The following is a 144179-nucleotide window of genomic DNA, read 5'->3' as shown; positions in this document are numbered from 1 at the left end:
AACAAAATCAGAAACGACAGAGGCGAAATAACAACAGACCCCACAGAAATACAAATGATTGTTAAAAAATACTATGGATAGCTCTACTCCAACAAACTAGACAACCTGGAGGAAATGGACAAATTCCTAGAAAAATACAACATTCCAAAACTCAATCAGGAAGAATCTAAAAATCTCAACAGGCCAATAACTATGGAAGAAATTGAAGCAGTCATCAAAAAGCTTCCAGCAAACAAAAGCCCAGGACCAGATGGCTTCACAGGAGAGTTTTACCAAACATTCAAGGAAGAACTAAAACCTATCCTCCTCAGACTACTACAAAAAATTCAAGAGGAAGGAACACTTCCAAGCTCATTCTATGAAGCCAGCATCACCCTAATACCAAAACCAGGTAAAGACAACACAATGAAAGAGAATTACAGGCCAATATCCCTCATGAACATAGATGCCAAAATCCTCAACAAAATCTTAGCAAATCGGATACAGCAGTACATCAGAAAGATCATACACCATGACCAAGTAGGATTTATCCCAGGGATGCAAGGATGGTACAATATCCGCAAATCAATAAACGTGATACATCACATAAACAAATTGAAAGAAAAAAACCACATGGTCATATCAACTGATGCAGAAAAAGCATTTGACAAAATTCAACACCCATTTTTGATAAAAGCTCTCAGCAAGGTGGGAGTAGAAGGATCATACCTCAACATAATAAAAGCCATATATGACAGGCCCACAGACAACATCATACTCAATGGACAAAAACTAACACCGTTTCCCCTAAGAACAGGAACAAGACAGGGATGCCCCCTCTCACCACTCCTGTTCAACATAGTACTGGAAGTGTTAGCCATTGCAATTCGGCAAGAAGAAGAAATAAAAGGCATCCAAATTGGAAAAGAGCAAGTAAAACTGTCCTTATTTGCAGACGACATGATATTATACATACAGAACCCTAGAGACTCCATCATAAAGCTACTAGACTTAATACATGAATTTGGCAATGTAGCAGGATACAAAATTAACCCCAAGAAATCTGAGGTGTTTCTATACACCAATAGTGAACTTTCAGAAAGAGAGATTATAAAAACAATCCCGTTTACCATCGCACCAAAAAAATTAAGCTACCTAGGAATAAACTAAAGAGGTAAAAGACCTCTACTCAGAAAACTACAGGACGTTGAAAAAAGATATAGAGGAAGACATAAACAGATGGAAGAACATACTGTGTTCATGGATTGGTAGAATCAACATCATTAAAATGTCCATACTACCCAAAGCAATCTATAAATTCAACGCACTTCCCGTTAAAATACCAACGGCATACTTCAGAGATCTAGAACGAACTCTCCAAAAATTCATCTGGAATAAAAAAAGACCTCGAATAGCTACAGCAATCCTGAAAAAGACCAAAGTAGGTGGGATCTCAATACCAGATATCAAGTTGTATTACAAAGCCACTGTTCTCAAAACTGCCTGGTACTGGCACAAGAATAGGCATATAGATCAATGGAATAGAATAGAGAGCCCAGAAATCGGCCCGAACCAATATGCTCAATTAATATTTGACAAAGGAGGCAAGAACATACAATGGAGCCAAGATAGTCTCTTCAATAAATGGTGTTGGGAAAATTGGACAGATATATGCAAGAAAATGAAACTAGACCACCAACTTACACCATACACAAAAATAAACTCAAAATGGATAAAGGACTTCAATCTACGACAGGAAACCATAAAAATTCTAGAAGAATCCAAAGGCAACAAAATCTCAGACATATGCCGAAGCAATTTCTTCACTGATACAGCTCCTAGGGCACTTGAAACTAAAGAGAAAATGAACAAATGGGACTACATCAAAATAAAAAGCTTCTGCACAGCAAAGGAAACCATCAACAAAACAGCGAGAAAACCCACTGTGTGGGAAAACATATTTGCCAATGTCATATCTGATAAGGGCCTAATCTCCAAAATTTATAGGGCACTCATACAACTCAACAAAAGGAAGATAAACAATCCAATGAAAAAATGGGCAAAGGACCTAAATAGACACCTTTCAAAAGAGGACATTCAGAAAGCCAAGAGACATATGAAAACATGCTCAAAGTCACTAATCATCTGAGAGATGCAAATCAAAACAACAATGAGGTACCATCTCACACCTGTCAGACTGGCTATCATCAACAAATCAACAAACGACAAGTGCTGGAGAGGATGTGGAGAAAAAGGAACACTTGTGCACTGCTGGTGGGAATGCAGACTGGTGCAGCCACTATGGAAGACAGTATGGAGCTTCCTTAAAAAACTGAAAATGGAACTCCCATTTATCCCTGTGATCCCACTCCTAGGAATATATCCCAAGAAACCAGAAACACCAATCAGAAAGGATATATGCACCCCTATGTTCATAGCAGCACAATTCACCATAGCTAAGATCTGGAAACAGCCTAAGTGCCCATCAGTAGATGAATGGATTAGAAAACTGTGGTACATCTACACGATGGAATACTATGCTGCTGTAAAAAGGAAGGAACTCTTACCATTTGCAACGTCATGGATGGAACTGGAGAGCATTATGCTAAGTGAAATAAGCCAGTCAATGAAGGAGAAATACCACATGATCTCACTCATTCATGGATAATAGAGACATATTATAAACTTTTGAACAATAATAGATACAGAGGCAGAGCTGCCTCAAACAGATTGTCAAACTGCAGCGGGAAGGCCGGGGAGGGTTGGGGGGCAGGAGGTAGGGGGGTAAGAGATCAACTAAAGGACTTGTATGCATGCATATAAGCATAACCACTGGACATAAGACATTGGGGGATAGGGGAGGCTAGGGGACTGTCTAGGGCGGGGGGATAAAATGGACACATATGTAATACCCTTTGTAATACTTTAAGCAATAAATTAAAAAAAAAAAAAACAAAAAAAAAACCACAATCAAAATCTTAGGAAATGGTAGCAACTGAATATAGTGGAATGGACCACTGAAATGACGGGGGAGTATGGGAATAGTCTTAGAGGAAACACCACCTCCCTGCCAAATGCCGGACTTTAATGGTACTAGAGGAAATGAGAGAGAGAGAGGTCAGTTTGGTTAAATTTTTAGGAGTTAAGAGGAAGGTCTCTGTTCTATAACCAGAGTGTCTGAATTTTCTGCATCCTCTGCCACCCCGGCCACACCATGGCAACCACTGATTTTGGGAAACCAGAGCTGAAGTAAGTGGCTCCTCATTAACCGAAAGAGTATATGCAGAGTCCAGGACCATTTGAGTAGTGTCTGTTGCCTCAAGATAGCGAATCTTAATAGACGAAATTGTAGACTAGTAGATACAAGGACTAAGACTCAAAACCCAAGGATGGATGAAGAAACTGCAAGTCATAAAGTGAATAATGTTTGTATTGCGTGGGGGGGAGGTAGCCGGGGGGGGGGGGGTTGGATGATGGTGCTGGTAGTAATGAGGAACAGGTTGTTGTGTTAGGGCTGGCAGTGTATAATAAAGAATTTGATTTCCTTTTTACATGGCAGACTATTGAATCTTGTTAAACTATTGAAAGGATGGTCAGCTCAAGGTGTGAAGATTTATGCCATAGGTGGTACAGTATTTCCTTTCACATCATGGTCTAGAACAGCATTGTTGGATATTGGAGATACTAGAGAAGTGAGTTTTGACTCTCTTTCACTGATGGGCAGGGATCTATGGAGGGGGCAGGCATGTGAGAAGCGAGTAATGTAGATTTCTTTAGTTGTGGCACCAGACAAGCCATTCCATAATGAGCCAGACACTTAGAATAAGGACAAGGAGAAGTCTGAATGGGGATTTTTTTTCTCTCAACACTTTCTCATACTGGCAAGGAAACAAGAAGCTGATGTTTAATTTAGGTTTGGATTGGGGGGGTGGGATGCATGGTGGTGGTCACAGTCATGAGGAACAGGGTGTTGTGTTAGTGCTGGCAGTGTATAATAATGAATTTGATTTCCTTTTTACATGGTAGACTATTAAATACTGTTAAACTATTGAAAGGATGGTCAGCTCAAGATCTGAAGTTTTATGCCACAAGTGTTCCAGTTTTTCCTTCAACAACTTGGTCTAGAACAGCATTGCTCTATATTGGAGATACTAGAGACGTGAGGTTTCACTCTAACTGTTTCACTGATGATTCACTTCATGTTACATTTGCCCCATACATAAGTAAGATATTAGTAATAAGGGTTATTGGGTATGGTGTACATGGTTATTATCTTCACAATTTTTCTTAAATCTGGAACTAATATGAAATAAAACATCCATTAAAACAACACTCAAAATCCTAGGAAATGGTAGCAACTGATCATAGTGGAAGGGACCACTGAAATGACGGGGGAGTATGGGAATTGTCTTAGAGGAAACACCACCTCCCTGCCATATGCTGGACTCTAATGGAACTAGAGAAAATGAGAGAGAGAGGTCTGTCTTGGATAAATTTTAGGAGTTAAGAGGAAGGTTTCTGTTCTATAACCTGAGTGTCTGAGATTTCTGCATCCTCTGCAACCCCCGCCCCTCCTGGGTAGTGAAGCTGAGGTTTTGTGATGTCAAGCCACACCATGGCAACCACTGATTTTGGGCAGCCAGAGCTGAAGTAAGTGGCTCCTCATTAACCTAAAGAGTAAATGTAGAGGCCACGACCCTTTGAGTAGTGTCTGTTGCCTCAAGATAGCGAAACTTAATAAGACGATATTGTAGGCTAGTAGAGATAAGGAATAAGACTCCAAACCCAAGTATGGATGAAGAAACTGCAAGTCATAAAGTGAATAATGTTTGTATTGGGCGGGGGTGGGATGGATGGTGGTGGTCACAGTAATGAGGAACAGGTTGTTGTGTTAGGGCTGGCAGTGTATAATAAAGAATTTGATTTCCTTTTTACATGGCAGACTATTGAATACTGTTAAACTATTGAAAGGATGGTCAGCTCAAGATCTGAAGTTTTATACCACAAGTGTTCCAGTTTTTCCTTTAACAACTTGGTCTAGAACAGCATTGCTGTATATTGGAGATACTAGAGAAGTGAGGTTTCACTCTGTTTCACTGATGATTCACTTCATGTTACATTTGCCCCATACATAAGTAAGATATTAGTAATAAGGGAAATTGGGTATGGTGTACATGGTTATTATCGTCACAATTTTCTGTAAACCTGGATCTATTCTAAAATAAAACATCCATTAAAACAACAATGAAAATCTTAGGAAATGGTAGCAACTGAATATAGTGGAATGGACCACTGAAATGACTGGGGAGTATGGAAATAGTCTTAGAGGAAACACCACCTCCCTGCCAAATGCTGGACTTTAATGGTACTAGAGGAAATGAGAGAGAGAGGGAGAGGTCAGTTTGGTTAAATTTTTAGGAGTGAAGAGGAAGGTCTCTGTTGTATAACCAGAGTGTCTGAAATTTCTGCATCCTCTGCCACCCCCGCCCCTCCTGGATGGTGAAGCTGAGGCTTTGTGATGTCAAGCCACACCATGGCAACCCCTGATTTTGGGCAACCAGAGCTGAAGTAAGTGGCTCCGCATTAACCAAAAGAGTATATGTAGAGTCCAGGACCCTTTGAGTAGTGTCTGTTGCCTCAAGGTAGCGAATCTTAATAGACGAAATTGTAGACTAGTAGATATAAGGAATAAGACTCCAAACCCAAGGATGGATGAAGAAACTGCAAGTGATAAAGTGAATAATGTTGGTCTTGCGGGGTGGGCGGGGGGGGGTGGCGGTGGAGGGGGTGGATGTTGGTGGTCTCAGTAATGAGGAACAGGTTGTTGTGTTAGGGCTGGCAGTGTATAATAAAGAATTTTATTTCCTTTTTACATGGCAGACTATGAATATTGTTAAACTATTGAAAGGATGGTCAGCTCAAGGTGTGAAGATTTATGCCACAACTGGTACAGTATTTCCTTTCACATAATGGTGTAGAACAGCATTGTTGGATATTGGAGATACTAGAGAAGTGAGTTTTGACTCTCTTTCGCTGAGGGGGAGGTACCTAAGGAGGGGGCAGGCATGTGAGAAGGGAGTAATGTAGATTTCTTTAGTTTGGCACCAGACAGGCCATTCCATACTGAGCCAGACACTTAGAATAAGGACAAGGAGAAGTCTGAATGGGGATTTTTTTTCTCTCAACACTTTCTAATACTGGCAAGGAAAAAAGAAGCTGATGTTTAATTTTTGTTTGGATTGGGGGTGTGGGATGGATGGTGGTGGTCACAGTCATGAGGAACAGGGTGTTGTGTTATTGCTGGCAATGTATAATAATGAATTTGGTTTCCATTTTACATGGTAGACTATTAAATACTGTTAAACTATTGAAAGGATGGTCAGCTCAAGATCTGAAGTTTTATGCCACAAGTGTTCCAGTTTTTCCTTTAACAACTTGGTCTAGAACAGCATTGCTGTATATTGGAGATACTGGAGAAGTGAGGTTTCACTCTAACTGTTTCAGTGATGATTCACTTCATGTTACATTTGCCCTATACATAAGTAAGATATTAGTAATAAGGGAAATTGGGTATGGTGTACATGGTTATTATCTTCACAATTTTCTGTAAACCCCGAACTATTCTAAAATAAAACATCCATTAAAACAACAATGAAAATCTTAGGAAATGGTAGCAACTGAATATAGTGGAATGGACCACTGAAATGACGGGGGAGTATGGGAATAGTCTTAGAGGAAACACCACCTCCCTGCCAAATGCTGGACTTTAATGGTACTAGAGGAAATGAGAGAGAGAAGGGGAGTATATGTAGAGTATATGTAGAGTCCAGGACCCTTTGAGTAGTGTCCGTTGCCTCAAGAGAGCGAATCTTAATAGACGAAATTGTAGACTAGTAGATATAAGGACTAAGACTCCAGGTCAGTTTGGTTAAATTTCTAGGAGTTAAGAGGAAGGTCTCTGTTCTATAACCAGAGTGTCTGAAATTTCTGCATCCTCTGCCACCTCCACCCCTCCTGGATGGTGAAGATGAGGCTTTGTGATGTCAAGCCACACCATGGCAACCACTGATTTTGGGCAACCAGAGCTGAAGTAAGTGGCTCCTCATTAACCAAAAGAGTATATGCAGAGTCCAGAACCCTTTGAGTAGTGTCCGTTGCCTCAAGATAGCGAATCTTAATAGACGAAATTGTAGACTAGTAGATATAAGGACTAAGACTCCAAACCCAAGGATGGATGAAGAAACTGGAAGTCATAAATTGAATAATGTTTGTATTGCGGGGGGTGGGTGCGGGGGGGGGGGCGGGTGTGGCGGGGTAGGGGGTGGATGGTGGTGGTGGCAGTAATGCGGAACAGGTTGTTGTGTTAGGGCTGGCATTGTATAATAAAGAATTTGATTTCCTTTTTACATGGCAGACTATTGAATCTTGTTAAACTATTGAAAGAATGGTCAGCTCAAGGTGTGAAGATTTATGCCACAGCTGGTACAGTATTTCCTTTCACATCATGGTCTAGAACAGCATTGTTGGATATTGGAGATACTAGAGAAGTGAGTTTTGATTCTCTTTCACTGATGGGGAGGGATCAAAGGAGGGTGCAGGCATGTGAGAAGGGAGTAATGTAGATTTCTTTAGTTGTGGTACCAGACAAGCCATTCCATAATGAGCCAGGCACTTAGAAAAAGGACAAGGAGAAGTCTGAATGGGGATTTTTTTCTCTCAACAATTTCTCAACTGGCAAGGAAAAAAGAAGCTGATGTTTAATTTTGGTTTGAATTGGGGGTGTGGGATGGATGGTGGTGGTCGCAGTCATGAGGAACAGGGTGTTGTAATAGTGCTGGCAGTGTATAATAATGAATTTGATTTCCTTTTTACATGGTAGACTATTGAATATTGTTAAACTATTGAAAGGATGGTCAGCTCAAGATCTGAAGTTTTATGCCACAAGTGTTCCAGTTTTTCCTTTAACAACTTGGTCTAGAACAGCATTGCTGTATATTGGAGATACTAGAGAAGTGAGGTTTCACTCTGTTTCTCTGATGATTCACTTCATGTTACATTTGCCCCATACATAAGTAAGATATTAGTAATAAGGGAAATTGGGTATGGTGTACATGGTTATTATCTTCACAATTTTCTGTAAATCTGGAACTAATCTAAAATAAAAAAAATCCATTAAAACAACACTCCGAAACCTAGGAAATGGTAGCAACTGATAATAGTGGAATGGACCACTGAAATGACGGGGGAGTATGGGAATTGTCTTAGAGGAAACACCACCTCCTTGCCATATGCTGGACTTTAATGGTACTAGAGGAAATGAGAGAGAGAGGGAGAGGTCAGTTTAGTTAAATTTTTAGGAGTTAAGAGGAAGGTCTCTGTTCTATAACCAGAGTGTCTGAAATTTCTGCATCCTCTGCCACCCCCGCCCCTCCTGGATGGTGAAGCTGAGGCTTTGTGATGTCAAGCCACACCATGGCAACCACTGATTTTGGGCAACCAGAGCTGAAGTAAGTGGCTCCTCATTAACCAGAAGAGTATATGTAGAGTCCAGTCTCTTTGAGTAGTGTCTGTTGCCTCAAGGTAGCGAATCTTTTTTTTTTTTTTTTAAATATATTTTATTGATTTTTTACAGAGACGAAGGGAGAGAGATAGAGAGTTAGAAACATCGATGAGAGAGAACCACCGATCAGCTGCCTCCTGCACATCTCCCACTAGGGACATGCCCGCAACCCAGGTACATGCCCCTGACCGGAATCGAACCTGGGACCTCTCAGTCCGCAGGCCGACGCTCTATCCACTGAGCCAAACCGGCCCTGGCAAGGTAGCCAATCTTAATAGACGAAATTGTAGAGTAGTAGATATAAGGAATAAGACTCCAAACCCAAGGATGGATGAAGAAACTGCAAGTCATAAAGTGAATAATGTTTGTATTGGGGGGGTCCGGGGGGGGGGGCGGGCGGGGGTGGGGATGGAGGGGGTGGATGTTGGTGGTCTCAGTAATGAGGAATAGGTTGTTGTGTTAGGCCTGGCAGTGTATAATAAAGAATTTGAGTTCCTTTTTACATGGCAGACTATTGAATCTTGTTAAACTATTGAAAGGATGGTCAGCTCAAGGTGTGAAGATTTATGCCACAACTGGTACAGTATTTCCTTTCACATCATGGTCTAGAACAGCATTGTTGGATATTGGGGATACTAGAGAAGTGAGTTTTGACTCTCTTTCACTGATGGGGAGGGATCAAAGGAGGGTGCAGGCATGTGAGAAGGGAGTAATGTAGATTTCTTTAGTTGGGGCACCAGACCAGCCATTCCATACTGAGCCAGACACTTAGAATAAGACAAGGAGAAGTCTGAATGGGGATGTTTTTCACAACACTTTCTCATACTGGCAAAAAAAAAAGAAGCTGATATTTAATTTAGGTTTGGATGCGGGGGTAAGATGGATGGTGGTGGTCGCAGTCATGAGGTACAGGGTGTTGTGTTAGTGCTGGTAGTGTATAATAATGAATTTGATTTCCTTCTTACATGGTAGACTATTGAATATTGTTAAACTTGAAAGGATGGTCAGCGCAAGATCTGAAGTTTTATGCCGCAACTGGTCCAGTTTTTCCTTTAACAACTTGGTCTAGAACAGCATTGCTTGATATTGGAGATACTAGAATTTCGAGTAAGACTCCCTCCACGTTTTGCGTGGAGTAGTGTTCGTTATCTGAAAGAGAAGCCGCACATCCAATGAGATAAACAGGCATGAGATAATTTTCCAATATTTGGGGACCTGGCCGGAAAGTCCTGAAGGATTCCTCCTCTGCTCAGGCTGATCCAATGTTTTATTGATCTGGAGTAGCCCTCATGGTAAGGAGGTTTCAATGACACACAGATCAACGGACAATTTCCAGGAATAGACAAAGTATCTAATTAAATCATCAATAGATTTCCGAGTGTAGGTACAGTATCTGATTAGCTCATCAATAGATTTCCAGGAGTATCTGATTAACAATAATTAACAAGGATCTACATATAAGTATCTAAGGAATTAAGGGAAATAAAGTGGGGATCCTTCAGCTATTCTTTCCTAAATTAACTGAGTGGTTCCTAGATTAACTGGGTAGTGCACAGCCCTGACCTTTGCTAGGACTTTCAAGCCCTTACCTTTACTAGGACTGTCAAGGGCTACTAGCTTTTGCGGCGTCTCTGTCTAAACTCAGCTAGTGAAGACAATGAATGCACTCTGGCATCTTCCCCTTATTTTTTCTTTAAAAAATAATCAAGTCCCAATTTCAATGTCCAAAAGTTCTGAGTCCATGTTTCAATGTCCAAAAGTTCATGTGTAAATGCCAGCAATGAAATGCTGGTTCTGGATGGTGGACAAATACAGGACTGGTCCTCTCTGGTTTTGTCCTGGGCACCCTACAATGCTGCACAGCTGCTCACTGCTAGCATGGCAAGGCGTCTTCCACCATCTCCATCTCTGAACTGTCCCTCCTGTCTTTGTAGCTGGAGTAGTCTGGTCAGTTTCTCTCCGGGATCCCTTGTTGCAGGAATCCACATGGTCTTGGAGTTGTTCTCTGAAAGTATACACACATATTCTCAACCAAGGGTTAAAGGAAAAAAACCTTACTTGGGGTCTTTTCTTTAAAATGATCTTCCCTGCCTTACCCTGGCATAATGTGTGTTTTTTTCTGGGTGTCTCGCTAACGAAAAAATTTTTAATTTAGTTATAAGATCTGTTTTCTTACATGGCATTTTTCCACTATATTTTTCCACTATCCCCCCCCTTTTTTTTTATTTAATTAGAAGGCTTCTTGGAAATTTTATAATGCAGTCTGGATAGCTTTAAATATTAATATTTTGCACACACAAAAAAATGAACTTGAACATGCTTTAGGTTCATAGCATGTTTACCACAAAATGAAAATTTTGGTTAATACTTTTTGAACAATTACTTATTTCAAATTAGCCAAATTTAATTAATTTGAAAACTTGACTTTAATTTGAAAACTATTTTGCTGTCACATTTAATATTTTAACAATAATCTTAATTTACACTGTAAATATTAATGAAAAGGATCACTTTACATCCTTGTGAAGGCTCTGAGCATTCCTGTTGTTAGACTAGATTTAGACATAGGGTCTGTTAGCCAAGCCTCCGTTTACCTGGATTCTGATTTCAGCTGGACCAAATCTCTTTTGTTATTTGGTTCCTGATCTGGGCTGGGCATGGGAAGCAAGAAGCAGCCATGGGGACAGGAGACCTTCCTCAGCAGGGGTGAGTGTTCAAACCCCTGCACCATTTGGGGGTGGGGTGAGGATCTGTGCCCCACCTCTGTTGATCCCCAAGTTTTCTCCTACTGGCCCCCAGCTGTGCCTGTCTTAGGTCGCCCCACCCTGTGGGGTCTTACCCATCTTTGACTACCAGCCATCTCTGGGCCAAGTAGGGTGATGTGAGGTTCAGTTCTGTCTCCTTGATAGCCTATGTCCCTCTGGCCTCCATGCCCAGCAACTGCCTTTGGATCCCCTCGCCTGCTGGCGGGGCCCCGGCATTGATCATAGGGAACCCAGGTTTCTTCTCCAGAGAGGGCCCAGCTTACGCCATTGGGTAAGAGACAGATCCATGGTACCAGCTTTTCATGATCTTAGCTTGAACGGAGAGCCTAGATAACAGCTGTAGACAACTGGAAACCTTTTGGCAAGAAAAAATTGAGAGCGGTCAATACAGAATGCTTAAGTGCCTTCCCCAGGACGCCCTCCAGACAGTGGAAAGGAATAAATCCCTTCATGTAATACATTCAAATTCATTTGTAAATTTGTTTGGGATAAATGCACAATATACTGTTGTAAAGCATCAAAAATTATTAATGAAACTTGTAGAATAATACCATGTAAGAATATTCTTTGCTCTAGGTCATGACAACTTAAATTTTAAACTCAAGTTTTGAAATGAGGAACCTAGTTTAAAAAAAGAAGAAGAAATTTACAGAAGCAGAGACAGTATGCTATCTAAATTACAGTTCTGGGTCTCCAGAGCACTGAGTTGACAAGTTATCTGGAGCCCTCTGACTTTGGGATAGCTATGCTGTCCTTCCCAGGTAAAGGAAAAATGTGCCTTCTAAGACCAGTATGAAACTATAGTTTTTACCTGAAAGGATTGTTACCATACTTCACTTTACCGTGCCCCAGGTGGTCTCTGGGCTGTTCCTTTTATTCTGACACCAATGTAGCTCCATAGGTGTCTTTCCATTAGCATCACCAGTGAAAAGATTTAGAGTAATTAAAGCTAGGTGCAGCCTACCTGTAGGTGATTTCTCCATCATCCCCCTTTTTTTGTTTTTCAAGTTGGGATTTTTAAAAGCTGATGAGACTCTGAAGCCTCTTTTAATAAAGCAACCAATTGATCAGCATGTGCCTTTCCCTTAGTTAATGGGCTAGGTAATATGCTGTGAGCCCTGATGTGGGTGATATAAAAAGGGTATTTTCTCTGCTGCACAATCGGTTGAACTTGCTTAAATAGTAAGAATAAACTTTGGTCACTAAACCATTTCAACCGGGCAGTTTCAATTCTACTTACTAGGCCCAAAGCATAAGAGGAATAAGAAATTATGTTAACAGGCTGTTGGAAATCTTGCAACGCAGTCTTAATAGCTTTTAATTCAATTCTTTGCACAGAAGTTATGACTGGTCAGTATGACTCGGTCAGAATTTATAGTATGATAGGCAGCTTTCCCATTAGATGACCCATCAGTAAAAACAGTTAAAGCTCCAGGAATTGGTTCCTGTCTAATATTTTTTGGTATAATGATGGAGGTCTTATATAAAAATTGTAGTAGTTTATATTTTAATAGGTGACAGCTAAGTTTCCCTGAATATCCACTTAGCCCAATTTGCCAATTTTAAGTCAGTTTGAAATAACATTTATTCTTTTAAATTGACTTGTCCTAAGTTATGGACAGTAAATGACAGTAATTAAATTTCTGTTATTAGTCTTTAAGTAAATTTACATAAACTTTGTTTAAGGAGGCAAAACACAAATTATTTAATTTAGCTTATGAGGCCCAATTTATTGATTTTTAATTTTAGTTAGACATCTGAAGGAAACCTCTTTTTATTTCCTTCCCAACAGCTTTCTTTCTCACACAGCAACAAATGTAAGGAACATGGTTGCCTTTTGAGATTTTAAGAAATACTGTCACAAAGCTATATATTTCAAGTGATTTTTCACTTATGGTCACTAATTATTGTCAGATTTAGTATTTCAACAACAATCTGTAAATGCTAGCAATTATATTTTTAAAGAATATACTCTTTGGCTTATTTGCATATACAGAGGGATCATGGGAAGCCTTCAGTAACTTTTTAGAAGAATTTTACTTTACTAGAATTCAATTGCTTACAAAGATTAGTAAATTTAGTAAAGTTTTATTTTGATACACGAGATGCAAACGCTGCTTCACTTCCAGCCTAATTTTAAATGCAGCTGCGAGGAGCTTTTGTTAGTTTAAATAAAGACATTGCTACTAATAAATCAATTTTTTCTTTTATTTGGCAGAAATTCCTTATGCAACCAAGTATATTATATTTTGAAATATTGCACTCGGGAAAAACTGTCAAATACATATCTAATTAAAACATTTTCAACACTTTTTAAACAGTTCTCAACATAATAGGATCGAGTCTTGACCATGGAATCAACTACTCTTAATTTGTTTATGATATATGCATAACTGTGGTTCTACTGAGAATTTAAGATATCTTTTAAAAATATATCTACAAGCCTTTTAAGAAATATGACCTCTATTGTCGGCCCTTATAAAGCCAACTGCTTAAAACATTGGTCTATCAAACCACTGAAATTATATTAAGACCATGATTGCTAATTTATTAAGCATTAAAAATATCTTCTTATGCCAAAACCGGTTTGGCTCAGTGGATAGAGCGTTGGCCTGCGGACTGAAAGTTCTCAGGTTCGATTCCGGTCAAGGGCATGTACCTGGGTTGCGGTCACATCCCCAGTAGGAGATGTGCAGGAGGCAGCTGATCGATGTATCTCTCTCATTGATGTTTCAAACTCTCTATCTCTCTCCCTTCCTCTCTGTAAAAAATCAATAAAATATATTAAAAAAAATATCTTCTTATAAGTAGTATTAAATAAATCCGAGAGGCAAGCACACTTTCTGCCCCATCCGCATTTCCGCAGTAAAACGCTGCCTTAAAACTCCACCCCTGAAATCCCATCCTGCCTTAGTGAGCAGACATTCCTTTTGTGATTGGCTAAGTCAGAGGGCGGGGCCTTTGTTGTTCCAAGATGGCGGCCCCCAGGGCGCGGTAAGCCATGTGGCCATCATGGCGGATGCCAAGTCAGGCAGCTCAACATTATGGCTGTCTACACTGTTCTCTGACAGAAAACATGATTTCCTTATTCTCACAATAAACAAGGGAAGAGGAAACCAAAATCCCTAAAAGATAGATGGCCAACATTATATTGTAGACAAACAGAAATCTCATTAGCTGTTTATACCCTTTATAATTATCTTAAAGAATATCAATTAATTTTAATCTGGCTTTTGTATTAAAAATATTCAGTTGAGATCATAAAATTAATCCTCTTTATTAATCAGATCAATAAGCAACATATTTTGAATTCTACTTCAGAGAAAACAAAAATTATTTTCTCAAAAATAAAAAAAATATTGTTTACTTTTAAGGCATTTAGCTATCATAATTATACAGTTTTTCCAAATTCAATCCGAATTTAAACTTTTAGCTGGAAACTCAAATATTCAGCATTTCTCAATCAGTAACATTAAGACTAAACTTTAAAAATGCAAGACATAATCAACCAACAGATTTAATACTGTCCTCTAGATTTTGTACGAGGCATACTCAGATCTCATTTAATTCAGTATTATGTCATTTCAAGATAGCTAGGTATAAACTCCCAGTGTCTTAAATTTCCCAGCAGCTTTGGAAAACCACATTTGAGGCTGGCAAGGCAGGCCTGGCCCAGCCTTTGATTTTAAAAGGACCATAATTTTTTTCTCTGAGGAAGGTCAAGAAACAAGGTGGTAGCTACATTGTTTCCTGCCCCTGGCTTGCTGGTGGGAAGTTTCAAAATTGGCCTGGGGGAGGAACTGTTTTCCCTGGAAGAACAGGTTTGGCCTACCCTGGACCAATCAGATGTAAATTGACCACATTCTTTAAGAATTTGCTACAGGCAGGAAGCAACTAGCCCCTTTTCTCATTAGAAATGTTTTGGCCAGCTTTTCAATTAACTATGAGATTCAAATTCAATTATTTTAAGGCAATTAATTAAGCAAATTTTTGTAACAGAGACAATTTCACTGATTTTCCTTGTAGAGTTCTTAAAGTTAGCTTTGGAATAGGCTTCATTAACATTATTATGGAAAAATACCAATCTTGTTGCTAGAATTTCTACCCTGGGTCAAATTCGCCATTTTCTTTAGGAAATAATCAGTCTTGGGTTTTATTCTGCACATTTGTAAAGAAATTCCAGCTCAAAACTCTATCTAAATGTCCAAAATCAGAACGAGCGCGCATTAGTTCCAAGCCAAGTTTTCTCTTTTCATGTGAACAGAAATCCCAGACGCATTTTAAATTTTTGTAAAACTTTTCAATTACAAGAAGGAGACTTTAAATTAGAGGAGGCATCCATATTGGATCGCCATGTGCTCCCTTTTCCTTTCCACCCCATCCTGCTTTTGGAGGAAGTTTCAGCAAATGACTCAGATGGCGTATTTTCCGCAAAGTCATGCTTAATAGAAAAAGACATTTTAAGTTTTCCCCTATTTCGCTTTCTAAAGCAATGGCTAGCACCCAAGGTTATCTTAGCCAAAGTTTGGTTGTCATAAGATGTTCTCCGGTAATTTTTAAATAAAACATTAAGTAATCTCATTGTGGGAGAGCTTATAGCTCTGCCCTTTCTTGCCACCTTTGAATCTCTCCACACCAGAGGGGGACTCAGCAGCAGGGTTTCATTTCTTATTGCAGATTTTAGATTCCAAATACAAATTAAGATTTTAATTTGGACAAGAAACCACATTAAGATGACCATGGCACTCTTTTTTCAGCCTGATCTAAAAGAGTACCTTTTTCAAGAAAAACAAAGTTTATGTTCTATAATAACATGCAAAAACTGTAGAAGATTACTTTCTAAAATTTTAACACTTTAAACATGCAAATCAAAAGCCTATAATAAAGTTTCTTAGTTTTTAAAAGCCAAATATACCTTTTTAAAGCCGAATCTACTTTCTTAAAGCCAAATCCTGCCCCGTTTGTTAGCCTGGTTAAGAAAACGTTCCCAGTGTACTTACAGACCTGGGCTTCTGTAGTTGATCCTGGGCATTGGGTGCGGTAGATTCCCCTCACATTTTTTCGGTGAGTTTTCCACACCTTTTCAGTGAAAACTTCCTTTTCTCACTCCAGCGAGGTCTGCACTTCCAGATTACCCGTTGGGCGCCAGATGTTGAGTAAGACTCCCTCCACGTTCTGCGTGGAGTAGGGTTCGGTATCTGAAAGAGGAGCCGCACAACAAATGAGAGAAAAAGGCACGAGATAATTTTGCAATATTGGGGGACCAGGCGGCCAAGTCCCGAAGGACTTCCACCCATGCTCAGCCTGCTCCAGTCTTTTATTGATCCGGAGTAGCCCTTAGGCAGGTGACCTGCCATTAACAGTCAGACTAGCCCATCAGCAAGGATTTACATAATAATAAATGGGGGAGTTCTTTCAGTTACCATTGTCTGGACAAACAGAGGTGGCGCCTAGCTCAGACCTTTGCTAGGGCTTCAAAGGCACCCAGCCTTCTGGGGGTTTCGGGGAGTTCTCTGTCTATGCTTATCAGATAGTGAAGGCAATAAACAGTTTCCCACAACAAGTTTGTGTGATCCTATTTTTAATTACCTATATGTGTGCTTGTAGGTCACCAGAAAAAACTTCAAGTCCATTACTAAACTATTATGATCACGATTTTATTTTTAAATAACAAGATATTTAAAGAATCATTGTTCATATAATCTGATTCTATAATTCTATTTCCAGTGATAGAGATCCTCATAAATCATTCAAAATGGTATACATTTTATAAAGAAAGATATCCATCACAGCATTATGTATGTATTTTAAAAACAAAAAGAGCCTAAAGACCCATTTAGGCAATACATTAGCACATGATGGTACTGAAACAGATGAAATATTATGCAGCATGTTTACGCGCAACAGACATTTCTTGTGAGATAAGAATGACAAGATGGAAACTATGTCAACATTCACAGGATAATACTAGGAACAAATATACTAATATGTTGCATGTGATTGTCTCTGGGTGGTGGAATCTGAGGTGATTTGACTTCTGTCTGTTTGTCAGTGGACTGAGATCCAGGACTTCTCCTGGGTAAGAATTAGTCTTTCCTCTCAATGTCCTAAGGGATGAGGCAAGATCTTGATGCCCAGAAGTCATGAGTACTGTCTGCCTAAGGGGAGATCATGTGGCTAAGCCTCCAGCAAGGTTTGGCTTGCCCCAAGCTGCTTGTTCAGATAGGAATCACTAAGAAAATACTAACCACCCAATGGGCTTGCTCAGTAAGTAACATTGGGTGTTGGATCTCCCTGAACAGTGTCTGAGAATATGGCTCCAGAGCAGCGGTTCTCAACCTGTAGGTCGCGACCACCTTGGGGATGGAACAACCCTTTCACAGGGGTCGCCTAAGACCATCGTAAAAAATATATATATATATATAATTACATATTGTTTTTGTGATTAATCAGTATGCTTTAATTATGTTCAATTTGTAACCATGAAATTGGGGGTCACCACAATATGAGGAACTGTATTAAATGTTTGCGGCTTTAGGAAGGTTGAGAACCAATGCTCTAGAGCACCTCAGAGAAGCAGGCCATTGGATAAAGCCAGCATCCACTCTATTCTATCCATTGAGAGTTTGTCTCTCAGGGCCAGACAGGGAAACAAAGAAACCACCTCAGCAAACTCTTTGAACACCAACTGACAAATGCATTTGCAGAGCATGCCCTGTGCTTCTCTGGGCACTTCAAGAAAAACGTGTAGGGAAATTCCAAGGTCCATGCCCCCAATTAAAGAAGGATTCAAGAGATCACTTTTGATCCGCAGGCGTTTCTTGATACCTAATGGGTGTCTATTCCTGCCCTGGGCACCTAGGCACAGAGTGACCAGACATGGTGGAAGTTTGGTCCCCAGATCTCCTGGGACCAGGTCATAAACTTGTGCAAAGGGGAAATAACAAGACATGTTAATCTGGATTATCTCTGATCCCTGAGATAAGACCTGGCACCATGGAGCTCCAGGGAAATGCGGAACTAGGCTGAGAGGGAGCATCAGGAGCCCCCCACCAGGTCAGGCATGAGACTGCCTCAGGGCTCCCATCTGTGTACTTACTAATGAGGCTCCAGGGAGGTTCTGCTTCCTCTTCCCTCCAGGTTCCTTGACTCAGATGCTGCATTAATCACTAGGAAGACCTCTGCCATCCAGTTCCACCCACTTAGTAGGTAAAAGTTGGATTATTTGGAAGGTCTCTCTGAAAACCTGTTCCCCATCGCAGATGTGGGTCTCCACAGGGCGAAGGGAAATAATGGGTAGGGAGGTGGGTGGTAGCTGTTGTTTTGATTTTTGTTTTCTTGGTTCAGGGCTCCGTAAATCACATGCTTCAATTCATCCCACCTCCTCACCACGATTCCTTGCAAGACAACTTCCAGGTTTTATTGTCTCTTATTACCGCTAATCTCCATTCCCTTCCTTTCCCTCCACATAGTAGCCACTTCAAAATTGGCATGTATGCTTAAAGAATTTATGTCTTTGTATGTCTGTGTGTTTGATAGACACAGGAAGTGTTGTGTTAAAAATCCCATTGTGTTTCTTACTTTCTATGTTGACACTAATTTTTATGGTCCACTCTCCTTGCTGTGTAAATACTCAAATCCCTGCTTGTTTTATCTTTACCAAACCATTCTCTCTACACACAAATTTTGTTAGTCTAAACTGAACCCTATCACTTTCTGCTTAAAACATTTCAAAAACTTCCATTTACAATTAGAAACAAAAAAAATTGGAAACCAGCCTATGAGGTCTCCTTGTCGGCTCCTACATACATCTCCGACCTCAACCAGTGTCCTTCTCTGTCTTCTGCTCCCCACACTTCAGCCACGCTGGCTTTCATTCAGTTTGCTGAATTCAGAAAGACCTTTCTTTCATCTCAGCACCTTTGCCTTCTCCCCCTCCCCCACCTCATCTCTAGGAAGGGCTTTCTCTTTCTCAGCCTTCAAGCCTCTCCTAACTGTGAACATTGGTGCAGCCCTTCTGGAGAGACTTAGGCAATATTAGTCATCCTGGGCCAGGTTCCCTGGCAGCAGTGACTCCTGGGAAGTGGGACAGAGTTTAGTGAAGGAATGACCTCAGAAAAAGAAGATGGAGGGAAGTGAGCAGAGATGTGGACTCAGCACATTACGTTCACCCTGGTCTTGAGAGGGGATCTGGAAGAGGAATTGTACCCATTGAGTGAGTCCCATTGGAGGTAAGGAGCCAGGGTTGTCTACCCAGTGCTAGTCATTACTGGCCTCTGGCTAAGCCTACATCCCAGGGCAGTGGAGGGGGAGCACCTCCCCGCTCTGGACAGGGAAAGGGCCATCAGGAGCCATGAGCAGCCAACATCCACAGCAGCTGGGAGGGGGGATGGCTGAACCAGCCAGTGAAGTTGCATCCACTAGTAAAACCTAAGGTGTGCAGGGCCTTCCTGCTCGAAATTCATTCTTAGCAACATACTCTAGAGAAGCTTCATTCACGTGCCCATGAAGGATACAAGGAAGCCCATTTCAGCATTGTTTATGACGGTGGAAAACTAGAAATAACCTAACTGTCCTTCAAGAGGATAATAAAGTAATCATAGTAAATGCCTAGTAAAGCCATAAGAGTAATGGACTGCTGTATGTGTGGCAACGTGGACAAATCTCAAAGCATGATTTGAGTGAAAAAGAAAGTGTCAGGGTACATTCTGAATGATGCTATTGAAATCAAATTTCAAAACTGCAAAATCAATTCTAAATTAACTTGTGTTTAAACAACTTTTGAGTAAAATTATAGAAACCTACTTAGGGACAAGCAGAAAGTGGATGATAGTAAGTAGCTCTGGGGAAGGAAGAACTGGGATGAAATCAGGAGTTCAAAGGTCTCCCAACTGTCACCCTAATGTTCTATTTAAAGACACACAGGCAATGGCAGCATTTTAAGATTTAATAGGAACACAGATGATCACAATTTATTCTACATATATTTTATTCTTTTACATTTCATCCTTAATAGTCACACTTCAAAAATTACAGAAAATATTCATGTGGCCCTATGTACACCTAGAGTGATACTTTTGTCTTTTTGTTTTCCCTATGCTATTGTTTTACTTTCAAATGATAGCAGAAGAAAGTACACAGATGATCCATTTTCTCTGTTTAGACTCCATCACAGCACTTTGCCACATTTCATCATGTCACAGGAACTTGTTAGCCATGCTGTTCATATACAATGCAATTAACATCGGATGAGGATATTTATGTCAGTGGGAAAATACTCATAAAAAGGCTAATGTACTTTAGGTGGAATTGACAGGATAAGGTTTGGGAACCCACTTATTACAGGTGTCTCCTTGCTGTCTATTCTAGCCAATATTTCCCGTGGTCCATTCCCACCCCGTGATGCTGATAAGAAGAACCAGATTCATGCTCTTAGACTCTGAGGGATTAAATTTTGACACAGAAGGCCTGCTCTTCCTTCTGTGTCCCAGCTAAGGAAATGTCATTCAAAAAATGATCAGATGAGATTGGACACATTGAGGGTGGTATGGCCATAGACAGAGAAGCATCTTTCAGATGCTCAAAACTCAGCGGGAAGGCAGGGGAGGGTGGGGTGAGGGCGAAAGATCAACCAAAGGACTTGTATGCATGCATATCAGCATAAGTGATGGATGTGAACAACATGGGGGAGGGGGAGGGCAGGATTGGGGGGATGAGGGGACATTGGTGGGGTAATGACACATTGGTAATATCTTATTCAATAAAGAAAAAAAAATGATCAGTTCAAGATTGAGAATGAGAGGCCTATGTTATAGGTTCTCCTATGGTGATTCTTTTGCTCTTCGGACTTAGCAAAATTATATATATGAATATTCAAATATACAAGAGCACATTTCATTTTGCTAAGTACTTCTAGATGGCCCTCCTGGGTGCCTGTACTAGTTTACACTCCCATCATAGCCCATGATGTTCCCATTTGTCCCATAGCCTCACCAACACTTCCCATCATCACAGTCTAATTTGTCTTGCAGATCGGTGTAAAGAGGGCCTCATTACTTCTCTGACTACAAGTACAATTCAACATCTCTGCATATCTTACTACAAGTGCAATTGAATACCTCTTCATACCTTGTTAACGTTTTGGGTTTCCCTTTATGAAATTCCCTTTTCATATACTCAACCCATTTTTATGTGACAGACATTTCTTATAAAATGTATCTATTAATCGCAACAAGGGATTTCAGAGATCGCTTGCAGGTTTTAAGATAAAGCTCCCATAAACATTTGTGCTCAGGTTTTTGAGTGGATGAAAATTTCTATTTCTCTGGCATTAAATGCCCCAGAGTGCATTTGCTGGGGTGTGTGGTAGTTGCATGTTGAATTTCATAAGAAACAACCAAAGTACTTTCCCCAGTGGCTGTAATAGTCTACATTCCCACCAGCACTGTATGAGTGAGTTTTTCCACATCCTCCCCAGCATCGAGTGTCATCACAGTCTTTTGTTTCAGTTAGTCTCCTTGTGGTCTAAATAACCTTTTCCTAATGGCTTATGATGTTGAACTTTTCCAGTGCTCATGCGACATGTTATAGCCTCTTCAGTGAAGTGTCTGTTCATTTATTCTGTTTAATTCTCCAGTGAACCACCTGGGCCTGGATTCCCTTCCTTAGATGCTTTAACTACAAATTCAACTTCTTTCATAGACTAGTCAGGGCATCACTTTCTCTTGAGGAAGGTTGTATAGTTTGTTTCCTCCCAGGTATTGGTCCGTTTTGCCTAACTGGTTAGCGATATGTGCACAGCGTTTTTCTCTGTTTCTTGGTCAGTCTGGCTAGAAATCTGTTTGTTTTACCAGTATTTTTAGAAGCAGTTTTCTGGTTTGTTGAAGGCTTTTCAAATTCTTTGTTTTACTGATTTCTGCCATTATGTTTCCCTCTTTCCTTGTTTCTTCTAAGTCACTCTGTTGCTCTCTGTAATTTTCTATTTGGATACTTCAATCTCTCTTCCCAGCTGTAATGCTTTCCTTAGAAGTCTATTTAAAACAAAAACTCTGGCTTTGATGGCTGCTTTTGATATGCAGCTTTTCTTTATTGTTTTTTAGTTGGGAGTATTCCATAATTTCACTCATAATTTCCTTTGAACTCAGGGTTTGTATAGAATATACTTCACTTCAGCTTCTGCTGTATTTTCTAAACTGTCCAGATATTTGGTGATTTTAAAGCTATTCTTTATTATTAACTTCTTACCTTAGTGCATTAGGGTTAGAGAATATATAGGCATCATGCATTATGGTTCATGAACATATCAATGGAGAAAAAACATATATATCTTCTTTGGAATTTATTGAGACTTCCTATGTGGCATAGTATGTGGTAATGATTTATTTTGTTTAAAAGACTGGGTATTATCTGTTAGTCTGATATAATATGTCTAACAAAGCAAACAATAACTTCCATTTGTCAAATTTTCTTATTTTAAAAAATCCTTTATTGCTTCCCATTTAATAGGTCCTATTTCAGATGGCAGGTTTAAAATTAATGAATTCTATTTTGCAAGACAAGGTGCTTTCCCATAACTTAAAGTACGTGCACTTAAACGTATCCATGTGATTTACTACACATATCTATATTTTCCTCAGCAAGACATGCTCTTTAATATGCCCTCCTGTGTATCATTCTTCTACCCTCATCAACTACACGGTGCTGACACTAATATTTTAGATTTTTTCCACTCTTTTTCTGTAATCTTTTAGTCAAGAATAAAATGAGCATGGGGCCACATGGCTCACTTCTGGAATTTTTGGTTCTGGCTTCACCCAGGACACCGACCCCTCACAGAATCTCCAATCTGTATCTAAGGAGAAAGGAGCTTAGCCCAAGGCCTTGTGGAGAATCAAATGAGGCTGAGGCTTTGTCACGAGGCAGAGAAAATGGCCAATGAGCTCAACCACTGCCCATGCAGCAGACCTCTCCACTGTCCAGGCACCCAGAGAGCACTTTCCAGGGAGGACCCCACTGATTTTCTACAATAAACCTGTGAGCTTGACCCTAGGTCAGTGATGGCGAACCTATGACACGTGTGTCAGGAGTGACACGCGAACTCATTGGTTGATTTTCCTTTGTGACATGGCATTTAAGTATATAAAATAAATATCAAAAATATAACTCTTGCCAAAGCCGGTTTGGCTCAGTGGATGGAGCGTTGGCCTGTGGACTGAGGCGTCCCAGGTTCGATTCTGATCGGGGGCATGTGCCTGGGTTGCGGGCACATCCCCAGTGGGAGATGTGCAGCAGGCAGCTGATTGATGATTCTCTTTCATCAATGTTTCTGACTCTATATCCTTCTCCCTTCTTCTCTGTGGAAAATCAATAAAATATATTAAAAAAAATTTAAAAAATATAACTCTTTGTTTTACTATGGTTGCAAATATCCCAAAATTTCTGTATGTGGCACGGCACCAGAGTTAAGTTAGGGTTTTTCAAAATGCTGACATGCAGAGCTCAAAAGTTTCGCCATGACTGCCCTAGGTTCACCCTGTGGTTAGAGGCACAAGCACTCAGAGACATGAAGTGCCCTGAAGACTCCCAGCAAGCAGGGGGCCGCGTGACCACTGTGCTGTGCAGGGACAGGTGCTCACCTGGTACATAGTTGGACCCACACCTGTTGGGTGGAACAAATGTTCTGTCATAACACAGAGAGATGAGGGCGAAAGCATAGGCCCTGCTCAGGAAGGCGGGCAGCTGGTACTGCACCAGTGTGTCTAGCCGGTGTGCCTGGGGGGCTGCACCACACACCTATTTTTTTAGGAAAGCACGAGTGGATGGTGTGGGGCCGCTTGGCGGGTTGGCAGCTGGGGCCCAGGGCTGGGCTCACTGGCCTCCATGTTCTGCTCAGGATGCCCGCAATGGGAGGCCAGTCCTTGGCATCTGACCACCAGCTCTGAGTCCTGTGGAGGCAGAGTCCTGGCTTCCAGGAAGGGCAGGTGGAGAAGGGAGAACCCTTCTCGCTGGGAGTGTTAGGGGTCCTGAGGCCAAAACTCACCTTCCATGATTCTCCAGCTCAGCACTGCCCGCCTGACCCCCAGAGAGTTCTGGTTAATCAGCAGAGCAGTTGGGGCTCCCAGTGGGGGCTGCACATTAGCTTCCGGGTAGTGAGCACTTTTGTACTTAAGAAGGTTTCTCTTTGTGTTTCCAGGGTCGGTTTCTGTACTAAACTGAAAGGTGAACAGAAAAGCAGGTGGGCCCTCCTGTGCTTGGCATCTTCAGGGTCGCAGGCAGGGCTGGAAGGTGGAGTCAGAATGTCTGGAGATGCAGATGGGGAAGTGCTGGATGCGGAAGGACCCTGGGCTGCCAGCTAGAAGAACTTCCTTCCACACCACACCTTTGATGAGGACCCACAGAATGTTCTCCTGCTGCTTCGCCCTGCAGACCAGGTGGCTTATGCCCCCAAGCACTGGCTTTTGGATTTTGGACTCCACGCCCTTGTTCTGGTTTTCTTGGGCAAAAACAACACCTTCTTTTTCTTCTTTTTGGTGAGTACTGTCATGCACATGGTGGGTGTTGCTTTGGCCTGGCCACTGCTGGGCAGCCTGCTGACCTGGAGAGACTGGAAGGTGCACTTGAGGGTGTTGTTGGCGGCAGGCAGGTCTTTCTTCTTCGAGTCTTTCTCCCTGTCTGTGGGCTGGGCTGCCGTCCAGTAATCCACCTGCCGCTCCATCAGCTTGGCGCCATCGCCCTGGCTGGGGGAGGACAAACCCCACTCACTGACAAGATGAATGGGATGACAAGGCATCATTGGTGAACAGAGGTAGGGACAAAGGGAAGGACAAAAGCACGCTGCAGCCCAAGGGGGTCCATCATCTGAGTCTCCCGACGTGTCTGAGGACTGTTGCACTGTCCCAACTTTCACCTGCCACCCTGAAAAGAATGAACTATAAGGAATCCTCATTGGGTGTCTTCTGCTTGTAGGAGAGCAGGGCTTCCTCGATGGGAAGCTGAGAGGAACAGTTGTTCCCGTGATGTACTGCGTGATTCTCGTCACGATGTCCAGTGTTTCTTGTATGGCGCTCTGGGCCTCCAGATTATGGAACAGGTCCCATCAGGTCAGGTCCTGGGAGAAGCTGTTGTAGCAGTAATGCATGGAGCCCAGGTACCTGGCCACAACGCTGGAACCCAGCGGGATGACCAGGAAGTGCACATCGCCCAGCCAACAGTAGGACAGCAGCTCCAGGAAGACCCGCAGCACAGCGCTCAAGTACCTTCCACCAGCATCTTCAGCGGCTTAAGGGGCTGGGAATTATCGTTACAGTATCTCTGTATCCACCAGATGATGGAACTGAAGCCCACAGGACGTCAGCCATGAAGCAGATGCACAGCACAGGCAGCATGTGCCCCTGTGGGGTGTCCGAGGGGAACTGCTCCTGCCAATCAGAGGTTTGACCAGGATGATGTTCTCTGGCAGCTGGTCATCAGAGATGAGTATGCGGTTCAGCTGGTTGTACGTGGTCTTCCTGGGGATCTGCAGCTGGCTCCCTGGGTCTGGACATGCTCATTGTCTGGGCTCTTGGCTCACTTGTTCTATGGCTGTGCCCTCTGCCGCCCCTTCAGGAACCTGCCCAGCCATGGTGGCGGGGATGCTTCCCCTTGGCCTTGGTGGAGGGCATGAGAGACTCAGTCTTGGTGATGCGCCTAGTGAGCAGCATCTTCTTGGTGAGCATGTCCAGGGCTGAGGTCTCTGCCTTCGCGCTGTCCGTGGGCGGTGCTGGGTGCTCCCCTGGGTGGGCATGCTCTGGGGCTCTAAGTGGGAGACACTGTCACTTGGCTATTGCTGACTGAGCTTGGTCTTTTTGGGCACTTCAATGGACTAGGGGGCTCCTTTGTTTTGCTTTGTTTGTTTTGTTAACCCTCACCAGAGGTTATTTTTCCACTGAATTTTTAGAGAAACTTGAAGGGACGGGGAGAGACAGAAAGGGAGAGAGGCATGGATGTGAGAGAGACACATGGATTGCTTGCCTCCTGCATGTGCCATGGCCAGGGCTGGGGATCAAGCCTGTAATCAACACAGTTGTGCCCGTGGCCAGATTTGAACCCGGGACCATTTACTCCGTGCGCCAACACACTAGCCCTCAGCGGAACCAGCTAAAACTCGGAAGCTCCGCCTGGCTCTGGGCACCATGGATGCTCCCCATGTCCATTTCTGAACTGAAATGTGACAGGCCTTCACAGTATGGCCTGAGCTTGGGTTTGGTGGTGCTGAGAAGGCTGTCATCTTCTTCCCTGTCGGGGCTACTGTCACTGGTTCTCCAGCATGTTAGACAGAAGGTGCGGGTCCTCCTCTACTTGGGGACATGATCTGCAGGGTCCTGCTCACGGTCCAGGGCCTCCTCCGACACTTAGGCCCTGCTCAGCCAAGCCACTACATTCTGCTTGTCATAGACCTTGTTGTGACTTTCAATAGTCACTGCTTCCTGATCCAGTTCCTGTCCATGGGCGGCATCTTCACCGGCTTCCTGCTCAGTGAAGCTCTCATACTCCTTTTTAGAGTAGTGATTTGTAGACTTGGTTTTGGGCCGGCCTGCAGGGCGCTGTCCACACGGTGAGTGGACTGGCTAGACATGGAGGAGGTCCAGATTCAGGCGACTTTGGGGGAGGGGGTGCTGTGGGCCGCCGAGTCTGAAACACTGTCTCTGGGCTGTTTGATGCCTGAGGGCTCACGTGTTTTCTTGCAATTTGGCCATAATTGGAGGCTCCTCTTGGCTCCGGGCCCTGTGGATGCTTCCGTCTGTGTCTGTGAGCTGGAGTGTGCCAACCCTTCAAAGAACAGTCTGAGCTTGGGCTTGTGGGTGCTGAGGGTGCTGTTCTCATCCTCCATGTCTGGGCCACTGTCCCTGGGGTTTCGCAGTGTGTTAAATAGAAGGTCCATGTCCCACTCCAACTCTGGGACATGGTCTGCTGTGTCCTGCTCTAGTCCACAGCCTCCTCCAACACTTTGAACTTTCCCAGCCACGCCACCACTTTTTCCTTGATATTTTGTGGCCTGGTAATGCACATCTTTCCTAATATCCATGGCCTCTACTTCTTGAGCATCCCCATGTCAATGCCCTTCTCAGCCAGGTTCAGTCCATAGGTGGCATAGCTGCTGGCCTGTTGCTCAGAGGAGAAGCTCTGATGTACCCCCTCAGAGTAATTAACCCTTGACTTAGCCTTGCATCTGTCCTGTATGGCACTGTCCTCCCAGTGGATGGGCTGGTTGGACAGGGAGCAATGCAGATCTCGGCCACTTTAGCAGAAGCCTCCTCGGCCACTTTGTCCACCCTTGAGGGTTCGCTGCCTGACCTTGGCCATGCCGATGGCGCCCACAGGGAGTGTCTTCTAGCTCCAGATGGTCTGGTTCTTAAAGCACTTCCTCCAGTGCAACAGGGCCTGTAGCTTGTTGCCTTCTCACAGAGGAAGTGGGGGTCCTGCAGTGAGGTCAACCCCAGGACTGTCTCCAGTTGTTCACTGGGGAACAGCATACTCCCGTAGGATGTACTTGGAGCCCTGCATCTTCACAGTGATCACCATCGATATGAGGTTGGAGTACTGCATCTTCATGGCGATCACCATGGAGATGATGTCCTTCTCCAACTTTTTGAACACCACCATCTTCATTAAGGTCAGGTTTCACAACCTGGGCACGAATCTGAGGCTGGGGCTGTCCAACTCCTGGGTAGCAAACAGGTTCTTGGGCATTGGTGTTGAACCTGGGCACAGGGATGGGGGAGCGGGAGGTGTGGAGACCAGGACTGTGGGCAGCAAGGTAGCTGCAACTGCTTACAGCATACAGGTCCTGCAGCATTCTGGGGTGATGGTTTCTCTTCCTGTGTTGGGACAGAGGAGGGACATTCCCTCAGGGGCAGTTTATGAACTGCCAGGTGGGTTGGGGCTTTAGTTCGGACCAATCCCCTAAGTCCATGATTGGAAAACTGCGGCTCGAGAGCCACATGCGGCACTTTGTCCCCTTGACTGTGGCTCTTCCTAATCCTTAGGAGTACCCTAATAAAGTTAATAACAATGTAGTTACCTATATAATTTACGTTTAAAAAATTTGGCTCTCAAAAGAAATTTCAGTCATTGCGCTGTTATATTTGGCTCTGTTGACTAATGAGTTTGTCGACCACTGCCCTAAGCACTCAGTGACTGTTGTCAGGAGGTGGGGCACAAGTGATCCAAGAACTGTGTGTGTGAAAAGGAACCACATGCTCACTGACTAGCTCAGGGATGCCCTGTGTGGTGTTCTTGCAAACTCAGAGACCTAAAGTTATCAAAAAGAATGTTCTGAAATGAAAACTTTTAAACGAAAAGCAGTTTATGGTGGGTAGTCATGTCCTAGGCTGGCATCTTCCCTGACAAAGGTCAATCTTAACCTTCACTGAGCCTGTCTATTGCCTTTTGGCATCTACAATAACATATAATTTGGAATGTCAAAGGAATTTTCCTATTTCCAGGCCCCTCATCACATAGGCAATGCTCTGCGGAGACCAAAAATCCCCTCATTCTTACTGAGTTCATTGTGACTTGTAACTGTCCTATATCCACCATGTAAAAGAAGTATGTCCGTGTCATTTTACTGTTTATCCAGTCACAGAGAATTCGCCGCTTTGATTTCTCTGAAACCCTAATGCATCACCTCTGGGTTTCCTGTTACCACCATATATCTCCTGTTCTGATTGTAATGTATAAAATAAGGTGCAAAACTGCCAGAGAGAATTTCTCAATCCGCTGAGATTTTCATCCTGCCAGTTATTGACAGTGGGACTTAAATAAACGACCAAAATTCTTGACAAGTTTGAATGTTTCATACTTTGACATTTCCTTGACGTAGTGGGTTAGGATTCCAAAAGAGCTCACCCAGGACCAACCCGTGGACATGGTGTGAGGATTCAACAAAGGACCCATTGAACTGCTGGTTCCCCACCCATTGGGTGAACCTGGGTGAGTTGTATCTTAAATCCATGACTTTTCCCATGCTGGTGGTAGAGGATTAGATTTATTTGAGCTATATTTTTAAATACTCCAGATAGAACTAAGATTAAGGGTTGGTGGAACTTAGGTTAAGACAAGACAGTAGGAAAAAAAAATTGGTGGCTGTTGTTAAATTGTGGCTTTCCAATCAGAATTGCTTTCTGAGAATCAGAGCAAAAAAAACCCAACAAAACAAAAAACCCAAACATTATCATTTAAATTAGAGTTGAACTAAATCAGCTCCAAAAATACAGTGTCATATTCTCCCTCAGGTCCGAGTATTAGGTATTCTTAGGGGACTAAGAATCTCTGTGGATATGTGATGTCATTCCTCATGATGTGCAAGAGCCCCAAAGCAAAATTTCAACACAATTGCAATTAAAGTGACTGGTTCTGGTGGGGGAGCACCCATAAGGTTTGGTCAACCGTTCCCTGACCCTCTGGTTGTTTGAGACAGCAGGGAGATCAACCGAGGCACATCAGAGGTTTGAATGTGATTTGAGGGGTGAGAGCCTCATGGAGCTCAACCGATAAGCAACACAGGTTGACCAACTACATTATATAACAATCCTAGAAAATTTGCTCCGATTCTGCAGATATCAGAAAGAAAAGAAAAACCACATACACATACACACAACTACAAAAAACAACAACAAAACACACCTAAAATTAACATGGGAAGTGGTGCCTCCAAGTCCAGGAGATGCCCGATCCCAGCCCTCACTAATATTCCTGATAGGAGGCTTTTACTTACACGTGCTTTAGAGAAATGGGAAGATTTAATTAGAAAATATCCTCCAAAAAATGGCCAAAGTGCAGTTTTATTTGTGTGCCTAAATTAATTTTTGGCATGCAGTAAAAATTAGGAAAATGGCAGGTCTAACATTAAACTGAATGAATGAATGGAAGCATATCTTGATTTGGAAATCAGGAGATTTTAAGAAGCACATATAAATTCCTTTAAAAACAATTCAGGAATTAGAAATTGTATAGACTGTCTCTGAACTCTTCTGAAGGTAATAATTGCCAATACCCCATTCTTCCACCTTCTCTAGTTCCCCCACTCTATTCTGCACCCTTTTCCATCCTTCTTCCTTTCCCTTCAGTCCCCTTCACTATCACTTCCTATTGACTTAAGAGAAAATGAGAATAGGAATTCTAACAACTCCCTTTGGAGAAAAGCTTGTCTCAGCAAGAGAGGAACCAGCAAATGTTCCTGAATTTCTCAATGACACTGATGGGTTCACAAAGGCATTTAACCCTTAGAATATGTAATCCTGGATATTCTAACTGATTCCAATTAATATAGCTAATGGTTTTTGTCAGCAAATGCAACACAAATTCTAAATAAGGCTTTCAAGAAAATTCCTGTAGAGAAATCTGTTCACTGAAATGGGATGTAGAAAACCAATAACAAACAAACCACACACACACACACACAAATATAGGGTTGATCCATGGGTGTTTCCCTTCTCACTGATAGTTTGGGAGCAGGTGAAATTATCATAGAAAGAGAAGCCACTAAGACCCCTGTAGACACTGGGGCTACTCTATTTATTCCTAACCACAGCCAACTAATTATCTTCTCCTTCAGAGTAAAGCATCTGTGCAAATGGCAGGAATATTTAACCGATGTCTGTTTTTAATCAAAACCTGTTTCCAACTAGGGAATGTTATAGCAATATTAGCAAATATCTATCTTTGCTAATAAAATATGCCCCAAATCAGCTGATAGGGAGAGGTGTTTAGTTTGCTTATTTGTTTGTTTTATGAAATCAGTGATACCCACACATGCTTTTTCCAGAAGGGTAATATGTATTTAGAAATAAATGAACAAGATACTGAGCCCAACAGAGCCTGAGATGAACCCAGCGGTGTGTCCTCAAAGTAGGGGTTCTAGCTGCACCCAGGTTTCCTCGGGGGCTCTGGAAAAAGATCTGCTGGTGACATCATGCACAGACATGGAGAGGCATAGGGGAGATGGTGAGCATTCAGCAGGTAAATGAGCCTTTGGCCAGTATTTGACTGAAAAGGAGCCCAGAGTTGGAACCACAGGCATGCACCTCTGTCCAGTGCCCACCCAGGGTGGAGGGAGCTGGGCCCCTTTGTTGTGAGGTCAGGCTTATGCAGTTCTGAACCCAACCCTCAATGGAAAATTGGGAAAGTGATGTCCATAGAGTGGCAGATATCACCCAATGTCCATGACATTCAGATCCCGGAGTTCAGGAATGTTCAGACCTTCCAGGCCAAGGCTCCAACCTCTCCAACAGAGTTGGTCTGGACATTAGAAATCCTGACATACTGGGAAGCTCCTGCATGTTCCTCCGTATCTAGGGCTCAGGGGGCGCTTTGTTCTGGGACCCAGAAAGAGTACTAGCTCTCGTTTTTTTTTTTTGGTTTTTTTTTTTACTAAGAGAAATATTTGTATTATTTTATTTTATTATGGTTTAAAGTATAACATATGTTTCCATTTTTCCCCTAGACCCCTCCCCAGCCACCCCCACCTGCAGCACATGCCCCTACCCCCTTAATGACTGTGTCCATTGATTTTGCTTATATGCATGCATTCAAGACCTTTGCTTGGTCTCTTACTCTCTCCCCCACTCTCCCCTGCCTTCCTGCTGAGGTTTGAGCGTCTGTTTGATGCTTCTCTGTCTCTGGATTGATTTTTGTTCATCAGTTTATGTTATTCATTATATTCCACAAATGAATGAGACCATGTGATATTTATTTTTATCTGACTGGCTTATTTCACTTAGCATAATTCTCTCCATGTCCATGCAAGCTGTTGTGAATGGTAAGACTTCTTTCTTTTTTACAGCAGCATAGTATTCCATTATGTAGATGTACCACAGGTTTTTTCCACTCAGCTGCTGTTGGGCACTTACGCTGATGGGAATGTAGGCTGTTTCCAAATCTTAGCTATTGTGCTGCTATGAACACAGGGATGCATATATCCTATTTTGTTTGTGTTTCTGCTTTCTTGGGATATATTCCAGAAGTGGAATTATTGGGTCAAATGGGAGTTTCATTTTTAATTTTTCAAAGAAGCTCCAGACTGTTTTCCACAATGCCTGCTCCAGTCTACGTTCCCACCAGCAGTGCACAAGGGTTCCTTTTTCTCCACATAATCACCAGCATTTGTCCTTTCTTGATTTGTGGATGATAGCCATTCTGACAAGTGTGAGACGGTATCCGATTTTGTTTTGAAAAAATATATTTTTATTGATTTCAGAGAGAGAGAGAAAAACATCAATGATGAGAGAATCATTGATTAGCTGCCTCCTTCATGCCTCTATTGGGGATCAATGCCCAAAACTGGGCATGTGCCCTTGACCGGAATCAAAGCCGGGACTTTTCATTCCTCAGGCCAACACTCTATCCACTGACTAAACCGGCCAGGGCCCTCCTTTTTGTTTTCATTTGCACCTCTCACATGATTATTGACTAAAACCATGTTTTCACAAGGCCATGAGACCTTTGAAAACAGAACTTTTTTTCTTGTGACTAATAAAAAGAATTTTATTCAACTCACTGAAGTCACATGTCCACATACAACCGTCATCACTCTGGCCAGGTCAGTGAGCTGTGCTGATAACTCCACTCTGGGGCCTTGACCCAAACTCCCCAGACCACCTGGATATGGAAATTGGCAGCTGTTAGAAAGGGGGAAATGGAAGTCATGTCCCCCACAAGCCATTGTCAAATAAAATGTCAACTTGTGGTTTCCACTCTGACATATGACCTTGTAAGTTCTTACTCTCATCCTTACAATAAGAAAAAAGATGAATAATCCAATTAACCAGGAAGTCTTTTCAGTTCCACCAGATCATTGAAGTCATATGGCTATGAAATTAATCGTTGCCTCTGCAAACTACTGTATTCAGGCTTTGTTAACACAATACAACGTAGCACTAGCATATGTGTGTGTGCGCGCACACAATCTCTCTTTCTCTCTCTGTCTCTCTGTCTCTCTGTCTCTCTCTCTCTCTCTCTCTCTCTCTCTCTCTCCCTCTCTCTCTTACACACCCACACACCCACACAAATACACACCCACACACACACACACACACAATCAAATGACTCTGGGTGGAATTAAAAGAAAATCAGACACCGAGGAGGTGACAATAGGAAGAAAAAGAGGTTGTAGGCACGTTTGCCTTGTGGCATTCCTCCTCCTACTTTATAGCTACTACCTTCATGAGCGTAAATATCACTAAGAAGCACATGCTGCAATAATCTATTGTGCAGGCAGAGAAGAGACAGGATCTAACAGGCACAATGACTTATGCAGGATCAAGAAGAGGTAAGAATGAGGGGTTGAGTCTGAGCCCTGGTCTGTCTCCTCAAACCTAGTACCCTGGCTGCAGCTAAACCTTGTGGAGAGGGTGTGTTCGTGTCACTGTGTACAATGTTGGTATTCCATGGAGAAGGTAGGTGAGCAGTCAGCAGCCCACAGGACTATCTATAGCTGTTATTAGGTGAGGGGAGTCAGGGAGGCAATTCCAGGAAGTGAGGTCACTTCCTAATAGAACTTGGAACCCCCGTAACCAGGCACCCACTTTCTAGCAACTGCCCAACTGCCATTCACTTGGCAAGAGACAGTTGACAGTTCAACATGTTCTCCTGTTGTGTTCCCAGTTGTGGGGGCTCTGGTTCCCGGAGACCCTGCAGGGAGCGTTGTTCCAGACTCTGTAGACGGTTCACCACTCGTGCCCGACATCTCTGGCCGTTTTCAAGAAGATCCCCTCAGGTAAGTGAAGGTGGCCTGGATCAGACCCATTCACGCCAGGCCAGCCTCCTCTGTGGGCCATCCCTGTGCAGCCCACATCCCCCCTCTTCATGTGGTGGATAGGGGGTCCTGCAGGGAGAACCGCGGGAGTGTTTGGAGTAGTGGATAACCTCGAGGTCCTGCTGTGATCACACCCCAGGGTAGGGCAGGCAGGTGGAGATGGGGCTCTAGAGGGGTCCCTTATCTATGCCAATGGGAGTCCTAGGCCCTCAGGCTGTCATGCCTTTTCCTTGCCAGTAGAGGTCTCAGCAGATCACATTCTGTGTGTCTGGAGTGGAGAGTCACAAGTTTTAGAGAACCAGCAAAACAGGGCTCTGAGGTTTTCCCCTGGTCACTGGAAACTGTCTTGATAGAGCTCTGCACAGGAGAGCGGACCGGAGCCGACAGATGGGGTCTTCAATTCCACGCCCTTGCAGGCGGCACAGACACCTGAGATATCCTCAAGCCTGAAGCACCGCCGCAGGGTGAGTGTAGGTGCCCAATTGACCCAAACTCCAGGACCCCAGGGAGTCAACAGGACTCAGGTTCCAGAAGGCACCCTGCTACTCCCCTGAGATCCCTCCTAGTGTCCAGTTCCCAAAGAAATCTGGGTCCTCATCTCCTCCATGTCAGGAGCTACTTTTCCTGCCAAGAACCTTTTCTCTTATTAATGTGAAAAACTTTCAGACCTCTGAAAAATTTGTGTGTGTTTATTTGATCCCAAGTGTCAACAATTGTGAGCGAGAAAAATCTCAATGGGATGAGAGAATGCTCCTGAGAATGACAATTTTGCACCTTATTTTATACAATACAAGCAAAAGTGCAGACTTATGTGGGTTGCATGAAATCCATGGGTGATAGATTAGGGAGACAGGAGAAAGCAAATTGGAGACACTTCTGTGATTGGATAAAGGGTAAAATGATAGGCACATATTTCTTTTACAATGGTGGATGTAGGATAGTTTCAAGTCAACAATGAACTCAATAGCAACGAAGGGATCTCTGATCTCCGCAGAGCACAGAACAGTGCCTGAGCATGAGGTGTCCAAAATAAGGAAAATCCAATGATATGTTATCATAGAGGCAAAAAGGCAGTACACACACTCAGTTAAGGTAAAGATTGACCTTTGTCAGGGAAGATACCAGACAAGGATCTGACGACCCATCATGAGCTTCTGTTAGTGTTTTAATTTCAGACCATCCTTTGTAGTTACTTAAGGTCTCTGAGTTTGCAAGGCTGCCTTGCAGGACTTCCCTGAGCTAGTCAGGTCAGCATGGGGCTCCTTTTTCATTCACACATCCTCCTTTTATTCAGAAATCAATACAAATTATGCATTGATGATGAGTGTTAGTGTTATGTCTTCCTGAACAATGGACCATTCGGGATAAGGTAAGACTATAACCTTAAATGGCATTCAAAGTGGAATTTTTATTATTAATCAAAATAAAAAGGCAGGTGCACGGGAGGCCATGAGATCCTATGTGTTCTTGTTAAAAAATATTCTGTATCAATTTTATATTTTGAGCTAACATGAGCAGAGTCCGTTTGCTGCTTGTCTTAAGTTTTGGTATTTTGCATCTAGTATAACATTTACATACCAGGGACAAAAGCAACAACATTAAAGCAGGAACACTGCTTAGGAAAGGAAAATGTCTACTACTAGACAAGAAAGTGACTAAGGAAAATAAGCATCCCAGCCAACCAAAAGCCCTTTGCATGTATTTTCATAATTGTTTATTAAGCTAATTATATGTTTCCTTCTTCATCCACTGTTCCTTGTACTTATGCTATGTTTGACCTGAAGAATTAAGACTCTCTACTGTTTCCTTACCATACTGATCATTAGAATGTACCTGTCTAGTAGGTGGGAAAACTTAGCAGATATCGAAATTCAACTACTCATAAGTAATAAGGTGTGTAATAAAAATATAAAAATCAGTTGGTGTACATATAATCAATAACAGTTAGGAGATAGAAGAAGAAGGTTTGAGCAGCAGTAATCTGTCAGCACCCAGGCCTTGTTGACTTCTTGGGAAAGCTGTCAGCCCCCACGGCCAATGGTTTCTCATCCTTGAAAAGTCTTCAGTCTCCTTGGTGGATGGAGGGCAGTGTCAGTGACAGATATCCATTTATGGTTAGGCCTCTAATAAGGTAACATCCTTTTTAACACATTGGAGAGAGTCTTTAATTAATGTGTTTCAATAAACAAAATCTCCAGGTTGTAAGTTTTGGTCCTTGAAGTCTTTGTCTCTTGGGATTACTGTGAAATGAATGTCACTAATGTATCATTGCCTCTAACCTTCCTAGTGAGTCATGGATAGTAATGTAGAATTTCTGCTTTTAGTTTTCCTTATATTTGAAAAACAAAATGATTTAAAAATCAGCAGTATTTTAAACAGAGTCATAACAATAATAAGCATCTTCTCTTCATTTAGTTCCCTACCTATTTTGTTGTTTATCCTGGTTATTTGCTAGTATTTTCGTGAATTCAATCATTCCTTAGAGTTCTATACTTCTTCATTCAGTTCAGAGATGTGACCTGCGTAGAAACCTGTTACTTAGAGTAAGTCAAGCCCTGACCGGTTTGGTTCAGTGGGTGGAGCTTAGACCTGAGGATTCAAGGGTCCCAGGTTAAATTCAGGTCAAGGGCATGTACCTTGGTTGCAGGCACATTTCCAGTAGGGATTGTGCCAGAGGCAGCTGATCGATATTTCTCTCTCATCAATGTTTCCAATTCTCTAGACCTCTCTTTTTCTGTAAAAAATCAATAAAATATATGAAAAGAATAAAAAAATAGAGTAAGTCAAGAGACCTTTTCATGAATTTTTCTAAAGATGTAACATTTGAAAATGCAGTAAAGTAAAACAATATCTATGAACGACAAAACAAAGTGGTATGGTTATAGTTTTGATTGCAATGCAATTGATGAAAAACTGCCTTTTTGGTAAAATATAACATTTCAAGGCAATAATTTTTGGATAACAACAATTACTGTAAAATTACAGAGAACGATATGAAAATATGTAAGTATATGTATATATTTGGATTCAATACATAATTTCAATATAAAAGGAACAGATAGCATGTAAGATTTTAAAACATTGTCCATGGCTTCTTGTATTGAGAATTGGATATAATTCATCAACTTCCAATGTTTGTGCCACAAATACCCGGAGTCGAACTGCCAGACACCCTCACAGGGAACCATCCTCTTGGCTGGCCTGGTGTCGCTGACACCAAGACCAGTGTTACACCAGAGTGTTTCCTATTTGAAATTTTCTTGAGTCTTTGTACGTTCCTTCCTAGGGCAGGTTGAAATCTTTAGAACATCCATTTTAATAAAAATATAGGTACACAAATAGCACAGTTATTTATATTTTTTTAATTTTTTAAAGCTTCTCAGGTAATTTCAAGCATATTAAGTAGTCCTAAATTAGTTAAAAACGTTTCTCTAATAAGGAGAGAGAATAAATCCTTGAGGTACTCCAGGGCCCATTGGAATTGACTCAAAGTCATCTCCTGTTTTAAAAGTGTCTTACAATAGAAACTTTGGGAAGGTTGCAAATACACTTGTGCAAAAGATTATACCATGGACTTTTTGTAAATCTACGTAAAGCAAACACAGACTTAGGGTACCTAACTCTAAAAGATATTCATCATACTTGCAAACAATTGTAATATTAAGTATTTTGTCCAGACTACAGAATTCTCCTTAATTTACATAAACATTTAATCTTTGTAGGCCAATAAAAGATTATATCTTTTTTTTTTTCCCTTAGGATGGCTTATTATTATTTTTTTTATTTTTATTTTTTTTATTGCTTAAAGTATTACAAAGGGTATTACATATGTGTCCATTTTATCCCCCCGCCCTAGACAGTCCCCCAGCCTTCCCTATCCCCCAGTGTCTTATGTCCATTGGTTATGCTTATATGCATGCATACAAGTCCTTTGGTTGATCTCTTACCCCCCTCCCTCCTGCCCCCCAACCCTCCCCGGCCTTCCCGCTGCAGTTTGACAATCTGTTTGAGGCAGCTCTGCCTCTGTATCTATTATTGTTCAAAAGTTTATAATGGTCTCTATTATCCATGAATGAGTGAGATCATGTGGTATTTTTCCTTCATTGACTGGCTTATTTCACTTAGCATAATGCTCTCCAGTTCCATCCATGCCATTGCAAATGGTAAGAGTTCAAAGGATTATATCTTAGTAATGTCATATGGAGGCTGACAATTCACCACACATAACACACAGATGAACACATATCACACAAAGACTATACACACAATTTGAATTATATTTTTGGTAGAGAAATAAAAGAATATTTTTATATAAAACTTTCACAAAATTGTATAGCCTATACCCCCTTTTACAAACCTTTCCTCACCTTTTACAAACCTTCTTACCCATTCAGAAATAACTATCCTTAGAGAAACTTACATTTGCCCTTTTCCTTCAAATATGACTCTCTATACCTCAAGCCTTCTATTGTCATAACTGTATAATTTCTTCCAACTTAACTGGAACTTTTAACTGTTAGGAGCATTAATTTCCAATCATAAGCACACAAGTGAACAAACAGCATTCCTTAGATTGACATTGATGAACATATTTTAATCAAACTCTTACTTTGAAAAAACACACCTTCAGCAAAGCAAAAAACATTACATCAACAGCTCCAAATCCATTTTACAGTCCTTCTGCAATTAAAAAAACCCCAAAAGCAGTGAACTTCAGACTTGTCTAGCAATCAATGTGTCAGTATTCACGTTATTTCAAAATGTGTAGATATTTAATAACTTTCATTAAAACTTACTAAGTTAGAAAGATATAGTGGAAAAAGCTAAAGATATTTGTGTAGGTGGGTAAGGTATTGTTTTTTTCTATTGGGATAAGTCATATCTTCCAGAGATTTGTTTTTTTATAAATGGCCTAGACAAGACGTCTTGGTGAACTCAGGTATTTTCACTTCAAGGGTTCTGGGACTTTGGTTGCATGAAGCCAATTACCTGTAAGACTCCAAAATGAATAGGGTAGGTTTGGGGAAGGGAGAAGGACTTTGTGGGCTTTGAATTGTTTCTGGAGCAAAACCTATGGCACCTTGAAAACTTCATTTGTAAAACAAGGATAGTCATTTTCAATACCTCAGGAACGGGGTTGCCCCCCCCCACCCCCCACAAATGTTAGCAAGGGATTGACAAATTCATTCACCCATTTTTGGATGGTTTCTTTCTATTTGGGAATATTTTTCTAGTTTCCAGAAAGCTCACAACTCTGAGAGGTATAAGGACTTTCAGGTATATGAAACCGCCATCTGTCTCCCCTGGGAATGGCAACACAGGTCCCAGGTACAAGATAGTCTTAAAGTTAATGGTGCCAAAGCCTCTCTATTACCCACTTTATATTGCAACCAGGTAATTGGTGTAACAAAAGAAGATTGGCTTCTTGTTTGAGGCACTCAGGGTCAAGTTACTCCCATTTGGTGAACATGTACCCCAAAAGAGAATTCTCACTTCACTGTGGGCTGGTCCCCCATCTTTAGGCAGACATATGAGCAAGCCTAGTGTTAGAGGCATGTCTGCATGTCTCTGGGCTGTTTGGGGCCATTCCGAGTAGGGTGGGTACCCTGTTCAGCCATCTCTCAGGGTCTTGTGGAAGATAATACTGAAGAAGAGATGATTAGCAAACATTCGGTCAGTCTCAAGCTTAGTTTCCTCCTGGAAGGTTCCTTTAAAATCATTACTTTGCCTTTTGGTTCAGTATCTGGTTCATTTATTCTAAGTATATATGTTACTATTCTGGAGAAAGCATATGTCAGCATCACTGATTTCATTTAACAGTAAAAAAAACCCACTCACTAAACAGGGGAATTGGGGGAGATTTGATAAGCAAACCATATATATTCTCATAACATTCCCTAGTTGGAAGGAAACAGGTTTTGATTAAAAAACAGACATTTGTAGGAAAGCTTTATTCCGATGGTGAAAGCAATTAATTGGTTGTGGTTAAAAACAAATAAAATAGCCTCAATATATACAGGGTACTTAGTGGCTTCTCCCCCTCCCCCTTTTTAAAAATAGATTTTTTACTGATTTCAGAGAGGAAGGGAAAGGGAGAGAGAGATAGAAACATCAATGATGAGAGAGAATCTCCAATTGGCTGCCTTCTGCACGCCCCCTAATGGGGATCAAGCCTGCAACCTGGGCATGTGCTCTTGACCAGAATCAAACCTGGGACCCTTCAGTCTGCAGTCAACACTCTGTCTCCTTAGCCAAACTGGCTAGGGCAATGGCTTCCCTTTTAATGATCATTTAAAATTCTCCCAAAGTATCAGTGGGAAGGAAAAACAAGCTTGGAGCAGCCCTAGGCATGTTTCTGTTTGTATCCTTTTTCTAAATCCTGTTTCAGTTTCCTATATCCCTAAAGTGTGGAGGCTTCTCTATAGGAGTTTTCTATAAACCTTATTTAGTACTTCTCTTGCTTTTGCTCCCAGAAACCAGGAGTATATTAATTGCAATCGGTTAAAATAGCCAGGATTACATGTTCCATCAGTTAAATTTCTCTGTGAAGCAATCAGGTCCATAGAGAAAATGGAGGATGATTGCTGATTCCTCTCTGGCTGAGAGCAGCTTTTCTGCAAAGGGAGTTGGCAGAATTCCTCATCTCATTTTCCCTTAAGTCAGTAGGGAGGGGCAGTGGAGGGGACAGAAGGGGAAGAAAGAAGGGAAGGGAAGGAACACATCTGGACAAGGAAGCTCAGAGAGCAAAAGATATAGGGGACGTGCTATAGAAGGGGGAGGATGGGGTGTTAGCATGTATTAGCTTCAGGAGAGTTGGAAGATAATCTCTGAAATTTCTTGTTCATTTATTTTTTAAAGAGAATTTGCCTGTGCTTCTCCTGAGAAGTTTCTAATTTCCAAATCAAGATGTGCATCCTATGCACTCAATCAGTTCAATTTTCAGGCCGCCATTGTTATAGTTACTTGTTTCTTTTGTTTTATTTTGCCTGTGAAAAATTAATTTAGGCACCCAAAGAAAACTGTATATTGGCCATTTCTCAGTTGATATTTTGTAGTTAAATCTTCCTACATTTACCCTTCTGTAAAGCACTTGCAAGTCCAGGCTTCCTATCAGGAATATTAATGAGGGCTGGGGCCTGGGAGTTCCCAGCCATGGAGGCACAACTTCCCATGTTAATTATAGGTATGCTTGTTGCTGTTGTTTTTATTGTTTGCTATCTTCAGAGTCTCAGCACAGTTTCTAGGAGTATTATGTAGTGGGTTAAAGTTTGTTGCTTTATGGGTTGAGCTGCAAGTTGCTCACTCACCTAGAGTCTCATTCAACCTTCTTTGTACCTCAGTTTCTCTCCTTGCTGACTACAACAACCAGAAGGGCTACCAGCAGAGGTGGACTAAACCTCATTAGTGCTCCCCCTGAAGAGCCAGTTAGTTTAATTGCAGTTGTGTGGGAATTTCCTTATGGGGCTCCTGCATGTCATGAGGAATGACCTCAGACAAATCCGCAAAGATCCTCAGTTGTCTAAGAACATCTGAGATTCATGCAGGAAGGAGGATGTGCCCCTGTATCTTCTGAGCTGAACAAGATCAGCTCTCACTTAAACAGCTAAGGTGTTTGCCCAGACTCTCAAAAGGCAAATCCTATAGAAAAGCCAGGGGGAAAAACCAGTCCCATTTTCCCTCCTGTCTCTCCATAGCCTGGGATCTATCAACTGTTAACTTTTGTTCCGCCAAGAGTATTACAAAATATGGCTCCAATAAAGTCAGCAACACAAGCAAGGGAAGGTCCTGAATCCAACAGACAAGTGTCACAGGTTCACCGGCAGGCAGGGAACTGGTGCGTCAATGGACCCTTTGCTGGATGCCAGCACCGGGTGTAGGTCTGCAGGGTGGTGCTGGGTGAGATTCTCTGGGATCCTGCTGTATTGTGCCAAGTAAATGTCCATGTCAGAAGCATTCAAAACTGTGAACAATTGTTGAGATTTTATCTGAGCCAAATGGTCATTTGCCTTGAATCAAAACCTCAATGGATTGAAATAATGCTCTGGAGAATGGCAGTTGTCACCTTATTTTAGATATTACGGTCAGAAGTGGCGATGTATGTGAGTTGCATGAAATCCATTGGTGATAGATTGTATGAAAAGTGAAATGACAGACATATACTTCTTTCCCATAGGGGGATATAGTACAGAACAGCCAACAATGAACTCAATAACAGTGAGGGGATTTGTGGTCTCCACAGAGCACAGAGTACCCAAAAAAAGGGAAAATTCCTTTGACATTCCAAAGCTATGTTCTTGTAGATTCCAAAAGACAGTAGACAGTCTCAGTTAAGGTAAATAATGACCTTTTTGCAGAAGATTCCAACCTAGGACCCAGCGACCTACCGTAAACAGCTTTTAGTTAAAACGTTTTAATTTCAAAGCATCTTTGTGATAACTTTAGGTCTCTGAGGTTAAAAGACCATCACCCAGGCCTTCCCTGACCTAATCACAGATAAGCGAGTGGCTGCTTTTTGTGTGGCCACACTCTCCTTTGATTCACTCATGCCCCACTTCATGCACCAATCATGTCCCTCCTCTGTCCCACCACAGGAGAAAAAACCACCAACCCTGAGTAGGAAAAGGTCCAGTAGGGTGCCAGCAGCTGCAGCTTCTTCACGAACTGTGGGCCTGGCCAGCACGTCCACGGTGCTCAAAACACTGGTCCCCCAGAACCTGTTCGCCACCTGGGAGGTGGACTGCTCCAGCCCCAGCTGCGTGCCCAGGTGGTGTAGTCTCACTGTAACGAAGCTAGTGATCTTCAAGAAGCTGGCCAAGGACCTCAACTCCGTGGTAATTTCCGTGAGGATGCAGGACTCCAAGGGCATCCTGAGGTCCCAAGTGATTGTGCTGCCCCGCAGTAGACCAGTGCACACCAACCTGGCGCTCACCTTCTCCCTGCAGTACAACCACTTCCTCAAGGGAGAAGGTAACAAGCTCCTGATCCTGCTGGAGCAGAGGAAGTGCTCTAAGAACAGAAACGTCCTGGGCTACAAGACACTGGCCTCTGGCGCCATCCACATGGCTGATGTCATGCAGCGAAACCCCAGGTGTGGCCAGATGGTGAGCCTCTTTCGCAGCGTCAAGGAATCCTCCACTGCGGTGGCCGAGATCTGGATCTCCTCCCTGTGCAGTGAGCCCATCGAACACGAGGACAGTGCCATGCAGGTCAGCCCTAAGGCCAAGTCGGCAGGGAACTACGAGGGGCAGGATGAGCTGCAGGCCAGCGGCAGGGGAAAGCACAGACAGGCCCTGCACAAGGATGCCTTGGAGAAGGGGGAACCAAAGAAGCAGCGGCCATCCATAGGAGGAAACCTGAAGCTGAAAGTCCTGGCGCTGTTTCACAGGTCCAAAGTGTCAGAGAGGGACCTTCGGTCTGACATGATGGGGAAGTGCAGGAAAAGTGACCCATACCTGGAGGATGATGAGAGTGTCCTCAGCACCCCCAGGCCCAAGCTCAGGCCATACTTGGATGGCCTGTCAGACTCCAGTTTGCAGACGGAGATGTGGGGCAGCCACAGTGACAGGACCCAAGCAGAGCCTCTGAGTCTGCCCCACATGCCCGAGAATTCGTGGGCCCTGGGAGGCAAGCAGCCAAGTGAGACGGACAATGGATTTGTGGCCCACAGCACACCCACCAGCAAGGTGGACAACATCCAGATCTCTCTGTCCATGCCGCCCATCGACCAGGAGGACAGCGCCAGGCAAGCCAGTCCCGAGGCTGAGTCCTCGGACAACTACTCTGAGTGCATGAGTGAGAGCTTCTTCTCACAGCGGGAGGCCAGCTACCACACCGCTGACCAGGAGGAGGGTGACTGTGATGAGGGGACTCTCATATTCACAAGGAGCACCCTGACCACGCAACAGAACTACCAGCAGAAAGTCCTGTTGTGGCTGCGCACAGTCCAAGGTTCGGAGGAGGTCCTGGACCCTGAGCAGGACCATGGGGAGCATGTCCCGGAGGTGGAGGAGGACCTGGACCTCCTGTATGACATGCTGCCGAACCCCAGTGACAGTGGCACAGACACTGAGGACGATGGCAGCGTCCTCAGCACCACCATACCTAAGCTTCGGCCATACTTTGAAGGCCTGTCTAGCGGCCCAGGCATGAAGGACAATCACAGTGTGCTCAGCAGCCCCAATCCCAAGCTCAGGCCATGCATGGAAGGCCTGTCAGACTCCAGCTTGCCGATGGAGATGCGGGGCCTCCACAGCACCAGGTTCCAAAAGGAGCCTCTGAGTCTGGCCCACCCGCCTGAGAACGCGAGGGCCCCGGGAGGCAAGCAGACAAGCCACAGTGACTCCCAACTTGTGGCCTACAGCACACCCACCACTAAGATTCGAATGGCCTCCCTGTCCCGCCAGCCTATCGATTAGGAGGCCACTGCCATGCCGGCCAGCACTAAGGCCCAAACCTCGCATAACCACCTCGCCAGCACATCTGAGAGCTGCTTCTTTGAGCATCCGGCCAGTCACAATGCCGTCCACAGGCAGTCCCAGGAGAATAACTTGGACCAAGGGAATCTCATAGTAAGAAGGAGGTGCATGAACAGGCAACACAATTACCACCAGGAAGCCGTGGCATCTATGCTCAGGGCCCAAGTGTCGGAGAAGGTCATATCCTCAGAACAGGCCCTTGTGAGGCATGTCCCCAAAGTGGAGAAGGCTCTGCACCGTCGGTATGATATTGTGCTGAGCTCTAGTGACAGTAGCCTAGACACGGAGGACGATATCAGTGTCCCCAGCACCGCAAAGCCCAAACTCAGGCGATACTTTGACAGCATGTCAAGCGATAGTAGCTCTGACTCAGTGGCCCACACAATTCGCTCCCCTGGGAAGCAGCTGGCACAGCTGGAGGACAACCGGGAGGCAGGGTCCTCCGCCCAGCATTGGTTCACCAAGAAGCTGCCATCCATAGTGCGCTTCACCAAGTCTCTGGTCCTGCCCTCCAGCAGGTCCAAGAGGAAGCAGGCTGGCCACCGGGGCTGCGGCACAGCCCTGAATGAGTGGGTCAACAGAATGGGCAACGAGAGCCCATACCCACAGAGCCAGTGGCAGATCCCCAGGAAGCCCATCCGTGACCAGCTCCACAACATCCTCATTTGCCAGGACAAGATGCCCGAGAACATCATCCTGGTCAACACCTGCACCTGGCAGGGCCAGTTACTTTCGGACATCCTTCAGGGGCACACGCTGCCCGTGGTGTGCACTTGCTCCACAGATGACGTCCAGGAGGCCTTCAGCATCATCGTCTCACACATGCAGAGATACTGCAACAGCAATTCCCAGACCCTGACGCCTGTGAAGATGGCGGTGGCAGGGGCACAGCCCTACTTCAACGCTGTGCTGCGGGTCTTCGTGAGGCAGCTGTCCCAGCAGCCACCCCAATGGCTAGACTACATGCGCTTCCTGGTCATCCCGCTGGGTCCCCACCCCTTGGCCAGCTACCTGGGCTCCATGGACTGCCGCTACAACAACTTCTTCCAGGACCTGTACTGGCGGGACATGTTCAACAACCTGGAGTCTGAGAACACCTTGCAGGACACACAGGACGTTGTGTCGAGAATCTCTGAGTACGTTGCAGGGGCCAACTGTGTCTACCTGCTGCCCATTGCTGAGGCCATTCTCATGTCTAAGCAGCAGCGCCCCAATGAAAAGTCCACACAGCTCATCCCCTTTGTGGGGGCAGTGAAGGTTGGAAGAGTGGAACCATCTGCAGCCATGTCAGGAGGCTCAGATGATGTAGTCACCTCATGCTCCGGTGAGCTTCTGTCCCCTACCGGGAAGGCCTCACCCAACACACTCTCCCCCGCATCAATGAGTGGGAGCCTGTCCTCCACCAGTCAGAGTGTCCATGCACAGATGATGGAGCTGCAGGTGGATTACTGGACAGCAGCCCAGCCAATAGATACGAAGAGAGTCACAGAGAAGAAACAGCTGCCTACCACCAAAAACACACTCAAGTGCTTCTTCCAGTCTGTCCAGGTCAGCAGGCTGCCCCGCAGTGGTGAGGGCACAGCAACACCTGCCTTGTCCATGGCTGTGGTCACCAAGGAGAGAAAAAAGAAGGCACCCAAGAAAACCACGGACGAGAATGTGGAGTCCCAAAGCCAGTGCATCCAGGGCATTGGTCGCCTGGTTTGCAGGGCCAAGCACCAGCAGAGCATGCTGCCGGTCGTCATCGATGGCGTGGAGTGGAATGACGTGGCGTTTTTCCAGTTATCAGCCCAGTGGTCCTCCCACGTCAAGCACTTCCCCATCTGCATCTTCGGACACAACAATCCCACCTTCTAGCCCTGCCCCTTCCCCTGCCCTTCACTCTGCCTTGGCCAAGACCAGAAGGACCCAGCTGCTTTTCTGTGAACAGTTCAGTTTCCTACAGACAAAGACCCTGGGAACGCAAAGAGAATGTGCTCACAGCCTGGAACCTAAGGGGGTTGCCCCTCCCTGGGAGCTCCTCAATGCTCTGTTCAGTAACCAGAAGGCTGTGGCGGGTGGGACTCAGGAGGGCAGTGTTGAGCTGGAGCATCATGGAAGATGTGTTTTGGCCTCCGGATGCCCAACATTCTCAGTGAGAAGGGTTCTGGCCTTGAAGACCTGCCCTTCCAGGAAGCCAGGACTCTGCTTCCCTGGGAGACAGCTCCAACCTGTGCCCAGACTCAGAGGTTGGCAGCCAGAGGTCAAGGGCTAGCCTCTGATGGCAGTATTCTGAGCAGAACTTGGAGTCCAGTCAGCCCAGCCCTGGGGAAACAGCTGCCCGACAGCCAACTGGTCTAGCACCACCTACTCAGGGTTACCAGTGAACTCCAGCCTCACAGGCAGAAAGAGAAAAGACCTGTATGGTGCGCATCGCCCTAGCACACTGGCTAGACAAAGTGGTCGATTACCTGAGGAGGGAACCCACCTTCGTTCCTGTTACTACAGAACATTTGTTACCACCCAGCAGCTGTGGAACCAATTATTTACCAGGTGAGCCCCTCCCCTTCGAGAGCACATGCTCACCAGGCCACCTGTTGGCTGTTTGCCTTCAGGTCACTGCAACTCTCTGAGTGTTTGTTCCTCTGAAACCTCGGAGAAGCAGGGAGCAGGCTCATAGGGTTATTGTAGGGACTCGCTGGGTTCCTCCCTGGTAAGTGTTCTCTGGGAGCCTAGGCAGTGGAGAAGTCTGCTGCAGGGGCTGTGATTGAACCAACTGGTCATTTTCTCTTTCTGTTGAAGAAGCCACTGCCAAATTGTGATTCTCTTTGGGGCCTTGGGTTTAGCTCTTTTCTAATATTCCAAAGAGATTGGAGATACTATTAGGGGTCTCTGTCCCAGGTGAATCCAGATTAGAGATGCCAGGGGTGAGCAGTGGGGCCCAGGCTCACCCAGCAATCTGAGATGGGGCTGGTTTGGGCTCATTCAATCAGCACGTATATTAGAAGCCCTGCCTGGTACAGAAATGTTTCTAGGCACTGACCATAACCCAGTGCTCAGAGCAGACCCCAAGCCTGCACTCCAGAGCTTCCTTCTGGGAGGGAGCGATTCAGTCCCACTAGGCTGCACAGGCTCATAGTGTGCACAGAACACCTGATGTGATGTCCTCCTGGCCTCCTCTCCCTGTGGCTGCATCTTCGCGTATTGTGAAGAGGATGGTAAACCTCTGTTCAGCAGAAAACGTGAGTCAGTTTTGGATCCGATCCATGAGGGGAGTATGGAGACTGTGAATTCAAGGTGTTGGCAAAACCATGGATCCCACTCATGGTGGGATTTCTGCAAGAGGCAGAGGTCGGAGGGCTTCCCTAGAAAAAAGGACATGAGTCAGACAGCTGTGCAAGTGGATATGGGTGATGTGGGCGAGTGGGAAGGTCAGTGGACAGACAGCCCCTCAGACAATTCATAGCCTTCCTCTCCTAATTGTAGCCCAGTCTGCACCCTTATCCCGGGACCTTGCTCCCTAATCTGGTAGAACCTCCGCAGTGGCAGCTTGGGGTACCCCACCCTGTGGGAGTTGAGTTTCAGTGGGAGGCAAAGAACCACACAGGACAGCTAGTGAATGAGGCAGCATGTAGGTGCAGGAGCCAAAGTTTGAGGTGATAGGAAGGCCCTGGGGTTTGTTTGTTTGCTCACTGGTCAGTATTCCTGAAGCACCTGCTCAGTGCCAATGAGTGACATGAACTGGGTGGACACCAGGCCTCTCAGTCCTAATGGGAGGGAAAAGGGACACTGCGAGAGAATGTCAGGTTCCCCTGAAGAAGGGGACAGGTGGTTCCCTCATTGATCCCGAGCTGTCAGGTAGGAGGGCTTCATGCCAACCATTCCTGGGTGACCAGGCCCATCTCTGCCAGGACTGCCAGACTGAAGGTGGACAAGGAGAAGGTCTGGCTTCTGGATGGGCAGGAGCAGCAGGCACAGGACCCAAGGCTCTCTGAGTGGTGCTGTGGGAGGGCCGTGTGGAAGGGAAAGGCAGGCCTCACATTCTGCTGCTCACCTCTCTCTCTCCCCAGGGCCATCTCCTGCATCCTGAGCATCTGGCTGGACCAGCACATTCAGAATTTCCCAGCCTGATGATGCTGTTGGCTTCCATAGATCTCAACTTGCAGTCTCTTACCTGCCAAACAAGGCCCAGTGCCTCAGCGGGAGCACCGGAGCCCACTGAGGCCGAGACAGGAGGAGGAGGAGGCCTCCGGGGGTGGTGTGGGTGAGTGTGCCTTTGGAAGGCACACAAAAGGCAGTGAGGGTGGTAACATGTCCTCTTCTTGCATCGACAGAACCAGCTCCAGAAGAACACCAGGAAAACCCTCAAGGGCAACGCCACCCTAGTGGCCTCTCCAGAGCCAGAGCCGGATCCAGGCCCAGCTTTCACTGAACTTCAAGAGGCAGAAGAACCACCTGCAGCATTTGAGCAACTCACCCCAGCATCTGTGCGGCCTGTGGTGCTAGATCCCAGGCCAGAGCGCGTGTCAGCAGCGATAGCAGAGAGGGCACCCTCCTAACCCCATTTAGACACAGTGTTAAATGTGTAATATTCTTGTTACATATGTTTATAATTTTATTATATTTTTACAATATTTAATGACATACAGTGTACTGTAGAGAAAATATACTGAAGTACTAAACAGAAAGTTAATTTAGAGTCTATAAAATTTAACCCTAAAAACCCTCAAAGCTTTGAGCAAGTCTGTTTTTCTGGACCCTGACCCACCCAGAGAGAACTGCCCTCACCTTCTCCACCTGCCCTTCGTGGAGCCAGGACTCTGCTTCCCAGGGAGCTGGATCCACCCTGTGCCCAGACACAGTGCTGAGCTCCCAGTGGGGGCATCCTAAGGCCAACATGGAAGCCTCTCAGCTCACCCCTGGGCCTCCATGTTGTCCCCAACACCACTCACTCAAGCTTCCAAATAAGCTTGACCTTCACAGGGCAAAATAAATAAATAAATAAATAAATAAAAATAAAAATGGACATGTAAGGTTCAGACCTCCCAGGAACAGTTAATGGAAAAACTGGTCAAATACTTGGTGCCCAGCTTACTGGGCAGCGTCCCCACCTTGGTCTGCACCCACCGTTCTGTGTTAATACAGAACTTTTGGGACTCACCAACGTGTGTGGGACCAACCATGGACCAGGTGAGCCCTGCCCCTCCACAGCACAGTGGTCACTCAGCCACCTGCTTGCTGTGAGTCTCCAGATCCCTGCATGTCCCTGAGTGTTTGTTTCTCTGATCATGGGGAGAGCCTAGGCCCAGCTTCATAGGGTTATTGTAGGGACTTGGGCGGCAGGAGGGGGGTTCCTCCCAGGAAAAGGCCCGCTGGAAGCCTGGATTCTGGAGAGCTGTGCTGGTGGAGCTGTGGTTGTTCCAATTGGCCATTTTCTCTTCTTTTAAAGAAACTTGTGCCTTATTTGTGATTCTCCTCAGGACTTAGGCTAAGCTATTTTCCCTTTTGATAAAGACGTTGGAGATTCCATTAGGGGTCTCTGTCCTGGGTGAAGCCAGATCAGAAATCCCAGGGGTGAGCAGGGGGACCCCAGGCTCAGCCAGCCTTCTGAGATGGGGGTGGTTTGGGCTCATTAATTCAGCAAAGGCCCTGACCACAGGACTGCACTCCAGTGCTTCCTTCTAGTCAGGAGTGATTTCAGTCACACTGGGCTGCACAGCCAGGTAGCATCCACAGTACAGCCCATATGACTTCTTCCTCAAAGTATCGCTGATCTACACGTACTGTGAAGCAGAAAGTGGATCTCTAGACCAGCAGAAAAAGTGAATGGGCTTTGGATCAGAGCCTTAAGGGGAGTATGGGGACTGTGAGTTGGAGAAGCTGGCAACACCCTGGATCTCATGCCTTGTGAGATTTCTGCCAGAGGGCAGAGGTCTGAGGGCTTCTGCTAGAAAAAAGGGAGGGAGTCAGAGAGCTGTGCGTGTGGATTGGGTGGTGTGGGTGAGTGGGGATCAGGCTGGCCCACACAGAAAAGAGCTCCCAGAGGCTGAGCTTAGGCAGAAGCACAGAGCCACTAAGGTCATTGCCCAGGACCTGCAGTCTAGAGGGCTTCCTGGGGAGGGGCCTTGATCTGGGACTTCCGTGATGGAGATGGGAGGTTTCTTCCTTGTAAGGCACACAAAAGGCAGTCATGGTGGTAACATGTTCTCTTCCTGGATCTACAGAAGCAGCTCCAGAGCAAAATGAAGAAACACCTAAAGCGGCAACGCCTACTCTGCTGCCCTCTCCAGAGCCAGAGCCGGCTCCAGGCACAGCCGTCACTGAACTTCCAGATGTGGACCCACCTGCAGCTTGTGAGCAACGCACCTCAGCTCCTTTGGAACCTGTGGTCTTAGATCCTGGGCCACAACGTGTGTCAGCTGCCACAACAGAGAGGGCTCCCTCCCTCATTTATATGAAGTTTTAAAATATTTGTGTTCATCATATATATGTTTAACTTTATGTATTTTTTCATACTATTCAGTAACATTCAGTCTAATTAAAGAAAATGTAATGAAATACTCAAATATAAATTTAATTTAGGTTCCATAAAATTTAACTCTACAATCCTTCAGAGACTTGAGCAAGTCTGTTTCTTCTGGGCCTGCGTCGTGTTACTATGAGTCATAGTTTGGGAAGAATGAGTCTCTCAGGAGCCATCTGCTCGAAGGATGTGATGTACTTGAGGCCCAAGACAATGGGACTTTGGGGGAAATTGACCCACCAGCATTGGGGCAGGGACCCTTGATGTCAGGGCTGCAAACCCACATTTTGTTTGACTTCATCTCCCACCAGCACATGGACAAAGCCTGGCCTTAAGCGCCCCCTGGAGTCCACGTTGCAGAATGCTGTAGGGTTTAACCAGCAGAGAGCAGTTCCCGAACCCTTACTGACACCTGCACCTGGACAGAAAGTCCACCCTGCCCCACGGGCACTGAACAGCTTTCTGAGCATCTCCTCTGTCGGCCCACAGCACTGAAGAGGGGACAGGGAATGTCCCAGGGCCCGGGGTCCACACTCATCTCCTCCACAGGCACCGCTTCGAAATTTCCTCTGGGGTCAGAGCCTCTGTCTGTCTGCCCTCAGACCCTAGGCTCTGGTTCAGCTGGGCTTTTTCCTGAGGCTCTTCTGTCTCTCCAGAGCCCAGCAGCCATTCTTTCTCACGCCCCAAGGCTGAACAAGGTTGTGGAGACAGCCTGGCTTCTCCTTTTCCATCAATCCTCCTCAGTGCTCTGAACCACCCTGGTGAGGATGGACTAGCAGCCTTGTTCAGCGCCCCGCCATGGCACAAGCTACACTGACTCAGGACAAATGGGCGCTCACTGGGGACCACACCCAGGGTTCCTGCTCTCAAGGAGATCAGCCCTGTTGGTTGACACAGAGAGAAAGGAAATCTGAATGGAGTCTGATGAGACCTCCCACTGACCCCTGAGGACCATAAGCCCTGAGAACGTGAGCCCATCGCGGGGGCAATGCACAGGCTCTCTTTAGGATGTGATTTCTAAACCAGAAAGATGAATAAGTACCTGTCTACCCTCTTCATCCTGATTTTACAATGGCAGCCGATGAAGGCTTGTGAAATTAAAGGAGGTCTGGAAATCAGGGGCAGGTCTCCCTAAGAGGTCCATGGTGATGACAGTGCACTTGCATGCACTTGGAGTGGGCCTGGAGGGGCAGCCGCCTGCCTTGCCTGTAGTGTCTCTGCAGTAGACCAATTCCAGCATGCCATAATTTTAAGAGGTTCATCAAAAGGTTGATGAAACTTGGGGTCTCAACAGGGTTGAGTCACACATGTTGGGAATGGCTAAAGGCATTTCCCCAAACCTGAATAGGAAACTGATTGTGGCTGCCAGACAGCTAAAAGGCATCTTAATCTACATGTTATTGCCTCCTACTGGCCAAACACCTGAACAGCCTTAGGCTATTCCCCAAACTGACAATGCCTCTGTACCCTTTGAAACCTTACCTTTTGAAGTGTATTATCTCCACCTTGCCTTAGGACAAATTGTGTTAATAAAAGCAAGGGGCCTAGACAAGGAGGTACTCTTCAGTCCCTTTAGCTGAAGGTCCTGTGACCCCCAATGCCTTTCTAAATTATAACTCGTCTCCGGACTCTCTATCAGTCTCTGGATTTGTATGTCATTTGCGCACAGCCTTTTCCAGATTCTTGAACCCTTCTTGATGCTGGGACATGAACCCTGGCATGTCTCCTTACCTTGGAAGCTTAGAACTGGTCTCAACAGGTGCTGTTTCTTCTTTCGAATTACACTTTTCAGTTTGGCTCTACTTTGCAGGTCCTTTCCTAAGTTTCACAGCCATCATCCAAACTGGAGGCAGAGGGTGTGAGAAATGAGGGGCTGGGGGCTGGAGGCAATTGGGAGGAAAAAGGAGGGAGATAGAAGGGCAGGGCCAGGGCCTGATGTGGGACCACTGTGCTAGTGATCTACTGCTGACAGTTACCCCACATTAGAGACTTAACCAACACACACTTATTAGCTCACACATCTGTGACAAGGAATCCTGCATGGCTCAGCTGGGTCTACTGTGGTCTCACCTGTGGCAGGATCTCTGTCACTGAGGGTCTGAGCTCACTTTGGGGAGGGGGGGGGGTCTTTGGGATACAGTTTGGATGGAAGGGCTGACTTCCTCTCTCTGTGTTGGTCTCATTCAGTGCTGGGTCACATGGGTTTCTCCAGATAGCAACTCATAGCACAGAGGCTTATTCCTCAATGGAGAGAGAGAGAGAGAGAGAGAGAGAGAGAGAGAGAGAGAGAGAGCAGATCAGAGTAAGCATGTGGATAAGCATCAATTTTTATTTTATTTATTTTATTTTTTATTGCTTAAAGTATTACAAAGGGTATTACATCTGTGTCCATTTTTTCCCCCACCCTAGACAGTCCCCTAGCCTCCCCTATCCCCCAGTGTCTTATGTCCATTGGTTATGCTTATATGCATGCATACAAGTCCTTTGGTTGATCTCTTACCCCCCCACCTACTGCCCCCCAACCCTCCCCGGCCTTCCCAATGCAGTTTGACAATCTGTTTGAGGCAGCTCTGCCTCTGTGTCTATTATTTTTAAAAAGTTTATAATGGTCTCTATTATCCATGAATGAGTGAGATCATGTGGCATTTTTCCCTCATTGACTGGCTTATTTCACTTAGCATAATGCTCTCCAGTTCCATCCATGCCGTTGCAAATGGTAAGAGTTCCTTCCTTTTTAGAGCAGCATAGTATTCCATCGTGTAGATGTACCACCGTTTTCTAATCCATTCATCTACTGATGGGCACTTAGGCTGTTTCCAGATCTTAGCTATGGTGAATTGTGCTGCTATGAACATAGGGGTGCATATATCCTTTCTGATTGGTGTTTCTGGTTTCTTGGGATGTATTCCTAGAAGTGGGATCACAGCGTCAAATGGGAGTTCCATTTTCAGTTTTTTGAGGAAACTCCATACTGTCTTCCATAGTGGCTGAACCAGTCTGCATTCCCACCAGCAATGCACAAGTGTTCCTTTTTCTCCACATCCTCTCCAGCACTTGTCGTTTTTTGATTTGTTGATGATAGCCAGTCTGACAGGTAAAAAAAAAACTTTTCAGGTTGGGAATAAATCAACTAAAGAACTTGTATGCATATCTGCATAACTCAGGGACACAGATAATAGGGTGGTGAAGGCCTGGGGTAGGGGGGTAGGGATCAGCTAGAAGTCGTCAATGGGGTCAAAAGGGGACATATGTAAGCCTTTCAACAATCAAGATTAAAAAAATAAAATGGATTTGCTTTAAAATTCTTAAATTATTATTTTTTTTTAAATTGACGAGACAGTGAGAGAGAACCAAAAGTGTGTGGGAGAAGCATCAATAGGTTGCCTCCTATATGCACCCAGACTGGGAATCAAACCCACAACCTAGATATGGGCCCTGACCAGGAACCGAACAGGAACGACAATCCTTCAGTGCACAGGACGATGCTCAACCACTCTCTCTGTCCCAGGCACCGGCTTTGAGAACCAAATCATGGAGGTCGTGTTGGATCCCTTTGCCGTCTTCTATGGAGTCACTAAGAACAGCCACATTGAAAGGGAGGGCACACATTCACACCACACGAGGAAGGTGGAGTCCATGGGGAGTCACGGAGGAGGAAGCCAGTGACCCGAGAGGTCCATGCCTTGCCCCGGATCACAGACGGTCAGAATGCAGAGACTGAGATAAACCCAGTTGTGTCCTCCCAGAGGGGGTCCTAGGTGCCCCCAGGTATGCTCAGGGGCTCTGGAAAAGGCTGTGCCGCTGGAATCGTGTTCTGACATGGAGATGGCACAGGGGAGACTGTGAACACTTGGCAGCCTAGACAGTATTTTTCTGAAAAGGCGCCCAGATCTGGAATCACAAAGGTGCACCTCTGTCCACAACCCACCCGCAGGGGAGAAAGCCAGGCCCCCTTATGCTCAGCTCATGCTTACGTAGTTGTGGATCACACCCTCATTGGGTATTTGAGAAACTGAAGCCCTTGGTTAGGCAGGGATTGGCCAGGGTACATGATATTCAGAGTGCAAACTTCAGGAATGTTCACACCTTCCAGGCCAAGGCTCCCACCTCCCCACAGAGTTGGTCTGGACATTAGAAATCCTGACATACTGGGCAGCTTCTGCCTGTTCCTCCCTTTTTTGGGGCTGATTTGTTCTGGAGTCCAGAAAGGGAGCACTGTCGTGTGCACACACACACACACACTCTCACACACACACACATTCACTCTAGATGTGATGACTTTGGGGGGGATTAGAAGAAAAAGCAGACACAGAGGAGGTGACAACAGGAAGGAAAAAGAGGTTGGAGGCACTACCTACATGTGACAGTCCTCCTCCTACTTTATAGCTCCTCCCACACAGTAGCCTGAACAGCCATAAGAAGCACTTGCTCCATAACCCATTGTGCAGGCAGGACAGCGACAGGCCCTGACAGGCACAATGACTGATCCAGGATCAAGAAAAGGCAAGAATGAGGGATTGAGTCTGCACCCAGGGAGGTTTCCTCAAGTCTGGGACCCTGGCTGCACCCAGAGCTTCTAGGGGGCTGGGTAGAGGCGTGTGCTGGTGCCACTGTGTACAGAAAAGGTGTTTTATGCAGAAGAGGTGTCTGCAGACAACAGCCCACCGGACTACTTGCATAGCTGTCATGAGATGACGGGACTCAGAGAAGACAATACCAGGTATAAGTTTGTAGGTTAGGTGGCTCAGGAGGCGGCGCAAGAAATAGAGTCCAGTGAATCAGAAAAGAAAGGAAAGGAAAAGGTTTATTCTGCGTCCCCGGGAGACCCACGTACCCCAAGGACAGAGCACGTGGATTCACGCCAACAGGGAGGGAGGCACTTTTTTTATACTGCGGTTGGGTGAGGGGCGGGGACATGAGCTGAGGAATTCTCTACTGCAGGGAATGGGCGGAATATTCAGGACGATGTTCTTATCTGTGTGGGGGTATGTGAATTCAGGGAGAAGAAGCTGGTATCTGTGTCTGGCACCTTGATCTGTGAGAAATTCCAGGGGAAGTCCATTATCTTGTCATGTCTGCATGTATCCGATCCTGGGCTCTCTCCGACCTAACAATAAGGTCACTGTACAATATAACTTAAAACCCCCATAACCTGGCACCCACATGTAGCCCAACAGGCAGCTCACTTGGCAGGAGGCTTTTTCCAGTGCAACATGTTCTCTTACTGTGTTCCCGGTGATTGGTGCTCTTGCTTCCGGAGTCCCTGCAGTGAGAGCTTTTTCAGACGGTGCAGACATTGGTTCAACCCTCATCCCTGTCGTATGTGTCCACTTCCTAGAATTTGGCCACAGGTAACACAAGGTGGCCGGGGTCAGACCCATTCAGGCCAGGCCACCTCTGTGTGCCATCCCTGCGCAGCCCACATCCCCTCCCCTTCATGTGTTGGGGAAGAGGGACCTGAAGGGAGAACTCTGGGGCAGGGACAGCTTTCGGGGCAGTGGATCACCTAGAGGTCCTGCTGTGATTACCCACTAAGACAGGGCAGGCAGGTGGAGATGGGCTTCCAGAGGGGTCCCTTATTGGTGCCAATGGGAATCCTAGCCCTCAGGCTGTCACACCTTTTCCTCTGCAGTGGAGATCTCAGCAGACCACACTATGTGTGTGTGTGTGTCTGCAGTGGAGGATTACAGGGGTAGAGAACCAGCAAAACAGGGCTCTGAGGCTTTCCTCCTTGTGACTGGGAACTGTCTTTACAGAGCTCCTCACAGGAGAACTGAGAGGACCTGAATGATGGGGTCCGCACCTCCATGACTCTGCAGGAGGCATAGGTGCCCCATACATCTTCCAGCGTGCTGTACTCCTGCAGGGTGAGTGCAGGTGCTGAGGTGACCCAGACTCCAGGATCCCATGTAGTCAAAGGTAGCCCTGGGTTCCAGTCACTGCCCTGCCACTCTCCTAGGTCCCTTCTAGAGTCCAATTTCCAAAGGAATCTGGGGCCTGTATCCTCCCCACAACCCACTCTCACTGTCCAGCCCCCTTCAGATGAGATGCAAAGTCACTGCCCACAAAGTTTTAGGAATATCAGAAGCGAGACCTTGCTCCATTTCACGTCATGCTCAGTCAAGGGTATTTTTGTATTTTTTTTACAGACTTTCCTGTTTTAATGCCCATGTCCCAGTGTCCATGTTGGCCTGACAATCATTATAAACCTTCTCCCACTCTCACACATCATCATGATTAATAGGGATGCTTTTCCCAAAAGGACATGGGGCTGAAGATACCAAGTCTGTTGCTTTGCCATTTGCTTCCCAGAGGACCACATCCCCATGGTCCCTCCAGGTCAGGAGCCGGGGCCAACCTGGGCTGCACTACTTACCAAGGGGGGACCTGTTATCAGGGCTGGCGATGCAGCTGTTCACTGCTGTGGGACCTGGACGTGACCCCCTCCTATTGTCATGTCAATGGTCCTGCCCTGAACAACCCACTTGTCCTCATATCCAGACTCTCCCACCCCAGGAAAAGCCTATGTGTTCCCATCTTAGAATGGGATGTTCTGTCAGAAATCCCAGGGTGACCTTGGAAACACAGGGAGCTGTTGTCCATTCTCTACTAAGAAAAGACTAAGATACCAATGTGTCACATCATAACTCACCCCCAAGTCTACCCTGCCTACCGAAATGGTGGTCTGATTTAAACCTTTTCAGTTACATTAGGTCTCTGAGTTTGCCACACCGCCAGGTTAGCACGTGGTCCCTGGAATCACACCTGTCCCATCTCTTGCCACCAATCACTGAGTGCTTGGGGTTCATTCTGAGCTGGAGTGCCCAACCCACCTGGCAGTTTATGAGCTGCCTCTGATGGCATGTAACCCTCTCCCAACACAGGATAGAAATCAGACCACCATTTCGGTGCCCGCGGGCCAGGAAAGCATGCCCGCCGCACTCAACACACAGGTGCCCATGAACTTGTTTTCCACCTGGGAAGTGGAATGCTCCAGCCCCACCTGCGTACCCAGGCTGTGTAGCCTCACCTTAACCAAGCTGCTCATCTACAAGAAGCTGGAGAAGGAGCTCAGGGCTGTGGTGATCACTATAAAAATGCAGGGCCCTAAACAACTTGAGGTCTGATGAGATTCCGCTGTCCCCTCTTGGTCACGTGAAGACCGACCTGGCGCTGACCATCTCCCTACAGTACCCTCACTCTCTCAAGAAAAAAGGCAACAACTTACAGATCCTGCTGCAGCAGAAGCAGCGCCTTAACAACCAGACCATTCTGGGTTACCGGGCACTCACCATGGGCACCATCGACATGGCAGAGGTGATGTAGCGACCCCTCGAGGATGGCCAGATGCTGAGACTCCATAGCACCAACATGGAGGAATCTGCCCACATGGCTGAGGTCAGCATGTCCTCCCTGTCCAGCCAGCCCATAGACCCCAAGGACAGCACCCAGAAGGCTGGCCCCAAGTCCAAGTCCCTGGTTCATTACTCAGAGATAGATTATGAAATATTCTCAGATCAGCAGGGCAGCTATCATCCCGGGCATGGGCAGGACCAAGAGGAGGAGGACTTCCACTTTGAGGATCCCAAAAAGCAGCACCAAAGTGTAGTAAGATCGCCACTCATGACCAGGCAAGAAGATGCCAACAAGAAAGTTGGGGCGTAGCTGCTCAGGGTGCAAGAGTGGGAGGAGGTCCTGGATTCAGAGCAGGAGTCTTCGGAGCATGTGCCTGAGGTGGAGGAGGACCTAGATCTGCTGTATGACTCACTCGAGAACTGTGACAGTGGCCCATGAGAGTGTCTTCAGGACCCCGAAGCCCTGACTCAGGCCATATTGGAAGGCCTGTCCCAGCCCAGCTAGAGCATCCACAGTGCCCAGCTCTCAGATGGAGTGCTAGAGAATCCACAGTGCCAGCACCAGGAGGAGCCTCCAGGTCCAACCCATGTGACAGAGAAGATGAGCCCAAAGCCACCAGTGGGCGCATCACCAAGACCGAGTCTCTCCTTATCGCTTCCACCAGATCCCAGGGGGAGCACGTTGGCCACTGGGCCTGGAGCACATCCCTGAAGGAGCAGCAGGTGGCAGAGCCAGAAACAAGCGGGCCAACAGCCTGGACAACAAGCACTGCCCCGACCCCCTGAGCCAGCTGCAGATCCCCAGGGAGACGGTATATGACCAGCTGAACCTCTTCCTCATCTCTGACAGCCAGTTGCCCTAGAACATCTTCCTCCTCAATGCCCCTGCCTGGCAGGGGCAGTTTCCGTCTGAGTCCAGCAGCAACACATGCTGCCCGGGGTGTGCATCTTCTCCAAGGCTGAGGTCCAGGCAGCCTTCAGCACCATCATCTCGTGGAAACAGAGATACCGTCTCTATAATTCCCAGCCCCCCAGCTTGTGAAGATCGTGGTGTCAGGGGCACAGCATTACTTAAGCACCGTGTTATGGGTCTTCCTGAAGCTGCTGTCCTACAACCTATGCCTCTCTCCCCCTGGCTGGGCTACATGCACTTCCTGGTCATCCAGTTGGGTTCCTACCTTGTGGCCAGGTACCTGGGCTCCGTGCATTACCGCTACAAGAGCTTCATCCAGAACCTGCCCAGGCGGGACCTGTTCTACAAGGAGGCCCAGAGGGCTGTGCAGGACACGCTGCCCATGGTGATGAGAACCACACAGTGCGTCACAGGAGCCAATTGTGTCCACCAACTGCCCATCATGGAGGCCACACTCACCTATAAACAGAGGAGCCCCAATGAGGAGTCCTCGAACTTCATTCCCTTCGTGGGGGTTGTGGAGCTTGGTATTGTGAGACCATTCTGGGTCGCCTCAGGACACTCAGATTATGCGGCCCGCTTGGGCTCTGGAGTGCTGTTGTCCACCCTCCATACGGGTCTGCGGCAAACAAGGAGGCATCACACATGCTTCTCTACTCCCCGTCAGTGAGAGGAGATGAGTCCTCCCCCAGCCAGGGTGTTGGAGCTGAGCTGATGGGGCTGTGGGTGGACTCCTGGATGGCAGCCCAGCCCACAGACAGAAAAGGAGACTCTGAGAACAAAGCCCAGGCTACCGCCAACAACACCCTCCAATTCCCCTTCCAGTTTCTCTAGGTGAGCAGGCTGCCCAGCAGTGGTGAGGCTGCAGCCACGCCCTCCAGGTCATGGACAAGGAGAACAACAAGAAGGTGATGTGTTTTCCCAAGAAAACCAAGGACAAGGAACTGGAGAACCAGAGCCAGTGCCTGGAGGGCATCAGCCGCCTGTTCAGCAGGGCCAAGCACCAGCAGGACAACTGTGGGTCCTTGTTGACCGTGTGGAGTGGAACAGCGTGGAGCTCCCACGTCCAGCACTTCCCCACCTGCATAGTCGGAAGCTCCAACCCCACCTTTGAGCCTGCCCGTCCCCTACCCTTCCCTCTGCCCTGGCCAAGCCCGGGAAGGATGAGCTGCTTTTCTGTTCACATTTCGGTTTAGCACCGAGACAGACTCTTGAAACACAAAGTGTAACCCTTTCAGTGTGAATAAGCTCATAACCTGGAAACTAACGTGGTGGTGCCCACAGGGAGCCCCCAACTGCTCTGCTTATTACCCAGAATGCTCTGGCAAGTGGGAGGTCAACAGTGTTGAGCTGGGCAATCATTGAAGGTGATGGTCTTCAGGACCCAAAAACTGCCATTGACAAAGCTTCTCAGTGCCAACACCTGCCCCTCCCGGAAGCCTGGACTCCGCCTCCCCGGGGAGTCAGCTTCACTTTCTGCCTGACTCAGTGCTGGCCTCCCATGGGGGCACCTGACTGAGAACAGAGGCTGGTCAGCCAGCCTTGGGCCCCACTGCCAACCATCCCAGTGGCCCCAGCACTACCCGCTCATGCTGTCCCATAAACTCCATCCTCGTGAGGCAGAACAGAAGAGAAACACCAAGGACCAATGTGGTACTGACCACCTGGGCACACTGACTGGACAAACTGGGCAAATACCTGATGCTCACCTTCCTGGGCAGGGACCCCACTTTTGTCCCCACCTCTCCATGTTGTCATAGAGCATTTGCTACAACAGGAGTTGGATCAACCATGTACCAGGTGAGCTCCTGCCCCTGCACAGCACAGTGGTCATTTGGCCACTTGTTTGCTGTGAATCTTCAGGTCACTGCATGTCTCTAAGTGATTGTTCTCCAGAATGTGAGGCCCAATAGGGTTATTGTAGGGTCTCAGTGGGGTGCCTCTGGGTGCCTGGACAGTGGTGAGGTCTGCTGGAGGGGCTGTGTTTTAGCCAATTGGTCATTTTTTTCATTCTGTTGACAAAGTCTCTGCCAAATTTGTGATTCTCCTCAGGGCTCAGGGCTAAGCACTTTTCTCATTAGATAAAGAGATTGGAGATCCATTATGAGTCCCAGTCCTGGGTGAAGCCAGATAAGAAACCCCAGAGTTGAGTAGTGGAGTTCAGACTCACCCAGCTGTCTGAGATGGGCATGGTTTGGGTTCATTCATTCAGCAAATATATGAGAAGGCCTGCCAGGTACAGACACGTCTCTAGGCACTGACGATGATCCAGTGCACAGAGCAGACCCCAAGCCTGCACTCCAGAGCTTCCTTCTAGTTGAGAGTGATTCAGTCACACTAGGCTGCACAGGCTCCTGGTGTCCATAGGACAGCGGATGTGACGTCCTCCTGGCCTCCTCTACCTATGTCTGCATCTTCCCATGTTGTGAAGAGGACAGTGGACCTCTGTTCCAGCAGAAAACGTGATTTGGCTTTGGATCAGAGCCATGAAGGGAGTATGGGACTTGAATTCTAGGTGCCGGCAGAACCCTGGATCCCACGCATGGTGGGATTTCTGCAAGAGGGCAGAGATCTGAGGGCTTCTCCTAGGAAAAAGAGCAGGACTCAGAGAGCTGTGCATGCAGATATGGGTGGAGTGGGCGAGTGGGGAGGTCAGTGGACAGAGTGAGCCCCTCAGAAAATTCACACCCTTCTGCTTCTAATCCCAGCCCAGTCTGCACCCCTACTCAGGGACCGTGCTCACTAATCTGGCAGAACCTCCTCAGTGGCAGCTTGGCTGTTGCTCTCTACCCATGGGAGTTAACTGTCAATTAGAGGAGAAGAACCCCACAGGGCAGCTAGTGAATTAGGCAGCATGTGGAGCAGGAGCCAAAGTTTGAGGTCTTAGGAGGTCTCTGGACACCAGAGGTGCAGACGGATTTTCTTCGTTCACTCATTGGTCAGCTATACCCGGAGCACCTACTGTGTGCCAATGAGTGACAGGAACTTAATAGACACCAGCCCTCCCTGTCCTCATGGAGTTGACATTCGGATGGGAGGGCATTGGGAGGGTACAGAGACACTGAGAGAGCATGTCTGGTTCCCCAGAAGAAGAGGACAGGCAGTTCCCACATTGATCCAGAGCTGTAAGTTTGGAGGGTTTTCTGCCAGCCCCTCCTGGGTGACCAGGCATATCTCTGCCAGGACTGCCAGGTTGAATGTGGGCAAAGGGATAGGTCTGGCTCCTGGATGGGCAGGAGCAGCAGGCACAGGACCCCAGGCTCCCTGAGTGGTGCTCTGGGAGGGGCATGTGGAAAATAGGCCAGGCGTCAGACCCTACTGTCTGTCTATCTCTCTCCCCAAGGTCATCTCCTCCATCTTGGTCATCTGGCTGGACCAGTACCCTGAAGATTTTTATTAGCCGCCAGAATGTCCCAGCCTGATCATGCTTTTAGCCTCCATAGAGCTCACCTTTCCAGTCCCAGACGTGCCAACCCAGGCCCAGTATCTCCACTCACAGCTGGAGCACCTGAGCCCACTGAGGCAGAGTCACAGGAGGAGGAGGAGTGGGTGGTGTGTGTGAGGGGGAGGACACGTGGCTGCCCCACTCAGAGAAGAACTCCCAGAGGCTGGGCTTAGGCAGGAGCATGGAGCCACTCAGGTCAGTGCCCATGGCCTGCAGTCTGGAGGACGTCCTGGGGTGGGGGCTTGAACTGAGACTTCAGTGATGGAGATGGGAGGTTTCTTCCTTGGAAGGCACACAAAATGCGGTCATGGTGGTAACATGTTCTCTTCATGGATCTACAGAAGCAGCTCCAGAGCAAGATGAAGAAACACCGAAGGAGGAAATGCCAACTCTGGTGCCCTCTCCTGAGCCAGAGCAGGCTCCAGGCACAGCTGTCACTGAACTGCCAGATGTGGACCCACCTGCAACTTGTGAGCCAGTTGCCTCAGCTCCTGGGAGGCCTGTGGTCCCAGGTCCTGGGAGGCAGCCTGTGTCAGCTGCCTCAGCAGAGAGGACTAGCCCTCCCCAATAATAGCAATTAAAAAACTTTTTGTGTTTATCTTGCACATACTTAGAAGGTTAGGGTATTTTTCTGACACTATCGAGTAAAATAAAATGTCTTTTAAATAAAACTTAGTCATATTATATTAAAAATAAATTTAAATTTTGTAAATTTTAACTTTATGATCCTTCAAAATGTAAATTCCAACATGGAGTATATTCACAATTTTTCACAACTGTTCCATAACATCACAAACACTCTCCAGTTCCACAACATTTTCAGAACCCACATCCGAGGTATGTGTCCTGACCGGGAATCAAACCTGCATCCTTTTGGTGTATGGGATGACTCTCCAACCAACTGATGAGGCACCTTGTCCAGGGTGAGAAAGAGCAATATTTTCATTTGAATTTTTCATTCTGGTTTAAACTGCAGTTGAGTATCTTTCGCATGCTTTTGGCCTACCTCTTCTTATGGAATTTCAGTTTGAGACCTTTAGCCCTCTTTTCCATTGGATTGTTAGCAAATCTGAATTGTCGTGGATATTAGCTTTTTGCCATGTAACTTCCAAATGGTTTCTCTAGCTTGCCATTTGTCTCCATTTGACATGTGTTTTGCCAAATAGACGCATTGCATTTTGATGTGGTCGAATCTGTCTTCTCTTCTCATGCTCTTTGATCTTGTCTCTCACTTTGAGTAAAAAACATGTTTTCTGTCTTATCGGGAAGACAGGCTAGGTTGTATTGTTCTAACAGAGCCCTAAATCTCCGTGGTTTGCAGCAGCAAAGGTTAATTTCATAGTCATAGTTAATTTCAGATGGATTTTACAAGAGCTCCTGTTTTTCAGATCGTTCATCTTTTTTTTTTTCTGGTAAGGATGGAAGTAAAGACTTCCAAGGTCTTGTATGTCACAGTGGAAACCAGAAGTCAAATACTAATTTGACAATGGCCTGTGGTGGACATGACTTCCATTTTCCCCTTTCTAACAGCTGCCAATTTCCACATCCAGCTGTTTCTGGGGGGTGTTATTCAGGGCCCCAGAGTGGAGGTATCAGCACATCTAACTGGCTAGACCACAGTGATGATGGTTGTATGTGGACATGTGACTTCAGTGAGTTTCCTAAGATTATTTATACTAGTGACCAGAAGAAAATTCTGGATGTTTTCAATGAAATTAGAGCAGCCTGTGAGTGAGAGAAATAGACAGAAGTGGGAACCAGTGGACTGAAAGTTCTTGGGTTTGATTCCAGTCAAGGTACATACCTCAGTTGCAGGCTAGATCTTGGCCCTGGTCTGGACAAGGGAACCTTGTCCTTGGGTGAGGATTGACAAAAAAAAAGTTTTAGTGCTAAGAATGACACTGCCACTTGTATTAAAACCTCAGGTATGTTAGCTGAGTTCTTTAAGTCTTTTTCTTTACACGTGAAAAATGAGTTGCAAGGATAAAATTGAACAATAAAGTGCTTAACGTAAAGAGTTGGCATATGGTAGGCACGTAATATATATTGCCCATTACTTTTATAAATACACCTGAGGCCCGGTGCACGAAAGTTTGTGCACTGGAGGTGGGGGGTGGGTCCCTCAGCCCAACCTCCCCCCTATCACATACTGCGAGCTCTCAGGCATATCCTACTGATGGCATAGGCCTGCTCTCTGTTCCCCTAGGGCAGCCACAGTCTGGCCTCCCTTTGTGGGAGGCGACCAGGCTCATCAGGGGAAGGCACCAGCCCCATCACCCCACTGTTGCAGCCATTGCCAGTCACCACAGCCACCAAGGTGTTTTCATCAACACGGACTCCAGTCCCTTCACCATGAAAAAAAGACAACTTTCTTTAGGCATTTTCAAGATGTGTCTTTCATAGGTAATGACATTTATTTCTTTCTTCCTTTTTTTATCCTCACCTGAGGATATGTTTCCATTGAATTTTAGAGAATGTGGAAGAGAAAGCGAAAGACAGAGAGAAACATCAAAGTGAGAGGAACACTTTGATTGTTTGCCTCCTGTATGAGCCCTGACCTGGGCCCAGGCCAAGGAGGAGTCTGCAACCTAGGTACATGCCCTTAGTCAGAATTGAACCCAGACCCTGTGGTGGGCAGGCCGAGGCATTATCCACTGAGCAAAACCAGCTAGGGCAGGATATGACATTGCTTAGCCCTCCAGTAGCAGACCTTTCTTTTTTTCTCCAGGAGTGTGGTAAAAATACCTTAGATCACCTTATTCGATTCTCATTACACAAGTTAGTAAGACTATTACAAGTAGCATACAGGGAGCTTAGCCAATGAGCAGTCAGAAAAGGTGTATCCTCTGTAGTTACACCAATTGCTGGCTCCGCCCCTGCCCAGGGCTAATGCCTGTGGCGAAGTCATTAGGCCTGGGCAGGGGACCTCCAGCTCCTCGCCATGGCCGGCTCCACCCATATTCCCCACCATCGCCGGCTCCACCCCAGCCCAGGCCTAACACCTGTGGCAGAGGCATTAGGCCTGGGCAGGGGACTCCCAGCCCTGCGCCTGTGTATGCAAATTAACCGCCATCTTTGTTTGGTTAATTTGCATACTCTTCCAATTGGCTGGTGGGCATCACAAAGGTATGGCCAATTTGCATGTTTGTCTATTATTAGGTAAGATATGTATGAAAACAATCATCAGGTGGAAATACCATGTGTAACATCAACAAAATAATCTAAAGCAGTAAGATGTTAACAGGAATTGCCCAGGGCCTTCCAACACTCTATTTCTCCATTTAATCACAAATGCATGGACTTACTCATTTCTGGATAGAAAGATAAAATATTATAAAGGCACATACTCTCCTGGATTAATCTAAAATGTACATATATATGTAATATGCAAATTAGGCCAGGAACCTTTAACGCAGTTGTTCTCAACCTATGGGTTGCGACCCCTTTGAGGGTTGAACAGCCCTTTCACAGGGGTCGCCTAAGACGATTTGAAAACACATATATAATTACATATTGTTTTTGTGATTAATCACTATGCTTTAATTATACTCAATTTGTAACAATGAAAATACATCCTGCATATCAGATATTTACATTATGATTCATGACAGTAACAAAATTACAGTTATGAAGTAGCAACAAAAATAATTTTATGGTTGGGGGTCCCCACAACATGAGGAACTGTATTAAAGGGTTGCGGCATTAGGAAGTTTTAGAACCACTGCTTTTAAGGGTCAAGACCAGACAGGAGGAGGTTGCCTGTGCAGGTGAGGCCAGGAGCAGAGCTAGAGACAGACACATTGGGGCCTGCCTGAGCCAGAGCGGACACAGGCAGGGGGGCCAGGGATGCCTGGGATGGGCTGAGTCACTGCCCCTGGCTAGGGCAGCCCTGGAAGGGACACAGGCAGGGGAGCAGGGGGGCCTGGGGAGGAAGTCAGGTGCGGGTCCCACTGCCTGCAGCGCGGGTCAGGTCTAACTCCTGTGGCAGCCTTCAGGGTGCCTCCTCCCTCGATTTCAATAGAGTGCTGGGCCTCTAGTTTAAAGTAAAAATTATAATAGGATTTTGGGGAAACAAACACTCTTCTAAATTTTATCTACAAATAAATATGCAAACAAATCAGGAAACAGTTGACAAGAATATAGGAAGGGGACTTGCTCTGTCAATTAGGAAGGACTCTCAAGCAGTGCGGCTCTGGTGCTGGAGTGAGCAGGTCCTGGGAGCTGGGCAGCGACATCAGGAACAGGGCGCAGCACACATGAGACTCAGGGGATTATTGTGGGGGCCCTTTGGCAGCAAATAGCACTGGGGCAGCTGCTCCATTATTGAGGGGAAAACTTTAGATCAATATTTCAGATCTCACCCAAGACAATTTAATGTATTTATGATTAATATATTTTACTGTCTTTTCCTTCTGAAAATCGAATGAAGGTGGAATCACAATTTTAAAAATAAAAAATGAGAGAATATACATAAACTCTATTTAATTCCATGATATAGAGAACACTTTCCACATGTTGATGTCTCTTTTGGGTGAGATGTAAAGGAGAAAAAAGGTCAGTCCTATGAACTCCTGAGCAAAGAGCCTTGCAGACAGAGAGGTGTGTGTGCAAAGGCCTGAGGTGGGAAAGAGCCCACTGGGGTGAAGGAATGACATAGGGGCCAGGGTGGCTGGAGTTAAGAGGAGAGTGTGAGACAGGAAGTTGTGCTGGCCAACGGGGTCCCTACGCCTGCAGAATCCTGTTCAGGCTGTAAAATTTATTCCAAGTGCAATGAGGACATTTAGAGGATTTTAAGTGAAAGACATTTAGCAACTATCTTTCTGTTTGTATTTGAAAATAGTACTTTAATAATCAGTTTCGGCAGTTGCATTTTTGATCAGATACTTTTTCAGTGCCTAGCACTTTTTATTAACTTTTATAAAGATACGGTTTTTATTTTAGACTATTCATTCCTAGGTTTAATTTCTTAACAAACCTACAGCATCTGAGAAACTTATTTATTTATTTTTAATTTATTTTAATTTGAGTATCGTTGATATACAGTCTTATAACGTTATATTTTTTTCTGGTGTACGACATAGTGAATTGACTATTTTATCACCTCACCAATTCATATAACCATCTGTCATCATGCAAACTTATCACAATATTATTGACTATATTTCCCTTCCCCTTTTCACCCACCCCCACACCCTCCCTTCTGGTAACCATTCCTTTTCTTTCTTTTTTTATGAGTCTGTTTTTGTTTTGTTTTGTTTTTTTTTGATTCCACATATACATAAAGCTCTATGGTAATTGTCTCTGACTGCCTGACTTAGTTCACTTAGCATAATACCTTCTAGACTAGATCAGTGGTTCTCAACCTTTGCTGCACATTAGAATCACCTAGGAACCTGTTTAAAATCCTGATTTCTAGGCCTCATCCTCCGGAAATTCTGTTTCTTTGTTACTAATGTTGTGGCCCCACCCCATAACAAAGAAACAGAATTTCTGGGGGATGAGGCCCAAAAATCAGGAATATAAAAAGATTTCCAGGTGATTCTAATGAACAGCCATGGTTGAGAACCACTGTTCTAGACCCACCCATGTTGTTACAAATGGTAAGATTTCCTTCTTATTTATGGCCCAGTAAGATTCCATGGTACATATGCACCACATCATCTTTATCCAGTCATCTGTTGATGGGCACTTAGGTTACTTCCGTATCTTGGCTATTGTCAATAATGCTGCAGTGAACATAGGGGTAGAGCATAGGCGTAGAGCTTTTAAAGCTCTCCTAATATTAAACCATACTTGTGTTCCAGTATAAGCTAAGGAAGTAGATATGCTCATGTTTGGTCCTCTTAGTCACATTTATTATTAAGTTGGTCCACAGCTTTTTTTTTGTATGTGCCAAACTTCCTTTTTATTATGATATCTGTTGCATTAACTTCCATATTAAATTTGTATCCACATATGTTTATTTTCTACTATTTGGATTTTGTTGAGTTTTTGTAATATCATCTAATCTAATAAAAGAGAAACATGGTAATTGGCATACAACCGCTACCCTTCCCATTGGCTAATGAGGGAGATATGCAAATTAACTGTCAGCCAAGATGGCGGCCGGCAGCCAGGCAGCTTGAAACTAACATTAGGCTTGCTTGCTTCAGTGACGGAGGATTCCAACATTGCCCGCCTGCCTTGCCAGGCTCTGAGCCTGCAGTTTGAAACATTTTAACAAATATAGAAGCTAAAAAAACCCCATTAACCAGCTTTCAGCGAGCTGGGATCTCAGAGCTGGAGTCAGAGCTGGACTTATACATTGTTTCGATTACTTACTTTCAGCAGCGGAGGCCTAAGAGCTGGATCCTCAGAGCTAAAGCTGGCCCAGAATTTAAAAAAAAAAAGGAAAAAAGGAGCAGTTGGGAGCTTCCGTCACCCGCCAGCCTGAAAACAGCCCTCAGCCCATCACCCAGACTGGCCAGGCACACCAGTGGGGACCCCCACCCTGAAGGGTGTGTAACCAGCTGCAAACAGCCATCATCCCCTCACCCAGGCTGGCCAGGCACCCCAGTGGGGACCCCAACCCTGAAGGGTGTGTGACCAGCTAAAAACAGCCATCATCCCTTCACCCAGGCTGGCCAAGCACCCCAGTGGGGACCCCCACCCTGAATGGTGTGTGACCAGCTGCAAACAGCCAACATCCCCTCACCCAGGCTGGCCAGGCACCCCAGTGGGGAACCCCACCCTGATCCAGAACACCCTTCAGGGCAAACCAGCCAGCCCCACTCATGCACCAGGCCTCTATCCTATATAGTAAAAGGGTAATATGCCTCCCAGCACCGGGATCAGCTTGACAGGGGGCAGTGCCCAAACCCCCTTATCGCCCTGTGGCTCTGTGTGTGACAGGGGTGGGGCCACAACCTCCCATCCGCCCTGCTCTGTTCGTGACAGGGGAAGGCGCCCCAACCTCCTGATCAGCCCTGCTCTGTACCTGATACGGGGGAGCTCCCCAACCTCTGATAGCCCTGCGGCTCTGTGTGTGACAGGGTGCGGCGCCCCACCCCCTGCCCCCCCTATAGGCCCTGCTCTGTGTGTGACGGGGTAGAGCCATAACCTCCCCATCGGCCCTGCCCTGAGTGTGAGAGTGGCGGCGCCCAAACCCCCTAATCCGCCCTGCTCTGTGGGTGATAGAGGGTGGTGCCACAACCCCCTGATCTGCCCTGCTCTGTGCGTGACAAGGGGTGGTGCTGCAACCTCCCCATCGACCCTGCCTTGAGTGTGAGAGTGGGTAGCGCCCCAATCCCCCAATCGGCCCTACTCTGAGCGTGACTGGGGGTGGCATTGCATCCTCCCGATCCGCCCTGCTCTGTGCATGACAGGGGGCGGTGCCCCAACTCCCCAATCGGCCCTGCTCTGAGCCCGACCAGGGGCTGCACCTAGGGCTTGGGCCTGCCCTCTGCCACCCGGGAGCAGGCCTAAGCCAGCAGGGCATTTTCTCCCGAGAGACCCCTGACTGCGAGAGGGCACAGGCCCGGCTGAGGGGACCCTCTTCGACCCGAGTGCACAAATTTTTGTGCACCGGGCCTCTAGTTAAATATAAAATGTAAAGGAAGTAAAAATCACCCAGGTCTTGTTAACAAAATTCTTCCAATTTTTATTCTCTTACTAAATTATTTTTATTCACTCAATGTGCTGGTGAGCATACTCTGTAAATATTTTCATCATTTTTAATGGCTGCATGCTACTACATTTTGTGATTGCATCATATATATTTTTAATCAATATTGTGATGATGATATTTAGCTTTCTTTCTGTCTTTCCTATTCAGACAATGGATCAGTAAATGTCTTTGAACATCACTTTTGGACAGGTTTCTCGGTACATTCAAAGGGAAGCACACTTCATTGTTATACATATTGCCAGAGTGTCCTCCAGGGAGATAGTTTCAACTTGCATTCCCCAAGTTCATGGAAACTGTCAGGTTCATGCAGCCCTGCCAATCTGATCTGTGAAACAGGTTTAATTCTCACAGCTCTCCATACTGGTAAATCAAGATGAAGATAAACAAGTTGTTGTTTTTAAAAAATTAATATCTTAAGGAAATAGCAAAGGGAACTTTTTGGAGCTAAATCACAAATATTGAGAAAGGTATCTCTCCAAGACGCAAGGATAAGAATCATAAATGATACAGAAAATTATTGCAGATACATGAGACCCAGAAACTGTTTGCTTTTATGCTAGAAATCGTTGTGATAAGATTAGTCACTGAAGCAAATACCAAACTGCTTATATTTGTTCTTCCAGTTTATTGTAAATTTAATTTTACATTTCTTGAAAGTCATGGAAGTATGCTACACAGTCACTTCTCTCTCTCTCTCTACCTCTCTCTCTCTCTCTCTCTCTCTCCCCCTCTCCTCTCTCACTCTCTGTTATTCTTTAAAAATACTGTCTCCATATTACTGAGTATTTTTCCACACACACCAAAAAGGAGAAAAATGTACATTCAACATTGTCGTTTTGTGACTTTAAAAAATAAAGTAACAAAAAGGACATGCTTTAGATTAAATTCTAGTTCTAGAAATTTATCTTAAGAATATAATTATCTATGATGGTGGGATTGGGCCAGGTGCTGGGTTGCTTCCCCTCATGGACTTTGTAAACCAGCACAGGAGAGAGCTCCTCAAAGCAAGCAGACAGGACAAAATAACCACAAACCGATAAATGCTGCAAGGAATCAGTAATCTGGAATAGAGAGTCATGGTGGGGCGGGCTGGGGGGAGAGAAAAAGGCAACGTCTTGGATTAGATGGTCAGGGAGGTTTTCTCTGAGAGACTTTAAGCTGAGTCAGACAGCTGAGAGTGTCTGATACTCAGAGAGTTGGGAAAAGAGCTTTGCAAAGAGAAGGAAGAACATCTGCAAAGACACAAAAGTGTGTCTCAAGGACTGAAAGGAAGTCAGTGCTGGTGTTTTGTGAGTGAGGCTGTGAGAGACACTAGTTGAGGTTGGGAGGTCCATGGGACACAACAAGCCAGTGAGTCATTCTGTTTTCTGTTTTAAGGACAATGAGAAGTGATTAAAGTGTCTTAAGCAGGTAGGGTGGGATGGCTGGTTTTAAGTTGAATGGATCACTCTGGTTGCAGGGAGGAGAACAGGTGGAAGACAGGACAAGATCAGAAGCAGAGAGAGCAGAGGCCCAGCAGAGGGGGAGGGTGGCCTGAACTAGGACAAGAGCAGGAAAGGTAGGAAAAGAACTGACTCCACTTGGAGATGAAATCATGACATGTCAATGGTGGACTGGGTCCTGGAGATAAAAGGTAGGGTAAAATCAAGGATGACCCTTCATTTTAAACTAGGGGACCTCCAGGAGGGCCCATAAAGGGTTAATATGGGGAAGTGTTTGTACTCCTGTGAGGTGAGCAGGGGAGATGGCAGGAAGGAATTTAAATGCATAAGTCTTGGATGCTGGTATGAATTTGGAAGAGGAGGCGCTACTGATAATAGAATGTAATTGAGTAAGACAGGGAAACAGGGCAAAGGAAAGTCACAATAAAGGTAAAATTGGGGAATGAAAACCAAGACAGGAGGTCAGAAAATGTTACCACACTTTGAACACTGCATCAAAGCAACAAAGTGGGGAGCTTTTAAATTATGAAGCCAGGGAAACAACTTTAACCACACTTTCCTTTGACAAGTTCAGAAAAAATAATTTCACTTGCAGATGAGCAATAGGAAAAGTTGAGTACTGGAAAGAGTGTGAAAAAATGGCCACTCATACATTTTAGGGAAACATTTTATTGGGACAAGCTTATTAGAGAATAATTGAGAGCAAGGGTCCTCAAACTACGGCCCGCGGGCCACATGTGTCCCGCCGAAAACATTTATCCGGCCTGCCGGGTGTTTTTGCCACCGCTGTGTGCATAGGAATTTGTTCATAGTTTTTTTTTAAACTGTAGTCCGGCCCTCCAACAGTCTGAGGGACAGTGAACCGGCCCCCTGTTTAAACAGTTGGAGGACCCCTGATTTGGAGCATCCATACAAATTAAAATATTCAATCGTTTTGACACAATTCCACTTTGAACTTATTTTATAGGAATTCAAGACACAGTGTAAATGTTGAAATATATGAGTACTAGTAAATTTATGACAACATTGCCATCATAAAATTTTGGCATTACGGCAACATCTATCAATAGACAACAGAGAAAAAGACATTATTGTGCATACATAATGAAATACTTGTGCAGTTGTAAAATGGAGTCATGTTATCTTAAGGTAGACATGAATTTTTCATGATGAAGTTTAAATTAAAAGCACAAGTGTTGAGTAAGACTCCCTCCACGTTCTGCGTGGATAGGGTTCGGTATCTGAAAGAGGAGCTGCACAACAAATGAGAGAAAAAGGCAAGAGATAATTTTGCAACATTGTGGGACCAGGCAGCCAAGTCCCGAAGGACTTCCACCCATGCTCAGGCTGCTCCAATGTTTTATTGATCCAGAGTAGCCCTTAGGCATGCGACCTGCCATTAACAGGCAGACTAGCCCATCAGCAAGGATTTACATAATAATAAATGGGGGAGTTCTTCCAGCTACCACTGTCTGGACAAACGGAGGTGGTGCCTAGCTCAGACCTTTGCTAGGGCTTCAAAGGCACCCAGCCTTCTGGGGGTGTCAGGGAGTTCTCTGTCTATGCTTATCAGATAGTGAAGGCAATAAACAGTTTCCCACATCTCCCCCTTATTTTTTCATTAAAAAACCAGAAATAAACATATAAGAACAAAAAATGTTTAAGTCCCAAAATCAATGTCCAACAGTTCTGAGTCCATGTTTCAATGTCCGACAGTTCATGTGTACACGCCAGGAATGAAATGGTGGTTCTGGATGGTGGACAAATGAAGGTCTGGTCCTCTCCGGTTTGGTCCTGGGCACCCTGCAGCGACGCACAGCTGCTGACTGCTAGCATGGCAAGGCGTCTTTACCATCTCCATCTCTGAACTGTCTCTTCTGTCTTTGTGGCTGGCTTTCTGTGATCCGTTGTCACAGGAATTCACATGGTCTCATAGCTGTTCTCTGAAAGTCTACAAACATATTCTCGACCAAAGGTTAAAGGAAAAAAAAGACCTTACTTGGGGTGTTTTCTTTCACATGATCTTTCCCTGGCTTACCCTGGCATAATGTGTGTTTTTTCTGGGTGTCTCACTATTAGCATTATCAAAGAAAAATTTTTTTCTCTAAATGTAATTTAGTTACAGGATCTTTTTCCTTACATGGTATTCTTCCACTATATTTTCCACTACCCCCCTTTTTTTTTCATTTAATTAGGAGACTTCTTGGAAATTTTATGATGCAGTCTAGATAGCTTTAAATATCAATTTTTGGCAAGGAAAAAAAATGAACCTGACCATGCTAAACTATTGAAAGGATGGTCAGCTCAAGATGTCAAGTTTTATGCCACAACTGGTACAGTATTTCCTTTAACATCATGGTCAGAATTGTTGGATATTGGTAATACTAGAGAAGTGAGTTTTATCTCTGTATCACTGATGGGGAGGGATCTAAGAAGGGGGCAGGCATGTGAGAAGGGAGTAATGTAGATTTCTTTCGTTGTGGAACCAGACAGGCCATTCCATAATGAGCCAGACACTTAGAATAAGGACAAGGAGAAGTCTGAATGGGGATTTTTTTCTCAACACTTTCTCATACTGGCAAGGAAAAAAGAAGCTGATGTTTAATATAGGTTTGGATTGGGGCGGGGGGAATGGATGGTGGTGGTCGCAGTCATGAGGAACATGGTGTTGTGTTAGTGCTGGCAGTGTAAAATAATGAATTTGACTTTTTTTTTAAATGGTACACTATTGTTTATTGTTAAACTATTGAAAAGACGGTCAGCTCAAGATCTGAAGTTTTATGCCACAACTGTTCCAGTTTTTCCTTTAACAACTTGGTCTCGAACAGCATTGCTGGATATAGGAGATACTAGAGAAGTGAGGTTTCACTCTGACTTTTTCACTGATGATGAAGGGACAGAACGGAACTTGAAAGAACTAAGCAGAACTAAGCAGAAATGCACCCTCCTCCCTCTTCAAGGACGAAGCAGGGACATACTCTTCTCCCTCTCCTCTATCTTGTCTTGCAAGGCTGGGCCCTCAGCCAGCCCAAGCCGCCCCCCCCCCCCCCCGAGAGTGACCACAAGAATGCTGGTATTGTCCTAACTCTCCGAACCACCCACCTGAGTGGACCAATGAAGCTCCAGAAATGTAGCTAAGGTCCTAATAAGGCTATAGTGGAGGACGGCTCCAACCTTCAGAATGTGATGGTCACTTCCTGACCCTTATGCTGTAAAACCCTGACCAATCTCTGTAATTCATGCCACCCCTAAAGCCCACCCCAAATAGCTAGCCCTATATAACCTTTGTTCTCCTGGGACACGCTCTCTCGCCTCACCGCTGTGCCGGATAGAGGCTGGGAGCCAATTCTAGAATTGATCAATAAAGACTCATTGCTTTTGCATCGGAGGAGGCTCCCCGGTGGATTATTATTGGGGACCCCGAGCTCTGGGCATAACATTTTGGGGGCGCGTCCGGGTTCCCCAAGAAAAACCCACGAGGGACCCCACTCCGAGAATCTGCTGTCCGCGGTAAGTGTCTATGTGTTATCTGTTCTGTCTTATGCGAGCTCGCTTCTGTAATCTGGCCTGATAAAGATCTAAGTGGACGCACAGGCGGGTCTCGGGCAGGAGGAGGCAAGGGACGCCTTGCACCTCCATCTGGTGGGGTGTAAAAGCCCCCATCTGGCTTTTTTTTCAGTTTTTCTTCCGCGGGGTCGGAAGGCTGTTCTTAGGTGTCTTTGTTTGTTTGGTGTCTTTGTTCTTTTGTTTGGTGTCTGTGTTCTTTTGTTTGATTTTGTGGACTCACTGGACGGACGCTATGGGACAGACTCAAACTACTCCTTTAAGCATTATGGTTGATCATTTTAAAGAGGTTAAGGGAAGGGCTAACAACCTCAGTGCAGAAGTGAAGAAGGGTCAGTGGCAGACTTTCTGTTCCAGCGAGTGGCCGGCTCTCAATGCCGGGTGGCCGCCGGAAGGGACGTTCGACCTCCCCACCATTTGCCGGGTCAGGGAAGTCGTATCTCGGCCGATGGGGGGGTCATCCCAATCAACTCCCTTACATTATTACTTGGCAGGACCTCGTGGAGGACCCTCCCTCCTGGCTCAGGCCCTTCCTGGCTCCACGCCCTCCGGAGCTGGCACCCATACTTGCCTTGCAGGACGCAGAAAAGAAGAAGGTGGTTCCCGGCGTAGATGGGAATCCAACTACCAACCAGTCCCAGATAGATGTCTCTTTCCCCTTAACTAGGCTTGAATGGGACTTCAACACGGCAGAAGGTAAGGAGAGGCTCAAAATCTACCGTCAAGCTCTGATGGGGGGTCTTCGTATGGCTGCTAGGAAGCCTACCAATTTGACCAAGGTAGGGAAATTACAACAGGAAAGGGATGAATCTCCAGCTGCCTTTCTAGAACGGATCATGGAGGCGTATCGCACCTATACCCCCATGGATCCAGAAGCTCCTGAAAATAAGGCGGCTGTGGTAATGAGCTTTATAAACCAGTCAGCCACAGACATTAGAAAGAAACTGCAGAGGATAGATAAATTAGGGGAAAAGAGTTTTCGGGACTTGTTGGAGGTGGCTGAAAAGGTGTATAACAACCGAGAATCTCCTGAGGATAGGCAAGCCCATGCCATGGTGGCTGCCAGTGACAAGCAGACCTGAAACCTGGCCAAGATTCTGCTGGCCACCACCACGGAGAACCCTGAGGAGCGGACCCGCCATCTTCGCCAGCTTGCCGATGACCAAGAGGGAGGTAAGGAGACCGCCCGGGGCGGGAAGAAGAAGCTGCAACGGAACCAGTGTGCTTACTGCAAAGAGATAGGACACTGGGCCCGGGAATGCCCAAAGAACGCCGGTAAAAAAGGAAACAAGACAGATCGGGTGGAGGTCTTGGAGCTGGGAGGACTGAGTAATTAGGGGAGTCGGGGTTCGGACCCCCTCCCCGAGCCCAGGGTAACTCTTAGAGTGGAGGGGACGCCTATTAACTTCCTTGTCGACACTGGGGCACAACATTCTGTCCTACGCACACCTCAAGGGAAGCTAGCCAGCAAAAAGTCCTGGGTACAAGGGGCAACTGGCATAAGCCAGTATTCATGGACTACCCGAAGAACAGTAGATCTAGGAACGGGCCGGGTATCCCATTCCTTCATGGTAATACCGGAGTGCCCCTACCCCCTATTAGGACGGGACTTGCTGACCAAGATCGGAGCCCAAATGACTTTCAGACAAGGGGGGCCCCAGGTCACTGATGGCAAAGGCCATCCCATCCAGGTTCTGACTCTGAGACTGGAGGATGAATATCGCCTCCACCAGGGGGCGCCCCCAGGAGAGAACAATATGGACAGATGGCTACAAGAATTCCCCACCGCCTGGGCAGAGACGGGGGGAGTAGGACTGGCCGCTCACAGGGCCCCAACCCTGGTAGAGTTAAAACCAGGGGAAAGTCCGATAAGAGTCAAACAGTATCCAATGCCCCAGGAGGCCCGGAAGGGGATTCAGCCTCATATCCGAAGACTGCGAAGCCTAGGGATACTGGTTCCATGCCAATCTGCCTGGAGCACCCCCCTCCTGCCAGTCAGAAAGCCCCACACGAATGACTACTGACCAGTCCAGGACCTCCGAGAAGTAAATAAGAGTTATGGATATACACCCAACCGTTCCTAACCCGTACACTCTCCTAAGCTCTTTAACACCCACTAGAGTCTGGTACACTGTATTGGATTTAAAGGATGCTTTTTTCAGCCTGCCGCTCGCGCCTCAAAGCCAACCCCTGTTTGCCTTCGAATGGCACGATCCAGAGGGCGGCTACAGTGGACAATTAACCTGGACGCGGTTACCCCAAGGGTTCAAGAATTCGCCCACCATCTTTGACGAGGCACTGCACGAGGATCTCGAGTGCGGTTCCATCCCAGCGCAGCTCTCAACCCCGCTACCCTGCTGCCTGACCCCGACCTAGATGCCCCGCTGCACGACTGTGCGGGGACCCTGGAGCAGGTACGTGGACTTCGGAAGGACTTGACCGACCGGCCCCTCCCTGATGCAGAGGCCACCTGGTTCACGGATGGAAGCAGCTTCGTGCGGGACGGATGCAGGTACGCGGGTGCAGCGGTGGTCACCGACACAGACACTGTGTGGGCAGAAGCACTGCCCCCTGGGACATCAGCCCAGCGAGCAGAACTCATTGCTCTCACCGAGGCACTGACACTGGGGGCGGGGAAGTGGCTCAACATTTACACAGACAGCCGTTATGCATTTGCTACGGCTCATGTTCACGGGGCGATTTACCAGGAAAGAGGGCTGTTGACAGCAGAAGGACGAACAGTGAAAAACAAACAGGAGATTCTCGACCTGCTTGCGGCCCTATGGCTTCCCACGAAGCTAGCCATTATCCACTGTCAAGGGCACCAGAAGGCAGATGACCCAGTAGCAAGAGGTAACCAAAAGGCTGATCAGGCAGCCAAGGCAGCGGCCTTCACCTCGGTCCCTGCAATGGCCATACAACTACCAGACCCCGGGGACCCAGTTCTACCAGATCAGCCTAAATACTCTCAGGAAGAGCTGCAGCAGATCAGAAAGCTCCCCCTCGCGAAGGAAGTGAAAGGGTGGTAGTACACCTCAGATGGGAAACTCATACTACCGGACTGGCTTGGGGTCACAGTATTAGAACGCATGCATCGGTCTACCCACTTGGGAGCCCGGAAGTTAAAGGACTTAATTCAGCATGCCAAAATCAAGATCCACCAACAAGACTCCAAAATCAATCAAATTGTAACCTCCTATAAAAACTGCCAACTCACAAATGCAAGAGCTGGGTCAGGTGGACAAGGAACCAGGCTCAGAGGCACCAAACCAGGAGCACACTGGGAGGTTGATTTCACTGAAGTCAAACCAGGGAAGTATAGTTATAAATATCTTTTAGTGTTCATAGATACCTTCTCTGGCTGGGTAGAGGCATACCCAACCAAGCATGAGACGGCCCAGACGGTGGCCAAGAAGCTGCTGGAAGACATCTTACCCAGGTATGGTTTTCCTGCTATGATAGGCTCCGACAACGGGCCAGCCTTTATTTCGCAGGTAACACAGGCAGTAGCCAAAGTCATAGGGGCGGATTGGAAATTGCATTGTGCTTACAGGCCCCAGAGTTCAGGGCAGGTAGAAAGAATGAATAGAACTCTAAAAGAGACCCTTACCAAATTAACCATGGAGACTGGCGGGGATTGGGTGGCTCTCCTTCCATATGCCCTTTACCGGGTGAGGAACTCTCCTTACACCCTGGGACTCACCCCTTACGAGATCATGTTTGGTAGGCCCCCTCCTATGATCCCTAATCTAAAAGCTGAACTCCTTATTGAGTTTAAAAATCAGGAGATATCTTCTTTCCTAAGAGAATTGCAGAGGGCACATGAGGACATTTGGCCACGCCTCTGCGCCATCTACGAGGCTGGCCCCACCCCGACGCCTCATCAGTACAAGCCAGGTGACTGGGTGTTCATCAGAAGACACCGCCGGGAGACCCTCGAACCACGCTGGAAAGGCCCCTACATCGTCGTGCTGACTACACCCACCGCTCTCAAGGTAGACGGCATCGCGACTTGGGTCCATCACTCCCACGTTCGCCCAGCTGACCCCTCTGCAATCCAGGAAGACTTCATCACACAATGGAGCATCGACCAGGACCAGCGCAACCTGCTCAAGCTCAAGCTGCGGCGCACTTGACCTACCTGATATTGGTGACTTTACTCATGAACACTCCTACCACCGGGAGCCCGCACACTCCTTATAATATCACCTGGCAGATCATAGACACTAACTCAGGGGTGATCCTTAATCAGACTTCTCAAATCCATCCCAAAGACACCTGGTTCCCTGAACTGCGAGTAGACCTCCTAACTCTCCTTCCCAACCCACTCGACACCAGCGATTACTGCCTGGGTACAGCAATACGCCAGGCTTTTGAGGACTCAAAACCAAGGAGAACCCTCTATTTTTATGTCTGCCCCGGACACTCACAAGCTCGGTCCCGGGGAAATGACCCTTGTGGAAGTGCTGGAGACTACTTCTGTGCTTCCTGGTCATGTGTGTCAACCGGACACATCTGGTGGAAGGCCCCCAAGAAGGGTGACCTAATCACCGTTGGGCGACCGGCTGCTCCACCGTGTCCCCAGAGTGGCCGTGTCTACTGCAACCCCGTGAGCATTTCCTTCACAAAAGAGGGGAGAAAGGCTACAGGATGGGACACCGGAAAGACTTGGGGATTCCAAATCTATTCTTGCAGGGGGGCTTTGCGTAGGGCGTACCCTAGGATGTTATTCACCCTCCGGGTTCAAAATACCCCCCTTCACTATCATTCCCCTGTGGGAATGGGGCCCAACAAAGTACTAGCTCCCCAACCTCAGCTGACCACTCCCCGGGTATCTACAACCAAAGGAGCATGGGCCCCGGCATCACTGCCTAACACCCTACTCGCACCTACCACAAAGAACCTGACTCTGAGTCATACCCCCCCCCCCCCCCCCCCGCCTGAAGTAGACCCACTTATAAGCATGGTTATAGGAGCTTATTATATTTTAAACGCCTCCAGGCCTGACCTGACCAAATCTTGCTGGCTCTGTCTAGACGTTGAGCCACCCTATTATGAGGGTATCGCGGTTAAGGGTAACTATACAACCGCCACGATTGTCAGCTCCTGCAGGTGGCAGCAAACTGTTGCAAGGCTAACCCTCCAGGCAGTAATAGGGCAGGGGTCCTGCGTAGGCAATGTACCCCCTGAGCAGTTGCATCTCTGCAACGAAACTCTGACTATCCCTGAAGAGGCAGTATACCTTTTGCCTCCCAAGAATGCATGGTGGGCCTGCTCCAGTAGCCTCGCTCCTTGTGTCCACTCCCTGGTCCTTAATTCCCAGAAGGAGGGCTTTTGCGTGTTCGTGCAGTTAATTCCCAAGTTAATATACCAATCAGAGAAAGAGGTCCTTAACAAATTCGGCGCTGCCAATCCCTGAAATAAAAGAGAGCCCATCACAGCCTTAACTATGGCCGCCCTCTTGGGATTGGGACTAGCGGGAGCAGGGACTGGAATATCCTCACTTGTCATACAAGACAAGAATTATGGAGTCCTAAGAGCAGCCATTGACCTAGACATAGAAAGAATTGAAAAATCTATTACTTAGATACAGAGGCAGAGCTGCCTCAAACAGATTGTCAAACTGCAGCGGGAAGGCCGGGGAGGGTTGGGGGGCAGGAGGTAGGGGGGTAAGAGATCAACTAAAGGACTTGTATGCATGCATATAAGCATAACCAGTGGACATAAGACATTGGGGGATAGGGAAGGCTAGGGGACTGACTAGGGCGGGGGGATAAAATGGACACATATGTAATACCCTTTGTAATACTTTAAGCAATAAATTAAAAAAAAAATTTTACCATTTGAAAAAAAAAAATCTATTACCCGTTTACAGGATTCTCTCACCTCCTTATCTGAGGTAGTGCTCCAAAACAGACGAGGACTAGACTTGCTATTCCTGCAGCAGGGGGGCTTATGTGCAGCTCTAGGAGAGGAATATTGTTTTTATGTTAACCACTCAGGTATTGTTAAAGAGTCTATGGCCCTCATAAGGGAAGGATTGCAGAAGCGGAAGTTAGAAAAAGAGCGGTCTCAGTCTTGGTATAAATCCCTGTTTAATTGGTCCCCATGGTTAACCACTCTCATTTCTGCCCTCGTCGGGCCCCTTGTAATCCTCCTAATATTGCTAACTTTTGGCCCCTGCATTATTAACAAGCTAGTTCAATTTGTCAAAGAACGCATAGGGGTAGTTCAATTAATGGTCTTACAAGCTCAATACCGGCCTCTAGCGACGGAGGGAGAGGTAAAAATGCAGTCCGTCTCATGATTGAGCCGTGAGTTCCAAGACAAGGGGGGAATGAAGGGGCAGAACGGAACTTGAAAGAACTAAGCAGAACTAAGCAGAAATGCACCCTCCTCCCTCTTCAAGGACGAAGCAGGGACATACTCTTCTCCCTCTCCTCTATCTTGTCTTGCAAGGCTGGGCCCTCAGCCAGCCCAAGCCACCCCCTCCACCGAGAGTGACCACAAGAATGCTGGTATTGTCCTAACTCTCCGAACCACCCACTTGAGTGGACCAATGAAGCTCCAGAAATGTAGCTAAGGTCCTAATAAGGCTATAGTGGAGGATGGCACCAACCTTCAGAATGTGATGGTCACTTCCTAACCCTTATGCTGTAAAACCCTGATCAATCTCTGTAACTCACGCCACCCCTAAAGCCCACCCCAAATAGCCAACCCTATATAACCTTTGTTCTCCTGGGACACGCTCTCTCGCCTCACCGCTGTGCCGGATAGAGGCTGGGAGCCAATTCTAGAATTGATCAATAAAGACTCATTGCTTTTGCATCGGAGGAGGCTCCCTGGTGGATTATTATTGGGGACCCCGAGCTCTGGGCATAACAATGATTCACTGCATGTTACATTTGCCCCATACATAAGTAAGATATTAGTAATAAGGGAAATTGGGTATGGTGGACATGGTTATTATCTTCACAATTTTTCTGTAAATCTGGAACTATTCTAAAATAAAACATCCATTAAAACAACACTCAAAATCCTAGGAAATTGGAGCAACTGAACATAGTGCAATGGACCACTGAATGACGGAGGAGTATGGGAATTGTCTTAGAGGAAACACCACCTCCCTGCCATATGCTGGATTATAATGGAACTAGAGGAAATGAGAGAGAGAGGTTAGTTTAGGAAAAATTTTAGGAGTTAAGAGGAAGGTCTCTGTTCTATAACCAGAGTATCTGAGATTTCTGCATCCTCTGACACCCCCGATCCTCATGGATGGTCAAGCTGAGGCTTTGTGATGTCAAGCCACACCATGGCAACCACTGATTTTGGGCAACCAGAGGTGAAGTAAGTGGCTCCTCATTAACCTAAAGAGTATATGTAGAGGCCATGAGCCTTTGAGTAGTGTCTGTTGCCTCAAGATAGCGAAACTTAATAAGACGATATTGTAGACTAGTAGAGATAAGGAATAAGAATCCAAACACAAGGATGGATGAAGAAACTGCAAGTCCATAAGTGAATTTATGTTTGTATTTTGGAGGGGGGGTGTGATGGATGGTGGTGGTTGCAGTCATGAGGAACAGAGTGTTGGGATAGGGCTGGAAGTGTATAATAATGAATTTGATTTCCTTTCTACATGGCAGACTATTGAATATTGTTAAACTATTGAAAGGAGGGTCAGCTCAAGATGTGAAGTTAAATGCCACAACTGGTAGTTTTTCCTTTAACATCATGGTCTAGAACAGCATTGTTGGATATTGGAGATACTAGAGAAGTGAGGTTTGACTCTCTTTCACTGATTGGGAGGGATCTAAGGAGGGGGCAGGCATATGAGAAGGGAGTAATGTAGATTTCTTCAATTGGGGCACCAGAAAAGACATTTCATACTGATCCAGACAGGTAGAATAAGGACAAATAGAAGTCTGAATGGGGATTTTTTTCACAACACTTTCTCAAACTGGCAAGGAAAAAACTAGCTGATGTTCAATATAGGTTTGGATTGGGGGGGTGGGATGGATGGTGGTGGTCGCAGTAATGAAGAACAGGGTGTTGGGTTAGTGCTGGCAGTGTATAATAATGAAATTGATTTCCTTTTTGCATGGTAGACTATTGAATATTGTTAAACTATTGAAAGGATGGTCAACTCAAGATCTGAAGTTTTATGCCAAACTGGTCCAGTATTTTCTTTAACAACATGGTCTAGAACAGCATTGCTGGATATTGGAGATACTAGAGAAGTGAGGTTTCACTCTGTTTCACTGATGATTCACTTCATGTTACATTTGCCCCATACATAAGTAAGATATTAGTAATAAGGGAAATTGGGTATGGTGGACATGGTTATTATCTTCACAATTTTTCTGTAAATCTGGAACTATTCTGAAATAAAACATCCATTAAAACAACACTCAAAATCCTAGGAAATTGGAGCAACTGAACATAGTGCAATGGACCACTGAAATGACAGGGGAGTATGGGAATTGTCTTAGAGGAAACACCACCTCCCTGCCATATGGTGGACTGTAAGGGAACAACAGGAAATGAGGGAGAGACAGGACAGTTTGGGAAAAATATTAGGAGTTAAGAGGAAGGTCTCCGTTTTATAACCAGAGTGTGTGAGATTTCTGCATCTTCTGCCACCCCCGCCCCTCCTGGTAGGTCTAGCTGAAGCATTGTGATGTAAAGCCACACCATGGCAACCACAGAATTTGGGCAACCAGAGCTGAAGGGAGTGGCTCCTCATTACCCTAAAGAGTGTAAATAGAGGCCAGGCCCCCTTCAGTAGAGTCTGTTGTCTCAAGATAGCGAAACTTAATAAGACGATATTGTAGACTACTAGAGATAAGGAGTAAGACTCCAAACAAAAGGGTGGATGAAGAAACTGTAAGTCCAAAAGTGAATTTATGTTCGTATTGGGGGTAGGTGGGATGGATGGTGGAGGTCGCAGACATAAGTAACAGGGTGTTGTGTTAGTGATGGCACTGTATAATAAAGAATTTGATTTCATTTTTATATGGCAGACTATTGAATATTGTTAAAGTATGAAAAGGATGGTCAGCTCAAGATGTGAATTTTATGCCATAACTTGTACAGTTTTTCCTTTAACATCAGGTCTAAACAGGATTGTTGGATAATGGAGATACTAGAGAAGTGAGGTTTGACTCTGTTTCACTGATGGGGAGGGATTTAAGGAGGGGGCAGGCATGTGAGAAGGGAGTAATGTAGATTTCTTTAGTTGGGGCACCAGACAAGCCATTCCATACTGAGCCAGAAACTTAGAATAAGGTCAAGGAGAAGTCTGAATGGGGATTTTTTTCACAACACTTTCTCATATTGGAAAAGAAAAAAAGAAGGTGATGTTTAATTTAGGTTTGGATTCGGGGGGTGGGATGGATGGTAGTTGTCGCAGTCATGAGGAACAGGGTGTTGTGTTAGTGCTGGCAGTGTATAATAATGAAATTGATTTCCTTTTTACATGGTAGACTATTGAATATTGTTAAACTATTGAAAGGATGGTCAACTCAAGATCTGAAGATTTATGCCACAACTGGTCCAGTTTTTCCTTTAACAACATGGTCTAGAACTGCATTGCTGGATATTGGAGATACTAGAGAAGTGAGGTTTCACTCTGTTTCACTGATGATTCACTTCATGTTACATTTGCCCCATACATAAGTAAGATATTAGTAATAAGGGAAACTGGGTATGGTGTACATGGTTATTATCTTGACAATTTTTCTGTAAATCTGGAACTATTCTAAAGTAAATAATGCATTAAAACAACAATCAGAAACCTAGGAAATGGTAGCAACTGATCATAGTGGAAGGGACCTCTGAAATGACGGGGGAGTATGGGAATTGTCTTAGAGGAAACACCACCACCCTGCCATATGCTGGACTCTAATGCAACTAGAGGAAATTAAAAGAGAGAGTTCAGTCTGGGAAAAAATTTAGGAGTTAAGAGGAAGGTTTCTGTTCTATAACCAGAGTGTCTGAGATTTCTGCATCCTCTTACACCCTCGCCCCTCCTGGATGGTCAACCTGAGGCTTTGTGATGTCAAGCCACACCATGGGAACCACTGATTTTGGGCAACCAGAGCTGAAGTAAGTGGCTCCTCATTAACCTAAAGAGTATATGTAGAGGCCATGAGCCTTTGAGTAGTGTCTGTTGCCTCAAGATAGCGAAACTTAATAAGATGATATTGTAGACTAGTAGAGATAAGGAATAAGACTCCAAACACTAGAATGGATGAAGAAAATGCAAGTCATAAAGTGAATTTATGTTAGTATTGGGCGGGGGTGTGATAGATGGTGGTGGTCTCAGTCATGAAGAACAGGTTGTTGTGTTAGGGCTGGCAGTGTCTAATAAAGAATTTGTTTTCCTTTTTACATGGCACACTATTGAATATTGTTAAACTATTGAAAGGATGGTCAGCTCAAGATGTGAAGTTTTAAGCCACAACTGGTACAGTATTTCCTATAACAGCATGGTCTAGAACAGAATTGTTGGATATTGGCGATACTAGAGAAGTGAGTTTTGCCTCTGTTTCACTGATGGGGAGGGATCTAAGAAGGGGGCAGGCATGTGAAAAGGGAGTAATGTAGACTTCTTTAGTTGTGGCACCACACATGACATTCCATAATGAGCCAGACACTTAGAATAAGGACAAGGAGAAGTCTGAATGGGGATTTTTTTTCTCAACACTTTCTCATACTGACAAGGAAAAAAGAAGCTGATGTTTAATATAGGTTTGGATTTGGGGGTGGGAGGAATGGATAGTGGTGGTCGCAGTCATGAGGAACAGGGTGTCTTGTTAGTGCTGGCAGTGAATAATAATGAATTTGATTTCCTTTTTGTATGGGAGGCTATTGAATATTTTTAAACTATTGAAAGGATGGTCAGCTCAAGATCTGAAGTTTTATGCCACAAGTGATCCAGTTTTTCCTTTAACAAATTGGTCCACAACAGCATTGCTGTATATTGGAGATACTAGAGAAGTGAGGTTTCACTCTAACTGTTTCACTGATGATTCACTTCATGTTACATTTGCCCAATACATAAGTAAGATATTAGCAATAAGGAAAATTGGGTATGGTGTACATGGTTATTATCCTCACAATTTTTCTGTAAATCTGGATCTCTTCTAAAATAAAACATCCATTAAATCAATACTCAAAATCCCAGGAAACGTTAATATCTGAACATAGTGGAATGGACCACTGAAATGATGGGGGAGTATGCCAATTGTCTTAGAGGAATCACCGCCTGCCAGCCATATTCTGGACTATAATGGAACTAGAGGAAATGACAGAGAGGTCAGTTTGTGAAAAATTTTAGGAGTTAAGAGGAAGGACTCTGTTCTATAACCATAGTGTCTGAGATTTCTGAATCATCTGCCACCCCCGCCCTTCCTGCTTGGTCAAGCTGAGGCTTTGTGATGTCAAGTCTCACCATGGCAACCACTGATTTCTGGCAACCTGAGCAGAAGTGAGTGGCTCCTCATTAACCTAAAGAGTATATATAGAGGCCACGACCCTTTGAGTAGTGTCTGTTGCCTAAAGATAGCGAAACTGAATAAGACGATATTGTAGACTAGTAGAGATAAGGAATAAGACTCCAAACACAAGGATGGATAAAGAAACTGCAAGTCCAAAAGTGAATTTATGTTTGTATTGGGGGTGGGTGGGATGGATGTTGGTGGTCACAGTCATGAGGAACAGGGTGTTGTGTTAGTGCTGGCAGAGTATAATAAAGAATTTGGTTTTCTTTTTACATGGCAGACTATTGAATATTGTTAAACTATTGAAAGGATGCTCAGCTCAAGATGTGAAGTTTTATGGGTACATACACACCACCATACACAACTGGTACAGTATTTCCTTTAACATCATTGTCTAGAACAGCATTGTTGGATATTGGAGATACTAGAGAAGTGAGGTTTGACTCTGTTTCACTGATGGGGAGGGATTTAAGGATGGGGGAGGCATGTGAGAAGGGAGTAATGTAGATTTCTTTAGTTGAGGCACTAGACAAGCCATTTCTTACTGAGCCAGATACTTAGAATAACGACAAGGAGAAGTCTGAATGGGTTTTCTTTTCTCAACACTTTCTCATACTGGCAAGGAAAAAAGAAGCTGATGTTTAATTTAGGTTTGGATTGGGGTGGAGGGATGGATGGTGGTGGTCGCAGTCATGAGGAATAGCGTGTCGTGTTAGTGCTGGCAGTGAATAATTATGAATTTGATTTCCTTTTTGTATGGTAGGCTTTTGAATATTTTTAAACTATTGAAAGGATGGTCAGCTCAAGATCTGAAGATTTTGCCACAACTGGTCCAGTTTTTCCTTTAACAACATGGTCTAGAACTGCATTGCTGGATATTGGAGATACTTGAGAAGTGAGGTTTCACTCTGTTTCACTGATGATTCACTTCATGTTACATTTGCCCAATACATAAGTAAGATATTAGCAATAAGGAAAATTGGGTATGGTGTACATGGTTATTATCCTCACAATTTTTCTGTAAATCTGTAACTCTTCTAAAATAAAACATCCATTAAATCAATACTCAAAATCCCAGGAAACGTTAATATCTGAACATAGTGGAATAGACCACTGAAATGACGGGGGACTATGCCAATTGTCTTAGAGGAATCACCACCTGCCTGCCAGATTCTGGACTATAATGGAACTAGAGGAAATGACAGAGAGGGCAGTTTGTGAAAAATTTTAGGAGTTAAGAGGAAGGACTCTGTTCTATAACCATAGTGTCTGAGATTTCTGCATTGTCTGCCACCCCCGCCCTTCCTGCTTGGTCAAGCTGAGGCTTTGTGATGTGAAGTCACACCATGGCAACCACTGATTTCCGGAAACCAGAGCTGAAGTGAGTGGCTCCTCATTATCTAAAGAGTATATATAGAGGCCACGACCCTTTGAGTAGTGTCTGTTGCCTAAAGATAGCGAAACTTAATAAGACAATATTGTAGACTAGTAGAGATAAGGAATAAGACTCCAAACACAAGGATAGATGAAGAAACTGCAAGTCCAAAAGTGCATTTATGTTTGTAATGTGGGAGGAGTGGTGGGATGGATGTTGGTGGTCACAGTCATGAGGAACAGGGTGTTGTGTTAGTGCTGGCAGAGTATAATAAAGAATTTGGTTTCCTTTTTACATGGCAGAGTATTGAATATTGTTAAACCATTGAAAGGATGGTCAGCTCAAGATGTGAAGTTTTATGCCACAACTGGTACAGGTTTTCCTTTAACATCATGGTCTAGAGCAGCATTGTTGTATTTTGGAGATACTTGAGAAGTGAGGTTTGACTCTGTTTCACTGATGGGGAGGGATTTAAGGAGGGGGCAGGCATGTGAGAAGGGAGTAATGTAGATTTCTTTAGTTGGGGCACCAGACAAGCCATTCCATACTGAGCCAGACACTTAGAAAAAGGACAAGGAGAAGTCTGAATGGGGATGTTTTTCACAACACTTTCTCATACTGGCAAGGAAAAAAGAAGCTGATGTTTAATTTAGGTTTGGATGCGGGGGTAAGATGGATGGTGGTGGTCGCAGTCATGAGGTACAGGGTGTTGTGTTAGTGCTGGCAGTGAATAATAATGAATTTGATTTCCTTCTTACATGGTAGACTATTGAATATTGTTAAACTATTGAAAGGATGGTCAGCGCAAGATCTGAAGTTTTATGCCGCAACTGGTCCAGTTTTTTCTTTAACAACTTGGTCTAGAACAGCATTGCTTGATATTGGAGATACTAGAGTTTTGAGTAAGACTCCCTCCACGTTTTGCTTGGAGTCGTGTTCGTTATCTGAAAGAGGAGCCGCACATCCAATGAGATAAACAGGCATGAGATAATTTTCCAATATTTGGGGACCTGGCCGAAAAGTCCTGAAGGATTCCTCCTCTGCTCAGGCTGATCCAATGTTTTATTGATCTGGAGTAGCCCTCATGGTAAGGAGGTTTCAATGACACACAGATCAACGGACAATTTCCAGGAATAGACAAAGTATCTGATTAAATCATCAATAGATTTCCGAGTGTAGGTACAGTAACTGATTAGCTCATCAATAGATTTCCAGGAGTATCTGATTAACAATAATTAACAAGGATCTACATATAAGTATCTAAGGAATTAAGGGAAATAAAGTGGGGATCCTTCAACTATTCTTTCCTAAATTAACTGAGTGGTTCCTAGATTAACTGGGAGGTGCACAGCCCTGACCTTTGCTAGGACTTTCAAGCCCTTACCTTTACTAGGACTGTCAAGGGCTACTAGCTTTTGCGGCGTCTCTGTCTAAACTCAGCTAGTGAAGACAATGAATGCACTCTGGCATCTTCCCCTTATTTTTTCTTTAAAAAATAATCAAGTCCCAATTTCAATGTCCAAAAGTTCTGAGTCCATGTTTCAATGTCCAAAAGTTCATGTGTAAATGCCAGCAATGAAATGCTGGTTCTGGATGGTGGACAAATACAGGACTGGTCCTCTCTGGTTTGGTCCTGGGCACCCTACAATGCTGCACAGCTGCTCACTGCTAGCATGGCAAGGCGTCTTCCACCATCTCCATCTCTGAACTGTCCCTCCTGTCTTTGTAGCTGGAGTAGTCTGGTCAGTTTCTCTCCGGGATCCCTTGTTGCAGGAATCCACATGGTCTTGGAGTTGTTCTCTGAAAGTATACACACATATTCTCGACCAAGGGTTAAAGGAAAAAACCTTACTTGGGGTCTTTTCTTTAAAATGATCTTCCCTGGCTTACCCTGGCATAATGTGTGTTTTTTTCTGGGTGTCTCGCTAGCGAAAAAAATTTTAGTTTAGTTATAAGATCTATTTTCTTACATGGCATTTTTCCACTATCCCCCCCCCCCCTTTTTTTTATTTAATTAGAAGGCTTCTTGGAAATTTTATAATGCAGTCTGGATAGCTTTAAATATTAATATTTTGCACACACAAAAAAATGAACTTGAACATGCTTTAGGTTCATAGCATGTTTACCACAAAATGAAAATTTTGGTTAATACTTTTTGAACAATTACTTATTTCAAATTAGCCAAATTTAATTAATTTGAAAACTTGACTTTAATTTGAAAACTATTTTGCTGTCACATTTAATATTTTAACAATAATCTTAATTTACACTGTAAATATTAATGAAAAGGATCACTTTACATCCTTGTGAAGGCTCTGAGCATTCCTGTTGTTAGACTAGATTTAGACATACGGTCTGTTAGCCAAGCCTCCGTTTACCTGGATTCTGATTTCAGCTGGACCAAATCTCTTTTGTTATTTGGTTCCTGATCTGGGCTGGGCATGGGAAGCAAGAAGCAGCCATGGGGACAGGAGACCTTCCTCAGCAGGGGCGAGTGTTCAAACCCCTGCACCATTTGGGGGTGGGGTGAGGATCTGTGCCCCACCTCTGTTGATCCCCAAGTTTTCTCCTACTGGCCCCCAGCTGTGCCTGTCTTAGGTCGCCCCACCCTGTGGGGTCTTACCCATCTTTGACTACCAGCCATCTCTGGGCCAAGTAGGGTGATGTGAGGTTCAGTTCTGTCTCCTTGATAGCCTATGTCCCTCTGGCCTCCATGCCCAGCAACTGCCTTTGGATCCCCTCGCCTGCTGGCGGGGCCCCGGCATTGATCATAGGGAACCCAGGTTTCTTCTCCAGAGAGGGCCCAGCTTACGCCATTGGGTAAGAGACAGATCCATGGTACCAGCTTTTCATGATCTTAGCTTGAACGGAGAGCCTAGATAACAGCTGTAGACAACTGGAATCCTTTTGGCAAGAAAAAATTGAGAGCGGTCAATACAGAATGCTTAAGTGCCTTCCCCAGGACGCCCTCCAGACAGTGGAAAGGAATAAATCCCTTCATGTAATACATTCAAATTCATTTGTAAATTTGTTTGGGATAAATGCACAATATACTGTTGTAAAGCATCAAAAATTATTAATGAAACTTGTAGAATAATACCATGTAAGAATATTCTTTGCTCTAGGTCATGACGACTTAAATTTTAAACTCAAGTTTTGAAATGAGGAACCTAGTTTAAAAAAAGAAGAAGAAATTTACAGAAGCAGAGACAGTATGCTATCTAAATTACAGTTCTGGGTCTCCAGAGCACTGAGTTGTCAAGTTATCTGGAGCCCTCTGACTTTGGGATAGCTATGCTGTCCTTCCCAGGTAAAGGAAAAATGTGCCTTCTAAGACCAGTATGAAACTATAGTTTTTACCTGAAAGGATTGTTACCATACTTCACTTTACCGTGCCCCAGGTGGTCTCTGGGCTGTTCCTTTTATTCTGACACCAATGTAGCTCCATAGGTGTCTTTCCATTAGCATCACCAGTGAAAAGATTTAGAGTAATTAAAGCTAGGTGCAGCCTACCTGTAGGTGATTTCTCCATCATCCCCCTTTTTTGTTTTTCAAGTTGGGATTTTTAAAAGCTGATGAGACTCTGAAGCCTCTTTTAAGAAAGCAACCAATGGATCAGCATGTGCCTTTCCCTTAGTTAATGGGCTAGGTAATATGCTGTGAGCCCTGATGTGGGTGATATAAAAAGGGTATTTTCTCTGCTGCACAATCGGTTGAACTTGCTTAAATAGTAAGAATAAACTTTGGTCACTAAACCATTTCAACCGGGCAGTTTCAATTCTACTTACTAGGCCCAAAGCATAAGAGGAATAAGAAATTATGTTAACAGGCTGTTGGAAATCTTGCAACGCAGTCTTAATAGCTTTTAATTCAATTCTTTGCACAGAAGTTATGACTGGTCAGTATGACTCGGTCAGAATTTATAGTATGATAGGCAGCTTTCCCATTAGATGACCCATCAGTAAAAACAGTTAAAGCTCCAGGAATTGGTTCCTGTCTAATATTTTTTGGTATAATGATGGAGGTCTTATATAAAAATTGTAGTAGTTTATATTTTAATAGGTGACAGCTAAGTTTCCCTGAATATCCACTTAGCCCAATTTGCCAATTTTAAGTCAGTTTGAAATAACATTTATTCTTTTAAATTGACTTGTCCTAAGTTATGGACAGTAAATGACAGTAATTAAATTTCTGTTATTAGTCTTTAAGTAAATTTACATAAACTTTGTTTAAGGAGGCAAAACACAAATTATTTAATTTAGCTTATGAGGCCCAATTTATTGATTTTTAATTTTAGTTAGACATCTGAAGGAAACCTCTTTTTATTTCCTTCCCAACAGCTTTCTTTCTCACACAGCAACAAATGTAAGGAACATGGTTGCCTTTTGAGATTTTAAGAAATACTGTCACAAAGCTATATATTTCAAGTGATTTTTCACTTATGGTCACTAATTATTGTCAGATTTAGTATTTCAACAACAATCTGTAAATGCTAGCAATTATATTTTTAAAGAATATACTCTTTGGCTTATTTGCATATACAGAGGGATCATGGGAAGCCTTCAGTAACTTTTTAGAAGAATTTTACTTTACTAGAATTCAATTGCTTACAAAGATTAGTAAATTTAGTAAAGTTTTATTTTGATACACGAGATGCAAACGCTGCTTCACTTCCAGCCTAATTTTAAATGCAGCTGCGAGGAGCTTTTGTTAGTTTAAATAAAGACATTGCTACTAATAAATCAATTTTTTCTTTTATTTGGCAGAAATTCCTTATGCAACCAAGTATATTATATTTTGAAATATTGCACTCGGGAAAAACTGTCAAATACATATCTAATTAAAACATTTTCAACACTTTTTAAACAGTTCTCAACATAATAGGATCTAGTCTTGACCATGGAATCAACTACTCTTAATTTGTTTATGATATATGCATAACTGTGGTTCTACTGAGAATTTAAGATATCTTTTAAAAATGTATCTACAAGCCTTTTAAGAAATATGACCTCTATTGTCGGCCCTTATAAAGCCAACTGCTTAAAACATTGGTCTATCAAACCACTGAAATTATATTAAGACCATGATTGCTAATTTATTAAGCATTAAAAATATCTTCTTATGCCAAAACCGGTTTGGCTCAGTGGATAGAGCGTTGGCCTGCGGACTGAAAGTTCTCAGGTTCGATTCCGGTCAAGGGCATGTACCTGGGTTGCGGTCACATCCCCAGTAGGAGATGTGCAGGAGGCAGCTGATCGATGTATCTCTCTCATTGATGTTTCGAACTCTCTATCTCTCTCCCTTCCTCTCTGTAAAAAATCAATAAAATATATTAAAAAAAAATCTTCTTATAAGTAGTATTAAATAAATCCAAGAGGCAAGCACAGTTTCTGCCACATCCACATTTCCGCAGTAAAACTCCGCCTTAAAACTCCACCCCTGAAATCCCATCCTGCATCAGTGAGCAGACATTCCTTTTGTGATTGGCTAAGTCAGAGGGCGGGGCCTTTGTTGTTCCAAGATGGCGGCCCCCAGGGCGCGGTAAGCCATGTGGCCATCATGGCGGATGCCAAGTCAGGCAGCTCAACATTATGGCTGTCTACACTGTTCTCTGACAGAAAACATGATTTCCTTATTCTCACAATAAACAAGGGAAGAGGAAACCAAAATCCCTAAAAGATAGATGGCCAACATTATATTGTAGACAAACAGAAATCTCATTAGCTCTTTATACCCTTTATAATTATCTTAAAGAATATCAATTAAGTTTAAACTGGCTTTTGTATTAAAAATATTCATTTGAGATCATAAAATTAATCCTCTTTTTTAATCAGATCAATAAGCAACATATTTTGAATTCTAATTATTTCAGAGAAAACAAAAATTATTTTCTCAAAAATAAAAAAAATATTGTTTACTTTTAAGGCTATCATAATTATACAGTTTTTCCAAATTCAATCCGAATTTAAACTTTTAGCTGGCAACTCAAATCTTTAGCATTTCTCAATCAGTAACATTAAGACTAAACTTTAAAAATGCAAGACATAATCAACCAACAGATTTAATACTGTCCTCTAGATTTTGTACGAGGCATACTCAGATCTCATTTAATTCAGTATTATGTCATTTCAAGATAGCTAGGTGTAACTCCCAAGGTCTTAAATTTCCCAGCAGCTTTGGAAAACCACATTTGAGGCTGGCAAGGCAGGCCTGGCCCAGCCTTTGATTTTAAGAGGACCATAATTTTTTTCTCTGAGGAAGGTCAAGAAACAAGGTTGTAGCTACATTGTTTCCTGCCCCTGGCTTGCTGGTGGGAAGTTTCAAAATTGGCCTGGGGGAGGAACTGTTTTCCCTGGAAGAACAGGTTTGGCCTACCCTGGACCAATCAGATGTAAATTGACCACATTCTTTAAGAATTTGCTACAGGCAGGAAGCAACTAGCCCCTTTTCTCATTAGAAATGTTTTGGCCAGCCTTTTGAATTAACTATGAGGTTCAAATTCAATTATTTTAAGGCAATTAATTAAGCAAATTTTTGTAACAGAGACAATTTCACTGATTTTCCTTGTAGAGTTCTTAAAGTTAGCTTTGGAATAGGCTTCATTAACATTATTATGGAAAAATACCAATCTTGTTGCTAGAATTTCTACCCTGGGTCAAATTCGCCATTTTCTTTAGGAAATAATCAGTCTTGGGTTTTATTCTGCACATTTGTAAAGAAATTCCAGCTCAAAACTCTATCTAAATGTCCAAAATCAGAACGAGCGCGCATTAGTTCCAAGCTAAGTTTTCTCTTTTCATGTGAACAGAAATCCCAGACGCATTTTAAATTTTTGTAAAACTTTTCAATTACAAGAAGGAGACTTTAAATTAGAGGAGGCGTCCATATTGGATCGCCATGTGCTCCCTTTCTCTTTCCACCCCATCCTGCTTTTGGAGGAAGTTTCAGCAAATGACTCAGATGGCGTATTTTCCCCAAAGTCATGCTTAATAGAAAAAGACATTTTAAGTTTTTCCCTATTTCGCTTTCTAAAGCAATGGCTAGCACCCAAGGTTATCTTAGCCAAAGTTTGGTTGTCATAAGATGTTCTCCGGTAATTTTTAAATAAAACATTAAGTAATCTCATTGTGGGAGAGCTTATAGCTCTGCCCTTTCTTGCCACCTTTGAATCTCTCCACACCAGAGGGGGACTCAGCAGCAGGGTTTCATTTCTTATTGCAGATTTTAGGTTCCAAATACAAATTAAGATTTTAATTTGGACAGGAAACCACATTAAGATGACCATGGCACTCTTTTTTCAGCCTGATCTAAAAGAGTACCTTTTTCAAGAAAAACAGAGGTTATGTTCTATAATAACATGCAAAAACTGTAGAAGATTACCTTCTAAAATTTTAACACTTTAAACATGCAAATCAAAAGCCTATAATAAAGTTTCTTAGTTTTTAAAAGCCAAATATACCTTTTTAAAGCCGAATCTACTTACTTAAAGCCAAATTCTGCCCCGTTTGTTAGCCTGGTTAAGAAAACGTTCCCAGTGTACTTACAGACCTGGGCTTCTGTAGTTGATCCTGGGCATTGGGTGCGGTAGATTCCCCTCACATTTTTTCGGTGAGTTTTCCACACCTTTTCGGTGAAAACTTCCTTTTCTCACTCCAGCGAGGCCTGCACTTCCAGATTACCCGTCCGGTGCCAGATGTTGAGTAAGACTCCCTCCACGTTCTGCGTGGAGTAGGGTTCGGTATCTGAAAGAGGAGCCGCACAACAAATGAGAGAAAAAGACACGTGATAATTTTGCAATATTGGGGGACCAGGTGGCCAAGTCCCGAAGGACTTCCACCCATGCTCAGGCTGCTCCAATCTTTTATTGATCCAGAGTAGCCCTTAGGCAGGCGACCTGCCATTAACAGGCAGACTAGCCCATCAGCAAGGATTTACATAATAATAAATGGGGGAGTTCTTCCAGCTACCACTGTCTGGACAAACAGAGGTGGCGCTTAGCTCAGACCTTTGCTAGGGCTTCAAAGGCACCCAGCCTTCTGAGGGTTTCGGGGAGTTCTCTGTCTATGCTTATCAGATAGTGAAGGCAATAAACAGTTTCCCACAACAAGTTTGTGTGATCCTATTTTTAATTACCTATATGTGTGCTTGTATGTCACCAGAAAACCCTGCAAGTCCATTACTAAATTATTATGATCAGGATTTTAGTTTTAAATGACAAGATATTAAAAGAATCATTGTTCATATAATTTGATTCTATAATTCTATTTCCACTGATAGAGATCCTCATAAATCCTTCAAAATGGTATAAATTTTATAAAGAAAGATATCCATCACAGTATTATGTATGTATTTTAAAAACAAAAAGAGCATAAAGACCCATTTAGGCAATACTTAAGCACATGATGGTACTGAAACAGATGAAATATTATGCAGCATGTTTACAGGCAACAGGCATTTCTTGTGAGATAAGAATGACAAGATGGAAACTATGTCAACATTCACAGGATAATACTAGGAACAAATATACTAATATGTTGCATGTGATTGTCTCTGGGTGATGGAATCTGAGATGATTTGACTTCTGTCTGTTTGTCAGTGGACTGAGATCCAGGACTGGTCCTGGGCAAGAATTACTCTTTCCTTTGAAGGTCCGAAGGGCTCAGGAAAGGTCTTGGGGCCCAGAAGACATGAGTACTGTCTGCCTAAGGGGAGATCATGTGGCTAAGATTCCAGGAAGGATTGGCTTCACCCAAGCTGCTCATTCAGATAGGAATCAGTAAGAAAATACTACCCACCAATGAGCTTGCTCAGTAAGTAACATTGGGTGTTGGATCTCCCTGAACAGTGTCTGAGAATATGGCTCCAGAGCAGCGGTTCTCAACCTGTAGGTCGCGACCCCTTTGGTGGTCGAACAACCCTTTCACAGGGGTCGCCTAAGACCATCGTAAAAAATATTTATAATTACATATTTTTTTTGTGATTAATCAGCATGCTTTAATCATGTTCAATTTGTAACAATGAAATTGTGGGTCACCACAATATGAGGAACTGTATTAAAGGGTCGCGGCTTTAGGAAGGTTGAGAACCACTGCTCTAGAGCACCTCAGAGAAGCAGGCCATTGGATAAAGCCAGCATCCACTCTATTCTATCCATTGAGAGTTTGTCTCTCAGGGCCATACAGGGAACCAAAGGAACCACCTCAACAAACTCTTTGAACACCAACTGACAAATGCATTTGCAGAGCATGCCCTGTGCTTCTCTGAGCACTTGAAGAAAAACGTGGAGGGAAATCCCAAGGTCCTTGCCCCCAATCAAGGAAGGCTTCAAGCGATCACTTTTGATCCAAAGGCGTTTATTGATACCTAATGGGTGTCTACTCCTGCCCTGGGCACCTAGGCACAGAGCGACCAGACATGGTGGAAGTTTGGTCCCCAGATCTCCTGGGACCAGGTCATAAACTTGTGCAAAGGGGAAATAACAAGACATGTTAACCTGGATTATCTCTGATGCCAGAGATAAGACCTGGCACCATGGAGCCCCAGGGAAATGTGGAACTAGGCTGAGAGGGAGCATCAGGAGCCCCCCACCTGGTCAGGCATGAGACTGCCTCAGGACTCCCATCTGTGTCCTTAGTAATGAGGCTCCAGGGAGGTTCTGCTTCCTCTTCCCTCCAGGTTCCTTGACTCAGATGCTGCATTAATCACTAGGAAGGCCTCTGCCATCCAGTTCCACCCACTTAGTAGGTAAAAGTTGGATTATTTGGAAGGTCTCCCTGAAAACCTGTTCCCCATCGCAGATGTGGGTCTCCACAGGGCGAAGGGAAATAATGGGTAGGGAGGTGGGTGGTGGCTGTTGTTTTGATTTTTGTATTCTTGGTTCAGGGCTCCGTAAATAACATTCTTCAGTTCATCCCACCTCCTCACCACGATTCCTTGCAAGACAACTTCCAGGTTTTATTGACTCTTATTACCGCTAATCTCCATTCCTTTCCTCCCCCTCCACATAGTAGCCACTTCAAAATTGGCATGTATGCTTGAAGAATTTATGTCTTTGTATGTCTGTGTGTTTTATAGACACAAGAAGTGTTGTGTTAAAAATCCCATTGTGTTTCTTTTTTTTTTTTTAAAATATATTTTATTGATTTTTTACAGAGAGGAAGGGAGAGAGACAGAGAGTTAGAAACATCGATGGGAGAGAAACATCGATCAGCCTCCTCCTGCACATCTCCCACTGGGGATGTGCCCGCAGCCCAGGTACATGCCCTTGACAGGAATCGAACCTGGGACCCCCCAGTCCGCAGGCCGACGCTCTATCCACTGAGCCAAACCGGTTTCGGCCCATTGTGTTTCTTACTGTCTATTTTTACACTAATTTTTATGATCCACTCTCCTTGCTGTGTAAATACTCAAATCCCTGCTTGTTTTATCTTTTTTACCAAACCATTCTCTCTACACACAAATTTTCTTAGTCTAAATTGAACCCTATCACTTTCTGCTTAAAGCATTTCAAAAACTTCCATTTACAATTAGAAAAAAAAAATTGGAAACCAGCCTATGAGGTCTCCTTGTTGGCTCCTACATACATCTCCAACCTCAACCAGTGTCCTTCTCTGTCTTCTGCTCCCCACACTTCAGCCACACTGGCTTTCATTCAGTTTGCTGAATTCACAAAACTCTTTCTTTCATCTCAGCACCTTTGCCTTCTCCCCCTCCCCCACCTCATCTCTAGGATGGGCTTTCTCTTTCTCAGCCTTCAAGCCTCTCCTAACTGTGAACATTGGTGCAGCCCTTCTGGAGAGACTTAGGCAATATTAGTCATCCTGGGCCAGGTTCCCTGGCAGCAGTGACTCCTGGGAAGTGGGACAGAGTTTAGTGAAGGAATGATCTCAGAAAAAGAAGATGGAGGGAGGTGAGCAGAGATGTGGACTCAGCACATTACCTTGAGCCTGGTCTTGAGAGGGGATCTGGAAGAGGAATTGTACCCATTGAGTGATTCCCATTTTAGGTAAGGAGCCAGGCTTATCTACCCAGTACCAGTCATTACTGGCCTCCCAGGGTAGTGGACTGGGAGCACCTACCCGCTCAGGACAGGGGAAGGGCCATCAGGAGCCATGAGCAGCCAACATCCACAGCAGCTGGGAGGGGGGATGGCTGAACCAGCCAGTGAAGTTGCATCCACTAGTAAAACCTAAGGTGTGCAGTGCCTTTCTGCTAGAAATTCATTCTTAGCAACATACTCTAGAGAAGCTACATTCATGTGCCCATGAAGGATACAAGAAAGTCCATTTCAGCATTGTTTATGACGGTGGAAAACTAGAAATAAGCTAAATGTCCTTCAACAGGAGAATAAAGTTATCATAGTAAATGCCTAGTAAAGCGGTAAAACTAATGGACTGCAGTATGTGTGGCAACGTGGACAAATCTCAAAGCATGATTTGTGTGGAAAAGAAAGTGTCAGGGTACATTCTGAATGATGCTATTGAATGAAATTTCAAAAATGAAAAAACAACTCTAAATTAACTTGTGTGTACACAACTTTTGAGTAAAATTATAGAAACCTACTTAGGGACAAGCACCAAGTGGATGATAGTAGGTAGCTCTGGGGAAGGAAAACTGGGATGGAGTCAGGAGTTCAAAGGTCTCCCAACTGTCACCCTAATGTTCTATTTAAAGACACACAGGCAATGGCAGAATTTAAGATTTAATAGGAACACAGGTGATCACAATTTATTCTACATAGATTTTATTCTTTTACATTTAATCCTGAATAGTCACACTTTAAAAATTACAGAAAATATTCACGTGGCCCTATGTACACCTTGAGTGATACTTCTTTTTGTTTTCCCTATACTATCGCTTTACTTTCAGATGATAGCAGAAGAAAGTACACAGATGTTCCATTTTCTCTGTTTAGACTCCATCACAGCACTTTGCCACATTTCATCATGTCACAGGAATTTGTTAGCCATGCTGTTCATATACAATGCAATTAACATCGCGTAAGGATATTTATGTCAGTGGGGAAATACTCATAAAAAAGGCTAATGTCCTTTAGGTGGAATTGACAGGATAAGGTATGGGAACCCTTATTCCAGGTGTCTCTTTGCTATCTATTCTAGCCAATATTTCCCGTGGTCCATTCCCACCCAGTGATGCTGATCAGAAGAACCAGATTCATGCTCTTAGACTCTGAGGGGTTATATTTTGACACAGTAGGCCTGCTCTCCCCCCTGTATCCCAGCCAAGGAAATGTTATTCAAAAAGTGATCAGAGGAGATTGGGCGCATTGAGGGTGGTATGGCCTGAGACAGGAAGCATCTTTCAGATGCTCAAAACTCAGCCAGAAGGGAAGGGGGGGGTGGTGCGGTGAGGGGAAAGATCAAACAAAGGACTTGTATGAATGCATATCAGCATAGGTGATGGATGTGGACAACATGGGGGAAGGGAGAGGGGGAGGGCAGGATTGGGGAGATAAGGTGATATTGGTGGGGTAATGACACATTTGTAACATCTTATTCAATAAAGAAAAAAAATGATCAGTTCAAGATTGAGAATGAGAGGCCTATGTTATAGGTTCTCCTATGGTGATTCTTTTGCTCTTCGGACTTAGCAAAATTATATATAAGAATATTCAAATATATAAGTGCATATTTAATTTTGCTAAGTACTTCTAGATGGCCCTCCTGGGTGCCTGTACTAGTTTACACTCCCATCATAGCCCATGATGTTCCCATTTGTCCCATAGCCTCACCAACACTTCCCATCATCACACTCTAATTTGTCTTGCAGATGGGTGTAAAGAGGGCCTCATTACTTCTCTGACTACAAGTACAATTCAACATCTCTGCATATCTTACTACAAGTGCAATTGAATACCTCTTCATACCTTGTTAACGTTTTGGGTTTCCCTTTATGAAATTCCCTTTTCATATACTCAACCCATTTTTATGTGACAGACATTTCTTATAAAATGTAGATATTAATCCCAACAAGGGATTTCAGAGATCACTTGCAGGTTTTAAGATAATGCTCCCATAAACATTTGTGCTCAGGTTTCTGAGTGGATGAAAGTTTCTATTTCTCTGGCATAAATGCCCCAGAGTGCAATTGCTGGGGTGTGTGTTCGTTGCATGTTGAATTTCATAAGAAACAACCAAAGTACTTTCCCCAGTGGCTGTAATAGTCTACATTCCCACCAGCACTGTATGAGTGAGTTTTTCCACATCTTCCCTGCATCAAGTGTCATCACAGTCTTTTATTTCAGTTAGTCTCCTTGTGGTCTAAATAACCTTTTCCTAATGGCTTATGATGTTGAACTTTTCCAGTGCTCATGCGACATGTTATAGCCTCTTCAGTGAAGTGTCTGTTCATTTATTCTGTTTAATTCTCCAGTGAACCACCTGGGCCTGGATTCCCTTCCTTAGATGCTTTAACTACAAATTCAACTTCTTTCATAGACTAGTCAGGGCATCACTTTCTCTTGAGGAAGGTTGTATAGTTTATTTCCTCCCAGGTATTGGTCCGTTTTGCCTAACTGGTTAGCGATATGCGCACAGCGTTTTTCTCTGTTTCTTGGTCAGTCTGGCTAGAAATCTGTTTGTTTTACCAGTATGTTTAGAGAAGCAATTTTCTGGTTTGTTGAAGGCTTTTCAAATTCTTTGTTTTACTGATTTCTGCCATTATGTTTCCCCCTTTCCTTGTTTCTTCTAAGTCACTCTGTTGCTCTCTGTAATTTTCTATTTGGATACTTCAATCTCTCTTCCCAGCTGTAATGCTTTCCTTAGAAGTCTATTTAAAACAAAAACTCTGGCTTTGATGGCTGCTTTTGATATGCAGCTTTTCTTTATTGTTTTTTAGTTGGGAGTATTCCATAATTTCACTAATAATTTCCATTGAACTCAGGGTTTGTATAGAATATACTTCACTTCAGCTTCTGCTGTATTTTCTAAACTGTCCAGATATTTGGTGATTTTAAAGCTATTCTTTATTATTAACTTCTTACCTTAGTGCATTAGGGTTAGAGAATATATAGGCATCATGCATTATGGTTCATGAACATATCAATGGAGAAAAAACATATATATCTTCTTTGGAATTTATTGAGACTTCCTATGTGGCATAGTATGTGGTAATGATTTATTTTGTTTAAAAGACTGGGTATTATCTGCTAGTCTGATATAATATGTCTAACAAAGCAAACAATAACTTCCATTTGTCAAATTTTCTTATTTTAAAAAATCTTTTATTGCTTCCCATTTAATAGGTCCTATTTCAGATGGCAGGTTTAAAATTAATGAATTCTATTTTGCATGACAAGATGCTTTCCCATAACTTAAAGTACATGCACTTAAACGAATCCCTGTGATTTATTACACATATCTGTATTTTCCTCAGCAAGACATGCTCTTTAATATGCCCTCCTTTGTATCATTCCTCTACCCTCATCAACTACACAGTGCTGACACTAATATTTTAGATTTTTTCCACTCTTTTTCTGTAATCTTTTAGTCAAGAATAAAATGAGCATGGGGCCACATGGCTCACTTCTGGGATTTTTGGTTCTGGCTTCACCCAGGACACCGACCCCTCATAGAATCTCCAATCTGTATCTAAGGAGAAAAGAGCTTAGCCCAAGGCCTTGTGGAGAATCAAATGAGGCTGAGGCTTTGTCACGAGGCAGAGAAAATGGCCAATGAGCTCAACCACAGCCCGTGCAGCAGAACTCTCCACTGTCCAGGGACCCAGAGAGCACTTTACAGGGAGGACCCCACTGAGTTTCTACAATAAACCTGTGAGCTTGACCCTAGGTCAGTGATGGCGAACCTATGACACGTGTGTCAGAGGTGACACGCGAACTCATTGGTTGATTTTTCTTTGTGACATGGCATTTAAGTATATAAAATAAATATCAAAAATATAACTCTTGCCAAAGCCGGTTTGGCTCAGTGGATGGAGCATCGGCCTGTGGACTGAGGGGTCCCGGGTTCGATTCTGATCGGGGGCATGTGCCTAGGTTTGGCACATCCCCAGTGGGAGATGTGCAGCAGGCAGCTGATCGATGTTTCTCTCTCATCAATGTTTCTGACTCTATATCCTTCTCCCTTCTCCTCTGTGGGAAATCAATAAAATATATTAAAAAAAGTTTAAAAAATATAACTCTTTGTTTTACTATGGTTGCAAATATCCGAAAATTTCTATATGTGGCACGGCACCAGAGTTAAGTTAGGGTTTTTCAAAATGCTGACATGTAGAGCTCAAAAGTTTCGCCATCACTGCCCTAGGTTCACCCTGTGGTTAGAGGCACAAGCACTCAGAGACATGAAGTGCCCTGAAGACGCCCAGCAAGCAGGGGGCCGCGTGACCACTGTGCTGCGCAGGGACAGGTGCTCACCTGGTACATAGTTGGACCCACACCTGTTGGGTGGAACACATGTTCTGTCATAACACAGAGAGATGAGGGCGAAAGCATAGGCCCTGCTCAGGAAGGCGGGCAGCTGGTACTGCACCAGTGTGTCTAGCCGGTGTGCCTGGGGGGCTGCACCACACACCTATTTTTTTAGGAAAGCACGAGTGGATGGTGTGGGGCCACTTGGTGGGTTGGCAGCTGGGGCCCAGGGCTGGGCTGACTGCACTCCATGTTCTGCTCAGGATGCCCGCAATGGGAGGCCAGTCCTTGGCATCTGACCACCAGCTCTGAGTCCTGTGGAGGCAGAGTCCTGGCTTCCAGGAAGGGCAGGTGGAGAAGGGAGAACCCTTCTCGCTGGGAGTGTTAGGGGTCCTGAGGCCAAAACTCACCTTCCATGATTCTCCAGCTCAGCACTGCCCGCCTGACCCCCAGAGAGTTCTGGTTAATCAGCAGAGCAGTTGGGGCTCCCAGTGGGGGCTGCACATTAGCTTCCGGGTAGTGAGCACTTTTGTACTTAAGAAGGTTTCTCTTTGTGTTTCCAGGGTGGGTTTCTGTACTAAACTGAAAGGTGAACAGAAAAGCAGATGGGCCCTCCTGTGCTTGGCATCTGCAGGGTCGCAGGCAGGGCTGGAAGGTGGAGTCAGAATGTCTGGAGATGCAGATGGGGCAGTGCTGGATGCGGAAGGACCCTGGGCTGCCAGCTGGAAGAACTTCATTCCACACCACACCTTTGATGAGGACTCGCAGAATGTTCTCCTGCTGCTTCGCCCTGCAGACCAGGTGGCTTATGCCCCCAAGCACTGGCTTTTGGATTTTTGACTCCACGCCCTTGTTCTGGTTTTCCTGGGCAAAAACAACACCTTCTTTTTCTTCTTTTTGGTGAGTCCTGTCATGCACATGGTGGGTGTTCCTTTGGCCTGGCCACTGCTGGGCAGCCTGCTGACCTGGAGAGACTGGAAGGTGCACTTGAGGGTGTTGTTGGCGGTAGGCAGGTCTTTCTTCTTCGAGTCTTTCTCCCTGTCTGTGGGCTGGGCTGCAGTCCAGTAATCCACCTGCCGCTCCATCAGCTTGGCGCCATCGCCCTGGCTAGGGGAGGACAAACCCCACTCACTGACAAGATGAATGGGATAACAAGGCATCATTGGTGAACCGAGGTAGGGACAAAGGGAAGGATAAAAGCACGCTGCAGCCCAAGGGGGTCCATCATCTGAGTCTCCCGACCTGTCTGAGGACTGTTGCACTGTCCCAACTTTCACCTGCCACCCTGAAATGAATGAACTATAAGGAATCCTCATTGGGTGTCTTCTGCTTGTAGGAGAGCAGGGTTTCCTCGATGGGAAGCTGAGAGGAACAGTTGTTCCCGTGATGTACTGCGTGATTCTCGTCACGATATCCAGTGTGTCTTGTATGGCGCTCTGAACCTCCAGATTATGGAACAGGTCCCATCAGGCCAGGTCCTGGGAGAAGCTGTTGTAGCAGTAATGCATGGAGCCCAGGTACCTGGCCACAACGTTGGAACCCAGCGGGACGACCAGGAAGTGCACATCGCCCAGCCAGCCGAGCATCTTGTAGGACAGCAGCTCCAGGAAGACCCGCAGCACAGCGCTCAAGTAGTGCTGTGCCCCTTCCACCAGAATCTTCAGCGGCTTAAGGGGCTGGAAATTTTCGTTACAGTATCTCTGTATCCACCAGATGATGGAGCTGAAGGCCACAGGACGTCAGCCATGAAGCAGATGCACAGCACAGGCAGCATGTGCCCCTGCGGGGTGTCCGAGGGGAACTGCTCCTGCCAATCAGAGGTTTGACCAGGATGATGTTCTCTGGCAGCTGGTCATCAGAGATGAGTATGCGGTTCAGCTGGTAGTACGTGGTCTTCCTGGGGATCTGCAGCTGGCTCCCTGGGTCTGGACAGGCTCATTGTCTGGGCTCTTGGCTCACTTGTTCTATGGCTGTGCCGTCTGCCGCCCCTTCAGGAACCTGCCCAGCCATGGTGGCGGGGATGCTTCCCCTTGGCCTTGGTGGAGGGCATGAGAGACTCAGTCTTGGTGATGCGCCTAGTGAGCAGCATCTTCTTGGTGAGCATGTCCAGGGCTGAGGTCTCTGCCTCCGGGCTGTCCGTGGGCGGTGCTGGGTGCTCCCCTGGGTGGGCATGCTCTGGGGCTCTAAGTGGGAGACACTGTCACTTGGCTATTGCTGACTGAGCTTGGTCTTTTTGGGCACTTCAGCTGGACTAGAAGGCTCCTTTGTTTTGCTTTGTTTGTTTTGTTAACCCTCACCAGAGGTTATTTTTCCACTGAATTTTTAGAGAAACTTGAAGGGACGGGGAGAGACAGACAGGGAGAGAGGCATGGATGTGAGAGAGACACATGGATTGCTTGCCTCCTGCATAGCCATGGCCAGGGCTGGGGATCAAGCCTGTAATCAACACAGTTGTGCCCGTGACCAGATTTGAACCCGGCACCGTTTACTCCGTGCGCCAACACACTAGCCCTCAACGGAACCAGCTAAAACTCGGAAGCTCCGCCTGGCTCTGGGCACCATGGATGCTCCCCATGTCCATTTCTGAACTGAAAGGTGACAGGCCTTCGCAGTGTGGCCTGAGCTTGGGTTTGGTGGTGCTGAGAAGGCTGTCATCTTCTTCCCTGTCGGGGCTACTGTCACTGGTTCTCCAGCATGTTAGACAGAAGGTGCGGGTCCTCCTCTACTTGGGGACATGATCTGCAGGGTCCTGCTCACGGTCCAGGGCCTCCTCCGACACTTAGGCCCTGCTCAGCCAAGCCACTACTTTCTGCTTGTCATAGACCTTGTTGTGACTTTCAATAGTCACTGCTTCCTGATCCAGTTCCTATCCATGGGCGGCATCTTCCCCGGCCTCCTGCTCAGAGAAGCTCTCATACTCCTTTTTAGAGTAGTGATTTGTAGACTTGGTCTTGGGCAAGTGGTGAGTGGACTGGCTAGAAATGGAGGAGGCCCAGATTCAGGCGACATTGGGGGAGGGGGTGATGTGGGCCGCCGAGTCTGAAATACTGTCTCTGGGCTGTTTGATGCCTGAGGGCTCATGTGTTTTCTGGCACTTTGGCCATAATTGCAGGCTCCTCTTGGCTGCGGGCCCTGTGGATGCTTCCGTCTGTGTCTGTGAGCTGGAGTGTGCCAACCCTTCAAAGAACAGTCTGAGCTTGGGCTTGTGGGTGCTGAGGGTGCTGTTCTCATCCTCCATGTCTGGGCCACTGTGCCTGGGGTTTCGCAGTGTGTTAAATAGAAGGTCCATGTCCCACGCCAACTCTGGAACACGCTCTGCTGTGTCCTGCTCGAGTCCACAGCCTCCTCCAGCACTTTGAACTTTCCCAGCCACGCCACCACTTTTTCCTTGATATTTTGTGGCCTGGTAATGCACATCTTTCCTAATATCCATGGCCTCTACTTCTTGAGCATCCCCATGTCAATGCCCTTCTCAGCCAGGTTCGGTCCATAGGCGGCATAGTTGCTGGCCTATTGCTCAGAGGAGAAGCTCTGATGTATCCCCTCGGAGTAATTAACCCTTGACTTAGCCTTGCATCTGTCCTGTATGGCACTGTCCTCCCAGTGGATGGGCTGGTTGGACAGGGAGCAATGCAGATCTCGGCCACTTTAGCAGAAGCCTCCTCGGCCACTTTGTCCACCCTTCAGGGTTCGCTGCCTGACATTGGCCATGCGGATGGCGCCCTCAGGGAGTGTCTTCTAGCTCCAGATGGTCTGGTTCTTAAAGCACTTCCTCCAGTGCAACCGGGCCTGTAGCTTGTTGCCTTCTCACAGAGGAAGTGGGGGTCCTGCAGTGAGGTCAACCCCAGGACTGTCTCCAGTTGTTCACTGGGGAACAGCATACTCCCGTAGGTTGTACTTGGAGCCCTGCATCTTCACAGTGATCACCATCGATATGAGGTTGGAGTACTGCATCTTCATGGCGATCACCATGGAGATGAGGTCCTTCTCCAACTCTTTGAACACCACCATCTTCATTAAGGTCAGGTTGCACAACCTGGGCACGAATCTGAGGCTGGGGTTGTCCAACTCCTGGGTAGCAAACAGGTTCTTGGGCATTGGTGTTGAACCTGGGCACAGGGATGGGGGAGCGGGAGGTGTAGAGACCAGGACTGTGGGCAGCAAGGTAGCTGCATCTGCTTACAACATACAGGTCCTGCTGCATTCTGGCGTTATGGTTTCTCTTCCTTTGTTGGGACAGAGGAGGGACATTCACTCAGGGGCAGTTTATGAACTGCCAGGTGGGTTGGGGCTTTAGTTCGGACCAATCCCCTAAGTCCATGATTGGCAAACTGTGGCTCGCGAGCCACATGCGGCTCTTTGGCCCCTTGACTGTGGCTCTTCCTAAGCCTTAGGAGTACCCTAATAAAGTTAATAACAATGTAGTTACCTATATAATTTAAGTTTAAAAAATTTGGCTCTCAAAAGAAATTTCAATCGTTGTGCTGTTATATTTGGCTCTGTTGACTAATGAGTTTGTCGACCACTGCCCTAAGCACTCAGTGACTGTTGAAAGGAGGTGGGGCACAAGTGACCCAAGAACTGTGTGTGTGAAAAGGAACCACATGCTCACTGACTAGCTCAGGGAAGCCCTGTGTGGTGTTCTTGCAAACTCAGAGACCTAAAGTTATCAAAAAGAATGTTCTGAAATGAAAACTTTTAAACTAAAAGCAGTTTATGGTGGGTAGTCATGTCCTAGGCTGGCATCTGCCCTGACAAAGGTCAATCTTAACCTTCACTGAGCCTGTCTATTGCCTTTTGGCATCTACAATAACATATAATTTGGAATGTCAAAGGAATTTCCCTAGTTCCAGGCCCCTCAACACATAGGCAATGCTCTGCGGAGACCAAAAATCCCCTCATTCTTACTGAGTTCATTGTTGACTTGTAACTATCCTATATCCACCATGTAAAAGAAGTATCTCTGTGTCATTTTACTGTTTATCCAGTCACAGAGGATTCGCTGCTTTGATTTCTCTGAAACCCTAATGCATCACCACTGGGTTTCCTGTTACCACCATACATCTCCTGTTCTGATTGTAATGTATAAAATAAGGTGCAAAACTGCCAGAGAGAATATCTCAATCTGCTGAGATTTTCATCCTGCCAGTTATTGACAGTGGGACTTAAATAAACGACCAAAATTCTTGACAAGTTTGAATGTTTCATACTTTGACATTTACTTGACATAGTGGGTCAGGATTCCAAAAGAGCTCACCCAGGACCAACCCGTGGACATGGTGTCAGGATTCAACAAAGGACCCATTGAACTGCTGGTTCCCCACCCATTGGGTGAACCTGGGTGAGTTGTATCTTAAATCCATGACTTTTCCCTTGCTGGTGGTAGAGGGTGAGATTTATTTGCGCTGTATTTTTAAATATTCCAGATAGAACTAAGATTAAGGGTTGATGGAACTTAGGTTAAGACAAGACAGTAGGAAAATAAAATTGGTGGCTGTTGTTAAACTGTGGCTTTCCAATCGGAATTGCTTTCTGAGAATCATTGCAAAAAAAATCAAAACAAAAACCCAAACATTATCATTTAAATTAGAGTTGAACTAAATCAGCTCCAAAAATACAGTGTCATATTCTCCCTCAGGTCTGAGTATTAGGTATTCTTAGGCGAGTAAGAATCTCTGTGGATATGTGATGTCATTGCTCATGATGTGCAGGAGCCCCAAAGAAAAATGTCAACACAATTGCAATTAAAGTGACTGGTTCTGGTGGGGGAGCACCCATAAGGTTTGGTCAACCGTTCCCTGACCCTCTGGTTGTTTGAGACAGCAGGGAGATCAACCGAGGCACATCAGAGGTTTGAATGTGATTTGAGGGGTGAGAGCCTCATGGAGCTCAACCGATAAGCAACACAGGTTGACCAACTACATTATATAACAATCCTAGAAAATTTGCTCCGATTCTGCAGATATCAGAAAGAAAAGAAAAACCACATACACATACACACAACTACAAAACAACAACAACAAAACACACCTAAAATTAACATGGGAAGTGGTGCCTCCAAGTCCAGGAGATGCCCGATCCCAGCCCTCACTAATATTCCTGATAGGAAGCTTTTACTTACACGTGCTTTACAGAAATGGGAAGATTTAATTAGAAAATATCCTCCAAAAAATGCCCAAAGTGCAGTTTTATTTGTGTGCCTAAATTAATTTTTGGCATGCAATAAAAATTAGGAAAATGCCAGGTCTAACATTAAACTGAATGAATGAATGGAAGCATATCTTGATTTGGAAATCAGGAGATTTTCAGAAGCACATATAAATTCCTTTAAAAACAATTCAGGAATTAGAAATTGTATAGACTGTCTCTGAACTCTTCTGAAGGTAATAATTGCCAACACCCCATTCTTCCACCTTCTCTAGTTCCCCCACTCTATTCTGCACCCTTTTCCATCCTTCTTCCTTTCCCTTCAGTCCCCTCCACTATCACTTCCTACTGACTTAAGAGAAAATGAGAATAGGAATTCTAACAACTCCCTTTGGAGAAAAGCTTGTCCCAGCAAGAGAGGAACCAACAAATGTTCCTGATTTTCTCAATGACCCTGATGGGTTCACAAAGGCATTTAACTCTTAGAATATGTAATCCTGGATATTCTAACTGATTCCAATTAATATAGCTAATGGTTTTTGTCAGCAAATGCAACACAAATTCTAAATAAGGCTTTCAAGAAAATTCCTGTAGAGAAATCTGTTCACTGAAATGGGATGTAGAAAACCAATAACAAACAAACCACACACACACACACACACACACACACACACACACACACACACAAATATAGGGTTGATCCATGGGTGTTTCCCTTCTCACTGATAGTTTGGGAGCAGGTGAAATTATCATAGAAAGAGAAGCCACTAAGACCCCTGTAGACACTGGGGCTACTCTATTTATTCCTAACCACAGCCAACTAATAATCTTCTCCTTCAGAGTAAAGCATCTGTGCAAATGGCAGGAATATTTAACCAATGTCTGTTTTTAATCAAAACCTGTTTCCAACTAGGGAATGTTATAGCAATATTAGCAAATATCTCTCTTTGCTAATAAAATATGCCCCAAATCAGCTGATAGGGAGAGGTGTTTAGTTTGCTTATTTGTTTGTTTTATGAAATCAGTGATACCCACACATGCTTTTTCCAGAAGGGTAATAAGTATTTAGAAATAAATGAACAAGATACTGAGCCCAACAGAGCCTGAGATGAACCCAGCGGTGTGTCCTCAAAGTAGGGGTTCTAGCTTCACCCAGGTTTCCTCGGGGGCTCTGGAAAAAGATCTGCTGGTGACATCATGCACAGACATGGAGAGGCATGGGGGAGATGGTAAGCATTCAGCAGGTAAATGAGCCTTTGGCCAGTATTTGACTGAAAAGGAGCCCAGAGTTGGAACCACAGGCATGCACCTCTGTCCAGTGCCCACCCAGGGTGGAGGGAGCTGGGCCCCTTTGTTGTGAGGTCAGGCTTATGAAGTTCTGAACCCAACTCTCAATGGAAAATTGGGAAACGGATGTCCATAGAGTGGCAGATATGACCCAATGTCCATGACATTCAGAGCCCAGAGTTCAGGAATGTTCAGACCTTCCAGGCCAAGGCTCCAACCTCTCCAACAGAGTTGGTCTGGACATTAGAAATCCTGACATACTGGGAAGCTCCTGCATGTTCCTCCGTATCTAGGGCTCAGGGGCGCTTTGTTCTGGGACCCAGAAAGAGCACTAGCTCTCGTTTTTGTTTTTTTTTTTACTAAAAGAAATATTTGTATTATTTTATTTTATTATGGTTTAAAGTATAACATATGTTTCCATTTTTCCCCTCGACCCCTCCCCAGCCACCCCCACCTGCAGCACAGGCCCCTACCCCCTTAATGACTGTGTCCATTGATTATGCTTATATGCATGCATTCAAGACCTTTGCTTGGTCTCTTACTCTCTCCCCCACTCTCCCCTGCCTTCCTGCTGAGGTTTGAGGGCCTGTTTGATGCTTCTCTGTCTCTGGATCGATTTTTGTTCATCAGTTTATGTTATTCATTATATTCCACAAATGAATGAGACCATGTGATATGTATTTTTTTCTGACTGGCTTATTTCACTTAGCATAATGCTCTCCATGTCCATGCAAGCTGTTGTGAATGGTAAGACTTCTTTCTTTTTTACAGCAGCATAGTATTCCATTATGTAGATGTACCACAGGTTTTTTCCACTCAGCTGCTGTTGGGTATTTACGCTGATGGGAATGTAGGCTGTTTCCAAATCTTAGCTATTGTGCTGCTATGAACACAGGGATGCATATATCCTTTTTGATTGGTGTGTCTGCTTTCTTGGGATATATTCCAGAAGTGGAATTACTGGGTCAAATGGGAGTTTCATTTTTAATTTTTCAAAGAAGCTCCAGACTGTTTTCCATAATGCCTGCTCCAGTCTACGTTCCCACCAGCAGTGCACAAGGGTTCCTTTTTTTCCACATAATCACCAGCATTTGTCCTTTCTTGATTTGTGGATGATAGCCATTCTGACAAGTGTGAGACGGTATCCGATTTTGTTTTGAAAAAATATATTTTTATTGATTTCAGAGAGAGAGAAAAAAACATCAGTGATGAGAGAATCATTGATTAGCTGCCTCCTACTTGCCTCTATCGGGGATCAATGCCCAAAACTGGGCATGTGCTCTTGACCGGAATCGAAGCCGGGACTTTTCATTCCTCAGGCCAACACTCTATCCACTGACTAAACCGGCCAGGGCCCTCGTTTTTGTTTTCATTTGCACCTCTCACATGATTATTGACTAAAACCATGTTTTCACAAGGCCATGAGACCTATGGAAACAGAACTTTTTTTCTTGTGACTAATAAAAAGAATTTTATTCAACTCACTGAAGTCACATGTCCACATACAACCGTCATCACTCTGGCCAGGTCAGTGAGCTGTGCTGATAACTCCACTCTGGGGCCTTGAGCCAAACTCCCCAGACCACCTGGATATGGAAATTGGCAGCTGTTAGAAAGGGGGAAATGGAAGTCATGTCCCCCACAAGCCATTGTCAAATAAAATGTCAACTTGTGGTTTCCACTCTGACATATGACCTTGTAAGTTCTTACTCTCATCCTTACAATAAGAAAAAAGATGAATAATCCAAAAAATCAGGAAGTCTTTTTAGTTCCACCAGATGATTGAATTCACATGGCTATGAAATTAACCGTTGCCTCTGCAAACTACTGTATTCAGGCTTTGTTAACACAATTCAACCTAGCACTAGCATATGTGCGTGTGCGCGCACTCAATCTCTCTCTCTCTCTCTCTCTCTCTCTCTCTCTCTCTCTCTCACACACACACACACACACACACACAATCAAATGACTCTTTGTGGAATTAAATGAAAATCAGACACCGAGGAGGTGACAATAGGAAGAAAAAGGGGTTGTAGGCACTTTTGCCTTGTGGCATTCCTCCTCCTACTTTATAGCTACTTCCTTCATGAGCGTAAATAACGCTAAGAAGCACATGCTGCAATAATCCATTGTGCAGGCAGAGAAGAGACAGGATCTAACAGGCACAATGACTTATCCAGGATCAAGAAGAGGTAAGAATGAGGGGTTGAGTCTGAGCCCTGGTCTGTCTCCTCAAACCTAGTACCCTGGCTGCAGCTAAACCTTGTGGAGAGGGTGTGTTCGTGTCACTGTGTACAATGTTGGTATTCCATGGAGAAGGTAGGTGAGCAGTCAGCAGCCCACAGGACTATCTATAGCTGTTATTAGGTGAGGGGAGTCATCAGGGAGGCAATTCCAGGAAGTGAGGTCACTTCCTAATAGAACTTGGAACCCCGGTAACCAGGCACCCACTCTCTAGCAACTGCCCAACTGCCACTCACTTGGCAAGAGACAGTTGACAGTTCAACATGTTCTCCTGTTGTGTTCCCAGTTGTGGGGGCTCTGGTTCCCGGAGACCCTGCAGGGAGCGTTGTTCCAGACTCTGTAGACGGTTCACCACTCGTGCCCGACATCTCTGGCCGTTTTCAAGAAGATCCCCTCAGGTAAGTGAAGGTGGCCTGGGTCAGACCCATTCACGCCAGGCCAGCCTCCTCTGTGGGCCATCCCTGTGCAGCCCACATCCCCCCTCTTCATGTGGTGGATAGGGGGTCCTGCAGGGAGAACCGCGGGAGTGTTTGGAGCAGTGGATAACCTCGAGGTCCTGCTGTGATCACACCCCAGGGTAGGGCAGGCAGGTGGAGATGGGGCTCTAGAGGGGTCCCTTATCTATGCCAATGGGAGTCCTAGGCCCTCAGGCTGTCATGCCTTTTCCTTGCCAGTAGAGGTCTCAGCAGATCACATTCTGTGTGTCTGGAGTGGAGAGTCACAAGTTTTAGAGAACCAGCAAAACAGGGCTCTGAGGTTTTCCCCTGGTGACTGGAAACTGTCTGTATAGAGCTCTGCACAGGAGAGCGGACCGGAGCCGACAGATGGGGTCTTCAATTCCACGCCCTTGCAGGCGGCACAGACACCTGAGATATCCTCAAGCCTGAAGCACCGCCGCAGGGTGAGTGTAGGTGCCCAATTGACCCAAACTCCAGGACCCCAGGGAGTCAACAGGACTCAGGTTCCAGAAGGCACCCTGCTGCTCCCCTGAGATCCCTCCTAGTGTCCAGTTCCCTAAGGAATCTGGGTCCTCGTCTCCTCCATGTCAGGAGCTGGGGCCTCCCAGGGCTGCACATTGTATGGGGACCGGGACTGCTTATCACAGAGATCCATGTCTTTTTTCTGTGGGACCTGGACTTAAAACCTTCCATTGCCATGGCGACGGTGCCACACTAAACATACCACATGTCCTGACATCCAAATCCTCCCCCCCAGGAAAAGCCTCTGTGTGCTCATCATACATTGGGGTGTTCTGTCAGAAATCGCACGGGTGACACTGTTAATACCAGCATGTGCTGTTTGTCCTCTGCGAAGAGAATGACCTAAGATACTAATGTGCTTCATATTCCTCACCTGCAATTCTACTTTTCCTGCCAAGAACCTTTTCTCTTATTAATGTGAAAAACTTTCAGACCTCTGAAAAATGTGTGTGTGTGTTTATTTGATCCAAAATGTCAACAATTGTGAGCGAGAAAAATCTCAATGGGATGAGAGAATGCTCCTGAGAATGACAATTTTGCACATTATTTTATACAATACAAGCAAAAGTGCAGACTTATGTGGGTTGCATGAAATCCATGGGTGATAGATTAGGGAGACAGGAGAAAGCAAATTGGAGACACTTCTGTGATTGGAAAAAGGGTAAAATGATAGGCACATATTTCTTTTACAATGGTGGACGTAGGATAGTTTCAAGTCAACAATGAACTCAATAGCAACGAAGGGATCTCTGATCTCCGCAGAGCACAGAACAGTGCCTGAGCATGAGGTGTCCAAAATAAGGAAAATCCAATGATATGTTATCATAGAGGCAAAAAGGCAGTACACACACTTAGTTAAGGTAAAGATTGACCTTTGTCAGGGAAGATGCCAGACAAGGATCTGATGACCCATCATGAGCTCCTGTTAGTGTTTTAATTTCAGACCATCCTTTGTAGTTACTTAAGGTCTCTGAGTTTGCAAGGCTGCCTTGCAGGACTTCCCTGAGCTAGTCAGGTTAGCATGGGGCTCCTTTTTCATTCACACATCCTCCTTTTATTCAGAAATCAATACAAATTATGCATTGATGATGAGTGTTAGTGTTATGTCTTGCTGAACAATGGACCATTCCGGATAAGGTAAGACTCTAACCTTGAATGACATTCAAAGTGGAATTTTTATTATAAATCAAAATAAAAAGGCAGGTGCATGGGAGGCCATGAGATCCTATATGTTTTTGTTAAAAAATATTCTGTATCAATTTTATATTTTGAGCTAACATGAGCAGAGTCCGTTTGCTGCTTGTCTTAAGTTTTGGTATTTTGCATCTAGTATAACATTTACATACCAGGAACAAAAGCAAAAACATTAAAGCAGGAACACTGCTTAGGAATAGAAAATGTCTACTACTAGACAAGAAAGTGACTAAGGGAAATAAGCATCCCAGCCAACCAAAAACCCTTTGCATATATTTTCATAATTGCTTATTAAGCTAATTATATGTTTCCTTCTTCATCCACTGTTCCTTGTACTTATGCTATGTTTGACCTGAAGAATTAAGACTCTCTACTGTTTCCTTACCGTACTGATCATTAGAATGTACTTGTCTAGTAGGTGGGAAAACTTAGCAGATATCGAAATTCAACAATTCATATGTAATAAGGTATGTAATAAAAATATAAAAATCAGTTGGTGTACATATAATCAATAACAGTTAGGAGATAGAAGAAGAAGGTTTGAGCAGCAGTAATCTGTCAGCATCCAGGCCTTGTTGACTTCTTGGGAAAGCTGTCAGCCCCCACGGCCAGTGGTTTCTCATCCTTGACAAGTCTTCAGTCTCCTTGGTGGATGGAGGGCAGTGTCAGTGACAGATATCCATTTATGGTTAGGCCTTTAATAAGGTAACATCCTTTTTAACACATTGGAGAGAGTCTTTAATTAATGTGTTTCAATAAACAAAATCTCCTGGTTGTAAGTTTTGGTCCTTGAAGTCTTTGTCTCTTGGGATTACTGTGAAATGAATGTCACTAATGTATCATTGCCTCTAACCTTCCTAGTGAGTCATGGATAGTAATGTAGAATTTCTACTTTTAGTTTTCCTTATATTTGGAAAACAAAAAGACTAAAAATCAGCAGTATTTTAAACAGAGTCATAACAATAATAACCATCTTCCCTTCATTTCGTTCCCTACCCGTTTTGTTGTTTATCCTGGTTATTTGCTAGTATGTTCGTGAATTCAGTCATTCCTTAGAGTTCTCTATTTCTTCATTCAGTTCAGAGATGTGACCTGCGTAGAAACCTGTTACTTAGAGTAAGTCAAGCCCTGACTGGTTTGGCTCAGTGGGTGGAGCTTAGACCTGAGGACTCAAGGGTCCCAGATTCAATTCAGGTCAAGGGCATGTACCTTGGTTGCAGGCACATTTCCAGTAGGGATTGTGCCAGAGGCAGCTGATCGATATTTCTCTCTCATCAATGTTTCCAACTCTCTAGACCTTTCTTTCTCTGTAAAAAATCAATAAAATATATGAAAAGAATAAAAAAATAGAGTAAGTCAAGAGTCCTTTTCATGAATTTTTCTAAAGATGTAACATATTTGAAAATGCAGTAAAGTAAAACAATATCTATGAACGACAAAACAAAGTGGTATGGCCGAAACCGGTTTGGCTCAGTGGATAGAGCGTCGGCCTGCGGACTGAAAGGTCCCAGGTTCGATTCCGGTCAAGGGCATGTACCTGGGTTGCGGGCATATCCCCAGTAGGAGATGTGCAGGAGGCAGCTGATCGATGTTTCTCTCTCATCGATGTTTCTAACTCTCTATCTCTCTCCCTTCCTCTCTGTAAAAAATCAATAAAATATATTAAAAAAAATAAACAAACAAAATGGTATGGTTATAGTTTTGATTGCAATGCAATTGAGGAAAAACTGCCTTTTTGGTAAAATATAACATTTCAAGGCAATAATTTTTGGATAACAACAATTACTGTAAAATTAGAGAGAATGATATGAAAATATATAAGTATATATATATATATATATATATATATATATATATATTTGGATTCAATACATAATTTGAATATAAAAGGAACAGATAGCATGTAAGATTTTAAAACATTGTCAATGGCTTCTTGTATTGAGAATTGGATATAATTCATAAACTTCCAATGTTTGTGCCACAAATACCCGGAGTCGAACTGCCAGACACCCTCACAGGGAACCATCCTCTTGGCTGGCCTGGTGTCGCTGACACCAAGACCACTGTTACAACAGAGTGTTTCCTATTTGAAATTTTCTTGAATCTTTGTACATTTCTTCCTAGGGCAGGTTGAAATCTTTAGAACATCCATTTTAATAAAAATATAGGTACACAAATAGCACAGTTATTTATATTTTTTTAATTTTTTAAAGCTTCTCAGGTAATTTCAAGCATATTAAGTAGTCCTAAATTAGTCAAAAACGTTTCTCTAATAAGGAGAGAGAATAAATCCTTGAGGTACTCTAGAGCCCATTGGAATTGACTCAAAGTCATCTCCTGTTTTAAAAGTCTCTTACAATAGAAACTTTGGGAAGGTTGCAAATATACTTGTGCAAAAGATTATACCATGGACTTTTTGTAAATCTACGTAAAGCAAACCCAGACTTAGGGCAACTAACTCTAAAAGATATTAATCATACTTGCAAGCAGTTGTAATATTAAGTATTTTGTCCAGACTACAGAATTCTCCTTAATTTACAGAAGCATTTAATCTTTGTAGGCCAATAAAAGATTATATCTTAGTAATGTCATATGGAGGCTGACAATTCACCACACATAACACATAGATGAACACATATCTCACAAAGACTATACACACAATTTGAATTATGTTTTTGGTAGAGAAATAAAAGAATATTTTTATATAAAACTTTCACAAAATTGTATAGCCTATACCCCCTTTTACAAACCTTTCCTCACCTTTTACAATCCTTCTTACCCATTCAGAAATAACTATCCTTAGAGAAACTTACATGTGACCTTTTCCCTCAAATATGACTCTCCATACCTCAAGCCTTCTATTGTCATAACTGTATAATTTCTTCCAACTTAACCGGAACTTTTAACTGTTAGGAGCATTAATTTCCAATCGTAAGCACACAAGTGAACAAACAGCATTCCTTAGATTGACGTTGATGAACATATTTTAATCAAACTCTTACTTTGAAAAAACACACCTTCAGCAAAGCAAAAAACATTACATCAACAGCTCCAAATCCATTTTACAGACCTTCTGCAATTAAAAAACCCCCAAAAGCAGTGAACTTCAGACTTGTCTAGCAATCAATATGTCAGTATTCATGTTATTTCAAAATGTGTAGATATTTAATAACTTTCATTAAAACTGACTAAGTTAGAAAGATATAGTTGAAAAAGCTAAAGAGATTTGTGTAGGTGGGTAAGGTATTGTTTTTTCTATTGGGATAAGTCATATCTTCCAGAGATCTGTATTTTTAAGAATGGCCTAGACAAGACGTCTTGGTGAACTCAGGTATTTTCACTTCAAAGGTTCTGGGACTTTGGTTGCATGAAGCCAATTACCTGTAAGACTCCAAAATGAATAGGGGAGGTTTGGAGAAGGTAGAAGGACTTTGTGGGCTTTGAATTGTTTCTGGAGCAAAACCTATGGCACCTTGAAAACTTCACTTGTAAAACAAGGATAGTCATTTTCAATACCTCAGGACCAATGTTGCCCGCCCCCACAAATGTTAGCAAGGGATTGACAAATTCATTCACCCATTTTTGGATGGTTTCTTTCTATTTGGGAATATTTTTCTAGTTTCCAGAAAGCTCACAACTCTGAGAGGTATAAAGACTTTCAGGTATATGAAACCTCCGTTTGTCTCCCCTGGAAATGGCAACACAGGGCCCAGGTACGAGATAGTCTTAAAGTTAATGGTGCCAAAGCCTCTTTATTACCCACTTTATATTGCAACCAGGTAATTGGTGTAACAAAAGAAGATTGGCTTCTTGTTTGAGGCACTCAGGGTCAAGTTACTCCCATTTGGTGAATATGTACCCCAAAAGAGAATTCTCACTTCACTGTGGGCTGGCCCCCCATCTTTAGGCAGACATATGAGAAAGCCTAGTGTTAGAGCCATGTCTGCATGTCTCTGGGCTGTTTGGGGCCATTCTGAGTAGGGTGGGTACCCTGTTCAGCCATCTCTCAGGGTCTTGTGGAAGATAATACTGAAGAAGAGATGATTAGCAAACATTCGGTCAGTCTCAAGCTTAGTTTCCTCCTGGAAGGTTCCTTTAAAATCATTACTTTGCCTTTTGGTTCAGTATCTGGTTCATTTATTCTAAGTATATATGTTACTATTCTGGAGAAAGCATCTGTCAGCATCACTGATTTCATTAAAGAGTAAAAAAACCCCACTCACTAAACAGGGGAATTGGGGGAGATTTGATAAGCAAACCATATATATTCTCATAACATTCCCTAGTTGGAAGGAAACAGGTTTTGATTAAAAAACAGACATTTGTAGGAAAGCTTTATTCCGATGGTGAAAGCAATTAATTGGTTGTGGTTAAAAACAAATAAAATAGCCTCAATATATACAGGGTACTTAGTGGCTTCTCCCCCTCCCCCTTTTTAAAAATAGATTTTTTACTGATTTCAGAGAGGAAGGGAAAGGGAGAGAGAGATAGAAACATCAATGATGAGAGAGAATCTCCAATTGGCTGCCTTCTGCACGCCCCCTAATGGGGATCAAGCCTGCAACCTGGGCATGTGCTCTTGACCAGAATCAAACCTGGGACCCTTCAGTCTGCAGGCGACACTCTATCTCCTTAGCCAAACTGGCTAGGGCAATGGCTTCCCTTTTAATGATCATTTAAAATTCTCCCAAAGTATCAGTGGGAAGGAAAAACAAGCTTGGAGCAGCCCTAGGCATGTTTCTGTTTGTATCCTTTTTCTAAATCCTGTTTCAATTTCCTATATCCCTAAAGTGTGGAGGCTTCTCTATAGGAGTTTTCTATAAACCTTATTTAGTACTTCTCTTGCTTTTGCTCCCAGAAACCAGGAGTATATTAATTGCAATAGGTTAAAATATCCAGGATTGTATGTTCCATCATTTAAATTTCTCTGTGAACCAATCAGGGCCATAGAGAAAATGGAGGATGATTGCTGATTCCTCTCTGGCTGAGAGCAGCTTTTCTCCAAAGGGAGTGGGCAGAATTCCTAATCTCATTTTCCCTTAAGTCAGTAGGGAGGGGCAGTGGAGGGGACAGAAGGGGAAGAAAGAAGGGAAGGGAAGGAAGACATCTGGACAAGGAAGCTCAGAGAGCAAAAGATGTAGGGGACGTGCTATAGAAGGGGGAGGATGGGGTGTTAGCATGTATTAGCTTCAGGAGAGTTGGAAGATAATCTCTGAAATTTCTTGTTCATTTATTTTTTAAAGAGAATTTGCCTGTGCTTCTACTGAGAAGTTTCTAATTTCCAAATCAAGATGTGCATCCTATGCACTCAATCAGTTCAATTTTCAGGCCACCATTGTTATAGTTATTTGTTTCTTTTGTTTTATTTTGCCTGTGAAAAATTAATTTAGGCACCCAAAGAAAACTGTATATTGGCCATTTCTCAGTTGATATTTTGTAGTTAAATCTTCCTACATTTACCCTTCTGTAAAGCACTTGCAAGTCAAGGCTTCCTATCAGGAATATTAATGAGGGCTGGGGCCTGGGAGTTCCCAGTCATGGAGGCACAACTTCCCATGTTAATTATAGGTATGCTTGTTGCTGTTGTTTTTATTGTTTGGTATCTGCAGAGTCTCAGCACAGTTTCTAGGAGTATTATGTAGTGGGTTAAAGTTTGTTGCTTTATGGGTTGAGCTGCAAGTTGCTCACTCCCCTAGAGTCTCATTCAACCTTCTTTGTGCCTCAGTTTCTCTCCTTGCTGACTACAACCACCAGAAGGGCTACCAGCAGAGGTGGACTAAACCTCATTAGTGCTCCCCCTGAAGAGCCAGTTAGTTTAATTGCAGTTGTGTGCGAATTTCCTTATGGGGCTCCTGCATGTCATGAGGAATGACCTCAGACAAATCCGCAAAGATCCTCAGTTGTCTAAGAACATCTGAGATTCATGCAGGAAGGAGGATGTGCCCCTTTATCTTCTGAGCTGAACAAGATCAGCTCTCACTTAAACAGCTAAGGTGTTTGCCCAGAAAGTATTACAAAATATGGCTCCAATAAAGTCAGCAACACAAGCAAGGGAAGGTCCTGAATCCAACAGACAAGTGTCACAAGTTCACCGGCAGGCAGGGAACTGGTGCGTCAATGGACCCTTTGCTGGATGCCAGCACCGGGTGTAGGTCTGCAGGGTGGTGCTGGGTGAGATTTTCTGGGATCCTGCTGTATTGTGCCAAGTAAATGTCCATGTCAGAAGCATTCAAAACTGTGAACAATTGTTGAGATTTTATCTGAGCCAAATGGTCATTGGCCTTGAATCAAAACCTCAATGGATTGAAATAATGCTCTGGAGAATGGCAGTTGTCACCTTATTTTAGATATTACGGTCAGAAGTGGCGATGTATGTGAGTTGCATGAAATCCATTGGTGATAGATTGTATGAAAAGTGAAATGACAGACATATACTTCTTTCCTATAGGGGGATATAGGACAGAACAGCCAACAATGAACTCAATAACAGTGAGGGGATTTGTGGTCCCCACAGAGCACAGAGTATCCAAAAAATAGGAAAATTCCTTTGACGTTCCAAAGCTATGTTCTTGTAGATTCCAAAAGACAGTAGACAGTCTCAGTTAAGGTAAATAATGACCTTTTTGCAGAAGATTCCAACCTAGGACCCAGCGACCCACCGTAAACAGCTTTTAGTTAAAACGTTTTAATTTCAAAGCATCTTTGTGATAACTTTAGGTCTCTGAGGTTAAAAGACCATCACCCAGGCCTTCCCTGACCTAATCACAGATTAGCGAGTGGCTGCTTTTTGTGTGGCCACACTCTCCTTTGATTCACTCATGCCCCACTTCATGCACCAATCATGTCCCTCCTCTGTCCCACCACAGGAGAAAAAACCAGCAACCCTGAGTAGGAAAAGGTCCGGTAGGGTGCCAGCAGCTGCAGCTTCCTCACGAACTGTGGGCCTGGCCAGCACGTCCACGGTGCTCAAAACACTGGTCCCCCAGAACCTGTTCGCCACCTGGGAGGTGGACTGCTCCAGCCCCAGCTGCGTGCCCAGGTGGTGTAGTCTCACTGTAACGAAGCTAGTGATCTTCAAGAAGCTGGCCAAGGACCTCAACTCCGTGGTAATTTCCGTGAGGATGCAGGACTCCAAGGGCATCCTGAGGTCCCAAGAGATTGTGCTGCCCCGCAGTAGACCAGTGCACACCAACCTGGCGCTCACCTTCTCCCTGCAGTACAACCACTTCCTCAAGGGAGAAGGTAACAAGCTCCTGATCCTGCTGGAGCAGAGGAAGTGCTCTAAGAACAGAAACGTCCTGGGCTACGAGACACTGGCCTCTGGTGCCATCCACATGGCTGACGTCATGCAGCGAAACCCCAGGTTTGGCCAGATGGTGAGCCTCTTTCGCAGCATCAAGGAATCCTCCACTGCGGTGGCCGAGATCTGGATCTCCTCCCTGTGCAGTGAGCCCATCGAACACGAGGACAGTGCCATGCAGGTCAGCCCTAAGGCCAAGTCGGCAGGGAACTACGAGGGGCAGGATGAGCTGCAGGCCAGCGGCAGGGGAAAGCACAGACAGGACCTGCACAAGGATGCCTTGGAGAAGGGGGAACCAAAGAAGCAGCGGCCATCCATAGGAGGAAACCTGAAGCTGAAAGTCCTGGCGCTGTTTCACAGGTCCAAAGTGTCAGAGAGGGACCTTCGGTCTGACATGATGGGGAAACGCAGGAAAAGTGACCCATACCTGGAGGATGATGAGAGCGTCCTCAGCACCCCCAGGCCCAAGCTCAGGCCATACTTGGATGGCCTGTCAGACTCCAGTTTGCAGATGGAGATGTGGGGCAGCCACAGTGACAGGACCCAAACAGAGCCTCTGAGTCTGCCCCACATGCCAGAGAATTCGTGGGCCCTGGGAGGCAAGCAGCCAAGTGAGACGGACAATGGATTTGTGGCCCACAGCACACCCACCAGCAAGGTGGACAACATCCAGATCTCCTCTCTGTCCATGCCGCCCATCGACCAGGAGGACAGCGCCAGGCAAGCCAGTCCCGAGGCTGAGTCCTCGGACAACTACTCTGAGTGCATGTGTGAGAGCTTCTTCTCGCAGCGGGAGGCCAGCTACCACACCGCTGACCAGGAGGAGGGTGACTGTGATGAGGGGCCTCTCATATTCACAAGGAGCACCCTGACCACGCAACAGAACTACCACCAGAAAGTCCTGTTATGGCTGCGCACAGTCCAAGGTTCGGAGGAGGTCCTGGACCCTGAGCAGGACCATGGGGAGCATGTCCCGGAGGTGGAGGAGGACCTGGACCTCCTGTATGACATGCTGCCGAACCCCAGTGACAGTGGCACAGACACTGAGGACGATGGCAGCGTCCTCAGCACCACCATACCTAAGCTTCGGCCATACTTTGAAGGGCTGTCTAACGGCCCAGGCATGAAGGACAATCACAGTGTCCTCAGCAGCCCCAGTCCCGAGCTCAGGCCATACATGGAAGGCTTGTCAGACTCCAGCTTGCCGATGGAGATGCGGGGCCTCCACAGCACCAGGATCCAAAAGGAGCCTCTGAATCTGGCCCACCCGCCTGAGAACGCGAGGGCCCCGGGAGGCAAGCAGACAAGCCACAGTGACTCCCAACTTGTGGCCTACAGCACACCCACCACTAAGATTCGAATGGCCTCCCTGTCCCGCCAGCCTATCGATCAGGAGGCCACTGCCATGCCGGCCAGCACTAAGGCCCAAACCTCGCATAACCACCTCGCCAGCACATCTGAGAGCTGCTTCTTTGAGCATCCGGCCAGTCACAATGCCGTCCACAGGCAGTCCCAGGAGAATAACTTGGACCAAGGGAATCTCATAGTAAGAAGGAGGTGCATGAACAGGCAACACAATTACCACCAGGAAGCCGTGGCATCTATGCTCAGGGCCCAAGTGTCGGAGAAGGTCATATCCTCAGAACAGGCCCTTGTGAGGCATGTCCCCAAAGTGGAGAAGGCTCTGCACCGTCGGTATGATATTGTGCTGAGCTCTAGTGACAGTAGCCTAGACACGGAGGACGATATCAGTGTCCCCAGCACCGCAAAGCCCAAACTCAGGCGATACTTTGACAGCATGTCAAGCGATAGTAGCTCTGACTCAGTGGCCCACACAATTCGCTCCCCTGGGAAGCAGCTGGCACAGCTGGAGGACAACCGGGAGGCAGGGTCCTCCGCCCAGCATTGGTTCACCAAGAAGCTGCCATCCATAGTGCGCTTCACCAAGTCTCTGGTCCTGCCCTCCAGCAGGTCCAAGAGGAAGCAGGCTGGCCACCGGGGCTGCGGCACAGCCCTGAATGAGTGGGTCAACAGAATGGGCAACGAGAGCCCATACCCACAGAGCCAGTGGCAGATCCCCAGGAAGCCCATCCGTGACCAGCTCCACAACATCCTCATTTGCCAGGACAAGATGCCCGAGAACATCATCCTGGTCAACACCTGCGCCTGGCAGGGCCAGTTACTTTCGGACATCCTGCAGGGGCACTCGCTGCCCGTGGTGTGCACTTGCTCCACAGATGACGTCCAGGAGGCCTTCAGCATCATCGTCTCACACATGCAGAGATACTGCAACTGCGATTCCCAGGCCCTGACGCCTGTGAAGATGGCGGTGGCAGGGGCACAGCCCTACTTCAACGCTGTGCTGCGGGTCTTCGTGAGGCAGCTGTCCCAGCAGCCACCCCAATGGCTAGACTACATGCGCTTCCTGGTCATCCCGCTGGGTCCCCACCCCTTGGCCAGCTACCTGGGCTCCATGGACTGCCGCTACAACAACTTCTTCCAGGACCTGTACTGGCGGGACATGTTCAACAACCTGGAGTCTGAGAACACCTTGCAGGACACACAGGACGTTGTGTCGAGAATCTCTGAGTACGTTGCAGGGGCCAACTGTGTCTACCTGCTGCCCATTGCTGAGGCCATTCTCATGTCTAAGCAGCAGCGCCCCAATGAAAAGTCCACACAGCTCATCCCCTTTGTGGGGGCAGTGAAGGTTGGAAGAGTGGAACCATCTGCAGCCATGTCAGGAGGCTCAGATGATGTAGTCACCTCATGCTCCGGTGAGCTTCTGTCCCCTACGGGGAAGGCCTCACCCAACACACTCTCCCCCGCATCAATGAGTGGGAGCCTGTCCTCCACCAGTCAGAGTGTCCATGCACAGATGATGGAGCTGCAGGTGGATTACTGGACAGCAGCCCAGCCAATAGATACGAAGAGAGTCACAGAGAAGAAACAGCTGCCTACCACCAAAAACACACTCAAGTGCTTCTTCCAGTCTGTCCAGGTCAGCAGGCTGCCCCGCAGTGGTGAGGGCACAGCAACACCTGCCTTGTCCATGGCTGTGGTCACCAAGGAGAGAAAAAAGAAGGCGCCCAAGAAAACCACGGACGAGAATGTGGAGTCCCAAAGCCAGTGCATCCAGGGCATTGGTCGCCTGGTTTGCAGGGCCAAGCACCAGCAGAGCATGCTGCCGGTCGTCATCGATGGCGTGGAGTGGAATGACGTGGCGTTTTTCCAGTTGTCAGCCCAGTGGTCCTCCCACGTCAAGCACGTCCCCATCTGCATCTTCGGACACAACAATCCCACCTTCTAGCCCTGCCCCTTCCCCTGCCCTTCACTCTGCCTTGGCCAAGACCAGAAGGACCCAGCTGCTTTTCTGTGAAGAGTACAGTTTCCTACAGACACAGACCCTGGGAACGCAAAGAGAATGTGCTCACAGCCTGGAACCTAAGGGGGTTGCCCCTCCCTGGGAGCTCCTCAATGCTCTGTTCAGTAACCAGAAGGCTGTGGCGGGTGGGACTCAGGAGGGCAGTGTTGAGCTGGAGCATCATGGAAGATGTGTTTTGGCCTCCGGATGCCCAACATTCTCAGTGAGAAGGGTTCTGGCCTTGAAGACCTGCCCTTCCAGGAAGCCAGGACTCTGCTTCCCTGGGAGACAGCTCCAACCTGTGCCCAGACTCAGAGGTTGGCAGCCAGAGGTCAAGGGCTAGCCTCTGATGGCAGTATTCTGAGCAGAACTTGGAGTCCAGTCAGCCCAGCCCTGGGGAAACAGCTGCCCGACAGCCAACTGGTCTAGCACCACCTACTCAGGGTTACCAGTGAACTCCAGCCTCACAGGCAGAAAGAGAAAAGACCTGTATGGTGCGCATCGCCCTAGCACACTGGCTAGACAAAGTGGTCGATTACCTGAAGAGGGAACCCACCTTCGTTCCTGTTACTACAGAACATTTGTTACCACCCAGCAGCTGTGGAACCAATTATTTACCAGGTGAGCCCCTCCCCCTCCAGAGCACATGCTCACCAGGCCACCTGTTGGCTGTTTGCCTTCAGGTCACTGCAACTCTCTGAGTGTTTGTTCCTCTGAAACCTCCCAGAAGCAGGGAGCAGGCTCATAGGGTTATTGTAGGGACTCGCTGGGTTCCTCCCTGGTAAGTGTTCTCTGGGAGCCTAGGCAGTGGAGAAGTCTGCTGCAGGGGCTGTGATTGAACCAACTGGTCATTTTCTCTTTCTGTTGAAGAAGCCACTGCCAAATTATGATTCTCTTTGGGGCCTTGGGTTTAGCTCTTTTCTAATATTCCAAAGAGATTGGAGATACTATTAGGGGTCTCTGTCCCAGGTGAATCCAGATTAGAGATGCCAGGGGTGAGCAGTGGGGCCCAGGCTCACCCAGCAATCTGAGGTGGGGCTGGTTTGGGCTCATTCAATCAGCACGTATATTAGAAGCCCTGCCTGGTACAGAAATGTTTCTAGGCACTGACCATAACCCAGTGCTCAGAGCAGACCCCAAGCCTGCACTCCAGAGCTTCCTTCTGGGAGGGAGCGATTCAGTCCCACTAGGCTGCACAGGCTCATAGTGTCCACAGAACACCTGATGTGACGTCCTCCTGGCCTCCTCTCCCTATGGCTGCATCTTCGCGTATTGTGAAGAGGATGGTAAACCTCTGTTCAGCAGAAAACGTGAGTCAGTTTTGGATCCGATCCATGAGGGGAGTATGGAGACTGTGAATTCAAGGTGTTGGGAAAACCATGGATCCCAATCATGGTGGGATTTCTGCAAGAGACAGAGGTCGGAGGGCTTCCCTAGAAAAAAGGACATGAGTCAGACAGCTGTGCAAGTGGATATGGGTGGTGTGGGCGAGTGGGAAGGTCAGTGGACAGACAGCCCCTCAGACAATTCATAGCCTTCCACTCCTAATTCTAGCCCAGTCTGCACCCCTATCCCGGGACCTTGCTCCCTAATCTGGTAGAACCTCCGCAGTGGCAGCTTGGGGTACCCCACCCTGTGGGAGTTGAGTTTCAGTGGGAGGCAAAGAACCACACAGGACAGCTAGTGAATGAGGCAGCATGTAGGTGCAGGAGCCAAAGTTTGAGGTGATAGGAAGGCCCTGGGGTTTGTTTGTTTGCTCACTGGTCAGTATTCCTGAAGCACCTGCTCAGTGCCAATGAGTGACATGAACTGGGTGGACACCAGGCCTCTCAGTCCTAATGGGAGGGAACAGGGACACTGCGAGAGCATGTCAGGTTCCCCTGAAGAAGGGGACAGGTGGTTCCCTCATTGATCCCGAGCTGTCAGGTAGGAGGGCTTCATGCCAACCATTCCTGGGTGACCAGGCCCATCTCTGCCAGGACTGCCAGACTGAAGGTGGACGAGGAGAAGGTCTGGCTTCTGGATGGGCAGGAGCAGCAGGCATAGGACCCCAGGCTCTCTGAGTGGTGCTGTGGGAGGGCCGTGTGGAAGGGAAAGGCAGGCCTCACATTCTGCTGCTCACCTATCTCTCTCCCCAGGGCCATCTCCTGCATCCTGAGCATCTGGCTGGACCAGCACCTTCAGAATTTCCCAGACTGATGATGCTGTTGGCTTCCATAGAGCTCAACTTGCAGTCTCCTACCTGCCAAACAAGGCCCAGTGCCTCAGCGGGAGCACCTGAGCCCACTGAGGCCGAGACCGGAGGAGGAGGAGGCCTCCGGGGGTGGTGTGGGTGAGTGTGCCTTTGGAAGGCACACAAAAGGGAGTGAGGGTGGTAACATGTCCTCTTCTTGCATCGACAGAACCAGCTCCAGAAGAACACCAGGAAAACCCTCAAGGGCAACGCCACCCTAGTGGCCTCTCCAGAGCCAGAGCCGGATCCAGGCCCAGCTTTCACTGAACTTCAAGAGGCAGAAGAACCACCTGCAGCATTTGAGCAACTCACCCCAGCATCTGTGCGGCCTGTGGTGCTAGATCCCAGGCCAGAGCGCGTGTCAGCAGCGATAGCAGAGAGGGCACCCTCCTAACCCCATTTAGACACAGTGTTAAATGTGTAATATTCTTCTTACATATGTTTATAATTTTATTATATTTTTATGATATTTAGTACTCCTAAACAGAAACTTAATTTAGAGTCTATAAAATTTAACCCTAAAAACCCTCAAAGCTTTGAGCAAGTCTGTTTTTCTGGACCCTGACCCTCCCAGGGAGAACTGCCCTCACCTTCTCCACCTGCCCTCACCTTCTCCACCTGCCCTTCCTGCAGCCAGGACTCTGCTTCCCAGGGAGCTGGATCCACCCTGTGCCCAGACACAGTGCTGAGCTCCCAGTGGGTGCATCCTAAGCCCAACATGGACGCCTGTCAGCTCACCCCTGGGCCTCCATGTTGTCCCCAACACCACTCACTCAGGCTTCCAAATAAGCTTGACCTTCACAAGGCAAATAATAATAATAATAATAATAATAATAATAATAATAATAATTAAAAATAAAAATGGACATGTAAGGTGCAGACCTCCCAGGAACAGTTAATGGAAAAACTGGTCAAATACTTGGTGCCCAGCTTCCTGGGCAGCGTCCCCACCTTGGTCTGCACCCGCCCTTCTGTGTTAATACAGAACTTTTGGGACTCACCAACGTGTGTGGGACCAACCATGGACCAGGTGAACCCTGCCCCTCCACAGCACAGTGGTCACTCAGCCACCTGCTTGCTGTGAGTCTCCAGATCCCTGCATGTCCCTGAGTGTTTGTTTCTCTGAACATGGGGAGAGCCTAGGCCCAGCTTCATAGGGTTATTGTAGGGACTTGGGGCGGCGGGAGGGGGGTTCCTCCCAGGAAAAGGCCCGCTGGAAGCCTGGACTCTGGAGAGGTGTGCTGGTGGAGCTGTGGTTGTTCCAATTGGCCATTTTCTCTTCTTTTAAAGAAACTTGTGCCTTATTTGTGATTCTCCTCAGGACTTAGGCTAAGCTATTTTCCCTTTTGATAAAGACGTTGGAGATTCCATTAGGGGTCTCTGTCCAGGGTGAAGCCAGATCAGAATTCCCAGGGGTGAGCAGGGGGACCCCAGGCTCAGCCAGCCTTCTGAGATGGGGCTGGTTTGGGCTCATTCATTCAGCAAAGGCCCTGACCACAGGACTGCACTCCAGTGCTTCCTTCTAGTCAGGAGTGATTTCAGTCACACTGGGCTGCACAGCCAGGTAGCATCCACAGTACAGCCCATATGACTTCTTCCTCAAAGTATCGCTGATCTACACGTACTGTGAAGCAGAAAGTGGATCTCTAGACCAGCAGAAAAAGTGAATGGGCTTTGGATCAGAGCCTTAAGGGGAGTATGGGGACTGTGAGTTGGAGAAGCTGGCAACACCCTGGATCTCATGCCTTGTGAGATTTCTGCCAGAGGGCAGAGGTCTGAGGGCTTCTGCTAGAAAAAAGGGAGGGAGTCAGAGAGCTGTGCATGTGGATTGGGTGGTGTGGGTGAGTGGGGATCAGGCTAGCCCACACAGAAAAGAGCCGCCAGAGGCTGAGCTTAGGCAGCAGCACAGAGCCACTCAGGTCATTGCCCAGGGCCTGCAGTCTGGAGGGCTTCCTGGGGTGGGGCCTTGAACTGGGACTTCAGTGATGGAGATGGGACATTTCTTTCTTGTAAGGCACACAAAAGGCAGTCATGGTGGTAACATGTTCTCTTCCTGGATCTACAGAAGCAGCTCCAGAGCAAGATGAAGAAACACCTAAAGCGGCAACGCCTACTCTGCTGCCCTCTCCAGAGCCAGAGCAGGCTCCAGGCACAGCCGTCACTGAACTTCCAGATGTGGACCCACCTGCAGCTTGTGAGCAACGCACCTCAGCTCCTTTGGAACCTGTGGTCTTAGATCCTGGGCCACAGCGTGTGTCAGCTGCCACAACAGAGAGGGCTCTCTCCCCTCATTAATATGAAGTTTTAAAATATTTGTGTTCATCATATATATGTTTAACTTTATGTATTTTTTCATACTATTCAGTAACATTCAGTCTAATTAAAGAAAATGTAATGAAATACTCAAATATAAATTTAATTTAGATTCCATAAAATTTAACTCGACAACCCTTCAGAGACTTGAACAAGTCTGTTTCTTCTGAGCCTGCGTCGTGTTACTATTAGTCATAGGTTGGGAAGAATGAGTCTCTCAGGAGCCATCTGCTCGAAGGATGTGATGTACTTGAGGCCCAAGACAATGGGACTATTGGGTTATTGACCCACCAGCACTGGGGCAGGGACCCTTGATGTCAGGGCTGCAAACCCACATTTTGTTTGACTTCATCTCCCACCAGCACATGGACAAAGCCTGGCCTTAAGCGCCCCCTGGAGTCCACGTTGCAGAATGCTGTAGGGTTTAACAAGCAGAGAGCTGTTCTTGAACCCTTACTGACACCTGCACCTGGACAGACAGTCCACCCTGCCCCACGGGCACTGAACAGCTTTCTGAGCATCTCCTCTGTGGGCCCACAGCACTGAAGAGGGGACAGGGAATGTCCCAGGGCCCGGGGTCCACACTCATCTCCTCCACAGGCACCGCTTCAAAATTTCCTCTGGGGTCAGAGCCTCTGTCTGTCTGCCCTCAGACCCTAGGCTCTGGTTCAGCTGGGCTTTTTCCTGAGGCTCTTCTGTCTCTCCAGAGCCCAGCAGCCATTCTTTCTCACGCCCCAAGGCTGAACAAGGTTGTGGAGACAGCCTGGCTTCTCCTTTTACATCAATCCTCCTCAGTGCTCTGAACCATCCTGGTGAGGATGGCCTAGCAGCCTTGTACAGCACCCCGCCATGGCACAAGCTACACTGACTCAGGACAAATGGGCGCTCACTGGGGACCACACCCAGGGTTCCTGCTCTCAAGGAGATCAACCCTGTGTGTTGACACAGAGAGAAAGGAAATCTGAATGGAGTCTGATGAGACCTCCCACTGGCCCCTGAGGACCATAAGCACTGAGAATGTGAGCCCATCGCGGGGGCATTGCACAGGCTCTCTTTAGGATGTGATTTCTAAACCAGAAAGATGAATCAGTGTTTGTATACCCTCTTCATCCTGATTTTACAATGGCAGCCGATGAAGGCTTGTGAAAGTAAAGGAGGTCTGGAAATCAGGGGCAGGTCTCCCTAAGAGATCCATGGTGATGACAGTGCACTTGCATGCACTTGGAGTCGGCCTGGAGGGGCAGCCGCCTGCCTTGCCTGTAGTGTCTCTGCAGTAGACCAATTCCAGCATGCCATAATTTTAAGAGGTTCATCAAAAGGTTGATGAAACTTGGGGTCTCAACAGGGTTGAGTCACACATGTTGGGAATGGCTAAAGGCATTTCCCCAAACCTGAATAGGAAACTGATTGTGGCTGCCAGACAGCTAAAAGGCATCTTAATCTACATGTTATTGCCTCCTACTGGCCAAACACCTGAACAGCCTTAGGCTATTCCCCAAACTGACAATGCCTCTGTACCCTTTGAAACCTTACCTTTTGAAGTGTATTATCTCCACCTTGCCTTAGGACAAATTGTGTTAATAAAAGCAAGGGGCCTAGACAAGGAGGTACTCTTCAGTCCCTTTAGCTGAAGGTCCTCTGACCCCCAATGCCTTTCAAAATTATAACTCGTCTCCGGACTCTTTATCAGTCTCCGGATTTCTATGTCATCTGCGCACAGCCTTTTCCAGATTCTTGAACCCTTCTTGATGCTGGGACATGAACCCTGGCACGTCTCCTTACCTTGGAAGCTCAGAACTGTGGTCTCAACAGGTGCTGTTTCTTCTTTCGAATTACACTTTTCAGTTTGGCTCTACTTTGCAGGTCCTTTCCTAAGTTTCACAGCCATCATCCAAAGTGGAGGCAGAGGGTGTGAGAAATGAGGGGCTGGGGGCTGGAGGCAATTGGGAGGAAAAAGGAGGGAGATAGAACGGCAGGGCCAGGGCCTGGTATGGGACCACTGTGCTAGTGATCTATTGCTGACAGTTACCGCACATTAGAGACTTAACGAACACACACTTATTAGCTCACACATCTGTGACAAGGAATCCTGCATGGCTCAGCTGGGACTACTGTGGTCTCACCTGTGGCAGGATCTCTGTCACTGAGGGTCTGAGCTCACTTGGGGGAGGGGGTGGTCTTTGGGATACAGTTTGGATGGAAGGCCTGACTTCCTCTCTCTCTGTTGGTCTCATTCAGTGCTGGGCCACATGGGTTTCTCCAGATAGCAACTCATAGCACAGAGGCTTATTCCTCAATGGAGAGAGAGAGAGAGAGAGAGAGAGAGAGAGAGAGAGAGAGAGAGCAGATCAGAGTAAGCAAGTGGATAAGCATCAATTTTTATTTATTTTATTTTTTTTTATTGCTTAAAGTATTATAAAGGGTATTATATATGTGTCCATTTTTTCCCCCTGTCCTAGAAAGTCCCCTAGCCTCCCCTATCCCCCAGTGTCTTATGTCCATTGGTTATGCTTATATGCATGCATACAAGTCCTTTGGTTAATCTCTTACCCCCCTACCTTCTGCCCCCTAACCCTCCCCGGCCTTCCCGCTGCAGTTTGATAATCTGTTTGAGGCAGCTCTTCCTCTGTGTCTATTATTGTTCAAAAGTTTATAATGGTCTTTATTATCCATGAATGAGTGAGATCATGTGGCATTTTTCCCTCATTGACTGGCTTATTTCACTTAGCATAATGCTCTCCAGTTCCGTCCATGCTGTTGCAAATGGTAAGAGTTCCTTCCTTTTTAGAGCAGCATAGTATTCCATCGTGTAGATGTACCAGTTTTCTAATCCATTCATCTACTGATGGGCACTTAGGCTGTTTCCAGATCTTAGCTATGGTGAATTGTGCTGCTATGAACATAGGGGTGCATATATCCTTTGTGATTCGTGTTTCTGGTTTCTTGGGATATATTCCTAGAAGTGGGATCACAGGGTCAAATGGGAGTTCCATTTTCAGTTTTTTGAGGAAACTCCATACTGTCTTCCATAGTGGCTGCACCAGTCTGCATTTCTACCAGCAGTGCACAAGTGTTCCTTTTTCTCCGCATCCTCTCCAGCACTTGTCGTTTTTTGATTTGTTGATGATAGCCAGTCTGACAGGTAAAGAAAAACTTTTCAGGTTGGGAATAAATCAACTATAGAACTTGTATGCATATCTGCATAACTCAGGGACACAGATAATGGGTGGTGAAGGCCTGGGGTGGGGGGTAGGGATCAGCTAGAAGTCGTCAATGGGGTAAAAAGGGGACATATGTAACCCTTTCAACAATCAAGATTAAAAAAATAAAATGGATTTGCTTTAAAATTCTTAAGTTATTTTTTTTTTAAATTGACGAGACAGTGAGAGAGAACCAAAAGTGTGTGGGAGAAGCATCAATAGGTTGCCTCCTGTATGAACCCAGACTGGGAATCAAACCCACAACCTAGATGTGGGCCCTGACCAGGAACCGAACACGAACGGCAATCCTTCAGTGCACAGGACAATGCTCAACCACTCTGTCTGTCCCAGGCACCGGCTTTGAGAACCAAATCATGGATTTCGTGTTGGATCCCTTTGCCGTCTTCTATGGAGTCACTAAGAACAGCCACATTGAAAGGGAGGGCACACATTCACACCACACGAGAAAGGTGGAGTCCATGGGGAGTTACTGAGGAGGGAGCCAGTGACTCGAGAGGTCCATGCCTTGCCCCGGATCACAGACGGTCAGAATGCAAAGACTGAGATAAACCCAGTTGTGTCCTCCAAGAGGGGGTCCTAGGTGCCCCCAGGTTTGCTCAGGGGCTCTGGAAAAGGCTGTGCCTCTGGAATCGTGTGCTGACATGGAGATGGCACAGGGGAGACTGTGAGCACTTGGCAGCCTAGACAGTATTTTTCTGAAAAGGAGCCCAGATCTGGAATCACAAAGGTGCACCTCTGTCCACAACCCACCTGCAGTGGAGAAAGCCAGGCCCCCTTATGCTCAGCTCATGCTTACGTAGTTGTGGATCACACCCTCATTGGATAATTGAGAAATTGAAGCCCTTGTTCAGGCAGGGATTGGCCAGGGTACATGACATTCAGAGTGCAAACTTCAGGAATGTTCACACCTTCCAGGCCAAGGCTCCCACCTCCCCACAGAGTTGGTCTGGACATTAGAAATCCTGACATACTGGGCAGCTTCAGCCTGATCCTCCCTTTGTGGGGGCTGATTTGTTCTGGAGTCCAGAAAGGGAGCACTGTCATGTGCACATACACACACACACACACACACACACTCACACACACACACACACACACATTCACTCTAGATGTGATGACTTTGGGGGGATTAGAAAAAAAGCAGACACAGAGGAGGTGACAACAGGAAGGAAAAAGAGGTTGGAGGCACTACCTACATGTGACAGTCCTCCTCCTACTTTATAGCTCCTCCCACACAGTAGCCTGAACAGCCATAAGAAGCACTTGCTCCATAACCCATTGTGCAGGCAGGACAGAGACGGGCCCTGACAGGCACAATGACTGATCCAGGATCAAGAAAAGGTAAGAATGAGGGATTGAGTCTGCACCCAGGGAGGTTTCCTCAAGTCTGGGACCCTGGCTGCACCCAGAGCTTCTAGGGGGCTGGGTAGAGGCGTGTGCTGGTGCCACTGTGTACAGAAAAGGTGTTTCATGCAGAAGAGGTGTCTGCAGACAGCAGCCCACAGGACTACTTGCATAGCTGTCATGAGATGAAGGGACTCAGGGAAGACAATACCAGGTATGAGGTCACTATCCAATATAACTGAAAACCCCCGTAACCAGGCACCCACATGTAGCCCAACAGGCAGCTCACTTGCCAGGAGGCTTTTGCCAGTGCAACATGTTCTCTTGCTGTGTTCCCGGTGTTTGGTGCTCTTGCTTCCGGAGTCCCCGCAGTGAGAGCTTTTTCAGACGGTGCAGACATTGGTTCAACCCTCATCCCTGACGTATGTGTCCACTTCCTAGAATTTGGCCACAGGTAACACAAGGTGGCCGGGGTCAGACCCATTCAGGCCAGGCCACCTCTGTGTGCCATCCCTGCGCAACCCACATCCCCTCCCCTTCATGTGTTGGGGAAGAGGGACCTGAAGGGAGAACTCTGGGGCAGGGACAGCTTTCGCAGGCAGTGGATCACCTAGAGGTCCTGCTGTGATTACCCACTAAGGCAGGGCAGGCAGGTGGAGATGGGCTTCCAGAGGGGTCCCTTATTGATGCCAATGGGAATCCTAGCCCTCAGGCTGTCACACCTTTTCCTTCTGCAGTGGAGATCTCAGCAGACCACACTATGTGTGTGTGTGTCTGCAGTGGAGGATTACAGGGGTAGAGAACCAGCAAAACAGGGCTCTGAGGCTTTCCTCCTTGTGACTGGGAACTGTCTTTCCAGAGCTCCTCACAGGAGAACTGAGAGGACCTGAAAGATGGGGTCCTCACCTCCATGCCTCTGCAGGAGGCATAGGTGCCCCATACATCTTCCAGCGTGCTGTACTCCTGCAAGGTGAGTGCAGGTGCTGAGGTGACCCAGACTCCAGGATCCCATGTACTCGAAGGTAGCCCTGGGTTCCAGTAACTGCCCTGCCACTCTTCTAGGTCCCTTCTAGAGTCCAATTTCCAAAGGAATCTGGGGCCTGTATCCTCCCCACAACCCACTCTCACTGTCCAGCCCCCTTCAGATGAGATGCAAAGTCACTGCCCACAAAGTTTTAGGAATATCAGAAGAGAGAACTTGCTCCATTTCACGTCATGCTCAGTTAAGGGTATTTTTGTATTTTTTTTACAGACTTTCCTGTTTTAATGCCCATGTCCCAGTGTCCATGTTGGCCTGACAATCATTATAAACCTTCTCCCACTCTTACACATCATCATGATTAATAGGGATGCTTGTCCCAAAAGGACGTGGGGCTGAAGATACCAAGTCTGTTGCTTTCCATTTGCTTCCCAGAGGACCACATCCCCATGGTCCCTCCAGGTCAGGAGCTGGGGCCAACTTGGGCTGCACTACTTACCAAGGGGGGACCTGTTATCAGGGCTGGCGATCCAGCTCTTCACTGCTGTGGGACCTGGACGTGACCCCCTCCTATTGTCATGTCAGTGGTGCTGCCCTGAACAACCCACTTGTCCTCATATCCAGACTCTCCCACCCCAGGAAAAGCCTATGTGTTCCCATCTTAGAATGGGATGTTCTGTCAGAAATCCCAGGGTGACCTTGGTAACACAGGGAGCTGTTGTCCATTCTCTACTAAGAAAAGACTAAGATACCACTGTGTCTCATCATAACTCACCCCCAAGTCTACCCTGCCTGCCGAGAACCTTTTCTCTTGTCCATCTAGAAAACATGGAAACCTGCGCAGAATTTTTCTGAGTTTATTGAGCCAAAATGTAGGCAATTGCAGTGAAGCAAAATCTCAATGGAATGAGATAATTATGCTCCGGAGAATGGAGCTTTGCACCTCATTTTAAACATTACAATCAAAAGTGGAGACTTGTGTGGTTTCATGAAATTCATTGTTGATAGATGAGGGAAGCAGGAGAAAGCACAGCAGGGAAATCTCTGGGCCTGGAAAAAAGGTAAAATGATAGACATGCACTTCTTTCACTTAGGTGTGTATAGGTCAGTAAACAGTCAACAATCAACTCAATAACAGCGAGGGGATGTGTGGTCTCTGCAGAGACCAGAGCAGTGCCTGTGCTCCGAGTGTCTACATAAAAAGGAAAATTACTTTGACATTACAAAAATATGTTGTTATATGTTAGGTTAGGTGGCTCAGGAGGCGGCGCAAGAAATAGAGTCCAGTGAATCAGAAAAGAAAGGAAAGGAAAAGGTTTATTCTGCGTCCCCGGGAGACCCACGTACCCCAAGGACAGGGCACCTGGATTCACGACAACAGGGAGGGGGGCGCTTTTTTTATACTGTGGTTGGGTGAGGGGCGGGGACATGAGCTGAGGAATTCTCTGCTGCAGGGAATGAGCGGAATATTCAGGACAAAGTTCTTATCTGTGTGGGGGTATGTGAATTCAGGGAGAAGAAGCTGGTATCTGTGTCTGCCACCTTGATCTGTGAGAAATTCCAGGGGAAGTCTATTATCTTGTCATGTCTGCATGTATCCGATCCTGGGCTCTCTCAGACCTAACACCCCGGCCTTTTGGTGATAAGGGCCTTTTGGTGATAAGGGATGGCAACTCCTTCTGGCTGCTTCCAGCTGACCACAGATGGCGAAGGGGGGGGAGGGGCAGTTAAAGGCCAGGGTTTGGCAGAGGTTGGTCGGAGGGGAGCCGAGTGTAGGGGTGGAACAGGAGCTGATTCACAGTCACTCGTGACATCTCCGCGATCCGGGAGTGGATGAACTTGAGGAGGCAGGGGGCTAGGAGAAAAATAGACACAGATGAGAATCAGGGGCCCTATCATGGGTAGGACTCAGGTGGCTAAGGGGCTTTGGAACCAGCCGGAAGGAGAGTTGTCCTGGAAGTGTCCTGCATGTAGTTCTTCAGTCAGCTTAGTCAGGGTCTGTATGTTTACGTTTTGCTCCACTACTCGACTCATTGATGTAATAACAGCATTCTTCCCGAAGGAATATACAGGTTCCTCCTTTTTCTGCAGTCAGAAGGTCTGAGGCGAGCTGCTTCTGCAGGGCTACTTGGGCTATTGATGTCACTTGTCACTGTAGGGAGGCTAAAAAGAGGCGGTAGTAGACTCCAGGGCTAACTGGAGCTTGTCATTAAAGTACTGAGCAGTGACCAGACTGTTCCCGAGGGCCCCCCAGTGAGGCCTACTGAGGCAGCAATACTCACCGCTAACATGACAAGGGGGAAGGCAGCCCGGCAGGTCCAGGGATGGGATGGAGGGAGCAACCAGTGAGCTCCGACTCTCCATACAAGTTTAGTTGGGGAACTACTGTGACCACGAAGCAAGGCCCGGGGTCAGAGGAGTTCATGCAGTTCCTTAAGGTGCCGTTGCACCAAAAGAAGGTACCTGGGCTGGCCTTGGTGAGACTGGCTGTGGTGTGGTATGATAGTCTCTTCCGTGGCAACCCCATAGGTGTTGACATCTTGATTACATCTATCTGGGTTCCGCTGGTTGTAAGCAAAACAGACATAGGGTCAGCCAGTTTTGGACACTGACTGGATGTCGACAGCCATCTGGATCTTTGTCTGACATCCGAACAGAGGGCAGTCCTGAGATCCTACCTGCCAGGTGACTTGTTTGCTGTTCTGGTAGTGGGTTTCACGGACCTTGAACCTCCACACATAAGCGGGTGGGGGTGGGTGTAGGTTGCACACGGCAGGGAGGAGAAGGAAGGAGGAGGGGAGGGCGGTTAAGGCAGACCTTAGTGGGGCCCAACACCTCACATTTATAGATGTCATGCTGCTCCGGGTTCCTCTTGAGTCTGGAGAGGCGGTGCTAGGACAGGTCGTCAAGCTGGGGTCGCCAAGCAGCTTGGCCGCGGTGGGGACTCTGAGGATTACAGTGTGAAGTCCTGTCCACCTAGGCTCCAAGGCTTGTGTTTGTAGGTTCTTAAGGAGGACCGAGTCACCAGGGTGAAGGGTTGGTCTTGGGAGTCCTGGTTGGTCAGCTCTGGCTTGGGCAGAAACCTGTTCTCGTGTTCTCGGAGCAATTGCCTGGTTAAAGACAGATATAGGAGATACGTACCCAGGGGAGAGGGATCAGTAAGGAGACGGTGGTTGAGCATGAAGAGCCAAAAGGGCTCAAGAAAGTGGGGCTCCTTGGTGTAGCTGGAGTTTGGTCAGGGCCCTGGGCAGGACGTCTGGCCAGGAGCTGTGAATTTCTAGAGAGAGTTTAGTTAGATGGTCCAATAGGTTGGAATTGAGTGGCTATGACAGGGCTGGGCAAACTTTTTGACTCGAGGGCCACAATGGGTTCTTAAACTGGACCAGAGGGCCAGAACAAAAGCATAGATGGAGTGTTTGTGTGAACTAATATAAATTCAAAGTAAACATCATTACATAAAAGGGTACGGTCTTTTTTTTTTTAGTTTTATTCATTTCAAACGGGCCGGATCCAGCCCGCGGGCCGTAGTTTGCCCACGCCTAGGCTATGATGAGGGATCGAGCCAGTGACAGAAATCCAGCAGGATGTAGAGGAGGAGGGATTGATGTTGGAGAGTAGATGGAAAGTTGTGTTGATGAGGGTGGGCATAGGAGTAGGTCCAGGGTTCGTAAATAGAGAGTGACACTAGAGGATTTCCCATCCAGACAGTAGAATTGATGATTCCCTCATCATTCCGTGTCTGTTTCACCTGAAAATATGAAAAACCTGAGCAAAATTGGAGGGTCCCTTGCCAGGTAAGAGCCTGTGAGGAATGATCGGTCATCCGGTCCTGGATGGTGTCGCCGAACCTTCAACGGGGATGGTGGGAGGCACTCGGTGAGCCTGAGAGAGATAGGTATTGCAGGGAAAGTGGGAAGAAATGTTAGAATGCGCTGATATCCAAGGGAAAATGGAAGGAGCAGTGGAAGCCAGGGACCTGGAGGCTGGAGAAAAGGCAGAGAGGGAGGGAGCAGGTCGCACAGCCTGTTCCCAGGCCTCTAGCCACTTGGATTTTAAAGTTGCTGCATTTTTTCCTTTGGGGAGGGTGGAAGGGGATGGGGCGAGGTCAGAGCAGTTTTCAGTTCAGAGGAGGGGACAGTTGTGGCGGAGAGAAGGAGAAAAGGCATTCATGGTGAAGACTGAGCGAGGCGAAGACTGAGCTAGGCTACGACTGAGCTAGGCTACTGTGGTCTGGGACAACTGGGCCCCATAACGGGACACATGGCAGTGGAGGATCTTTGTCCCAGTAAAGGGAGGGGGCCAGGAGTGGGAGGAGCAGGGAAGCTGAAGGGCTCAGAGTGAGCTGCAGAATGGCCACTAGGATGGTGAGGATATCTCGTCCTAACAGGGGCATGGGGCCTGCTATCATCAAGGAGGCAGGGAAGGGGTCCAGTGGCCAGAGGGCAGGTGGATTTGCCGTCAATACCCATGTCCGAGATCTTGGAAGGATAAAGGGGCCCTAAAAAGCAGGGAAGGACAGAGAAGGCAGCCCCCGTGTCAACCGGGAAGGTGACCTACTACCTTCATTGTGACCCGAGGCTCAGCAAGGGGATTGGAGTCATCGAGGCTGGGCTTCTTCAGTCTTCAGCCAGTTCCAACATGGCCAGCGGGTGTGTCCTGGACTGGAAGGGTGGTCCCCCCACGCTGAGGCGTAAGGGGCCCGCCACTTTTCCAGGGACAGTCACTCTTCCAGTGACCATTTTGACCTCACGCCGGGCAGGGCTTGGTCGGGGCTCGGGGCCAGGGGCACTGCATTGCCCAGTGGCCTTCTTTTCCGCATTTGAAGCATTCTCTGGTGGCGTTCCTTTCATTGCACCCCCACCGCTCACAGTCCCCTTAGGGCCGTGGCAGCTGCCATCAACCTCAGGGCCACAAACAACTAATGCGTGTCTGCAGGTCTACCTCCTGTGGAAGGCAGGCCTCCCATTCTGAGTGTGCCTGCTCCTCCAGGGCATTAAGAACCTTCAAGGCCATTTTTCACTCGATCTTGGACCTGGGTTTGAGGACCAATAAAGACCTTAAAGGTCGGGTTAGAGAGTGGGGGGCGTAGATTCAGACTATGCCCTCAGTTCCTGGACGGGACTATGGCAGGGGTAGAATGGGCGCAGAAATGGAAGAGGCTGTTTTGGAGCTGACGTTCTTAGGATTTGGGCTCTAGGGGAGGAGGAAGCTTATCTTTAAGAGAGTCTGAAGAGAGCACAGCTGGAACCTCTTGCAAAGGGAACTGGCCGGCCACCTGTGAACTAAAGTGCTGGCAGTCATGGTGGTGGAGTTTCAGCGGAAGGCGGGCGGTTAGACCTTACAGAGGGCACTGCGTGGAGTACAGGTTACTAAGGCAGGCCTGTAAGGGAAGGGGAGAGCGCGGGAGAGGTGGCCTGGGTGGGCTTGGGAGAGGTATTGGCAGTTGAGTTTAAAAGCCGCAACCTCCCAGGGGCAGAACGGAGGAGGAAGGACAGAAGGAAGGTAGAGCCTACGGAAGCGTGTGTGCACCGACTGGGAAAGAAGGCAGAGGCGGCAGGGGACTTTGTTGCCGGCTCCCACAGTGGCTAAGGCTTTAGCGGCTGTGGGGGTGCGCGGAAGGACCAACTGGGCAGAGGAGGGCATGGGGTTGTAAAAGGCGGTTTGAGTTCCTGGCCGCTGTGGGGCGGCAGAAGTGGGGAGGCGGGGCCAGTGGGTCCACGGAAGGTGTGGCTGGAGGAGAGTCCAGCAGGGTGGAGGAGGGGAGAGTGTGGACGGACTGGGGCACGAGGCCCGTGGGAGAGCGGCGGCTTACGCCTGGGGGGAATTTGTGGTGGCCTCTGGTGAAGGGGGGGTGGGAGAGCACGGAGACAATGATGATGATTATGGCACTCCGCCACCCACACACAGTACATGAACCCACCCCCACATGCACCACACACACTGCGGGCTCAGCGGTGCGGGGAGCGGCACAGCGCAGGGACAGCCCGGAGGGAGTAGGAAGGACAGGACTAGGAGAAATGGCGGAAGGAACTTTGGGGGAGGGACGGGGAATGCAGAGATATGGAGAGAGGCTGAGAGAGAGACTGAGAGAGAGAGACTGAGAGAGAGAAACTTGGGCAAATTTCCCAGTTCTTTGGCAGAACTTACTGAGATCGGTGTGACCTTAAAGTCAGGTACCGTTTTAGCCAGATCGGTGAGCTGGCACCCTAGAGGATTTGGAATCCCCCTGTGCTTTATCCCTGTGGCCTGTAGCCGGGCTAAAGGCTGGCATCCCAGCAGTTTAACCCACGCTACGGAGGGACGGAGGGACCGTGGGCGGGGTAGAGGCGTCCCTGCTACCCCCCCAGGTCCGGAGGAGCCTTCCTGGAAGGGTCCCGAGAGGCAATCTCTGACGTGGCCACGTTTTATGGACAGAGATGCCAGCAGGCAGGTGGCCACCTGGGACCAGCGCGGGGCGGGGCGGGGCGGGGCGGGACTCACCGCTGATGCTGCCAAACTGGGAAAAGTTGCTGAGCTGAAGAGAAGCGGTCCTGATGGGTCCAGAGCCACGAGGAGGGAGAGGCAGGCACCCAGCCTTGGAGGGACGGCCAAAGCGAGTGCTCCCGCCACCCAGGTTTCAAGGCACCAAATGTTAGGTTAGGTGGCTCAGGAGGCGGCGCAAGAAATAGAGTCCAGTGAATCAGAAAAGAAAGGAAAGGAAAAGGTTTATTCTGCATCCCCGGAAGACCCACGTACCCCAAGGACAGGGCAGGTGGATTCACGCCAACAGGGAGGGGGCGCTTTTTTTATACTGCGGTTGGGTGAGGGGCGGGGACATGAGCTGAGGAATTCTCTGCTGCAGGGAATGTGCAGAATATTCAGGACAAAGTTCTTATCTGTGTGGGGGTATGTGAATTCAGGGAGAAGAAGCTGGTATCTGTGTCTGGCACCTTGATCTGTGAGAAATTCCAGGGGAAGTCCATTATCTTGTCATGTCTGCATGTATCCGATCCTGGGCTCTCTCCGACCTAACATTATAGATGTAAAAAGACAGTAGAAAGGGAAAAATCAAGATGGCGGCATAGGTAAACACTGGAAATTGCTGCCTCGCACAACCACTTCAAAAATACAACTAAAAGACAAAAAGGAACATCATCCAGAACCACAGGAGGGCTGCTGAGTGGAAATTCTACAACTAGAAGGAAAGAGAAAAGCACACTGAGACTCAGAGGAGGTGCGGAGGTAAAGTGCAGAGGTACGGAGGTGCACATGGAAAGGGCTGCCAACTGAGGACATGGTTGTCTTTTTCAATCGGGAGGGAGGCACAATCTCCCTACAGCCCTGACTCCAGTTCCAGGTGAGTCTCTGGGGACCCAGACTCACACAGGAGAAACTGTACTGTCTGGCATTAGTCGGAACTCGAGGGCGGCTTTCAATCAGAGGTGCTTGCAGTGATTACTGGGACACTGAGAAGCGGGGCCTCTTATGGCAGGACTGAGGAGAAGCCAAAGCTGCTTGCTCTGCCTGTGGATCCTGAAACCCGCCCCACCCAAGCTGTGCAAAGAGGCTTTTGCATATGAAAGGCCTGGCCCTTTGCAATCTAAAATTACCTAAAAAACTCCAGCTGGGTCAGAGAAAGCCAGAATACCCAAAAGAAGGCCCAAGGCCCCCAGTGACTTGCATTGCTTCACAGCTGGGCTCCTGCTGGACAGCCTCAGGCAGAGGCTAAATTAGCAGCTCCTTAGAGATCCAAGAGCCATTGTACCCAGTGGTCAGAGTGGGACCATCCAGATTACAACTCCTCAGATCCATAAGGGACACACTCAGGGAACAGACTCAGTGAGCACCAAAGCCCCACTGAAGCAAGTCTTGCCC

The 144179-nt window shown here is 46.0% G+C and overlaps 2 protein-coding genes across 2 annotated transcripts; both read left to right on the top strand.

Annotated features, from left to right (window-relative positions):
- Positions 1-27826: 27826 nt before the first annotated feature.
- Positions 27827-46428, top strand: LOC308532620 (phosphofurin acidic cluster sorting protein 2-like; the record flags this gene model as incomplete). The annotated part of the gene is made up of 4 exons (XM_081110135.1): positions 27827-27955; positions 42688-44489; positions 45090-46053; positions 46189-46428. The coding sequence occupies 4 exons, from the start codon at positions 27827-27829 to the stop codon at positions 46426-46428; spliced, it is 3135 nt and encodes a 1044-aa protein (XP_080966261.1).
- An 11574-nt stretch (positions 46429-58002) lies between these two features.
- Positions 58003-126181, top strand: LOC308532619 (phosphofurin acidic cluster sorting protein 2-like; the record flags this gene model as incomplete). The annotated part of the gene is made up of 3 exons (XM_081110134.1): positions 58003-58176; positions 122789-124728; positions 124843-126181. The coding sequence occupies 3 exons, from the start codon at positions 58003-58005 to the stop codon at positions 126179-126181; spliced, it is 3453 nt and encodes a 1150-aa protein (XP_080966260.1).
- Between the last annotated feature and the right edge of the window lie 17998 nt (positions 126182-144179).

This window comes from Myotis nattereri (genome assembly GCF_964212035.1).
Source record: "Myotis nattereri genome assembly, chromosome: 16".
Lineage (NCBI taxonomy): Eukaryota > Metazoa > Chordata > Mammalia > Chiroptera > Vespertilionidae > Myotis > Myotis nattereri.
This window is presented reverse-complemented; position numbering and strand designations above follow the sequence as displayed.